This window comes from Miniopterus schreibersii (assembly GCF_964146895.1).
Source record: "Miniopterus schreibersii genome assembly, chromosome: X".
In the NCBI taxonomy this organism is placed as follows: Eukaryota; Metazoa; Chordata; class Mammalia; order Chiroptera; family Miniopteridae; genus Miniopterus; species Miniopterus schreibersii.
The window spans coordinates 51,684,978-51,829,156 of record NC_138104.1 but is presented as its reverse complement, the minus strand read 5'-3'; positions in this window follow the sequence as shown (position 1 = coordinate 51,829,156).

Below are 144,179 nucleotides of genomic sequence, written 5' to 3'. Positions count from 1 at the left end.
TTGGAATTAACTACCATGTTAGAAACACAATAACTATATCACTTGTCTCATCTACCTATCTCATAAAAGTGTTGTAAAAATTAAATTGTAATCACACAAAGGGTCATACATGCAATAAAGTCACAATAAATATTAGAGCTCATTTTTATCACTATTTTAGCAATAAGGAAATAAAAGCCAAAAGAGTTAATTAAGCATGTCTAGATCAAACAGCATTCATGATGTAGAGATTGTGCTAAAATGGAAATCTTTTAGGATTCAGTGCCTGCACCACTCTGTGATATATTTTCTTAACCATTCTGTGATATTGTTTTCCTTGACACCGAATTTCAGCTATGTACTCACCTTCCCATTTTCTTCAGGTCAGACAAGTGTTCTGTTATCCATTCAATCACCCACAAAAGAATATTTAGCAAACAGAGAAAGAAATAAAAGAAAGAAAGGAGAATGTCAGTGCTTGTTTAGTGTAGAAAAAAAAAAAAAAAGTGTTACCTACAATTGCTCTCAAGAATAATACAATTTGTGAACAGGAAGAAAAAGGCACATAAGTGAAAAGCCCCAGGTACTGCAGTTGTTCATGAAAGTGTATTTTCTTGGAAGTCTTCTGACTTAATTCAGTAAATATTGTTCTTTCTGTAACTCCTTATGTACATTCATGCTACCACTGGCCTAGTGAAAGGTCTTTTGTTTATTGCCTGAATGAAGGCAGAAGTATCAAAACTGATTCAATTGTAATTTCTCTTGTATTTCTACAATCCACACACAGGTGAAAGGAGAAATAGAAATGCATTTTTAACCATGAGATGATTGCTCCAAGCATGACTATTCACAATGTTAAGTCTACATACAAACATGGCATAAACTGAAATCCGTACTGTTACCTAGCCCCTACTTTTCACCCTGCCTTTCACTTCATTACTTGATTTGGATTTTGTTAACACTTTTCCCTCCGGATTCTGGAAATGTTTATACCCCATGGGTAAAAAAAAATGGTTTTTTTCATGATTATATGCCATTAGATTCATTGTCAAAGTGTGTCTAAGTGGCTTATGTGATATGCTCTTGTATGTGGCATATGTGTAGTATCTGGATGCGCATGTCTAAGTATGTCTGCTTATGTTGATAAGTCAGGTCTCCAACAGAAAAGAGAGAATGGGATAAAAGTTAGTAAAATAGTTATTTACACAGGTGTGGCCAGGGTCAGGAAATTTGGTGGAAGATAAAGACAGTACTCAGAGCTAATAATAGCAGAGGATCTATTACCACTTCTGGGCCTAAAAAGGCAATTGGAAGGAGCTTATAATCTGTCATTTCTATGGACAACACATTCATCAATTGTTTCTACACTAAGAAATTAGTGCTTATTCATTAAAAGAAAAGCAATGTGGAGGCTTAGAGACTTAAGGAAAATATCATTGTTGAAGTATGGATCTTACATTCTCAAAAGTCAATGATTAACTAATGTCTGAGATGGATATATTTTTCTAAGGAAAAACTAATATGTGAATAAAAGTTTGGAGAATAATTTTCTTTAAAAACTACAGCACTGAAAAAAGTTCTGTTACACACCTTGTCATAATAGCCTCAACTATGATTAGGAGATTAGGCTTTTTCTGGAAGTGAGAGGTAGGAGCAAATCTTTATCCATCTACTCACTGGTTAGGTGAACATTTTGTTTTAGAGTTCCAGACCCCATTTCAAAATTTATAAACCTACGAAATCTACCTGAGAAAATAAGTGGCAAAATTTAACTATATATAAAAAAAGGCTAATTTTTGGCTCCGAATAAAAGAGAAATAATACAATATGCTAATTGTTAAGAACCACGTGTTTAGTCCTCCAAGTATAGGTTTATTTACATTTTTGGTTAAATTTACTCCTAGGTATTTTATTATTTTTAAAGCAATTATAAACTGGATTGGTCTCTTAGTTTCACTTTCTGATAGTTCATTATAGGTGTATAAAAATACAATTGATTTCTGACTATTTATTTATTTATCATTATTATTATTTTTTAAATATATCTTTATTGATTTCAGAGAGAGGAAAGGAGAGGGAGAGAGAGAGACAGAAACATCAATGATGAGAGAGTCACTGATCGGCCTCCTAGCCTTCAACCCAGGCATGTGCCTTGTCCGAGAATCGAACCCTGATCGCCTGGATCCTAGGTCGACGCTCAACCGCTGAGCCACACCTGGCCGGGCTGACTATTTATTTTGTATCCTGCTATTTTACTGAATTCATTTATCAGTTCTACCAGTGTTTTGGTAAAATCTTTAGGGTTTTTTATATACAATATCATGTCAGTTGCAAATAATGATAGTTTTAATTCCATCTTTAAAATTTAAATGCTTTTTTATTTTTTCTTCTTTTCTGATTGCTTTTGCTAGGACTTCCAGTACTATGGTTAATAAAAGTGATGAAAGTAGACATCCCTGATTTGTTCCTGATCTTAAAGGAAAGACTTGTAGTTTTTGCCCATGGAGTATGATGTTAGCTGTGGGTTTTTCATACATGGTGTTTATTATCTTGAAATATGTTCCCTCTATTCTCCCTTTGCTGGGAGTTTTTATCAGAAATAGGTGCTGGATTTTATTAAATGATTTTTATGCATCTACTGATTTGAACATATGATTTTTATCCTTCATTTTGTTTATGTGTTGTATCATATTTATTGATTTGCAGATGTTGAACCAACCTTGCATCCCTGGAATAAATCCTGTTTAATCATGGTGTATGACTTTTTAATGTATTGATGGATCTGATATTAAAAATTGCTCAATGTGAATAATCAGAGAAATGCAAATTAAAACCACAATGAAGCCCAGCCAGCATGGCTCAGCTGTTGAACTTTGACCTATGATCTAGGAGATAGTGGTTCGAGTCCCAGTCAGGGAACATGCCCCGATTGTGGGCTTGATCCCCAGTGGGGAGCACATAGGAGGCGGCCAACCAATGGCTCTCTCATCATTGATGTTTCTATGTATCTCTCTCCCTCCCCCTTCTTCTCTGAAATATATATATATATATATATATATATATATATATATATATATATATATATATATATATATAAAATTTTAAAACCACAATGAAGTATCCTCACACCTGCCAGATTAGCTACCATCAATAAATCAACAAAAAACAAGTGTTGGTGAGGCTGTGGAGAAAAGGGAACACTCATGCACTATTGCTGGGAATACAAATTGGTGCAGCCACTGTGGAAAACAGTGGGGTTACTACAAAAAATTAAAAATGGAACTTCCTTATGACCCAGTGATTCCACTTCTGAGAATGTATCCAAAGAAACCCAGAACACTAATTTGAAAAGATATATACACTCCCTATGTTCATTGTAGCATTATTTACATTAGCGAAGATTTGGAAGCAGCCCAAGTGCCAATCAGTAGATGAGTTTAAAAAAAGTTGTTGTACATTTACACAATGGAATGTTACTTGACCTTAAAAAAAAGAATTTTACCTTTTTTGACAGCATGGATGGACCAGGAGAATATTATGCTAAGTAAAATAAGCCAGTCACATAAAGACAAGTACCATATGATTTCACTTATATGTGGAATCTAATGAACAAAATAAACAAATAAAATAGAAAGACATTCATAGATACAGAGGAAAGATTCACAGCTGTTGGAGGACAGGAGCACTGGGGGCTGAGTGGAAAATGTGAAGGGATTAAGCAAAGAAAAATGAACTCATAGACACAGACAGCAATATGGTGATTACTAGAGGGAAGGGGTGGGTGGAGTGGTAAAAGAGGAAAAAGGGGGCATAAAACAAGATGGAAGAAGACTTGGCTTACATGTTGAACACACAACACAACATACAGATGATTTATTATATAATTGTATACCTGAAAACTCACCCAATAAATTCAATAAAATAAAATTTTTAAAAAAAGAACCACCACATTCCCTACTGACAGCAGTTGGTCTTAGGATGGGCATGTGAGCCATCTCTACACAATAAGACTTACGGGAAAAATATACTGGGGGGAGAGTCCCCACCCCCAGTCAAGGACTCGATTTACTCCTAAAATCCTACGTAGCCAGCTTGGAAAAACCAGAGAAACCTACTTGAGTGGACCTAGTGTGAGTGAGGAGCACTGAAGAAACATCACGGAGTCCGGTAAGAGTGGAGGGCCTCAGAAGGGGGAGTCGCCCCTGAAGCTTGTGCTGGGCTCCATGACCAGAGTCTTGGAGGCTGCAAAGCTCCCTCCCCTGGGGAGTACAGACCGGCATCCAATAGCAGGGATCTCACATCCGGAGATACCAGAGGGGAAGGAGCTCCCCACTCACAGGACAGAGGGACCCAGGAAAGCAGTGAGTCCGAGAGGAGGGGACAGCGCCTTCCTAGGAAACAAAGCCTCTAATGGCAGACAGCTTCTTCCTAGCAAAAGAAAGCTTCTAGTGGCTGCCACGACCAGCGTCAAGTGCTCAGGGTGCTAACCATAAGGAAGGCTGTCCCAAAGTGTGTGACACCCGAATGGTAAGGGACCAGAGGACTGCGCTGAGCAGCTGCACATGGGGACTCTCTGCCTCCCTGTAAGGCACTGTGTTGAGCCCCAGAAAGCACTGAATCTGCGTGGTGTGGGGGAGGGGAAGAGCCCTCCCCACCCTGAGCTGCCAAGGCAGAGAGGCTGGGATCTGTGACCAGCCCTGAGTGGTGCCGTGGTGGCATGTGAAGCCGCCCCAGTTTTGCTCAGACCAGTGGTGCAGGGAGCTATGTGGAGCTGACTTTGGGTCCCCTCCCACTGGGTGCCTTGGCGTGCAGGTGGCAGGACCCTGCAGGGTGGACTTTTTGCCTGTGTGTTGCTTTGTGTATTTGTGAGTCTAATCACAGAGCTGGCTCCCACCTTTCTGGCATGCTCTGCACAGACAGACCAGTGGAGGCTGGGATTGGGGTCTGCACAGTAGACTGTCTGAGGGGGTGGGCCTGGTGCGACCAGCCAACCAGAGCTGAGCAGGGAAGGGAGGAGCAAGTCTGCCTCTCCTGCAGCTAGGAGCACAGCCTCCAACAGGAAAAGGGTGGGTCCAGCTCACTGAAGTCCCAGACACACCAGCAAGGCACAGTCTTGAGAGGGAAGGGAGAGAAGCTCACAGGAAGACATTACAAGTATCTGTTATTTGGGAACTGGAGGAAAAGCTGAAAACCCTGCTGGGAGATGGGCAGGCAAAGGGTTCACCGGAATGCTTTTATAATTGAATCCACTGAGACAAGGCTGCTGAAATGGCCCATACAAAAAAGGCAACAGGCTGAAATCAATCCGAAGCTGCAGCAGGACCGAGCATGGGGAACCAGAATCAGAGGACAAGGTAGGGACTGAGGAGCTGGCTGTGGAGCAGAGACTAACTCCCGCAGAGTGAGTGCCTGACAGGGACACCTCTAAGGGAAGTGATACCTTGAGCTACACTTGCCATCCTGAGCCTTAAAGACTCTACAGAAGATGAGTAATACCAGGCAGCTACACTATTGCAAAATAGTTGACAAGAGGAGGTGATCCACAGAGAGCCTCAGATCAACAATGTACCTAAGTACACCAGAGCCAAACCTAGACTGCTCCTCACATTGGCTGATACACAAGCACCTCACAGGAGAATTGAAATCAGCATACAAAACAGTGACCCTCGGACAACATAAGTTGACCAGAAGAAACTCACCTGATTGACTGTCTTTTTTTCTTCTGTTTTGTTTTGTTTTGTTTTTGTTTGGTTTGGTTTGGTTTGGTTGTGGTTTTGTTTTCCCTCTCTTTATTTTTTTGGTTTTTTTTTTTGTGTGTGTTTGTTTGTTTTTTCTCTTTTTTCCTTAGGAAGAAGAGAAAGGGGAGAAAATTTGTTGTTTCTTCTTTTATAAATTTTATATTAATTGTTTTTTAATTTTTTAAAAAAACATTTTTTAACTAAATATTTTTTTTTTTTATAAAAGAATTTTGTCTTGCTTAGCTTGTTTTTAGTTTTGTTTTGTTTATTTGCTTTGTTTTGTTTTATCATTGCTTCTACTATCAAGACTTTCTTGATATTCCCTACTGAACGGCTGGGACTCTATCATTATAACCAAGTTCACAGCTTTCCTCTATGTTTTCCACCAAATCTCTTACCAGACTCCCACCTTGCCTGGGCTATATATCTCTCTCTCCTATCGAACCATTGGCATAACTTTTTTCTTTTCCTTTTTTCTTTTTCTACTTTTCTTTCATTCTTTTGTTATCCTCCCTTCTGTCTTCATGTCTTTTTGTTTGATTGCTAGTTTCTCTTATTCTCTTTATTGTATTTTTATTTTCTCATTTTCAACTATTATCCTATTCCTATTCTCTCCCTTAATTTTTTGCTGGCCCTTCTTTCAGAATCTTTTCTCTGCTTCTGTTATCTCCCAGTAGCTTCTCTATTTTTTACATTTTAGTTTATTATTGTTTTCTAAATTTTCACCACTATTAACAACAATATACATCTCTCTCTCTAAACGCTACTTTTCTTTCTCTCTTTCTTTTTTTTAAGCATTTTTTTTTGGTGGGTGTGTACTCACTTCACTCTCCCAGTTCTATTTTAACTTTGGTGGTTTTCACTGTGACTGTCATGGTATTTAGTAAGATGCCTCTTGTTGCCTGGAAGTTTATTTGTGCATTGTCCTGCTTTGCTAGCACCTGTACAACAGCTTACATGAAGATGTTGGGGCTGAGACACAGTTAGCTAACCTGAGAGGAGGGTCCTCCCAAGGACTGATCAATGACAATCTAGCCCCAACCACAACAGGAAAACATACGAAACCACAAAAGGGACACCCACAAGAGTGACACACCCCTAGAGCAAAGAGCTCAGAAGTATAAGGAAAACACCTCTGGGCTCCACTGGACTCACAACACAAAATCCCATCCCACAAGACTAGGATACAGCAAATATATCTAATATATAGATACAAACACTAATAAGACCTACCAAAATAGGGAGACAAAGAAACAATCCCAAAATTAAACAAAAGGAAAAATCACCAGAAAAGGACTTTGATGAGATGGAGTTGAGCAAGTTATCAGAAACAGAGTTCAGACTATTGATTATGAAGATGTTCAAGGAACTTAAGAAGACACTAGATGATAAGATTGAGGACCTTAGTGAAAACATGAAAAAAGAGATACATAAACAAAACTCACACAGACATAATGATTGCTGTATCTGATATCAAGAATGCACTGGAAGAAATTAAAAGCAGGCTCAATGAAGCAGAGGATAGAATAAGTGACTTAGAAGACAAGGTAGAAAAAGAATCACTCAATCAGAACAGCAAAAAGAAAAAACACTTAAAAAGCATGAGGACAATTTAAGGCAGCTTTGGAACAACATGAAGTAAAACAACATTCGCATTATAGGAGTGCCAGACGGGGAGGAAAGTGAGCAAGGGATAAAGAACTTGGTGGAGAAAATAATGATAGAAAACCTCCCTAGGTTGGTGAAGGAGAAAGCCACATAAGTTCAGGAAGCACACAGGGTTCCAAAAAAGAGGAACCCAAAGAGACCCACTCCAAGACACATCATAATTAAAATGGAAAATGTCAAGGAAAAAGAGAAAATATTAAGGGCTGCAAGAGAGAGACAAGCAGTGACCTACAAGGGAACCCGATAAGGCTGACAGCTGATTTCTCAATAGAAACTCTGCAGGCCAGAAGGGAATGGCATGAAGTTGTACAGGTAATGAAAAGAAAGAACATGCAACCAAGGTTGCTTTATCCAGTAAGGCTGTCATTTAAAATTGAAGGTGAAATAAAGAGCAATGTTTTAAGAAAAATAAGGAATAGTGACAGAAAGGTACATCAGCATAAAGGGGGAAAATGACATTAAATAAGTTTATATCAATACCAACCTTAAATGTAAACGGAATAAATGGTCCAATCAAAAGACATAGAGTAGCTGAATGGATAAGAAAACAAGACCCAAATATATGCTGTCTACAAGAGACCCACCTGAGAGCAAAAGACTTACACAGGCTAAAAGTGAAGGGATGGAGAAAAATATTCCAAGCAAATGGAAAGGTAAAGAAAGCTCGAGTACCACTCCTTATTTCGGACAAAACAGACTTCAAAATAAAGACCACAATAAGAGACAAAGATGGTCACTATATAATACTAAAGAGATCAATCCAACAGGAGGAAGTAACCCTTACAAATTTTTATGCACCCTATAGAGGAGCAACTAAATATATAAAAAATTTCTTGGAGAACTTTAAGGGGGAGATTGACAGCAACACAATCATAGTGGAGGACTTTAACACACCACTGTCATCTTTGGACAGATCATCAAGACAAAAAATCAACAGGGAAACACAAACCTTAAATGAATCACCAAACCTAATGGATATAATTGACACTTACAGAACATTTCACCCCAAAACAACAGAATACACATTCTTCTCAAGTGCACATGGAACATTCTCAGAAATATACCACATGTTAGGACACAAGGCAAGTCTCTACAAATATAAGAAGATTGAAATCATATCAAGCATCTTCTCGGATCACAATGCCATGAAACTAGAAATCAACCACTACAAAAAACCTCAAAAATATTCAAACACATGGAGGATAAATAGCATGTTATTAAAGAATGAATGGGTTACCAATGAGATCAAGGAAGAAATCAAACGCTTTATGGAAAGTAACAAAACTGAACAGACAACAACCCAAAATCTATGGGACATGGCGAAAGCAGTCCTAAGAGGAAAATTCATAGCATTACAGGCCTATTTCAAGAAACAAGAAAAAGGTTAAATGAACTATCTAACACAACAACTAAAAGAACTAGAACGAGAACAGCAAGAAAAGCCCCAATGAAACAGAAGGAAGGAAATAATAAAAATCAGAGCAGAAATGACATAGTGATTAAAGAAACAATACAAAAAAATTAATGAAACCAAGAGCCGGTTCTTTGAAAAGGTAAATAAGATTAATGCACCTTTAGCCAGATTAACTAAGAGACAAAGAGAGAGGACCCAAATAAAATCAGAAATGAAAGAGGTGATATAACAACTGACCCAACAGAAATACAAAGGATTGTAAGAAAATATGAGCAATTATATGACAACAAATTGGGCAACAAGGGGGAAATGGACTAATTCTTAGAAGCATATAACCTTTCAGAGCTGAATCAAGAAGAGGCAGAAAACCTGAATAGGCCGATAACAACTAATGAAATTCAAGCAGAAATCAAAAAACTCCCAGCAAACAAAATTCGTGGACCAGATGGATTTACAGGCGAGTTTTACCAAACATTCAAAGAAGAATTAACACCTATTCTATTCAAACTATTTCATAAAATTCAAGAGGAAGGAAAACTCCCAAACACCTTTTATGAGGCCAGCATCATCCCAATCCCAAAAGCAAATAAAGATACTACAAAGAAAGAAAATTAAAAACCAATATCCCTGATGAACATAGATACTAAAATCCTCACTAAAATACTAGCAAACCGGAACCAGCAATACATTAAAAAGATCATGCATCATGACCAAGTTGGATATATTCCGGGGATGCAAGGCTGGTACAATATCCACAAATCAATAAATGTGATAGATCACATAAACAAAATGAAGGACAAAAATCATATGGTCATATCAATAGACAAAGAAAAAGCATTCAACAAAATCCAGCACCCATTTCTGATAAAAACTCTCAGCAAAGTGGGAATAGTGGGATCATATCTCAACATAATAAAGGCCATATATGACAGGCCTACAGCCAACATCATACTCAATGGGCAAAAACTAAAACCATTTCCATTAAAAACCGGAACAAGACAGGGATGTCCACTTTCACCACTCTTATTCAACATAGTACTGGAAGTCCTCCTATAGCCATGAGACAGGAAGAAAACATAAAAGGTATCCAAATTGGAAAGGAGGAAGTAAAACTGTCATTATTTGCTGATGACATGATATTGTACATAGAATACCCTAAAAACTACATCAAAGTACTACTAGGTTTGATAAACAAATTTGGCAAGGTAGCTGGATACAAAAATCAACATCCGGAAATCAATGGCATTCTTATACACCAAAAATGAACTTTCAGAGAGAGAAACTGAAAAACAATATCATTTACCATTGCAACTAAAAAAATAAGATACCTAGGAATAAACTTAACCAAGGGTGTAAAAGACCTGTACTCGGAAAACTACGTGACACTGAAAAAAAAAATAGAGGAAGATTTAAACAAGTGGAAGAATATATCATGGTCATGGATTGGAAGAATTAATATCATTTAAATGTCCATACTACCCAAAGCAATTTATAAATTCAATGCAATTCCTATTAAAATACCAACAGCATATTTCACACACCTAGAACAAACATTTCGAAAATTTATATGGAACCAAAAAAGACCCCGAATAGCTGCAGCCATCTTGAGAAAAAAGAACAGAGTGGGAGGGATTACAGTACCAGATTTCAAACTGTATTACAAAGCCATTGTAATTAAAACGGCCTGGTATTGGTACAACAACAGGCATATAGATCAATGGAACAGAACAGAGACCCCAGAAATAGACCCACACCATTATGGTCAGTTAATATTTGACAAAGGAGGCAAGAGTATCCAATGGAGTAAAGACAGTCTCTTCAATAACTGGTGCTGGGAAAATTGCACAGATACATGCAAAAAAAAGAAACTAGGCCACCAACTTTCACCATACACAAAAATAAACTCAAAATGGATAAAAGACTTAAATATAAGTCACAAAACTAGAAAAATCCTGGAAGAAATCATAGGCATTAAAGTCAAAGACATTCCACATAGTGGACTTTTCACTGATACATCTCCTAAGGCAAGAGAAACAAAAGAAAAAATAAACATATGGGGTTACATCAAACTAAAAAGCTTCTGTACAGCAAAAGAGACTAGCCTGAAAATACAAAGGAACCCCACCATCTGGGAAAACATATTTGCCAAGGCTATATCTGATAAGGGGCTAATTTCCAAAGTATACAAAGAACTCATAGTACTCAGCTAGAGGAAGACAAACAACCCAATTAAGAAATGGGCAAAGGACTTAAATAGACAGTTCTCCAAAAAGGACATACGGATGGCCAAGAGACACATGAGAAAATTCTCAACATCCCTAATCATCAGAGAGGTGCAAATTAAAACCACAATGAGGTATCACTTCACACCTGTCAGAATGGCTGCCATCAACAAATCAACAAATGACATGTGCTGGTGAAGGTGTGTAGAAAGGGAAACCCTGGTACACTGCTGGTGGAAATGCAGACTGGTGAAATCACTATGGAAAACAGTATGGAGGTTCCTCAAAAAATTAAAAATGGAGCTGCCTTTTCACCCAGTGATTCCACTTCTAGGGATATATCCTACAAATCCTGAAACATTAATCAGAAAGAATATATGCACCCCGATATTTATAGCAGCACAGTTTACAATAGCTAAGAACTGGAAACAGCCCAATGCACATCAGTAGATGAGTGGATAAAAAAGCTGTGGGACATATACACTATGGAATACTACGCAGCTCTAATGAAGAAGAATCTAGTACCCTTTGGGACAGTATGGATGGTCATGGAGAAAATTATGCTAAGTGAAATAATGCAGGCAGAGAAAGAGAAACATCATATGATCTTGCTTATATGTGGAATCTAAAGAACTTAATAAACTGTTGAACAGAATAGATTCAATGACATGGAGGCATAGATGAGACTGACAAATGTCAGAGTGATGGAGGAGGGCGGATTGGTGGAGGGGCAGAGAGTAACCAAAGAATTTATATCCATATATGCACAACCCAAGGACATGGACAATGGTGGGGAGAAGGACTGGGGAGGGGGATGAGACGGGTCATTGGGTAGAAAAAGGGACATCTGTAATATTTTAAACAAAAATAAAATTTTAAAAATAAAGTTAAAAAATATGTATTCACATATATATACTGGGAAGTTTCCCTCTCTAGAGAGAGAGAACAATAACAACAAAAAGAGAGAAACAAGCTTAGCTAGGAAAAGGTCTTTGCCCCTGTTCCTTTGTTTTTATTTGGACAGAATAAAGGTAAGATGCAAATGGATTTGGATCAGCCATCCTGCAACCATAAGGTGACAAGCAAGAGAATGAAAAGCCAACATTTCTAAGAATGGGAAAAGAAAGGATGCAAAAAGTCTGTTTCCTGAATAATAGTTTCAAATGACTGAATGAATTAACTCTGGAACCTCCTATTAATGTCTTTTTGCTTTAAGCCACAGTAGGCCATTAAAAGCAAATTAAATTATTTCACATTAAAAAAAATAAAACCACCACTGTAATACAAGTGGTATTTGCAAGTGTCCCTGCAAGAATAAGAGCTGATTAAAATAAACCACCTCCACAGTTCATAGACCTTTACCAAGATAAATTGAAAAGAGCCAGTTCAGAATGTTGCATAAATGCTATGCTACAGACCCAATAATTTAGAATCTTATTAGAAAAAATATGTATTTTCCAACTAGCAAATATCAACAAGTTTAAACAATAAGGACCATCCTGAATTATATTATGGACTGTCATTGATAGTTTTCTGTTGACTGAATAGAAGAGAGGAAAAAAATAAAACTGGGTAAATTGAAATTTTACCAAATAAACCATAACAATTATTTTAATTAAATTATCAATGTACTTCTAAGATATTATATTCTCTTAATACCATATTTCCTGAAACAGCAACTGTCAAATGCTGTTATGGATTTCTGGAAAACAGGTATATTCATTTTAAAATGGTGGCTTCATTCTTAAAAAAAAAAAAGAGTCCAATGACCACTTGTAATAACCTCAATAAAGTCATTAATGTAAGAAATATACAAGTATAGAATTAAAAAGTAACACAAATAAAATGAAAATCAATAGATTGTTGTTTTTGAAATTAATAAGTGTTTAATTCTCAAAGGCAAGTAAATGAAAATAATCTGCCTGTATATTTGCTGTTAGTTTAGAATGTTGTTACTGGCAAAAGTATGAATAGCTTTTCTGTAAAACTCCCTGGAAAGCACAACACTGGAATTTTTCTTCATCTTTTCATTTTAAGAATGGAAGGCATTACACAGACTTTTGCAATATCATTACAGATATATGTTTTCTTTAATAATTTGTCTGTTATTTTTAATCTAGAGATACTTTGTAGGCCCATTTTTAAAGTCAGTAGTGTCAGGGTTAAGCAGAGAGATGAACTTGGAGGCAGCTCTCCAAGATACCTTCTTGAACTTCCACACCAACGAATGGAATCTGTATCACACATCTTCAAAACCAATATCATTTTCTTATCACTGTGGTTTGTTATCTTACAAGTAATATGAAAAGGTTCTTCTAGAATTACAGTATCTGGAATTGCTTCCAAAGACATGCTCATGTTTTCATAACCTGGAGCCTCTCTTTCAAGTTGGATTGTCTGTAGCATTGCCATTTCACCGAGATTTCTTTTCCATATTATATCCAATTTTCCCATTTCTGTTAGTCCATTTATGGCACCAGACTCCTCTGAAAATTCCTGTTTGATCTGGAAGTGATACAGATACTGGCGTTGTTCCATTGACTGCAAAAACGTTCTTGTTCCAAAGGTACACTCATCTTCTCCAGCCCAGCTGACCTTATTTAATTCTGCTGCAGTGTACATTTCAGGTGGCTCTAAGGAAACTTTTTGTATAAAAACATCTGAAGATGAAATATTCCTAACTTGGACTTCAAGAAATAAATCACTCATCTCTGAATTATAAAACTTGGTTTTAACTTCTAATGGTGGAAACAAAGAAAATAAGCACAGTTTCTTTAAAAACATCTTTCCTGTACACTGTGTTGAGTAGATACTGAACTCACAGGGACATCTCTTCCAATGTTAATTAGTTTGTCATGGATGACATCATCAATACAACAATTGGATGCAAGTTCTACCACAATTACTATGGAGACTGAAATATGTAAAGGCTGAGTACTCATCTGAAGACAGTGTTTTCAGTATTATTTTGACAACTTAATTACTATCATTGGGAATTTTCATATAAATAAAATATTTGTGTTAAAAATGTATTTCTAAGAATTTTTGATGAAATCAACCTTTCCCCAAAACACTGACATTTCTGATGGAGAGGCACTTGTCATAAGCTGGTTAGGGAAATTACCAGGTATATCACTATCTTCACATGTGACCACAAAGTTGGTGAATAAGTTATAAGTTATGCTTAGTAGACAGTATTACTTGTAGTGATATGAAGATCTCCTGTTTGGGGAGACTCCCATTTTAACCACAATTTTGTCCCACTCTTTTATTTTATTTTTTATTTTTTTTAAAATATATCTTTATTGATTTCAGAGAGAGGAAAAGAGAGGGAGAGAGAGAAAGATAGAAACATCAATGATGAGAGAGTCATTGATCGAGCCCGCAACCTGGGCATGTGCCCTGACTGGGAATCCAACCCCGATCGCCTGGATCTTAGGTCGACTCTCAACCGCTGAGCCACGCCCAGCCGGGCTGTCCCACTCTTTTAAAAAACACCTGGTATGGTAAGTTGACAGACACAAACACAACTTCTTTTGATGAAAAAGTTTGTTACTTATAGTTCCCAAAAGGGCCACATGGGGATACACAGGAGTTGGTCCAGAAGCAGAAGGCGTAAGGGGAATGCATTGGTGCAAGTTTTTATTGAGACTTCTGTGGGAAAGTCAAAAAGGTAAGCAGAAGGGTAAACAGATTAGAATTGGCTAGTCTGAATAAGGTCAAGGTGCTCCTGGTTGCAGGGCCTTTCGCTAGTTGCCTTGTACCTGTTCCTGAGGTGCTTTTGGGACAAAGGGATAGTGGCTTAACCTGTGAGAGTTCCATAAAGGAGATAGTTTACTGGTATAGGCTCTGGACCGGTTGGTGTGCATTTGAATGAAATTCTTACGAGGGAATCATATGCTGTTTAGAGGAATTACTTTGCTTTGGGAGGAGAAGTCTCCCCCTAGCTAGCAAGACCACAAGATGTTAAAGCATCATAAAATACAGAATTTTAAAAAGCATGAATAATATACCTACTGAATGTGGTCACTGGGAATAAGAGGAATAGGCAAACCCAGAAACAGTCAAGAAGGACACTGCAGGGCAGCAGTTGAGATCTTGATTCCTGGCAACTATTGTCAGTTTGGCTCAAATAAAATCGTGTAAAAGTTTTTTTTAAAAAGGCACCTATGGGGAAAGTGAAAACACTTAGGCTCTCTCCCCACCTGCCAGCGGAAAGCCTGTTATATAAACATGATACACCATAGTTGTAGCAGTAGTGATAGCAGATGTCATGTTAGCTGACAAATGTCTGATCCATCCTTGGCTGAAAATCACTTTTGTTCTCGTTCCTATAAAACCAGCCCAGGATCTTCTAGAGTGCGGTTTGTCCCTTGTGTATGCCCAGCTGGCTTCCGCTGGGAAAAGGCAGTTTTGTCTCTCATATATGTTCAGTCCTGCTGCTGTCTGAGTAAAGATATGTCTCATCTTCCTTTGGCTCAACAGTTTTCCTTCAGTCTGTCTGGATCCAGTGCAAATCTCCCTGTCCTTGATTGTTTGCATTACAACACTGCACAGAGGAAAGGACCTGGCCTCCAAACAACTCCTATATCAGTCTGGCTTCAAAATGGGAAGTAAAACTAGAGGAAATATAGATGATTAATAGACACACAATAGATAGATGAATATATATTTGTTATAGGGATTTGAATTACACAATTACTGGAGATAGCAGTCCCTATAAGGCTATCTCTGATTGTGATGCAAGTGGTTGATGCTCACAGAGCAGGAAGGAAGGGAATATCATGAGAACACTGGAATTCCGTATACACAGTATGGAAGCCAAAAAGGTGGACTGATGCCCACGTCCATTCTCAATGCCTCTGAGTTTGGTGGTGATAGTATCTTGCCAAAGCCAGGGCCCTTTGTCCGGAGCTATAACACGCATAGCAGTCTCAGCTGTTGCTTCATCCTGAGTTGAGTCAAGAGATAAGCAATAATGTGTTTATGTTACAATATGCTTGCTGCCTTCCTTCCACATTCTAAAATCTTGAGAGAATCTCTCTTGGTACCCACCCTAACTATAAACATACAACATGTGGAATTTTGGGAAATGTAGTTCAGCCTAGAAAAATTGACACATTGTAAAATCCATCAATAACCTCCATCCTTGCCATCATAGCCACTTTATTCATAAACCCATTGGGAAATGAGAAGCGTGGCTGGTGATGGAGTCTGACTGATAGCCACTGGATAGGTCATCCTATCCACCCGAGTAATGAAATCTCCCTCAGCTAAAGTCACCCTTCGCTGAATATTCACTCAGGACACTAATACCTTTACATTATATGCTGATTTGGAGAATACTACCCACACATCTCTTCCCCAGGCTTCATCTCTGATTTTCCAATGTGTCTTTTCCAAGTTCTGGACCACCAAATCACACCATTGGTCACAGCTCACAAACTGATGTAGACTTCGACCTGTAGCCATCCCTCCTTCTAGGTAAAGTGAAGAAGCAAGTGCACTGCAGAAAGTTCTGTGCATTGGGAGGATTTCCTCTCATTGTATTCCTCCTTTAGAGCTGCCCCAAAATAAGCAGGTAGTGCTACAGTTGACCACTTTTGGTACATGCATGCCTAACAGGAATAATTATACATAAAACAGAAGACAATTTTTGCATCTTCAGTCAGCTTGTCACATGGGACACCCCATGGGATAACAGGTGCAAATTGAGAGAGTGAAAGTAAAGTAGCAGCAATACAAGTTATGGGCATTTGGAACCACTTCTTCATGCAATTTACTTGAGCCTTAAGAACCTGCTTGAGCTTTATCTCACATATACCACTTCCAATTAATAATGAAGTGTTGTTGTACACAACCAACCTTATGTACTTATGACTTGAGTTACATAACACTCAGTTCATGATGAGCAACTTATGCTGTGTGGTAAATTTTATCTCATGGTTCAGTGTTTAGTGTCTAAGGCCCAGGAGCAAACCGAAATTTGTTTCTTAAAAAAAGTAATTCTCCACAGATGGCATGATTTTGCCCACAAATCCTAGGAGTCTGAGAATCACTTGTAGGGCTCTCCAAATCTCCAAACAGCATCTCTATGTGCCACTGACTATTTAAACACTATCATATCTGTTGGATAAAATAACACAAGTGGCAGAGCAGGGCCTCTGGGAGAATTGGGAGGGTGTGGCTATTGAATCTCCTGTGATGGGTAGGTGCCACTCAGATTTCAGGGAATATGGCATGTAATGTCCCAGAGCTGAGATCAGGGAAAAATCTGGAACAGACTCAGACTAAACCCTTTCAGTGACTAAGCCTAACGATCAGCCAGCAAGCAGAGGCAGGATCTCAGGGTGCCTTAAGATGTTTGCTGACCCACCCCTAGGCCCAGTGGAGGTAAAAGCCAGCCTTGAGGCACAGCCTGGACCTTCCCATGTGAAGCCAAGCCTAGTAGAGGCAGACACAAGCTGTAGATTGTTTGTAACATCAAACAGGTTGCCAAAGGTCAGATGTAGACAGTGTCTGACATTGGAGTACACCAGGGTTTCTCCAGAGAGGCCAAGAACCAACAAACCAAGTGACCAGCTTCAGACAACATTGGAGTAGAATCCAAAAAGCATCACAAACAGCAAATCCAAATTGAGACCACAGAAGGCACTAAGCCCTGCTGAGGTGAACTCCACATTCTTATTCTTTATTCTTTTCTCTTTTATACATATTTGTTTTTTAGTTTTCTTTTATTCTTTAAAAATATGTTTTTATTGATTTTTAAAGAGAGAGAGGAAGAAAGAGGGATAGAGAGATAGAAACATCGATGAAAAAGAAACATCATGGATCAGCTACCACTTGGACGCTCACTACTAGAGATCAAGCCCACAACCTGGGCATGTCCCTTGACTGGGAATCAATCCAGTGACAGCTTGGTGCTCAAACCCTGAGCCACACCAACTGGGCTGCTTTGATTTTTTTTTCTCAAGTAATAAATATTTGTTTATTCACAAAGTAAGAATAGATGAATTCAAGTAAAGTTTGTGGTTTACATTTTCTTCTCTTGTGTATTTCTTCCTCGCCCCCTCATTATATTGGTAATTTTTTATTGTTCAAAATATTACAGATGTCCCCTTTTTACACCATTGACCCCTTCTACCCCACACCCACAACCCTCCCCAGGCCTTAACCACACTATTATCTGGGTCCATGGGTTATGCATATATGCATACAGATTCTTTAGTTAATCTCTCCCCACCCACCCACCCACTCCCACCTTCCCTCTGAGATTCATCAGTATGATCCATTCTTCCATGTCACTGAATCTGTTCTGTTCATCAGTTTATTATGTTCTTTAGATTCCACATATAAGTGAGATTATGCAATATTTTTCTTTCTCTGACTGGTTTATTTTGTTTAGCATAATATCCTCCAAGTCCATCCATACTGTCCCAAAGGGTGCAAGATCCTTCTTCTTTACAGCTGCATAGTATTCCATGCTGTATATGTCCCACAGCTTTTTTATCCACTCATCTACTGATGGGCAGTTGGGATGTTTCCAGGTATTAGCTCTTGTAAATTGTGCTGCTATGAACATAGGGGTGCATATATTCTTTCTGATTAGTGTTTCAGGATTCTTAGGATATATTCCTAGAAATGGGATCACTGGGTCAAAAGGCAGTTCCATTTTAATTTTTTGAGGAACCTCCATACTGTTTTCCATAGTGGCTGCACCAGTCTGATATTTGTTTTCTCTTTTTCTTTTTCCCTTTCCTTACTCTATTTTTTTTGTTTACTTTTCATATATGTTTCTTTCTGTTTCCCATCTCTTATTATTTATTATTTTTCCTTTTTTTAATATTCTATTTTTAATTTTTCCTGATCCTTTTTCTCATTATTCTTATTGTTTTTTTTACCTTTTTCTTTTATTACTTTTCATTTTTATTCTTATTCCTTGTTTGTTGCTATTTTTATGTTTTGTTTTTTATTTTTTGTTTTGTGAGCACGAGTACAGTAGGTTCTGCTTGAACCTCACAGTTAGCCAGCCTGAGATGGATCCCTCCCAAGAATGTACCAACAGTAACCAAGACCCAATTACAACAAGAGAGCCCATAAAATGCACACAAAAGACATTCCTAGAGCACCCAGCTCAAGAGATCTAGGAAACTCCACGACTGAGTCACAGGTCACATACAGGTCACATACTACATAAGGCCACACCACCAAAGCTGAGACTCACAGCATTTCCATATAATACACAGAAATAATCATAAAAAGACATACAAATGGGAAGACAAAGAGACGTAGGGGGAAAAAACAAAAAAAAGAGAAAGAAACTCAATAAAAGAGCTAAAGAAAAGAGAAGAAAGCAATTTATCCCCCACAGCATTAAAAAATGGTTTAAAGGTTGCTCAACAGCATGAAATATGACATAGAGAACATAAAACTAACCCATGAGAAGGGAAGAATATCATACCTGAAAGAATACATTGGGTGGGATAAACAGTAGACTAGATGAAGCAAAGGATCAAATCAGTGATTTGGGAAAAAAAGTAGAGAAAAACATCAATCAGTGCAGCAAAAAAGAATGAAAAAGAATGAGAGCAGTTTAAAAGATCTTTAGCACAACATGAAACATAACAACATCCACATCATAGGTGTAACAGAAGGAAAATAAAGCAAGCAAGGGATAGAGAAGCTATTTGAAGAATTAATGGTTGAAAACTTCTCAGCCCTAGTGAAGGAAAAAGTGACATAAGTACAGAAAGCACAGAAAGTCCCAATCAAGGTGAACCCAAAGATATCCACACCAAGACACACGATAAAGTGGCAAAAGTTAGAGACAAACAGAATCTAAAAGGCAGCAAGAGATGTACATTTAGTTACCTTTAAGGGAGTTCCCATAAGGTAGTCAGCTGATTTCTCAACAGAAATGCTTCAGGCCAGAAGGAATTGGCATGAAGTTTTCAATGTAATGGAAAGCAAGAACCTGAAACTAAGACTACTCTATTCAACAAGGTTATCATTCAAAATTGAAGGTGAAATAAAATGCTTCCCAGAGAGTACAATGGCTAAAGGAGTACATTACCACCAAACCAGGATTGCAAGAAATGTTCAATAAACTGCTTTAAGAAGGAGAAAAAATATATAAAGTGAGGTACATAGGTATAAAAAAGGACAATACATTACTACCTATAGATAATAACCTTAAATGTAAGTAGAGAAAATGCTCCAATCAAAAAACATAGGGTAGCAAATGGATAAGAAAATATGATCCATATATATGCTGTCTACAAGAGCCCCACCTCGGATCAAAAGATTCACACAAACTGATGGTGAATGGATGGAAAAAAATATGTCATGCAAATGGAAATGAAAAAAAGGTGGAGTAGCAGTACTTATATTAAACAAAATAATCATCAAAACAAAAGCCATAATAAGAGAAAAAGAAAGTCACTACATAATACTAAAGGGATCGATTCAACAAGAGCATGTAACCATGGTAAACATATATACATCCAATAAAGGAGCATCTACATATATTTGAAAAAACAAAAAAAAAAACCTCTTGGTGGATTTTAAGGGAGAGATCAAGAGCAATACACTTATTGTAGGGGACTTTAACACCCACTGTCATCATTGGATAGATCTCCTGAACAAAAAAAACAACAATGATACAGAGACCTTTAATGAAATACTAGACCAGAAAGATTTAATTGATATTTACAGAAAATTTCATTTGAAAGCAGTAGAATATACACTCTTCTCAAGTGCACAGTGAACATTCTCAAAGACAGACCACATATTAGTACCCAAAATAAGTCTTAACAAATTCAGGAAATAATATCAAGCATTTTCTTGGATCGCAATGGCATGAAACTAGAAGACAACAACAATAAAAAATTTTAAAAAAACTCAAAAACATTCCAGCACATGGAGGCTAAATAGCATGTTATTAAACAATGACTGGGTTACCAATGAGATCAAGGATGAAATAAAAAATTATATGGAAACAGAGTAGGGGGCTTGCAGGGGTCAGCTAATCAATCTCTCATTGATGTTTCTATCTATCCCTCTCCCTTCCTCTCTCTCTAAAAAGCAATAAAAAACATAAAAATTACTTGGACACAAATAAAAACGAACACACAAGAAACCAAAATCTATGCAACACAGCAGAAACAGTCCTGAAAAAGGAAGTTTATAGCATTACAGTCCTACCTCAGGGAGCAAGAAAAATGTCAAATAAGCAATCTAACACTATACCTAAAAGAACTAAAAAAAAGCCCATAGTAAGTAGAATAAAGGCAATAATAAGATCAGAGCAGAAATAAATTACAGAGAAACAAAAAAAAACAACACAAAAGTTCAATGAAACAAAGAGCTGGTTCTTTGAAAAGATAAAATAATTTGAAGAACCGATAGCTAGACTTATCAAGAAACAGAGAGAAGACCAAAATCAATAAAATCAGAAATGAAAGAGGCAAAGAACCAAATGACACCACAGAAATACAAAGGATTGTAAGAAAATATTACAAACAATTATATGGGAACAAATAGGACAACCTGGGTGAAATGAACAAATTCCTAGAAACATTCAATTGTCCAAAAGTCAATTAGGAAGAACCAGAAAACCTGAGTAAACCAATAAAACTAATGAAATTGAAGCAGTAATAAAAAACACTCCCAGCAAACAAAAGTCCTGAACCAGATGGCTTCAGTCACGTTTTACCAAACATTCAAAAAAGAGCTAACACCTCTTCACTTTGGACAATATTCACAAATAAATAAAGGTAATGCATCACATAAACAAACTGAAAGATAAAAATCACATGATCATATCAATAGATGGAGAAAACACATTTGATAAAATCCAGCACCCATTTATAATAAAAACTCTCAACAAAGTGAGAATAGATCAATCAGACCTCAACGTAATAAAGGCCATATATGACAAACTTACAGCCAACCTCACATTCAGTGTGCAAAAACTAACACCACTTCCCTTAAAAACAGTAACAAGAAAGGAATGTCCACTTTCACCATTCTTATTCAACATAGTACTGGAAGTCCTAGCCACAGCAATTAGACAAGCAGAAAAAATAAAAGGCATCCAAATTGGAAAGGATGAAGTAAAACTATCATTATTTGCAGATGACATGATATTGTACATAGAAAACCCTAAAGACTCCACCAAAAACTAGTAGATTTAATAAATTAATTCTTCAAGGTAGCAGAATACAAAATTAACATCATAAAATCAATGGCATTTTTATACACCAATAATGAACTCTCAGAAAGGGAAACAAAAAACAATCTCATTTACCACTGCAACAACAAAAAAAATAAGATACCTAGGAATAAAATTAACCAAAGATGTACAAGACCTGCACTCAAAAAACTATAGGACATTGAAAAAAATAGAGGAAGATACATATAAATAGATGCATATACCATGTTCATGGTTTGTAATAATTAACACCATTAAAATGTTGATACTACTCAAATTAATCTATGGATTCGACTCAATTCTTATCAAGTTACCAATTCTGTGTTTCACAGAACTAGAACAGATACTCAAAAAATCTATATGGAACAAAAAAAGACCCTGAATACCACAGAAATCTTGAGGAAGAAGAACGAAGTAGGAAGGATCACAATATCGGATACACTACAAAGCCACTGTAATCAAAACAGCCTGGTACTGGTAGAAGAATAAGCATACAAATCAGTGGAACAGAACAAAATATCCAGAAACCAACCCACACCTTTATGTCAATTAATATTTGACAAAGGAGGCACAACTTACAATGGAGTAAAGACAGTCTCTTCAAAAAATGGTGTTGGGAAAGCTGGAGAGGCACATGCAAAAAGATGAAACTAGACAAACAACTTACACTATACATTCAAAATGAATAAAAGACTAAAATGAATAAACTAAAAATAGATAAAAGACTTAAATGTAAGTTGTGAAACCATAAAAATCCTAGAAGAAAACATAGGCAGTAAAATCTCAGACAGTTCATGTAGCAGAATTTTTGCCAATGATTGTCCCAGGGCAAGAGAAACAAAGGAAAAAATAAACAAATGCAATTACATCAAACTAAAAGCTTCTGCACAGCAAAAGAAACCACCATCAAAATTTAAAGGTAACCCACTGTATGGAAGAATATATTTGCCAATGATACAACTGATAAGGGGTTAATTTCCAAAGTATGTAAAGAACTCATACAGCTCAATAAAGGTTGATAAACAATCCAATTAAAAAATAAGCAAAGGACCTGAATAGACATTTCTCCAAAGAGAAAATACAGATGGCCAATAGACATATGAAAAAATGCTCAACATCACTAATCATCACAGAAATGCAAATTAAAACCACAATGACAAATCACCTCACACCTGCCAGAATGACTACCATCAATAAATCAACAAAAAGCAAGGGCTGGCAATGATATGGAGAAAAAGGAACACTAATACACTGCTGGTGAGAATGCAGAGTGGTGGAGCCACTATGGAAAACAGTGTGGAGTTGTCTCAAAAAATTAAAAATGGAACTACCTTTTGACACAGTGATTCAGCTTCTAGGTATAAACCTTAAGAATCCCAAAACACCAATATGAAAGTATATATGGATCCCTATGTTTATAGCAGCTCTATTTACAGTAGCTAAGATATGCAAACAGCTTAAGAGTCCATCAGTAGATGAGTGGATAAACAAAGCTGTGATACATTTACACAATAGAATATTATACAGCCGTATAAAAGAGGGAGCTCTTACCCTTTGAGGCAACATGGAGGGACCTGGAGATTATTATGCTAAATAAAATAAGCCAGTCAGAGAAAGACAAATATCACATGATCTCACTTATATGTGAAAACTAATGAACAAAATATATGGACCAACAAAATTAGTCCCAAGGCATAGAGTCATGGAACAGGTTGACATATCTCAGGGGTGCAGGGGGAAGGATAAGTGAAAAACCAAAGAACTTATATACTTAAATGCATAGCCCATGGACACAGACAATAGTGTGATGAAGGCATGGGGTGGGGGAGGGGTGGGGTGGAGGGGTGCAACATAGGTGGGAAAGGGGGACATATGTAATACTTTCACCAATAAAGATAATTTTTTTAAAGAAGAAAAAAACTTTAAAAAAAGAACTTATGCAACTTAAAACACACCAAAAAGCAAATAATCTAATTGAAACATGGGCAAGGGACCTGAAGAGACAGTTCTCCAAAGAGGAGATACAGATGGCCAACAGACATATGAAGATATGGGCAATGTCACTAATCATCAGAGATATGCAAAATAAAACATATTGAGATGTCTCCTCACGACTGTCAGAATGGATATCATCAATAAGTCAAACAACAAGCCCTGGAAAAGAGATGGAGAAAAAGGAATATTTGCACACTATTTTTGAGAATTCAGATTGGTGCACCCACAGTGGAAGACAGTATGGAGTTTCCTCAAAAATAAAAAATGGAACTGCCTTATGACCCAGCAGTTCCACCTCTGGGAATACACTGAAAGAATCCCAAAACACTAATTTAAAAGAAAATATGCACCCCCATGTTCATTGCAGTGTTATTTACTTACAAAGGCCAAGATTTGGAACTGCCCAAGTGCTCATCAGTAGATTATTGTATAAAATTACAGTAGTATATTTACACATGGCCATTAAAAAGAAGGAAATCGTATCCTTTGTGACAGCATGGATGAACATGGAGAATATTATGCTAAGTGAAGTTAGCCAGTCAAAGACATACGCCATATGATTTCAGTATATGTGAAATCTAATGAATTAAATAAACTAACAAAAGAAATAGAGACAAAGTCATAGATTCAGAGAACAGACTGACAGCTATCAGTGGAGAGGGGTTTGGGGGATTGGATGAAAAAGGTGAAGAAATTAGGCACACAAAAAACAAACAAAAAAAACCAAACACAGACAACAATATGGGAAAGCAGGAGTCTGCAGAGGTTGAAGTATGTAAACTGGAGGTAAACGGTGATGGAAGGTGACTTGACTTTGTGTAGTGAATGAAGAATGCAATATACAGATAATGTATTATAGAGTTATCCACTTGAAACTTGTATAATTTTATTAACCAGCATCATCCTAATAAATTGAATTAAAAGAACTATTATTTTAAAAATCAGATTAAAATAACTATTTTTCACATTTGTCACATATCGAGATTTTTCCTATATGTTATTCTAGGAGTTTCGTTATTTTAGGTATTACATTTAAATATTTTATTAAAAAATTTTGGTGACATTATTTAATAATATCATATAGGTTTCAAGTGTACATTTCCATGATACACGATCTGTATATTGTATTGTGTGCTTACTACCCAAAGTAAAACCATTTTCCATCACCAAATATTTGGCATCTTTTACTCTTTACTACTCCTCAAACCCTCTATCTTCTGGTAACCACCATACTGTTGTTTGTGTTCATGAGTTTCAGTTTTATATTCCACATACAAATAAAATCATATGGTTCTTGTTTTTCTGACTGATTTATTTCACTTAGCAAATATTCTCAAGGTCCATCCATGTTGTGGCAAATAGCAGTATTTATTCCTTTCTTATGAATGAGTAGTACTCCATAGTATATATGTACCACAACTTCTTTATTTAGTCCTCTATCAAAGGACTCTTTGTTTGTCTCCATGTCTTGGCCACAGTGAATAATGCTACAATGAACATAGTGGTGCATATATTTCTGCAAATAAATGTTTTTGTGTTTTTTCAGTAGATACCCAGAAGAGGGATTGCGGAGTCATATAGTAAATCTAGTCTTAGTATTTTAAGGAGCCATCATACTGTTTTCCAGTCTGTAGCAGTTTACATTCCCATCAGCAGTGAATGAGGGTTCACTTTTCTCCACCTCTCCAACACTTGCTATTATTTGTCTTGTTGACAATAGCCATTCAAACTGATGTGAGTTGGCATCTCATTGTAGTTTTGATTTGCATTTCTCTAATAGCTAGTGAAGTTGAGCTTTTCAGATATCTGTTGGCCATTTGCTTTATTTTATTTGTTCAATATATCTTTATTGATTTCAGAGAGAGGAAGGGACAGGGAGAGAGAGAGAGAGAAACATCAAAGATGAGAGAGTAGTAATTGATTGGCTGCCTCCTGCACACCCCTGATTGGGGATGAAGCCCACAACCCAGGCATGTGCCCTAACCAGAAATCAAACCTTGATCTCCTGGATCCTAGGTTGATGCTCAACCACTGAGCCATGCCCGGCCAGGCCTGTTGGCCATTTATATGTTTTCTTGAGAGAAGTGTTTCTTCAGCTCTTCTGCCCATTTTTTTCTAGGTTCATTACTCTTACAGCTGGAAACTAAGATGTCCAGCTTACCTTTATTTCCCTATTTTTGTTTAAAATATTACAGACTTTCCCTTTTCTCCCCAATGACCCATTCCACCCCATCCCACCCCCCTCCCCAATTCCTCTCCACACCATTGTCCATGTCCTTGGATTGTGAATATATGCATATAAATTCTTTTGATTATGCATAAATCAATAAGTGGAGAAAGGGGAACCCTGGTACACTGCTGTTGGGAAAACAGACTGGTACAGTCACTATGGAAAACAGTATGGAGGTTCCTCAAAAAATTAAAAATGGAGCTGCCCACCCACCCACCCACCCTCCTCCATCCCTCTGAGATTTGTCAGTCTGATCCATGCTTTTATGTCATTGAATCTATTCTGTTAATCAGTTTATTAAGTTCTTTAAATTCCACATATAAATGAGATCATATGCTGTTTGTCTTTCACTGCCTGGCTTATTTTGCTTAGGATAATACTCTCCAGGTCTTTCCATACTGTCCCAAAGGGTATGAGATCTTTCTTCTTTACAGCTGCAAAGTATTCCACAGTTTTTTGATCCACTCATCTACTGATGTAAACTTGTACTGTTTTCAGATCTTAGCTATTGTAAATTGTGCTGCTATGAACATAGGGGTGCATATATTCTTTCTGATTGGTGTTTCAGGATTCTTAGAATATATTCTTAGAAGTGGGATCACTGGGTCAAACGGCAGCTCCATTTTTAATTTTTTGAGGAACCTCCATACTGTTTTCCATAGTGGCTGCACCAGTCTGCATTCCCACCAGCAGTGTACTAGGGTTCCCCTTTCTCCACATCCTCACCAGCACATGTCATTTGTTGATTTTTTGATGGCAGCCATTCTGACAGGTGTGAAGTGATACCTCATTGTGGTTTTAATTTGCATCTCTCATGATTAGCGAAGTTGAGTATTTTCTCATATGTCTCTTGGTCATCTGTATGTCCTCTTTGGAGAAGTGTCTATTCAGGTCCTTTGCCCGCTCTTTAATTGGGTTGTTTTTCTTCCTCTTGCTGAATAGTATTAGTTCTTTGTGCACTTTGGAAATTAGCCCCTTATCAGATACATCCTTGGCAAATATGTTTTCCCAAACTGTGGGGTTCCTTTGTATTTTGAGGCTGTTTTCTTTTGCTGTGCAGAAGCTTTTTAGTTTGATGTAGTCCCATATGTTTATTTTTCTTTTCTTTCTCTTGCCCTAGGAAATGTATCAGTGAAAATTCTACTAAGTGAGATGTCTGTGGCTTTACTCCGTATGTTTTCTCCCAAGATTTTTATAGTTTCACAACTTACATTTAAGTCCTTTATCCATTTTGAGTTTATTTTTGTGTATGGTGAAAGTTGGTGGTCTAGTTTAATTTTTTTCCATGTACCGGTCCAATTTTCCCTGCACCATTTATTGAAGAGGCTGTCTTTTATCCATTGTATACTCTTGCCTCCTTTGTCAAATATTAACTGACCATAGCCTGGCAGGGCGTGGCTCAGCAGTTGAGCATCGACCTAGAATCCAGGCGATAGGGTTCAATTCCAGGGCAGGGCACATGCTCAGGTTGAGGGCTCAGTCCCCAGTCGGGGGCATGCAGGAGGCAGCCGATCAATGACTCTCTCATCATTAATGTTTCTATCTTTCTCTCCCTCTTCTTTCCTCTCTCTGAAATCAATAAAGATATATAAAAAAATAATAATAACTGAACATAATGGCTTAGATCTATTTCTGGAGTCTCCATTCTGTCCCACTGGTCTACATGACTGTTGTACCAATACCAGGCTGTTTTGATTACAATGGCTTTGTAGTACAGTTTGTTATACGGTAAAGTGATCTCTCCCACTCTGTTCACCTTTCTCAAGGTGGCTACAGTTATGCTATGCAGGGTCTTTTTTGGTTCCATATTAATTTTTGAAATGTTTGTTGTAGATCTGTGGCATATGCTGTTGGTATTTTAATAGGAATTCCATTGAATCTATTAATTGCTTTGGGTAGTATGGACATTTTAAGGATATTAATTCTTTCAATCCATGAGCATGATATATTCTTCCACTTGTTTATATCTTCCTCTATTTCTTTTTTCAGTGTCCTGTAGTTTTCTGAGTACAGGTCTTTTACATCATTGGTTAAGTTTTTTCCTAGGTAACTTATTTTTTTTAGTTGCAATGGTAAGTGGCAGCTGGGTCTCACCATTGGAGCATGGTAGTGGAAGCCATTGACAGGGGTTGAACAAGGCAGTTACACAGCTAGATGGACTAGATGCAGGAGAGTGCAGACTTTAGAAAAGTGACAGAAGACAAGGCCTGATCTGGGCCCACAGCAGCTGCAGGGGCCCAGGATGTCAACATCCTCTTCTATGGCTTCACAGTCTCCCCCTGGTCATGTGCATGGCAATGGAGGTTGGTGATGGGTGTCAGGCGGGCAACATGCAACTGTTACTAGGGGGCCTAACCCCCAGCACATGCATGGTGATGGGAATCATTTGTGCAATTCTAAACTGGCATCTAGAACTCCTGTAGCCACAGAGGCCTGGGCTGGCTACAGATGTGGTTCCTGGGCTCTGGCAATGGCAGAAAAGGGGGAAGCTATAGTAGTCATGGACTCAAGTGGCTGGTGACAGCAAACACAAATATCTGTGGAGTAAAAGCTAGTAAAAGTTTAGGGGATCCATTGTGGCTGTGCTGGTCATTTGTGATTTTTTTAGTATCATAGCTTCCAGGTTTGTCTATATAGAAGATCACTGGGACTGGCAATCATTCCCACTGCTTTTCTGCTATTGTTAGCCCCTTATTTTCTTCCCTGTTCCTAGCAGTCTTTATACATCTCTCCTTTGCTGGCCTTTGGGTAGGGTGAAAACAAAATGGGACTTTTATGCAGTACTCCAAAAGGCTGGGGAAACGTCATGCATTTCCCTCTTCCTGTCCCTGTGAGGGTAAATCTTTCTAGCTGGGGAGCTCCCTTTGGGTGCTGAGAAATAGCAGCTTGAAGAATGAGATGATACAGATAAAATGAAGCTTTCTTTGATTTTTACACCATTCTTACATTTTTTTGTTCCACTTTGTTACTGAAGTTTCTTAAGCAGACTCCAGAACTCTCTCAGAGCTGTTTTATTAATGGATATCTGTCTAACCTTTGAACTTTGTCAGTGGATGGAAGCTGGGGATCTCCTACTCTGCATCTTAGTGATATCATTCCTGTCTTTGACTTTTTACAATTTAATTAGAATGTGTCTTAGTATTATATTTTTTTTATTTCAATCTATTTAGTGTCTTTTCGACTTCATAAATCTGCATGTCCATCTCTCCCCACTTTTGGAAGTTTTCAGCCATCTTTTCTTTATATATACTTTCTATGTGTGTTTTTGTCCCCCTGGGATTTCCATAATGCATATACAGTTATGTACCACATAACATTTTGGTCAGTGATGGACCGCATATATGGTGATGATCCCATAAGATTATAATGGAGCTGGAAAAAAAAATTCCTGTCACCTAGTGATGTCATAGCTATCATAACATTGTAGTATAATGTATTCCTCATATGTAATACATTATTAGCTGTTGTAAACAAACCTACTGCTTTGCCAGGCATATAAAATATAGCAGGGGATGGGTGGAGGTGGAAGAGGGCATAGAGGGAATAAATGATGATAGAAACAATAAAATAAGTATATGAAAAAAACAAATAAATGTATAGCACATATAATTACATAATAACCAATAATGACAGTAAACAACTATGTTACTGGTTTATGTATTTACTATACTTTACTTTTATTGTTATTTTAGAGTGTACTCTTTCTACCTATAAAAAATGTTTGATGTAAAAATAGTACGCAGTGTCACACTGGCAATAGCCTTATACATTGCATGTTTATCTTTTTTATTGATTGCATCATTTTCTCTTTGCTTGATTTAATCTTGTGTTGTTTTGTACAGTAACATGCTGTACAGTTTTATAGCCTTGGAGCAATGCATTATATCATGTAGCCTAGGTGTACGGTAGGTTATACCATCTAAGTTTGTGTAAGTGCACTTTATGTTTGCACAACCATGAAATTACGTAGCAACACACTTCTTAGACATATCCCTATGGTTAAGTGGCACATGACCGTATTTTTATCTTGGGGGTATTCCATAATTCTCATATACTTTCTTCTCTCACTTTCTCTTTTTTTTTCTTTTTGCTCTTCTGACTGGATAATTTCAAATTACCTATTTTCAAGTTCTTGGAGTTTTTTCTTCTGCTTGATCAACTCTTCTCTTGAAGATCTCTTTTTAATTCTTCAGTTCAGTCATTGTAGTTTTCAGCTTTAGGATTATCTGGAGTTTATTATGTTTCCTAGGTCTTTGTTGAACTTATTTTGTTCATTCATTGTTTTTCTAATTTTGTTTAGTTGTCTGTGTGCTTTTATATTTCACTGAACTACTTTAAGAGCATTATTCTGAATTCTTTGTCAAACAATTCATAGATCTTCATTTCTTTAAAGTTAGTTATTGAAACTTTAATTAGATTCCTCTAAGTGGTGTCATAATTCCAAAATTTTTCATGACCCTTGATTCCTTACATTGGTATTTGTTCATTTTATAAAGTAGTCTCCTTTTACAGACTTAATGGGTTTGCTTCAGCAGGAAAATATTTTACCACTCAATACAGCTTGGGGTACTGGACAGGATATCTGGTAGCATCCATTGCAGGCAAAAGTTTCTACCAGGGTCTCTAGTTGAACAAAGCCATTGCCCGTGCTGAGATCCTGGGTGTGGAAGTGCCACCTGCTGGGCTCCACAGTTGGGTGGACCTGCTTGCTGGGCTCTATTCAAGTGAAACTGCTGGTTTGGTTGGGCCCTCTGGTTAAGCAGAACTGCTCACTGTGCTACACGTTCTGGTGGAACCACTAGTTGGGCTCTGCAGTTTCTTCTGGCCAGGCGAGGTTATAGGCTGTGTCCTTTGGCAGGACAGTGCCACTGGTTTTACTCTTCAAATGAACAGAGCTTCATACTGGGCTTAGCATTTGCTTCTGTTCTGGTTGGGTCTCAGGCTGTGTTCTCCAACTGGATGTGCTTCTGGCTGGACTCAGTGTTCAGACAGGGCAGGAGGCAGGGCTTCACAGTCAGAAGAGGATTAAGGCTGTGCTCTGTGATCAGGCAGGGCCACATTCTGTGCCCTGGAAGAGCTGTAAGCTGGGCTTCATGATCAGGTAGGTAACTGGCTATGCTCTGTTTTTGGGTTAGGTCACTGGCTAGACCTTCTGGTTTTGGTGGGGGGGGGGTGGCTAGCTGTATCCCATAGTTAGGTGGTACTCTTCAGTCAGATGGTGCCACTGTCACGTCTTCCTGATGAGGTTTCAGGCTTCACAACTGGACAGAGTTACTGGCTAGGCTTCCTGATGGTGTGTTCACAAGCTGTTTAACAATTGGGCAAAGCTGGACTCCAAGTCTTTCCAGTGTCATTGTTAAGGTTCTTTGATTATTTGGAGCCAGAGACTATGCTCACCGTTTGTGCATGGCTGCTGGTTTGGCTCCCTGCCTGAGGGGGGATGTAAGACAAGCTCTGCAGCTGCCAATGTTCTATGGCCAATCTTTTTTTTGGTCAGGAAGGACTGGCATTTATGCTCACCAGTTGTGTAGGGCTGTGAATTGGTTTTCCTTCCCAGGTGGATCTGTAGAATATGCTCCACAGCTAGTAGAGCCCATTGAATATTCACCCAAATCAGATAGAACTGCCAACTGAGCTACCTGGCCAGGCAGCACCACCAGTTCATCTCTGCAGATGGACAGAACCATTCGCTGGGATCTCTATTTGAGTGCCTCTACAAAGCAGGAATGCAATCTGCCAAGATCTGAGTGATGGTTACTCTAAGTTCTATAACCTTTCTCCATCTCTATCTGATCCTTATTGGTTGAGAACCACAATTCCCCCAGTGATCCCTGTTAAGCAGACCTGAAAGTGGGTCTCCTAGGAAGCATTTCACAATAATTGGGGTAGCTGCATGTCTACCTTGGGGTTTTTTCCTACTGAATAAACTATAGGCCTGGGAAGGTGGGTGCCCTAATTATGGTGTTTTTCTTTTCTGGGGTAAAGGTGAAGAGGTCAAAGTAAAATCACTCTTCTTATACTTCTAGTATGGTCCATATGGGTCTATCTGGTACAAGGTAGTGCTTCAGCCTCCTCCCTGATTCTGAAATTTTCACAATGTCCTTTCTATGGACAGTTGTTAGTTGGTCTTGTGAAAAGAACTAAAATCAGGAACAACTTATGTCACCATCTTGATATTGTCATTAAATACAAGTGGGTTTTAAAAACAATGATGAGCACAACTGGGTGTGGCTCAGTGGTTGAGCATCGACCTAGGATCCAGGTGATCGAGGTTCGATTCCCGGTCAGGGCACATGCCCTGGTTGTGGGATCGATCCCCAGTTGGGGTGTGCAGGAGGCAGGTGATCAATGACTCTCTCATCATTAATGTTTCTTTCTCTCTCTCCCTCTCCTTTCCTCTCTCTGAGATCAATGAAGATATATTTAAAAAAATAAAACAATGATGAAGCTCTGATTTGCAAAACCTGCCTTCACTGGTAGCCCATTTAAACTTCAAAAAAGAGGACATTTTTATAAATAAATAAAAATTCAGATTTGGATTTGAGGTAGCTTCCTAGAACTGAGCTAGACAGTTCCTGCCCACCTCTTCTTGTGTTGCTTTGCTCTGTACACCAAGATGGACTTCTTTTCTTCAATTTATTTTCAAATTACAATTTACATTCAATATTATTCTGTATTAGTTTTAGATATACTGAAAAGGGGTTAGAAAATTATGTACTTTACAGAGTGGTCCCTCACTGATTCAGGTACCCATCTGCCCCATACTTATTTATCTAAGTATTATAGAGTGTATTTTCTATGCTGTAATCTATACCTCTGTGGCTATTCTGCAACTACCAATTTGTACTGCTTAATTTCCTTTTTCACCCACCCCCCAAACTACCTTCCTTATTACAGCTATCAGTCTGTTCTCTGTATCTATGTGTGTTTCTATTTTGTTTGCTTGTTTTTTAATTAGTTTCCACATATAAGTGAAGTCATATGGTATTTGTCTTTCTCTGACTAGCTTACATTACTCCTATCCTCACCCATATTAAACTAGAGATATCGGCAGCCTCTAATTCTTGACAATTATGAGAATGTGACCTGGGAAATGAGAGATGGTGACAGCAAATATTATTTATTAAATTTTACTGATATTGTTATTATCAGTGGTACCTATAAAAATTTATTCTTTTTCTTAAGCCACAAAACTTTTGATTGGGAACCATAAGTACTCTTTTGACTCATGTGCCCATTTTTGTTTTACCATTCCCAATTCACACTTAATCACACATAACAATCCTCAACTAAAGTAGAAAAAGGGAGCAGAGAGCATGGTATAATAGCTCTTACCTACCCTTTTTCTCACTTTTCCCTCAGCCTCAAGTACTACAGGAAGATCCTTCTATAGGTAGGAGCAGAAGTGGAAATGTGAAGCCAACTAGAGCAGAAATACAGGCTTTCACATATACCTGGTATATATTTTACATCCTAATTTTCCCCAGTCTACATCATTTTGTTTTAGATACATCTTTTATGAAGCCCATTGTGCTAGGTTTAATGTTTTATTTTATTTCTTTACTCAAACTGACAGCCTCCAGCTTCCAGTAGATACATTTATTTTATTTTATTTCATCTTTATTAAAGCAATATATACATACATTAAAATTAAATTGTTCATCAGAATAGAAAACCCAGAAATAGACCTCCATTATATAGTCTACTGATCTTTGACAATGGAGCAAAAGCAATTCAAAGGAAAAATATCTTTTCTTCAACAAATGGTGTTAGAATAATTAAAGGCCCACATGCAAAAAAAATTAACCTAGACAGAGACCATCCACCCTTCAAAAAAATTAACTCAAAATGTATCACAGATCTAATGGTAAAATGCAAAACTATAAATCTTCTAAAATATTACGTAAAAGAAAACCTAGATTACTTTGGGTATAGTGGTGACTCAGATACAACACCAAAGGCATAACCCATGAAAGAAATAATTGATGAGCTGGATTTTATTAAAATTAAAAACTTCTGCTTTACAAAAGACAGTGTCAAGAGAATGAGAAGAAAAACCACAGACTGGGAGAAAATATTTACAAAAGACACATCTGGTAAAGGGCTGTTCTCCAAAATACACAAAAAACTCTTAAAACTTCAGAATAAGAAAACAAGTAACCTTTTTAAAAATTGGCCAGAGACCTTAACATACACCTTACCAAAGTAGATATATAGCTCTCAAATAAACATATGAAAAGATGCTCTATATCATATGTCATCAGGGAAATACAAATTAAAACAACAATGAGACATCGCTACACCCCTATTAAAATGTCCAAAATCTGGAATACTATAAACACCAAATGCTGATGGGGATTAGGAACAACAGAAAATCTTACTGCTGATGGGAATGCAAATGGTACCTACCACTTTGAAAGACAGTTTAGCAGTTTCTTACAAAAATAAGCATACTCTTACGACATGATCCAGCAATTTTACTCCTTGGTATTTACACAAAGGAGTTGAAGACCCAAATCCATACAAAACCTTGCAAAAAATGTTTATAGCAGTTTTATAAATATTTGCCCAAACTTGGAAGCAAACGAGATGTCCTTCGGCAGGAGAATGAATAAAAATCCAGACAACGAAATATTATTTGGTGCTAAAAATAAATGAGATTTTTAACCATGAAAAGACATGGCATAATCTTAAAAGCATATTACTAAGTGAAAAAAGCCAATCTTAAATATTGTGTAATCTCAACTATAAGACATTCTGAAAAAGACAAAACTATGGAGACAGTAAAAAGGTCAAGAGTTGTCAGGAGTTGTGGTGTGGAGGGATAAACAGGCAGACCACAGAAAAATTTTAGGCCAAGGAAATACTTTGTATGATATTATAGACACATGTTATTATATATTTGTCCAAACTGATATAATGTACAACACCAAGAGTTAACCATAAGGTGAACTATGGACTTTGGGTTATTATGATGTGTCATTTTAAGTTTATCAGTTGTAATCAATGTACTATTCTGATGAAGGATGTTGATAATGGGGAAGGCTATGCACGAGTGGGGACAGAGGGTATGTGGGAAATCTTGGTACCTTGCCTTCAATTTTGCTGTGAAACTTAAAAAATAAAGAAATCAAGTATAAAGAGAAAATGAAATTTTCATAAGGGCTTATTTATAATAAACTGTCTTATGTAGTGATTTTCATTGTTCTGGCCTTAATTTTGAAGTCTATTTTGTCGGATATATGTATCACTACCCTTTTTTTTTTTTCATTTCCATTTGCATGGAAAATTATTTTCTATACCTTCACGTTCAGTCTGTGTGAATCTTTTGTTCTGAGGTGGAAAGCATATATGTGGATCATGTTTTCTTATCCATTCAGCTACCCTATGTCTTTTGATTGGCACATTTAACCCATTTACATTTAAGGTTATTATTGATAGGTTCTTATTTGTTGCCATTTTTATTCTTTATGCCTGTATTCTTCTCTCTTTTCCTCTGTTTCTTCTTTTCCTTACAACAGTCCCTTTAGCATTTTTTTCCACTGCTGATTTGGTGGTAGTAAACTCTTTTAGCTTTTTTTTTTTTTTTGTCTGAGAAGCTCTTTATTTCACCTTTAATTTTGAATGATAGCCTTGCTGGATAAAGTAGTATTTGATTCTGAGCCTTACTTTTCATTACTTTGTATACTTCATGCCACTCCCTTCTGCTCCCTTCTAGCCTGAACTGTTTCTATTGAGAAATCAGCTGACAGTTTAATGGGAGCTCCCTTGTAGGTAACTTTCTGTCTCTCTCTGGCACTCTTTAAGATTCTTTCTTTGTCTTTAACATCTGCCATTTTAATTATGTGTCTAGATGTGGGTGTTTTTGAATTCATCTTAATTAGGACTCTGTGTTTCCTGAACTTGAGTGGAATCTAATGTACAAAATAAACTGACAAACAAAATAGACCCAGAGACATTGAAGCATGCAACAGACAGGTATAGCAGAGGGAAAGGGGGAAGGGTGCGGAGAGATTACCAAAGGACACATATGCATATATGCATAACCCATGGACACAGATAATAGTATGGTGAAAGCCTGGGGAAGGTGTGGGAGGAGAGAGAAGAGTGGACGGGGACAGTGGGGGGGGGGGGGAAGGGAACATCTGTAAAACTTTCAACAATAAAGATAAAATAAATAAATACATAACAAATAAACTCTCCTTACCTACTGTTAACCATTATTTTTCTACTTTTAAATATTTCTTTTTTTATACTCAGAATGATAACATCCTTAACTCTAAATAATATGCTTATATTGCAACTTTCTGAATTATAACCTAAAGAAATTACCTAATTTATGACAACAATGAAAATTTAAGTCACACCCTCAAAGTTTAAGTTATTATACTATGATTTACTTTGGTTCTTATATATTGTTCAATATATATTTGATAGTATCTCTCATATGTCCATTATGTATTATGTTGAACAATGTAAAATTGACATTTTTGTAGCTCAAAAGTGGTTGACTATCAGCAAATTCATATGGTTTACCTGGAATGTTGGTACAATATCTGCAAATCAATTAATGTGATGTGTCACATAAAAATTAAATATGAAAATCATATAATTATATAATCATATAATTATATCAATAGATGTAGAAAAAGCATTTGACAAAATCCAGCACTCATTTATAGTAAAATTCTCAGCAAAGTGGAAATACAGGGAAATACCTCAGCAAAACAAAGGCCACATATGACAAACCCACAGCTAACGTTATTGTCAATAAGGAAAACTAAAAACATTTCCCCTAAGATAAGGAACAAAACAGATGTCCACTTTCACCACTCTTATTCAATATAGTACTGGACATCCTAGCCACAGCAATACCAAAAGAAGACATAAAACACATCCAAATTAGAAAATAACTAAAATTGTTGTTGTTTGCAGATGACATAATATTATATGTAGAGAACCCAAAAGATTACACACACACACACACACACACACACACACACACACACACAATCTACTATAAGTGATCAATGAATTCAGTAAAGTAGCAGGATACAAAATAAATATCCAGAAACTGTTACATTTTATTGCACCAATAATGAACTATCAGAAAGAGAAACTAAGAAAACAATCTTATTTACAATTGCTCACCTAAAATAAAGTACGTAGGAATAAACTTAACCAAGGAGGTTAAGTTTTTCTGTACTCAGAAAATTATAAGACACTGAAAAAAGAAATAGAAGAAAGTACAAACAAATGGAAGAATATACCATGTTCATGGATTGAAATATTTAATATCATTAAAATGTCCATAATACCCAAAGCAATCTATATATTTAATGCAATTCCTATAAAAATACCAATGGTATATTTCACAGAACTAGAACAAATAATACAAAAATTTATATGTAACCATAAAAGACCCCAAATAGCCACAGCAGTCTTGAGTAAGAAAACAAAAGTTAGGGGTATCATTCTAATTGATATTAAACTATACCACAAGGCTATATTAACCAAAACAGCATGGTACTGGCATAAAAAACAGATATATAGATGAATGGAACAGAATAGAGGGCCCAGGAATAAACCCACACCTTTATGGCCAAATTAATATTTGATAAAACAGGCAAGAAAATATAATGGGGTAAAGACAGTCTACAGAAAATAACATTGGACAAAATGGGCAGAAAATGCAAAAAATGACAGACTACACTCCTACAGCATATACAAGAATAAATTCAAAATGAATTAAAGACTAAAAAGTAAGACTCAAAACCACAAAAATCCTAGAAGAAAAAATAAGAAGTAAAATCATGGACATTTCTCGTAGTAATATTTTTTCTGTTATATCTCTTCTGGCAAGGGAAACAAAAGAAAAAATAAACAAATGGGACTACATCAAATAAAAAGGACATGCACAACAAATGAAACTATCAACAAAATAAAAAACAAGCTACTGAAAAGAAGATATTCGTCAATGATAGATCCAATAAAGGGTTAATATCCAAATTTAAAGAACTCATACAACTCAACACCAAAAAACAATCTAATTAAAAATTGGGCAGAAGACGTGAATATACATTTTTCCAAAGAAGACATACAGATGGCCAGTAGACATATGAAAAGATGTTCAACATCACCTATCATTAGAAAGGTACAAATTAAAACCACAGAAATATATCACCTTGCAACTATCAGAATGTCTATCATCAATAAGTCAACAAGTAACAAACGTTGATGAGGATGTGGAAAGAAGGGAACCTTCATGCACATTGGTGCAACAACTATGAATAACAGTATGGCAGTTCCTCAAAAAATTACAAATGTACCTACCTTATAACTTATCAGTTTCACTTCTGGGTATATACTCAAAGGAACCCAAAACATTAATTCAAAAGAATATATGCATCCCTCTGTAACGAATGCAACATTATTTATAATAGATAAGATATGGGTGCAACCCAGCTGTCCATCAATAGGTGCGTGGATACAAAATTGTGGTACATATATACAATGGAATATTATTCAGCCATAGAAAGGTATGAAATTTTTCCATTTGCTAGGACATTGATGGACCTAGAGATTATTATGCTAAGTGAAATAAGTGATTCAGACAAAGACAAAAACATGATTTCACTTATATGTGGAACATAAAGAACAGAATAAACTAACAAACAAAATAGTTCCAAGACATGGAAGCATGCAACAGACTGATGATTCTCAGAGGAAGGTGGGGGGGGGGGCAGAAAATGATAAATCAAAGAACTTATCTGCATATATCAAAACTCATGGACAGACAACAGTGCAGTGCAGTTAAAGCCCGAGAAGGGAGAGGGAGTGGGGAGAAGGGGATCAACTGGGAAAAAAGGAAACATCTGTAATACTTTCAACAATAAAGATAAATTTTAAAAAGAACAGGATAAACAAACAAAACTAAAACTGACCCACAAACACAGAGAACAGAATGATGGTAGCCAGAGGGGAGTTGGGGGACAGAGTGAATAATAAGAATAAATTAAGAAGTACAAATGGGGAGTATATAATAGACATGGGAAATTGAAGTACAGCATGGGAATATAGTCAGTTATTGTGGTGACTATTTACGGTGCCAGTTAGGCTCTTGGGATAACACCAGGAACACTTTGTAGCATGCATGATTGTGTGACAAGCTGTATACCTGAAATTGGTACAAAAAAATATTGAATGTAAATTGTAATTTAAAAATAAATAAATAACAGCCCAGCCGTGCGTGGCTCAGCGGTTGAGCATCGACCTAGGATCCAGGCGATCGGGGTTTGATTCCCAGTCAGGGCACATGCCCAGGTTGTGGGATCGATAAATGACTCTCTCATCATTGATGTCTCTATCTCTCTCTCTCTCCCTCTCCTTTCCTCTCTCTGAAATCGATAAAGATATATTTAAAAATAAATAAATAAATAAATAAATACATAAATAAATACATAAATAAATAAAAACAAAGAAAAAGAACACCACAATCAAAATTAGGAAAAAATATGGGATGGAATGTTTTCAACAAAATTTCTCTAATCATAACACTTCTAACAAAATAATACTGCAATCCTAACCAGTGAAGTTAAGGCAAGTAAAAACAGACATCAATATTGGAAAAGAAAAAGTGCTGTATTCATATGCAAACAAAAAAATAATGAAAGTCATAAATCATAAGAAATCTTTAAAGGAGCAATCAGAATTACAGGTAAATTTAGCAAGTTTATAGTGTACAAAGTCTATATAAAAATTGGAATTCTGCAAAATAGTGAATGATTGCAAAAATATTAAATGCACTTATATCATAATTAAATTACATTATTAGTGATACATTTAATGAAAGGTATACAAAACTTGCACACTGATATCTATAAAATATTGCAAGGGTTAAAAAAAGAAGACCTAAAAAGATATATCATGTTCATAAGTTGGAAAATACAATTTTCTTAAGGTGTCAATTTTTCTAAAAATGATCAGCGCAGTTTGTTTATTTATTTATTTTTTGATTCTATATCGAGAACTTTATTTTTTTAATTTTATTATTGTTTAAAATATTACAGATGTCCCTTGTTCTCCCCAATGACCCGTTCCACCCCGATCATTCCCCCTCCCCAGTCCCTCTCCCCACAATTGTCCATTTCCTTGGGTTGTGTATATATGCACATAAATTCGTTGGTTACTCTCTCCCCCTCCACCCACCCGCCCTCCTCCATCCCTCTGACATTCATCAGTCTCATCTATGCTTCCATGTCATTGAATCTATTCTGTTCATCAGTTTATGAAGTTCTTTAGATTCCACGTATTAGCGAGATCATGTGATGTTTGTCTTTCTCTGCCTGGCTTATATCACTTAGCATAATTTTCTCCAGGTCCATCCATACTGTCCCAAAGGGAACGAGACTCTTCTTCTTTACAACTGCATAGTATTCCATGCTGTAAATGTCCCACAGCTGTTTTATCCACTCATCTACTGATGGGCACTTGGGCTGTTTCCAGATCTTAGCTATTGTAGACTGTGCTGCTATGAACATTAGGGGGCATATATTCTTTCTGATTAGTGTCTCAGGATTCTTAGGATACATTCCTAGGAGTGGAATCACTGGGTCAAACGGCAGCTCCATTTTTAATTTTTTGAGGAACCTCCATACTGTTTTCCATAGTGGCTGCACCAGTCTGCATTCCCACCAGCAGTGTACTAGGGTTCCCCTTTCTCCACACCCTGGCCAGCACATGTCCTTTGTTAATTTGTTGATGGCAGCCATTCTGGCAGGTGTGAAGGGTTACCTCATTGTGGTTTTAATTTGCATCTCTCTTATGATTAGCGACCTCGAGCATTTTCTCATGTGTCTCTTGGCCATCCGTATGTCCTCTTTGGAGAAGTGTCTATTTAAATCCTTTGCCCATTTCTTAATTGGGTTGTTTGTCTTTCTCTTGCTGAGTGCTATGAGTTTTTTGTACACTTTGGAAATTAGCCCGTTATCAGATTCATCCTTGGCAAATATGTTTTCCCAGACCGTGGGGTTCCTTTGTATTTTGAGGCTGTTTTCTTTTGCTGTGCAGAAGCTTTTTAGTTTGATATAGTCCCATATGTTTATTTTTTCCTTTGTTTCTCTTGCCCTAGGAGATGTATCAGTGAAAAGTCCACTACGTGCGATGTCTGTGACTTTACAGCCTATGTTTTCTTCCGTGATTTTTATGGTTTCGTGACTTACATTTAAGTCTTTTATCCATTTTGAGTTTATTTTTGTGTATGGTGAAAGTTGGTGGTCTAGTTTCATTCTTTTGCATGTATCTGTGCAATTTTCCCAGCACCAGTTATTGAAGAGACTGTCTTTACTCCATTGGATACTCTTGCCTCCTTTGTCAAATATGAACTGACCATAACGGCGTGGGTCTATTTCTGGGGTCTCTGTTCTGTTCCATTGATCTATATACCTGTTGTTGTACCAATACCAGGCTGTTTTGATAAGAGTGGCTTTGTAATACAGTTTGAAGTCTGGTAATGTGATCCCTCCCACTGTTCTTTTTTCTCAAGATGGCTGCAGCTATTCGGGGTCTTTTTTGGTTCCATATAAATTTTCAAAATGTTTTTCTAGGTCTGTGAAATATGCTGTTGGTATTTTAACAAGAATTGCATTGAATTTATAAATTGCTTTGGTTAGTATGGACATTTAAATGATATTAGTTCTTCCAATCCATGAGCATGGTATCTTCTTCCACTTGTTTAAATCTTCCTCTATTTCTTTTTTCAGTGTCACGTAGTTTTCTGACTACAGGTCTTTTACATCCTTGGTAAAGTTTATTCCTAGGTATCTCATTTTTTTTTTTTAGTTTCAATGGTAAATGGTATTGCTTTCTTAGTTTCTCTCTCTGAAAGTTCATTGTTGGTGTTTAAGAATGCCATTGATTTCAGGATGTTGATTTTGTATCCAGCTACCTTGCCAAATTCATTTATCAAATCTAGTAGTACTTTGATGGAGTCTTTAAGGTTTTCTATGTACAGTATCATGTCATCTGCAAATAACGACAGTTTTACTTCCTCCTTTCCAGTTTGGATACCTTTTATGTTTTCTACCTGTCTGATGGCTATGGCGAGGACTTCCAGTACTATGTTGAATAAGAGTGGTGAAAGTGGACATCCCTGTCTTGTTCCGGTTTTTAATGGAAATGGTTTTAGTTTTTGCCCATTGAGTATGATGTTGGCTGTAGGTCTGTCATATATGGCCCTTACTATGTTGACTTATGATCCCTCTATTACCACTTTGCTAAGAGTTTTCATCAGAAATGGGTGCTGGATTATGTCGAATGCTTTTCTGTGTCTATTGATATGATCATATAATTTTTGTCCTTCATTTTGTTTATGTGATGTATCACATTTATTGATTTGCGGATGTTGTACCAGCCTTGCATCCCCAGAATAAATCCCACTTGGCCATGATGTATGATCTTTTTTTAATGTATTGCTGGTTCTGGTTTGCTAGTATTATAGTGATGATTTTAGTATCTATGTTCATCAGGGATAATGGCCTGTAATTTTCTTTCTTCGTAGTATATTTATCTGGTTTTGGGATTAGGTTGATGCTGGCCTCATAAAAAGAATTTGGGAGTTTTCCCTCCTCTTGAATTTTCTGGAATAGTTTGAGCAGAATAGGTGTTCATTCTTCTTTGAATGTTTGGTAAAACTCGCCTGTAAATCCATCTGGTGCAGGACTTTTGTTTGCTGGGAGTTTTTTGATCACTGCTTCAATTTCATTACTTGTTATCGGCCTATTCAGGTTTTCTGCCTCTTCTTGATTCAGCTTTGGAAGGTTGTATGCTTCTAGGAATTTGTCCATTTCCCCTATGTTGTCCAATTTGTTGGCATATAGTTGCTCATAATATTTTCTTACAACCCTTTGTATTTCTGTTCAATCAGTTGTCATATCGCCTCTTTCATTTCTGATTTTATTTATTTGGGTCCTCTCTCTTTGTTTCTTAGTGAGTTTGCCTAAAGGTGCATCAATCTTATTTACCTTTTCAAAGAACCAGCACATGGTTTCATTGATTTTTTGTATTGTTTTTTTCGTCTCTGTCATTAATCTCTGCTCTGATTTTTATTATTTCCTTCCTTCTACTTCCTTGGGGCTTTTCTTGCTGTTCTCTTTCTAGTTCTTTTAGTTGTTGTTCTAGATGGTTCATTAGACCTTTTTGTTGTTTCTTGAGATAGGCCTGTAATGCTATGAATTTTTCTCTCAGGACTGCTCTTGCCGTGTCCCATAGGTTTTGGGTTGTTGTCTGTTCATTTTCGTTACTTTCCATGAAGTGTTTGATTTCTTCCTTGATCTCCTTGGTAACCCATTCATTGTTTAATAACATGCTATTTAGCCTCCATGTGTTTAAATATTTTTGAGTCTTTTTATAGTGGTTGATTTCTATTTTTATGGCATTGTGATCCAAGAAGATGCTTGATATGATTTCAATCTTCTTATATTTGTAGAGACTTGCCTTGTGTCCTAACATGTGGTCTATTTTTGAGAATGTTCTATGTGCACTTGAAAAGAATGTGTATTCTGCTGCTTTGGGGTGAAATGTTCTATAAATGTCAATTATATCCATTAGGTCTAGTGATTCATTTAAGGTCTGCGTTTCCCTATTGATTTTTTGTCTTGATGACCTGTCCAATGCTGACAGTGGGGTGTTAAAGTCCCCCACTATGATTGTGTTCCTGTCAATCTCCCCTTTGAAGTCCCCAAAGAATTTTTTTATATATTTAGGTGTTCCTGTATTGGGTGCATAAATGTTCATAAGGGTTATTTCCTCTTGTTGGATTGATCCCTTTAATAATATGTAGTGACCATCTTTGTCTCTCGTTATGTTCTTTATTTTGATGTCTGTTTTGTCAGAAATAGGAATTGCTACTCCAGCTTTCTTTTCCTTTCCATTTGCATGGAATATTTTACTCCATCCCTTCACTTTTAGCCTATGTGAGTCTTTTGCTCTCAGGCGTGTCTCTTGTAGACAGCATATATTTGGGTCCTATTTTCTTATCCATTCAGCTACCTTTTGTCTTTTGATTGGCCCATTTATTCCATTTACATTTAAGGTTACTATTAATATAAACTTATTTAATGCCATTTTCCCCCTTTAGGCTGATGTACCTTTCTCTCACTATTCTTTCTTTTTCTTAAAGCAGTCCTTTTAGCATTTCTTGCAATGCTGGTTTGGTGGCACTGAACTCCTTTAGCCTTTTTTTGTCTGGGAAGCTTTTTATTTCATCTTCAAATTTCAATGATAGCCTTGGTGGATAAAGCAATCTTGGCTGCATTTTCTTGCTTTTCATTACTTGCAGAACTTCATGCCACTGCCTTCTGGCCTGAAGAGTCTCTGTTGAGAAATCAGCTGTTAGCCTTATGGGGGTTCCCTTGTAGGTCACTGCTTGTCTCTCTCTTGCAGCCCTTAATATTTTCTCTTTGTCCTTGACAATTGCCATTTTAATTATGATGTGTCTTGGAGTGGGTCTTTTTGGGTCCCTCTTGTTTGGAACCCTCTGTGCTTCCTGAACTTGTGTGGTTTTCTCCTTCGCCAGCCTAGGGAAGTTTTCTATAATTATTTCTTCCACCAAGTTCTCTATCCCTTGCTCTCTTTCCTCCCCCTCTGGCACTCCTATAATGCGAATTTTGTTTTGCTTCATGTTGTCCCAAAGTTCCCTTTTAAGTGTTTTTTTCTTTTTGCTGCTCTGATTGTGTGATTTTCTGTGCTTTGTCTTCTAAGTCACTTATTCTATCCTGTGCTTCATTGAGTCTGCTTTTAATTCCTTCCAGTGCATTCTTGATATCAGATACAGCATTCTTTACCTCTGTCTGAGTTGTATTTATGGTATGTATCTCTTTTTTCATGTTTTCACTAAGGTTTTTGATCTTATCATCTATAGTCCTCGTAAGTTCCTTGAACATCTTCATCATCCATACTCTAAATTCCATTTCTGATAACTTGCTTAACTCCATCTCATCAACGTCTTTTTCTGGTAATGTTTCCATTTCTTTAATTTGGGGGTTGTTTCTTTGTCTCCCCATTTTGGTAGGTCTTACTGTTTGTATCTATATATTAGATATATTTGCTGTGTCCCAGTCTTGTGGGATGGGATTTTGTCTTGTGGGTCCAGTGAAGCTGTGAGGTGTATATTGTTTTTAATACTGGTGAAAATTTAGAAAATAATAATAAACTAAAATGTAAAAATTAGAGAAGCTACTAAGAGATAACAGAAGCAGAGAAAAAATTCTGAAAAAGGGCAGCACAAAAATTAAGGGAGAGAATAGGAATAGGATAATAGTTGAAAATGAGAATACAAAAATACAATAAGTAGAATAAGAGAAACTAACAATCGGACAGGAAGACAGAAGGGAGCATAATGAAAGAATGAAAGAAATGTAGAAAAAGAAAGAAGAAAAGAAAAACCTTATGTCAATGGATTGAGAGGAGAGAGAGAGATAAAGCCCAGGCAGGCAGGAAGTCTGGTAAGAGATTTGTGGGAAACTATAGAGGAAAGCAGTAAACTTGGTTATAATGGTAAAGTCCCAGTCATTAAGTAGGGATATCAAGAATGTCTTGATAGTAGAAGCAAGGATAAAACAAAACAAAGCAAATAACGAAAAAAAAAACCAAAAACAAGCTAAGCAAGACAAAATTCTTTTATAAAAAAGAGAAAAAAAAATTAGTTAAAAAAATGTTTAAAAAAAATTTAAAAAGAAAAAAAAAAGATTATTATAAAATTTAAAAAGGAAGAAAAAACAAATTTTCTCCCCTTTCCACTCTTCCTAAGGAAACAAGAGAAAAAATAAACAAACCCACAAACAAAAAACAAAAAAAACTCCAAAAACCAAAAATACCAAAACCAAACAAAACAAAAAACAGCAGAAAAAAAGGTTGTCAATCAGGTGAGTTTCTGCTGGGCAACTTATGTTGTCTGAGGGTCACTGTTTTTTGTGATTTCAGTTCTCCTGGGAGGTACTTGTGTATCACCCCAATGTGAGGAGCCTACTAGGTTTGGCTCTGGTGTCCTTAGGTAGATGGTTGATCTGAGGCTCTCCTTGGGCCACCTCCTCTTGTCAGCTATTTTGCAACCTTGCAGTTGCCTGGTCTTGCTCCAGAGTCTTCTGTAGAGTCTTTAGGGTGCAGGGTGGCTAGTGTAGCCCAGGGTATCACTCCCCTTAGAGGTGTTGCTGTCAGGCGCTCACTCTGCAGGAGTTAGTCTCTGCTCCCCCGCCAGCTCCTCATTCCCTACCCTGTCCACTGATTCAAGTTCCTCAGGCTCTGGCCTGCTGAAGCTTCAGATTGATTTCAGACTGTTGCCTTTTCTGTACGGGCCGTTTCAGCAGCCTGGGCCCAGTGGGTTGGATTAAGAACACATTGCCTGCCCAGCCCCCAGCAGGGGTTTTCAGCATTTCCTCCAGTTCCCAAACAACATTCCCTGAGAGTCTTATTCTTGCAGAGTCCTCCTGTGAGCTGCTCTCCCTTCCCCCTCAGGACTGTTCCCGGCCAGTATGTCTGGGGCTTCACTGAGCAGGATCCAACCCTTTCCTGTTGGAGGTGGTGCTCCCGGCTGCAGGAGAGGCTGAAGGGCTCCACCCCTCCCTGTTCAGCTCTGGTTGGCTGGTCGCACCAGGCCTGCCCCTCAGACCGTCTACTGTGAAGACCCCAATGTCAGCCTCCTCAGGTATCTCCGTGCAGTGCACACCGGGAAGGTGGGAACCAGTTCCGAAATCAAACTCGCAAAAGCACAAAGCAACACACAGGCAGAGAGTCCGCGCTGCAAGGTCCCGCTGCCCTTCCTCCAAGGCACCCAGCAGGAGGGGACCCAAAGTCAGCTCCATGCAGCGCTCCACACCGCTGGTCTCAGCAAAGTTGGGGCAGCTTCACTCGCCACCACGGGGCCCCTCAGGGCCAGTCACAGAGCCCAGTCTCTGGGCACTGAGAGCTCAGGGTGGGAGGACACCCTCAGGGCTGGTCGCAGAACCCAGCCTCCCGGCACCAGGAGCTCAGGGCTGGAGGACTCCTCCCCTCCCCCATGCCACACAGATTCAGTGCTTTTTGGGGCTCAACACAATGCCCCACAGGGAGGCCGAGGGTCCCTGTGTGCGGGTACTCAGCGCAGTCCTCTGGTCCCTCACGGCTTGGGTGTCACAGCCCTTGGGACAGCCTTCCCTATGGTCGGCACCCCGATCACCAGACGCTGGTTGCAGCCGCCCCTAGAGGATTTATTTCCTAGGAAGGCACCGTCCACCTTTAGATGCTTTGTTTCCTAGGAAGGCAGCTTTCCCTCTGGGACTCACTGCTTCCCTGGGTCCCTCTGCCCTGTGCGCGGGGCACTCCTTCCTCTCTCTGCTCCGGGTGTGGGATCCCCGCTTTTGGATGCCGTCTGCAGAGCTTTGCAGCCTCCATGCCTTCAGGGTCAGAGCCCAGCACAGGCTTCAGTGGGACTCCCCGTTCTTATGGCCCCCTTCTCTTACCAGACTCCATGATGTTTCTTCAGTGCTCCCCACTCACACTTCGTCCACTCAGGTATGTTTCTATGTTTTTTTCAAGCTGGTTATGTAGGATTTTAGGAGGAAATCAAGTCTGTGGCTGGAGCGGGGACACTGCTGCTTCTCACAGGGCCACCATCTTCCCTCTTCTATTTTTTTTTTTTTTAATAAATTGAAATAGGTTTTAAAATCTCTGTGGAAATACAAAATACCTAGATCAACCAAACTCTTTTGAAAAGAAGAACAAAGTGGAATGACTAATACTACATAATTTCAAGAATGTATAATTGCTGCAGTAATCAATACTGTGTGGTATTTGTATGAGGATAGTCAATACAGATGAAGAGAAGAATATAGGTAAACTACACAAACATATGAGTTATTAGCTGTACTTTTTATTGTAAATATACTTTTTCAGATTAAGGAAATTCTCTTCAGTTGCTATTTGTTGAAAGATTTTATCATGAAAGGATGGTAAATTTTATGAAATTAATCTGTTGTGATGATCCTAGGGTTTCTCTCCTGTATTTAAATAAAGTGGTAAACTACTTTAAAAAATGTTGAAGTATTAATCCAACTTTACATCCCCAGAATGAATTCCAGAATCATGATGTATTTTATTTTGTGTATACTTTGTTTTGATTTGCTAATGTTTATCATAAATGTTTATTTGTATCTATGTTGATGAAAAGTAATGACTTGTGCCTGGCTGGGCATGGCTCAGCAGTTGATCATCGACCTATGATCCAGGAGATTGCAGTTCGATTCCCGGTCCGGACACATGCTCTAGTTGCAGGCTCTATCCCCAGTTGGGGGTGTGCAGGAGGCAGCTGATCAATGACTCTCATCATTGATGTTTCTATCCCTCCTTCTCCTTTCTTCTCTCTGAAATTAATAAAGATATACTTTAAAAAAAAAAAAAAAAAAAAGAAAGGTAATGACTTGTGATTTTACTTTTTTGTAATGTCTATTTCAGATTTAGTACCAAGGCAATATAAGTCTTATTAAATGAGTTGAGATGTGAAAGAAAAGATGTTTACAGTGTTCCTATTCTTTCTTTCACTTCTCTTCCACATTTTCTACCTATCACCTTCTGTCAGTTGTATCATTATCTTTATTTTAAATATACCTGTTCTTGAATGTCACAGAAACTGCAAACAAAACAAAAAGGTGATCAATAAAATGGGAGAAGATATTTGCAAACAATAGCTTTGACATGGGTTTAATATCCAAAATATATAAAGAACTCATACAACTCAACACCAAACAAACAATCCAATTTAAGCAATGGGCAGAGGATCTGAACAAACAGTTCTCCCAAGAAGACATGCAAATGGCCAACAGATATATGGAAAGATATTCAACTTCACTAGCTATTAGGGAAATGTCCATCAAAACTACAATGAGATACCAACTCACACCAGTTAGAATGGCTATTATCAACAAGACTGGTAATAACAAGTGTTGGAGAGGTTGTGGAGAAAAGGGAACCCTCATTCACTGCTGGTGGGAATGTAGACTGATACAGCCACTATGGAAAACAGTATGGAGGTTCCTCAAAAAATGATAATAGATTTATCCAATGACTCGGCAATCCCTCTTGGAGTTATCTACACAAATATTTGAAAATATTTATTTGCAAAGATATTACAGATGTCCCTTTTTCTCCTCATTGAACTCTTCCACCCTTTACTCAACCCCCTTCCTGAGTCCTTCACCACACTATTGTCCGTGTCCTTGGGTTATGCATATATGTATATAAATTCTTTTGTTAATCTCTCGCCACCCACCCACCCATCCACACCTGCTTCCATGTCACTGAACCTATTTTCTTCATCAGTTTATTATGTTCTTTAGATTCCACATATAAGTGAGATAATGTGAGGTTTGTCTTTCTCTGCCTGGCTTATTTTGCTTAGCATAATATTCTCCGAGTCCATACATACTGTCCCAAAGGGTACAAGATCTTCTTTGCAGCTTTTTTTTTTTCCCCCACAGCTTTTTGATCCATTCATCTACTGATGGGCACTTGGGCTACTTTGATATCTTAGCTATCGTAAATTGTGCTGTTATGAACATAGGGATGCATATATTCTTTCTGATTAGTGTTTCAGGATTCTTAGGATATGTTCCAGGAAGTGGAACAACTGGGTCAAAAATCAGTTTCATTTTTAATTTTTTGAGGAACCACCATACTGCTTTCCATAGTGGCTGCACCAGTCTGCATTCCCACCTGCAGCGTGCCAGGCTTCCCTATTCTCCACATCCTCGCCAGCACATGTCATTTGATAATTTGCTGATGGTAGCCATTCTGACAGGTGTGAAGTGATACCTCATTGTGGTTCTAATATGCATCTCTCTGATGATTAATGACGCTGAGCATTTTTTCATATGTCTCTTGACCATCTGTATGTACTCTTTGGAGAACTGTCTATTCAAGTCCTTTCCCCATTTTTTAATTGGATTTTTATCTTCCTCATGTTGACTTGTAGGAGTTCTTTGTACACTTTGGAAATTAGACACATCTTTGGCAAATATGTTCTCCCATACTGTGGGGTTCCCTTGTACTTTCAGGCTGATTTATTTTGCTTGTAGAAGCTTTTTAGTTTGATGTAGTCCTTTTGTTTACTTTTTCTTTAGTGTCTCTTGCCCTAGATGTATCAGTGAAAATTACACTGAGATGTCTATATCTTTACTGCCTATATTTTATTCCAAAATTTTTATGGTTTCACAGCTTACATTTAATCTTTTGTCCATTTTGTATTAATTGTTGTGTGTGGAGTAAGTTGGTGACCTAGTTTCATTTTTTTTGCCTATACCTGTCCAATTTTCCCAATGCCATTTATTGAAGAAACTGTCATTACTCCATTGTATGCTCTTGCTTCCTTTAACAAATATTGGGTCTGGTTGGCTAGTATTTTCTTGAGGTTTTTAGCATCTAAATTCAACAGGCATATTGGCTTGTAATTTTCTGTCTTTGTAGAGTCTGGTTTTGGGATTAAGATAATCCTGGGCTCATAAAAAGAGCTTAAGAGTTTTTCCTCCTGAATTTTCTGGAATATTTTGAGGAGGATACATATTAATTCTCCTTTGATATTTGGTAAATCTCGCCTCTAAATTCATCTGGTCCCCAACTTTTGTTTCCTGAAAGATTTTTGATTACTGCTTCAATTTCATTTGTTGTTATGAGCCTATACAGGTGTTCTGATTCTTCATGATTCATCTTTGGAAGATTTTATGTTTCTAGGAATTTGTCCATTTCACCAAGAATGTCCAGTTTGTTGGAAAATCATGGCTCATGGTATTTTTTTACAATCCTTTGTATTTTTGTTAGGTCAGTTGTGATATAGCCTCTTTCATTTCTGATTTTATTTATTAGAGTCCTCTCTCTTTGTTTCTTGGTGAGTCTGGTTAAGGGTGAATGAATCTTACTTATCTTTTCAAAGAACCACCTCTTGGTTTCATTGATCCTTTATATTTTTTTCAGACTCTATGTCGTTAATTTCTGCCCTGATCTTTATTATTTCGTTCCTTCTAATTCCACAAGGCTTTTCTTGATGTTCTCTTTCTATTTTTGTTCAAAATATTACAGATGTTCTTTTTAATCCCCAATGAGTCATTCCTTCTGGCTCCACCAGTTTCCCCAGTCTCTCTCCACACCATTGTCCATGTCCTTAGGTTGTGCATATATACATATAAGTTATTTTTTTAATCTCTCGCCCTCCATTCACCTGCCCCCTTCCATCACACTGAGACTTGTCAATCTGATCTATGCTTCCATGTCATTTAATGATTTCTGTTCATCGGTTTATTAAGGTCTTTAGATTCCACTTATGACTGAGATCATCTGATGTTTCTCTTTCTCTGCCTGGCTTATTTCGCTTAGCATAATATTCTCCAGATCATTCCATACTATCTCAGATGGTACGAGATCATTCTTCTTTGCAGCTGAATAGTATTCCATGGTGTAAATGTGCCCCAGCTTTTTAATCCATTCATCTACTGATGGGAACTTGGGCTGTTTCCATATCTTCGCTATTGTAAATTGGACTGTTATGAACATAGAGGTGCATATATTCTTTCTGATTAGTGTTTCAAGATTTTTAAGATATATTCCCAGAAGTGAGATCACTGGGTCAAAAGGCAACTCCATTTTTAATTTTTTGAGGAACCTCCATACTGTTTTCCATAGTGGCTGCACCAGTTTGCATTCCCACCAGCAGTGTACCAGGTTTTCTCTTTTTCCACATCCTCTCCAGCAAATGTCCTTTGTTGATCTGTTGATGGTAGCCATTCTTACAGATGTAAAGTGATACCTCATTGTGGTTTTAATTTGCACCCCTAATTGAGCATTTTCTCATATGTCTCTTGGCCATCTGTATGTCCTCTTTGGGGAAGTGTCTATTAAGGTCCTTTGCCAATTTTTTAATTTGATTATATATCTTCCTCTTGTTGAGTTGTATGAGTTCTTAGTACACTTTGGAAATCAGCCCGTATCAGATATACCCATGGAACTAAAGTTTTCCCAGGCTGTGGGGTTTCTTTGCATTTTGAGGTTGATTTCTTTTGTTGTTCAGAAGCTTTTTAGTTTGATGTAGTCCCGTATGTTTATATTTTCTTTTGTTTCTCTGACCCTAGGAGATGTATCATTGAAAATTCTACTACGTGAGATGTCTGTGACTTTACTGCCTGTTTTCTTCCAGGATTTTTATAGTTTCACCACTTACATTTAGTTTTTTGTCCATTTTGAGTTTATTTTTGTGTATGGTGAAAGTTGGTGGTCTAATATAATTTCTTTGCATGTAGCTGTCCATTTTTCCCAGCATCATTTATGGAAAAAACATTCTTTTCTCCATTGTATGCTCTTGCCTCCTTTGTCAAATATTAACTGACCATAATGCCATGGGCCTATTTCTGGGGTCTCTGTTCTGTTGCATTGATCTATATGCCTGTTGTTGTACCAATACCAGGCTGTATTGATTACAATGGCTTTGTAGTATAGTTTGATATCTGGTAAAGTGATCCTTCCCACTGTGTTCTCCTTTCTCAAGGTGGTTGCAGCTATGCAGGGTCTTTTTTCGTTCCATATAAATTTTTGAAATGTTTGTTCTAGTTCTGTGAGATATATTGTTGGTATTTTAATAGGAATTGCATTGAATTTATAAATTGCTTTGGGTAGTATGGACATTTTAATGATATTAATTCTTCCAATCCATGAGCACGGAATATTTTTCCACTTGTTTATACCTTCCTCTATTATTTTTTTTTCAGTGACCTGTAGTTTCCCGAGTATAGGTCTTTTACATCCTTGGTTAAGTTTATTTCTAGGTATCTTATTTTTTTTAGATGTGATGGTAAATGGTATTTTTTATTTTTTTTTTAGTTTCTCTTTCTGAGAGTTCATTCTTGGTGTATAAGAATGCCATCATTTTCTGGATGTTAATTTTGTACCCAGCTACCATGCCAAATTTATTCATCAAATTTAGTAGTACTTTGATGGAGTCTTTGGGTTTTCTATGTACAATATTATATTATCTGCAAATAATGACAGTTTTACTTCCTCCTTTCTAGTTTAGATTCCTTTTATATTTTCTTTCTGATGATGATGGTAGTACTGCCAATACTATGTTGAATAATAATTGTGAAAGTGGAACTTGGATGTCTTCTCCCTCTTTTTAAGGGAAATGATTTTAGTTTTTGCCCATTGAGTATGATGTTGGTTGTAGGCTTGTCATTTATAACCTTTATTATGTTGAAGTATGATCCCTTTATTCTCACTTTACTGAGTGTTTTTATCAGAAATGAGTGCTGGATTTTGTCAAATGCTTTTTCTGCATCTATTGATATGATCATATGATTTTTGTCCTTCAGTTGATTTATGTGATGTATCATATTTATTGATTTGCGGATGTTATATCAACCTTGTGTCCAGAGAATAAATTTCACTTGGTCATGGTTTATGCTCTTTTTAATGTATTCCTGGATCCGGTTTTCTTGTATTTTGTTGAGTATTTTAGCATCTGTGTTCATCAAGGATATTGGCCTGTAATTTTCTTTCCTTGCAGTGTCTTTATCTGGTTTTGGGATTAGGATGATGCTGGCTTCATAAAGAGTTTGGGAGTTTTCCCACCTCTTGAATTTTATGGAATAGTTTGAGTAGAATAGGTGTTAATTCTTCTTTGAATGTTAGGTAAGACTCACCTGTAAATCCATCTGGCCCAGGACTTTTGTTTGCTGGGAGTTTTTTTTATTACTGTTTCAATTGCATTTGCTATCAGCCTACTCAGGTTATCTGCCTTCTCCTAATTCAGCTTTGGAAGATTGCGTGCTTCTAGGAATTTGTCCATTTCACCCATGGTGTCCAGTTTGTTGGCATATAGTTGCTCACAGTGTTTTCTTAAGATCCCTTGTATTTCTGTTGTGTAGGTTGTTATATCACTTCTTTCATTTCTGATTTTATTTATTTGAGTTTTCTCTTTGTTTCTTGTTGAGTCTGACTAAAGGTGCATCAATCTTATTTATCTTTTCAAAGAACCAACTCTTGTTTTCATTGATTTTTTGCTCTATTTTCTTAGTGTCTTTGTCATTATTTTCTACTCCGATATTTATTATTTCCTTCCTTGTACTTCCTTGGGGCTTTTTTTGCTGCTCTCATTCTAGTTCTTTTAGTTGTTGTGTTAGATGGTTTAGTAGAGCTTTTTCTTGTTTCTTAAGGTAGGCCTCTAATACCATGAACTTTCCTGTCAGAACTGCTTTTGTTGTGTCCCATAGATTTTAGGTTGTGGTCTACTCATTTTCATTTTTTCCATGAAGTGTTTGATTTCTTCCTTGATTTCATTGGTAACCCGTTCATTTTTCAGTAACATGCTATTTAGCCTCCATGTGTTTGAATATTTTTGAGGTTTTTCTTTAAAGTGGTTGATTTCTAGTTTCATGGCATTGTGATCTGAGAAGATGCTTGATACGATTTCAATCTTGAATTTGTAGAGACTTGCTTTGTGCCCTAACATGTGGTCTATTTTTGAAAATATTCCATGTGCACTTGTGAAAAATGTGTATTCTGCTGCTTTGGGATGAAATGTCCTGTAAATGTCAATGAAATCCATTAAATCTAGTGTGTCATTTAAGGTCTGTGTTTCCCTGTTGAATTTTTGTCTTGATGATCTCTCCGATGCTGACTCCGATGCTAACCCACACTATGATTGTGTTGCTGTTAATCTCCCCCTTAAAGCCCCCTAAGAAATGTTTTATATATTTAGGCTCTCTTTTATTGGGTACATATATATATTTGTGAGGATTATGTCCTCCTGTTGGATTGATTGCTTTAATATTATGTAGTGACCATCTTTGTCTCTTGTTATGATTTTTATTTTGAAGTTTATTTTGTCAGAAATAAGTATTGCTACTCCAGCTTTTTTTTTTTTTTTTCCATTTGCACGGAATATTTTATTCCATCCCTTTACTTGTAGCCTGTGTGAATATTTTGCTCTCAGGTGGATCTATTATAGACAGCATATATTTAGGTCCTGTTTTCTTATCCATTCAGCTACCTTATTTCTTTTGATTAGAGCATTTATTTTGTTTATATTTAAGGTTATTATTGATATATACTTATGTAATGCCATTTTTTTCCTTTATGCTGTGTACTTTTCTCTCCATATTTCTTCATCTTAGAGCAGTCCCTTTAGCATTTCTCACCTTGCTTTTTGGTGGTACTGAACTTCTTTAGCCTTCTTTTGTCTGGGAAGATCTTTATTTCAAGTCCAATTTTAAATGATAGCCTTGGTGGATAGAATAGTCTTGGTTGCATTTTCTTTCTTTTCATTACTTTGTCAACTTCCTTCCAATCCTTCTCACCTGAAATATTTCTGTTGAAAAATCTGCCGTCAGTTTTATGGGTGCTCCCTTGTAAGTCACTGCCTGTCTCTCTCTTGCAACCTTTAACTTTTGCTATTTTAATTATGATGTGTCTAGGAGTGGTCCCCTTAAGGTTCCTCTTGTTTGGATCTCTCTGCTATCCCTGAACTTGTGTAGCTTTCTTCTTCACCATCCTAGGGCAGTTTTCTGTCATTATTCCCTCCACCAGGTTCTCTATCCTTTGCTCACTTTCCTCTCCCTCTGTAAGCCCTATGATGAGAATGTTTTTTCTCTTCATGTTGTCCCAAAGTTCCCTTAAACTTTTTAAGTTTTTTTTTGATGCTCTGTTTGAGTAGGGTTTTTTCTACCTTATCTTCTAATTCATTTATTCTATCTGCTTCATTGAGCTTGCTTTATTTCCTTCCAGCATGTTCTTGATATCTGATATAGTATTTTTCATTTTTGCCTGCTTCTTATTTATGACATCATTTTTTTTTTTCATGTTTTCATTATATTCCTGGACCTTCCCATTAAGTGTCTTGTGGTTCTCATTAACTTCCTGGAGCATTTTTATAACTATTGCTCTGAACTCTACTACTGATAACTTGCTTACTCCATCTCTTCAAGTTATTTTTCTGGCAATTTTTCCTTTTCTTTTATTTGGGGGTTGTTTCTTTGTCTCATTTTCATGTCTCTTTCCTTTTTCTCTTATGTGTAAGATAAAACTACTATGATACCAAGTCTTTATGGGGTGGCCTTATGTAGTAAGTGTCCTGTGGGACATGGTGCTAAAGTCTTCTTGAACTCCTGAACTGAATGCTCTAGTAATGTCCCTTGTGTGGATTATGGGGACCCTCCTGTTGTGATTGGGAGCCTATTGTCTTTGGCCTGTTCATGGATGTGATCAGCTTTCATCCCATAGAATTGAGCTTAGCAAGATGGAGCCAGGTGCAGATGGGAGTGCAAATCTAACCTCCATTTAAATGGGATGACACAGGATCTCACACCTTGATAGGGGAACTAGCTCTTTGCTTTCTAGCTCAGCAGTGTCCTGTCAGGAACCATGAGAGGAGGCTCTGATGGAGTCATACCAGATGCCCCAGTTCTTCGATATGTCCTTTCCCCTCTGTGTGTCTTTTCCAGCAGGAATGTGCTGGCACAGCTTGGAGGAAGAGAACAAGGCTGCCTCCTTCCACTTGAGATGTCAACTTCACTTGGAAGGAGAGAGAGCGAGCTGCTCACTTTGCTCTGGCTCTGCAGTTCTCTGCCAGAGGCCCTGTTGGAGAGCTCTGAGTGAGTCAGGTCCAGTGTCCAAGTTCTGCTTTGCATACCCTTCCCCTTGTGGACATGAGATTAACAGGGCCTTGCCAGCAGAATCTGGGGATGCTAGTCTAATCCACCCTTTGATGCAGGTGGTGAGAGTCATTAGCCCTCAATTGAAGAGGTAGGTATTCTCCTTTAAGCTTCACAAGAGCCTTCTGGAAAGGAAACTCCTAAAAGGATGCATTAGATTTCATGGTTCTGATTTGTGATTTCTTTACCCTATGAAGCTGCATCTGCCGGACAGTGTAGATGAGGCTTAGACTAATAGATCAAGGCTGCCCCCTTTGCTTGTGGTAGCACTGGCTCTTGTGGGGGGTGAAAGAGAGCTTGTCACCCCCCTTTCTCCTTGTAGCTCACTGCCAGAGGTTCTGATGTCGACCTCCAAGAGAGTGGCTCCAGATGCCCCAGTTCTGACCTGCAATTCCTCCCTCTTTTAGTCTGTCTTTGGTTTGTGGTGCAGACTGGTTTGGGGAATGTAAATCCAGTTGGCTTCTTGTTGGAATGGTGCAGGCTCTCAGCCTTCAAGAAGAGAGTTAGTCATTTGCCCTACAGCTCATCACCACCCCACCAGAATTCTTGAAGGGGTCTCCTAGTGGGTAACACCAGATTCACAGTTCTGATTTGTGATTTTTTTTTTTTTCCCAGCTAGCCTTCCTCTGCAGGATGGTGCAGGTAGGGTTTGGAGTGATTGCACAAGGCTGTCCCCTGCACTTGTGGTTGCTCTGGCTCTTGTGGGGGGATACCTTAGTGAAGGCCTCTGAGTGTGGGGTTATACAGATCCAGTTCTGGTTTGCATAAGGGGTGTGGATCTGCCCTTGGTATGTGGTGCAGGCAGGTTTGGGAATGCAAATCCAGGCTTTGGGAATGCAAATTCATCTGACACCTTGCTGAGGGTGGTGCAGGTGCTTGGCCCTCTAGAAGGGAGCTAGGCACTTGCCTTACAGCTCAAGAGCACCCATCTAGAACTCTTGAAGTGAGGTTGCTAGGGGACGCACACTGTTTCCCAGTTCTGATTTGTGACCCTTTTTCCCAGTGATTCTGCTCCTGCAGAAAGGTGCAGGTGTGGTTCAGAGTGATAGTACAAGGTTGCCCTCTCCACTTGGGGTTGCAAGAGCTCTGGTGGGTGGAGTAGAGAGCTTGTCACCCCCTCTATCCCTGCAGCTTACTGCCAGAAGTCCTGGTGTAGGCCTCTGAGGATAGGGGTTCCAATGGACTATTGTTTGTAAATGTTTCCTTTTTCAGTATGAGATTTAGGCTTTAATATAATAATATATAATTTTTACCATATCGTTTCATTGCTAAAACAGTCAGAGCTTTCCTCTCCCTGAGGTATCCTGTGCCTTGTTTCAGCAACCCCACATGATACACTGGATTACATTGGGAAGTGGGTTTTGAATTCCCAGTATTACTTTGATTAGCTCTAATATCATAATGGGAACCCAACTCCCACTTCCAGAACATCCCACAATATATAGTGCCTTCAAAACATGAACAAATCTAGGGCTATCCAGATTTCATATAATTTTGTGGAAAGTACCAAATGAGAGAGATAAGTCCTTCAGTTCTATTCCACAAACCTGATCAAACCTTCCATACTTCATAACCCTATAAACATATAAAAACCAGCATCAAAAAACGGTGATGCTCTAGGTTAGTGATTTTGATATTGTTATTCTTCAAACAAAATTACATGTGGAAATTCAATACATAAAAAATGTAAACTGGGGCACTTTGTTTAAAATGAGAAGTTTTCTCAACCACTGAACCCCTAGCATGCCATGAAGCACAATTTAGTAACTATTATTTAGCAATCCATCCATAGATCTTGATTCTGACTTGTTTGCTTAGCACATTCCATTATCCCCTTCTCTTTCCATAATCTCTTACTTTTCTGGTGAAGACTCTCAGCCTCTCAGATATCTACCCCCACTCCAGCTACTTAAATGGCTCAAGAAAAGGGAAGCCATACTAGTTTATTAATGACTACTGAGTGGGGTAAGACTGGTTCCTTTATGTTCCCTTGTGAGCCTTTGGCAGAGATTAGAGATCAGTTAGTCTACTTAGAAAGTTTCCATCTCTTTCTCCTTCTCCTTCTTCTCTTTATTTTCTCCTCTCCTCCTTTTATCTCTTTTCTCTCTTGAGAGGTTTTCCTTAATGTTTTTCTTTTGGTGGCAGTATTGCTCCACTGAAATAAAATATTTTCTTCCTCCCACCCTTTGCTTTTGAAAAACACCTGAAACAAATGTATTTTACTTGCAAAACTGACTTGTATTATGGTCTGGGATTTGTACCTAAGGGAGATTCCCTAGAAATCATTCTTAATAAGTCTCTGCTCAGGTTTTCTTGATTATATAGGAAAAGGTCAATTAGATCCCATAATTTCCTCTGGGTTTCTTTTTTCTTTTTATTTTCTTTTCAGTAATAACATATATACCTGCTCATTATAGAAAATTTGGAAAATAAAGTTTAATGAAAAAATAAATATGCATAGTCCCATAAACATGAAAGAGAACTACTGTTAATCATTTGAAGCAAGTCTCTCCAGTGTATTTTCTGTGTACACATTTCAACATAATTATAATCATATGGTATATTTAATTTAGTATTCTAGTTTTGTGTTTTTTTAAAATATATCTTTATTGATTTCAGAGAGAGGAAAGGAGAGGGAGAGAGGGAGATAGAAACATCAGTGATGAGAGAGTCATTGATTGGCTGCAGCCCACAACACGAGCATGTGCCCTGACCGGGAATTGAACCCTGATCACCTGGATCCTAGGTCGGTGCTCAACCGCTGAGCCACATCCGGCAAGGCAGTATTCTAGTTCTTATCATTTATAAATCTTAATCATGATTACTGTTCTTTAATTTATTTTTATATTTTTATTGGTCTTTAATTTAAAACATTTTTAGATATTAATCTTAATCATTGGCATATTGCCTTTTAAATGAGACATTTGTTTTGTTTCTAAAATACAATAATTATAAATAGTATTTTTATCAAATGAATAAACTAGGGGCTTTCTTTTTCAAATTGGCAAAATGCATCTTTGCAGAGGTAGAACAAATGACAACAAGCTTCTACATTATATCAAAAGATGCAAATATTTGTGGTTATTTTCTAATACTGCCCCCAAAAGTCGCCTATTCAAGGAAGAGAAAAAATTCTTCTAAAAATTTTCAGAAACTGAAAAATACTTTTAAAATATCTTTAAATATGGTATATTCTGAAACAAACTAGCTGTAAATTATTGAATCTGATGTTCTCAATTCTATGATAGAATCATGCCTTCCCAAGGGTGCTCAAATCCATGAAAGTGGCACATTTGCACATGTTTTTAAAGGAAGCTGCTTCTCTCTTAGCCAAGAAAACTATCTTCCTTTACCCAGGAATTTTTGGAGATGTGGGCCATCTTTAAGGGATAAGATATTAACTGTCAGGTGTCTGGCACCTGGAGCTGGCACAGCTAATAAGAAAGTTTAATTCACTAGATATGATCTGGGTTTTTGTGGGGGAGGGGTTTTAGCTGCATTTTATCCTAATTTAATACAAAAACTGTTGAAATTATCAAGCACCATGACTACATCTTTGCTATTTTAAAGACCCATTTAGCCTTCTATCATTCTTCTATATCTAGTTCACAAATTTCCATTTACTACGCCATACTCAGATGTTTATCCCAGACAGATAAGGAAAAGGAATAGGCAGTAAAGAAAGTACAATAAGCCCACTATTGCCACAGCAACCAATTGTAATACCTGGTTTTTCATCCACCAATTTCCACTTCAATCCAGGTATTTACTTTCTCTAGGCTATGTAGACTCTTTTTATGAAGTTCCACTTTGTTAGACTTTTGGTCTGAAAAGACAGTAGAGGATAAATTTTTAAAGGGCATGTTTGCAGAGTGATCTCAGTTTAAACTCCAGCTCAGCCATTTAATATCCATGTGTCATTGTGCAAGACACATCTCACTTTTTTGCACCTTAAAACATAGAGCTTAGACTTTATTACTTTTACATTTCCTTGGGCATTAAATTCAGCACTCAGCGTGTACTAGGATAATCTAGAAAGTCTGAAATGTCAGAAGGGAAGGTAATGCGAAGTATTCTATTAAACCATGGAAAAGTTTTGTAGAGAATACAAAAAGTGTTACTTACATTAGCCATTCCATTTGACCTCAGACTTCTTAGTTTGTTTTTCCATTCATCATTAGTCTATGGTTTTATCAAATATTATGTTATTTTTGAACAAATATTTAAATATAAATGAATGTGAAAGGTTATCAGTATAAAAACTGAGAGCAATCATAGGTCAGGTTGTGTAAAGACAAGACAATATTGCTACATATAAAAGCTGAAAAGAGTCTGAGTTTCATAGTCTGGCTTCAGTTTTTCTGAATGTTTATAAACTCATTCTTGGAAAACCCTTGAGTGAGCCCCAGAAAACTTAGCTTCACCAACATAGAGATATATTGCAAAGCAGTAGTGTGGTTCAGATACTGGACATCTGACAAGGAGTGAGCTCATCTATGTATTGTTTTCTTTCTAAACACACCATGGCCAATCTCCTCTCAGTGGCTGTTGGAAGGAAAACATTTTACCTGGAGTTTTATTAATCAGGGTAGGATAGTAACTATAACAAAATTTCAAAAGATTAACACAATAAAATTTTATTTTAAACACATATAACAGTCTAATGTAGACAGGCAGGGTGAGAATTCTATGTCATCATTCTCAATTGATCCAGACAGTATGAAGGGGAAAATAGGAACTTCAAGAGCACTTGATCTAAGGAAGCCTAATACTCAGAAGAACCTGGGCTAAACCCACCTAGGCATTCTGCCCTCAGGCTACAAAACTAAATGGTCTCATAGCAGCAGGAATCTTGACATGTCTGTCCTGCCTTCAATACACGGTGCAAAGCTGCAATCTTCCTTTGCCATTATCCTAAGGATTACCTTTGGCCCTTCCATGAATTGGATTTCCAATTTCCTGTATTGTATGTCTTTATTTTTTCATCATGTATTACTTAGTTTTGGTGGGGTACATATTCCAGTTGCTACATGAGAAATGGTACATGGTAGGTACATTTTTTTCCCCCAAACTTCAATATTAGTTTCCTTGGGCTGCCACAACAAAGTACTACAAACTGAGTGAATTAACCAACAGAAATGTTTTGTCTCACAGTTATGGAGACTAGAATTTCAAAATTAAGGTGTCGGCAATTTTTATGCCTTTTAAGGATTGTTAGGAAAAAACTGTTCCAAAGAATTTTCTTCTCTTCTGGTGAATTGCTGACAACTTTCAGCATTCTTTGGTTGTAGGTGCATCACCCCAATTTCTGTCTTTGTGTTCATATGGCATTTTCATTGTGTGTGTATCTGTGTCAAAATTTTCCCTTTTATAAAGACTTTAGTTATATTGGATTAAGGGTGCACCCTACACCCGTGTGATATCATATTAACTAAAATTATATCTTTAGCAACCTTATTTCCAAATAAGGCCTTATTCTGATGTACTGCAGGTTAAGACTTCAACATATGAATTTCAGGGGGGAAACAATTGAACCCATAAAACTTCACAAAACCAAAAATAGTTTTCATGCTACCATAAATGTGACTGCTCATAAATTCAAGGTTGGTAATATTTTTCCATCAAAATTTTGAAAGTATTGCTTCTTTATTGTCTAACTTCTAGTGTTGCCTATTGAGAAATATAAAAGCATTCTATTTCTTGTACTTTTAATATTTGTCCTCTTTATATCACTCTGGAAGCTTTAACATCTTTTCTTCAACCACTCTGAAATTTTATAATGGTCTCACTTGGTGTTGATCTCTTTTCATCCATTGTTATAGACATTTTGTGGGCCTTTTCTAGAAATCTGTGGCCTTAAATCCTGAAATATTTTCTTGCAATTTTTTAAAATGATTTGATGATTTCTCTCTTTCTATTTTCATTGTTTTCTCTCTGTGGGACTCCTGTTATATGGATGTTAAATCTTCTGAATTGGTCTTCTAATTTTCTTATCTTTTTCTTCTATATCTTATTTCTCTGTTGATTTGTTCTATTTTCTGGGAGATTCCCTATTTTAAAATTTTTCTATCAAGATTATTTTTAATTATTTGCTACTATGTTTTTAAGTTCCATGAGTCATTTTGTTCTTTGAATGCTCCATTTGTATAACATACTATTCTTATTTGTTTGTATCTCTTCATGCATAACCTCCATTTACTCTAAATTTCCTTTTCTGTTTGTGAGAACCTTCTCAGCGTCCTTATAAATATTATTAATTATTTTTTCTGATTGAATTCTCTGAGTTCAAATGTATGACTTGTTGACCATGAACTTTATTTTAAAGTTTATCACTTCACTGCCAGTATAATTATATCCTTTCATTTAAATATGGTCATATTTCCCCCAAAATGTTTTCCAGTTCTCTGCTGAAAAGGCAAAGGCTTATCTTCTACCTTTCTGGGAGAACAGTGAGTAAAAAGGCTTGTGGAAGGTAGTCTCAGTAGAGTACAATATCCCTATCATCAACTATACCTGGTGCCATTCGGACTAGATACCTTTTGTTTTACCTTTCCCCAAAAAATAAATGCCCAGGTTTCTGAAAGGTTAGAAGAGTAGAATTGTCCAGCACCATGTCAGTATAGAGTGGGGAGAAAAATTAGGCCTCAAAAGTGCTTGTTAAACAGTTTTCAAGTAATACAACTTATTTTTGCCTCCTTTATTGTAGACATTGGGGAAATATAAACAATAATTCAGCCTCATTTCATTTCCTCATCCCCTGTGAGGATTAAACACAGCCATGTGAGTTGTTTTATCCTTGAAATGTGAGCAGATGAAATATGTCATTTCCAGACAGAATGTTTAAGTGTAAATGTATGATTTCTCATGTTATTTTCTTCCTGTTGTGGCAATTAATGGAAGTACAGAGGTGGACAAAAATAGGTTAATAATAATAAATAATACAATAATAGATAAATAAATAATAATACAAGAATAAAGTCTGTGTTTTGCATAATCACAACTCTTGATCTACTTGTGCCCTCTCCTGTATGTTTTAAGACAGAGCCCCCATAAGCATTATTCTTTTAGTGATTATGTTTGACATGTAGTGTGAGCAATAAATTTTTTTTTTTATGTTTTTAAATCTATGAAATTCTGATTACCATAGTATAAACTACCCTATTACTTACAGGCTGTCCTTCATTCTTATTTCCACATTCATTGTTGCCAATATTCTTGAGCATTTTGAGGGTTATTCAGCATAAAACTTGTTTGTTCTTAACTTTCCCCAATTGCCAACATAGAATTATGTTTTCTTGAGCATGCTAAGTTGGTTGCTACTTTTACATCTTCATTATGGCTACTGATACTGAACTGCTTGTATCTCCTCTCCTATTTCCCACTTCCTTGTGGATTTATACATTTAAAAATAATCCCTTTGCTCTATATTTAGTGCAGCATCAGGAGGTAATAAAATCAGATGTATGTGTTCAATTTGTCATTTTTACTTAGAAGTTTCACCCATGCCTGAAGGCAAGATTAAAATGACAGCGTAGGAAAATCCTGGGCTCACCTGTCTCATGAACACACCAAAACCTCAGCAACACATAAAGCAACTATCTCTAAGAATGACCTGAAGACTATAGAACAGATTCTCTACAAATGAGGATATTAAAAAAGCCACATTAAGATAGGTAACAGAAGCAGAGAAATGGTATAATCAGGAACCACAGTCTTGGTAAAGTGTCCCACAAGATAAAGGTATATCATAACCATAGAGGCCCCCTTGAAGAGCAAAGGGTCTGAGATACACATTGGGTTACACAGCTTGGGGGACCTGGACCAGGAAGAAGAGCATACATATCATCTTGTTTAAAAAAACCAGTGAAGAAGTCCAACATGGCAGCAGGTTGGGTGGAAGCTACACTGATCTTTTCCAAGAATTACAACTAAAATATAGAAAAATCATCCTGAATAACGTACTGAAGACTAGCTGGAGAGAAGTCTTATAACCAAGGACATAAATAGGGTATTGCCTAGAGACTGGTAGGAAGTGCAGAGGCTCTAGAGGGTTGGCCAAACTCCCACAGGTAGCAACTGAAATTCTGGAGTGATATCTCAGCTGTGAGGGGTTCTCCTTGAGAAGGCTGGCTTCTAAACCCCAAAAAGGGCTTCTGAGCCCAGAGCACCAGACTTGGGAAAGGAACCCACATAACATCTGGCTGTAAAATACAACAGGGTTTCTGTCTGCTAGGGAGAGATGGCTAGGAATGCTGGCACACTCTTAAAGGGTCAATGCACAAAATTTTGTTTGCAACACTCACCTTGAGATCCAGCAGAAGGAGTGCAAAGTGGACTAAAGCTGTATGAAGAGATCCAGGATTGGTGGCTCTGAGGAGAGAGCTGAGAGGACAGCTGCCTGGATCCTTGTGCTGAGTTATTTTCTCATACTGCAGAAGCCATTTTTCTCTGGCAGACCTTTACTAACTAGAAAGCATTAGCTTGGGGAGGGGGGAGAGCAATATCCACACCCTTTGGAATTCCTCTCACTACACTTTATGGAGATTAAGCCTTGACTACAGCCAAATACTCATAAAGTAACTGAGACTAACAGATAGCCTTTAGGTAGAGGCAGATCCCTGGGTGCTCTGAGTCCTTGCCTGACCTGCTTCTGGGTAGGGGACTATTGAAAGCACACTATAATTCATGGCTTGGTCCTTTTCACATGTACCCAGGCTCAGCAGAAGGAGTCACAAACCTGTGGATCAGTGATAGTTCTAAACAGGTTACTCAGGGCCAAACACAGACAGTGTCAGACATTGACCTGCACCAGAGTCCCTCCTAAGAGGCCCAGACCAATCCACCCAGTGGCCAACTTCAGACAATAGAGCAAGCTCCAATAAGCTTCTCAAACATCAAATCCACAGGCAGATATTTGCAGGTACCAAACCCTGCTGAGGTGAATAGTGTTTTGTGTGATCAACACCTGCACAGCAACCTGCATGCTGTGTTGGGGGTTGAGTGTCACTGTCAGACAGCCTGAGGGTAAAGCCCATGCACAAATGGGCCAATAGCACTCAAGACCCAATTACAACAGGAGGGCCCACACAACATGCACAAAGGACATTCTTAGAACACACAGTTTTGATAATCATGGATACTGTGCCACTGGGTCCCACAGGTCACCTACTACATAAAGCCACCCTGCCAAGACTGAGAATCATAGAAGATCTAACTAATATGCAGAAACAAACTCAAACAGGCAGCCAAAGTAGGGAAACAAAGAAACAGGCCACAAACAACGGAACAAGAGAATCTGCCAGAAGAATAACTGAATGAAGTGGAGGTATGCAATTTTTCAGTCATAGAGTTCAGGTTAATGATTATAAGGGTGCTCAACAGCATGAAAAAGATATAGCATCCATAAAAAAGGACGAGTCAAAAATGAAAGATGCCATATCTGAAACAAATAATACAACAGAAAGACTAAACAGCAGTCTCAATAAAGCAGATGATTGAATCAGTGATTTGGAAGACAAGGAAGAGAAAAACACCTAATCAGTGCAGTAAAAAGAAAAAAAGACTTTTAAAAGTGAGTATAGTTTGAGACCCTTTGGAAAAACATGAAGTATAACAAAATCTCTGTGATAGTGGTACCAGAAGGAGAAGAGAGAGGGTAAGTGATTGAGAAACTATTTGAAGAAATAATGTCTGAAAACTTCCCTAACCTAGTGAATGAAAAAATCATACAAGTCCAGGAACTGCAGAGAGTCCCAAACAGGCCCAGACCAAGATACATATTTTGTTATAAAAAGAAAAAAAAAAAAAAGAGAGAGAGAATCTTAAAGCCACAAGAGAAAGGCAGTCAGTTACTTGCAAGGGAGCTCCCATAAGACTTCAGCTTATTTCTCAACAGAAACATTTCAGGCCGGAAGTGATTGGCATGAAATATTGAAAGTGATGAAATACAAGGACCTATAACCAATGTTACTTTACTCAGCAAAGCTTTCACTTAAAATTGAAGGACAAATGAAGACTTTCTCAGACAAGAAAAGGCAAAATGAGTTTGTTACCACCAAACCAGCATTACAAGAAATGTTAAAGGGCTTGCTTTTAAAAACAGCAGAAGAAAAGGAATAAAAAACCAGAGGAACATAGTTAAAATATATAAAATTGAAATAAATATGTACCTATTAATAATCACTTTAAATACAAATGGCTTAAATGCTCCAATCAAAGGACATAAGGTAACTGAATGGATAAGAAAACAAGACCCATGTATATGCTCTTTAAGAGACCCACGTCAGAATGAAAGATACACACAGACTAAAAAAACTAAAAAGAGGAAGAAATATATTTCATGGAACTGGAAAGGGAAAAAAAAGCTAGGGTAGCAATACTTATATCTGATGAAATAGACTTTAAAACCAAAGATATAGTAAGAGACAAAGAAGGACATTACATAATAATAAAGGGATCAATTCAACAAGAATATATAACCCTTGCAAACATTTATGCACCCAACATAGGAGCACTTAAATATGTAAAGCAAATCTTGGTGAACATAAAGGGAGAGATTGACAGTAGTACAGTTATAGTATGGGATTTTAACACCCTATTAACACCAATGGGTAGATCTTCCAGACAGAAAATCAATAAGGCCTTACATGACACACTAGATCAAATGGATTTAACTGATATCTTTAGAACATTCAACCTCAAGGCAGTAGAATATACATTCTTTTCAAGTGAACTTGAAACATTTTCTAGGATAGACCACATATTAGGACACAAAACAAGTCTCAATAAATTTAAGAAGATTGAAATCATATCAAGCATCTTCTCAGACCATAATGCTATGAAACTTGAAATCGACCATAAGAAGAACACTGGAAAACACACACAGACATGTATGGTAAATAACATGTTAGTAAACAGTGAATGAGTTAACAATGAGATCAAAGAAGGAATCAAAAGATACCTTGAAGCAAAAGAAAATGAGAACATAACAACCCAAAATCTGTGGTTCACAAGGAAAGTAGTAATAAGAGGGAAATTCATGCATTACAGGCCTATCTCAAGAAACAAGAAAAAGCTCATATAAACAATGTAACTTTATACTTAAAAGAACTGAAAAGAGAACAACAAACAAAACCCAGAGTGAGTAGAGGGGAGGAAGTAATAAAAATCAAAGGAGAAATTAATAAAATACAGTCTAAAAGCAATAAAAATGATCAATGAAACCAAGAGCTGGTTCTTTGAAAAGATAAACAAAATTAACACACCTTTAACCAGACTCGTTAAGAAAAGAGAGGACCTAATTGAATAAAATCAGAAATGAAAGAGACGATATAACAGCTGACACCAAAGAAATGCAAAAGATAGTAAAAAAATATTACAAACAAGCATATGCCAACAAATTTGACAATCTAGATGAAGTGGATAAATTTCTAGAAACATAAAACATTTAAAAACTAAATCAAAAAGAATCAGAGACTCAGAATGAAAAAATTATAACTAGTGAAACTGAAGCAGAAATAAAAAAAATTTTAAAAACTCCCAACAAACAAAAGTCCTGGATCTGATGACTTTACAGGTGAATTTTACCAAACATTCAAACAATAACTAACATCCATCTTTCTCAAACTATTCCAAAAAATTCAAGAGGAGGGAAGATTCTCAAGCTCAGTTTTCGGGGCCAGCATTATCCTAATTCCTAAACCAAATAAAGACACGACAAAGAAAAATAATATAGGCCAATATCTCTGATGAACATAGATGTTAAAATCCTCAACAAAATATTAGCAAACTGAATCCAGCAATACATTAAAAAGATCATACACTATGATCAAGTGGGATTTATTCCAGGGATTCAATGTTGGTACACCTACAAAACAATAAATGTGATACACTACATAAAAAATTAAAGGACAAAAATCACATGTTCATATCAATAGATGCAGAAAAAGCATGTGATGAAATCCAGCACCCATTTGTAATAAAAACTTACAGCAAAGTGGGAATAGAGGAAACACACTTCAGCATAATAAATGCCATATATGACAAACCCACAGCTAACATCCTACTCAATGGGCAAAAACTACAAGTGTTCCCCTTAATATTGGGAAGAAGACTAGGATGTCCACATTCACCACTCTTATTTAATATAGTAATGGAAGTCCTAGCCCCAGCAAACAGACAAGAAAAAGAAATAAAGGGCATCCGAATTGGAAAGTATGAAGTGACACTGTCACTATTTGCAGATGACAAGATACTGTATATAAAAAACCCTAAAGAAACCACCAAAGAAGTACTAGAACTGATCAATGAATTCAGTAAAGTAACAGGATACAAAATAAATATCCATAAATCTCTTTCATTTTATACACTAATAATGAACTCTCAAAAAGGGAAACTAAAAAACCAAAACAATTCCATTCACAATTACTTCAAAAATAATAAAATATCTAGTCCAAACTTTTAATACTGATGACCTCTAGAGAGGGGATTATACTAAGTAATTAACAATAAACATTTTTATTATAAAAAACAAAAAAAATACCTAGGAATATATTTAACCAAGGATGTAAAATACCTCTACTTGGAAAATTATAAGACAGTGAAGAAATAAATTGAGGAAGATACAAATAAGTGGAAGCATATATCATGTTTGTGGGTAGGAAGAATTAATATCATTAAAATGTCCATACTACCCCAAGTAATCTACAAATTAAACATAATTCCTATCAAGTTACCAATGGAGTATTTTCACAGAAATAGAACAAGTGTTTCAAAAATTTGTATGGAATCAAAAAAGACCCAGAATAACAACAGCAATCTTGAGAAAGAAGAACAAAGTTGGAGGAATCGCCCTACTTGATATCAAACTGAACTGCAAGGCCATAGTAATCAAAACAGCATGGTAATAGCATAAAAACAGACATAGATCAATGGAACAGAATAGAAAACCAAGAAATAAATCCACAATTTTATAGTCAATTAATATTTCACGAAGGAGGTAAAAACATGCAAAGGACTAAAGGTAGTCTATTCAATAAATGGTGTCAGAGGAATTGGACAGATACATGCAAAAATAATGAAATTAGATCACCTTCTTACACAAAGCACAAGAATAAACTAAAAATGGATTAAAGACTTAAATGTTGTATGTGAAACCATAAAAATCCTAGAATAAAACTTCGGCAGTAAAATCTCAGACATTTCTAGTAGCGATATTTTTTCTGATATCTCTCCTGAAGCAAAGGAAACAAAATAAAAAATTAAAAAATGGGACTTCATAAAACTTAAGAACAAAGGAAACCATCAACAAAATGAAAAGACAAACCACTGAATAAGATAATAGATTTGCCAATGATATATCTGTTAAGGGGTTAATATCCAAAATGTATAAAGAACTTATAGAACTCAACACCCCTCCAAAAAAATCCAATTAAATAATGGGAAAAACATCTGAATAGACATTTCCTTCAAAAGAATACATACGGATAGCCAATAGACATTAAAGAATGCTCAACATCACTAATCATCAGAGAATGCAAATTAAAATCACAATGAGCCTGGCCGGGCGTGGCTCAGTGGTTAAGCATCTACCTAGGATCCAGGCGATCAGAGTTTGATTCCCGGTGGGGCACATGCCTGGGTTGCTGGCTGCAGCCGATCAATGACTCTCTCATCATTGATGTTTCTGTCTCTCTCTCCCTCTCCTTTCCTCTCTCTGAAATCAATAAAGATATATTTTAAAAAATAAATAAAAATAAAATAAAATCACAATGAGATATCACCTCATATTTGTCAGAATAGCTATCATCAATAAATCACAGAACAACAAGTGTTGGCCAGGAGGTGGAGAAAAGGGAGTCCAACATGCACTGTTTGTGGGAATGTAGATTGGTGCAGCCACTGTGGAAAGCAGTATGTAGTTACCTTACAAAACTAAAAATAGAACTGCCTTATGACCCACTGTTTCCTCTTCTGGAAATTTATCTGAAGAAACCAGAAACAATAATTTAAAAGAATATATGTACACTTATGTTCATTGATGTGTTATTTACAATAGCCAAGATCTGGAAACAGCCAAAGTGTCCATCAGTAGATGAATGGATAAAAAAGCTGTGGTACATTTACACAATGGAACACTATTCTGCTGTATAGGGGAAGAAAATTTCACCCTTTGTGGCAGCATGTTTGTACCTGGAGAACATTATGCTAAGTGAAATAAGCCAGTCAGAGAAAAAAAGTAACATATGATTTCACTCATATGTGGAATTTAATGAATAAACTGAACTACCAAGCAAAAGAGAGACAGACTCATAGAGAGGGAGCAAGCAGACAGCTTGGGAGGGGGAGAGATTTGAGTAAAAAGAGAGAGAGAAGTCATGGACATGGAAACAGGGTGGTAACTGAGGTGGTGGAGGGGGATGGGTGAAATGGTAGAGAGCAGAGAGGGGAGAAAATGTGATGGAAATAATAAAATAAAATTTTTTTTAACAAATTAAAAAACAAGTGAAGCTTACATCTGGGAAAGCCAAATGACTATTTAAAATGAAGACCTTTCCACCTGGCTGGGTGTGGCTCAGCAGTTGAGCATCAACCTAGGATCCAGGCGATCGGGGTTCGATTCCCCGTCAGGGCACATGCCCGGGTTGTGGGCTAGGCAGCCGATCAATGACTCTCTCATCATTGATGTTTCTATCTCTCTCTCCCCCTCCTTCCCTCTCTCTGAAATCAATAAAGATATTTAAAATAATAATAAAGTGAAGATCTTTCCTTAAAGTGCCAATGCACAAACTCATTCACTGTGAGTCCCAGTGCAGAGGCAGCAGTTTGAAAATTGCCTTGGTAATATATGAAGTAGATGCATTGAGTAATTTTAGGGCATGTGCTAGAGGGTCAGAGATATGTTAGAACTTTCTCTGGGGCTGAAAGTGCTGGGAAGTGTCATATTTCATTTCTTTTCTTTTTTACTCTACCTTCACACAATTGACCTGATGCTGGTGCCAATTCTGACACCCTCCATCTTGGGTTTGTTTGGATATATACACAGTAGTGGAATCACTGAGTCATAAGGCAGTTACATTTTTAAGTTTTTCAGAAAACTTCAGAGTTTTTCCTAGTGGCTGCTCTAATCTGCATACACAGCAACAGTGCACAAAGGTAACTTTTACTTTACATCCTCACCGACACTTGTTGTTTGTTGATTTATTAATGATACTATTCTGACAGGTGTAAGGTAATATCTCATTGAGGTTTTAATTTGCATTTCTCTAATGATTAATGACAGTGTGGATCTTTTCATATGTCTTTGAGGATCTGTATGTCTTCTATTGAAGAGTGTCTCTTCAGGTTTTATGCCAACTTTTTCACTGGATTGTTTGGGGGGTTTTTTGGTGTTGAGTTGTACATGTTCCTTTCAAATTTTGGACATTAAGCCTTTATCAGATGTATCACTGGTCATTATCTTCTTCCATTCAGTATGTTGTCATTTCATGGTTTCCCTTGCTGCACAAGAACTCTTTAGTTTGATAGAGTCCTATATGTTATTTTTTCTTTCATTTCCCTTGTGCAAGGACATATGTCAAAAAATATTACTAAGAGAAATATCCGAGATTTTACTGCCTACATTTTCTTTTAGGAATTTTATGGTCTCAGGTCTTACATTTAAGTTTTCAGTCCATTTTGAGCTCATTCTTGTATATTGTGTAAAAAAAGTTGCCTAGATTCATTTTTGCATGTATCTGTCCAATTTTCACAACATTTAGTGAATAAACTGACTTTACCCTATTGTATGTTCCTGCATACTTTATCATGCATTAATTGACCATATAAGATTGGGTTAATTTCTGGGTTCACTGTTTGGTTCCATTGACCTATGTGTCTCTTTTTATGCCAGTACCATGCTGTTTTGATTACTATAGCCTTGTAGAATAGTTTGATATCAGATACTGTGATACCTCTCACTTTGTTCTTTCTCAAGATTGCTGTCACTATCTGGGGTCTTTTGTGTTTCCATACAAATATTTGAAATATTTACTCCAGTACTGTAGAAAACACCATTAGTATTTTGATAAGAATGTGGTCAATCTATACATTGCTTTGCTAGTATGGACATTTTAATGATGTTAATTCTTCCTGTCCATGAGAACAATATAGGCTTTCATTTATTCACATATTTTTATATTTCTTTCTTAATTGTGTTATAATTTCTGAGTACAATTTTTTTTACCACATTGATCACATTTATTCTTAGTTTTTAAATATGATTCCTGAGAAACAGTGACTCTAAATAGCACACTAGATCTAATGGATTTAATTGACATTTATAGAATATTTCACCCCAAAGCTGCAGAATATACATTCCTCTAAAATTCACATGGGTCATTCTCAAAGATAGACCACATGTTAGAACACAAAATAAGTCTTTGAAAGCTCAAGAAGATTAAAATCATATCAAGCATCTCAGATCACAATGGCATGAAATTAGAAATGAACTACAGTAAAAACAATCAAAAACATTCAAACACATGGAGGCTAAGTAGCACGTAAATAAACAATGAGTGGGTTATGAAAAAGATAAAGAAAGAAATCAAAAACTTCCTGGAAACAAAAGAAAATGAACACAAAACAACCCAAAATCTATAGGACACAACGAAAGCAGTCCTGAGAGGGAAGTTTATAATACTACAGCCTGCTTCAAAAAAAGAAAAAAAAATTAATAAACTATCTAACCTTAAAACTTAAAGAATTAGAAAGCTCCCCTGTGAAGCAGTATGAACCAGGACTTTTGCTGGGGATAATGCTGGCCTTCCAAATAGGCTTGGTAGTCTTGAAATTTTTGGAATAGTAAGAATAGTATAGTTGTTATTTCTTCTCTGAATGTTTGGTAAAATATACCTGTGAGGCCAGATTTGTTTGTTTAGAATTTTTTGATTACCAAATCAATATCATTGGTTGTAATTGCTCTTTTTAGATTTTCTGTTTTCTCTTTATTCAATTTGGAGCTTATATGTCCTTAGGAATTTATCCATTTCTTCCAGATTGTCCAATTTGTTGGCATATAGTTGTTTGAAATATTTCCTGATAAACCTCTGTATTTCTGTAGTGTCACTTGTTACTTCTCTTCTTTCCTTTCTGATTTTATTTATTTGAGTTCTCTCTATCTTTTCCTTGATGAATGTGCTTAAATGTTTATGAATCTTTAAACTTTCAGAGAACCAGGCTTGGTTTCACTGATCATTTTTTAACTTTAATTTATCTTTATTTTTGAAAATATTAGAGATGTCTCTTTTTTTCCCCATTGACCCCTCCCACACTGCACCCAATCACTGAACCAGGCCTTCATGACACCATTGCCTATGTCCCTGGATTATGCATATATGCATGTAAATTCTTTGGTAAATCTCTTCCAACCTGCCTTCCCACCCCCCACCTTTCCTCTGAGGTTCATCACTCTGCTCCATGCTTCTATATCACTGAATCTGTTTTGTTCATCACTACGTTATGTTCTTTAGATTCCACATATAAGTGAGATCATGTGATATGTGTCTTTCTCTGCCTGGTTAACTTCACCTAGCATAATATTCTCCAGGTACATTCATACTGTCCCAAACAATACAAGATGCTTTTTCGCCTGTTGCATAGTATTCCACGCTGTAAATGTCCCACAGCTTTCTTATCCACTCATCTACTGATGGGCACCTGGGCTGTTTTCCAGATCTTAGCTATTGTAAATTGTGCTGCTATGAACATAGGAGTGCATATATTCTTTCTTACTAGTGATTCAGGATTCCTAGAATATATTCCTAAAAGCGAGATCACTGGGTTACAAGGCAGTTTCATTGTTAATTTTTGAGGAACCTCCATACTGTTTTTTATAGTGTCTGCATCAGTCTGCATTTCCACAAGCAGTGTACCAGGGTTCCCCTTTCTCAACATCTTCATCCGCATTTGTCATTCATTGATTAGATCTGTACAGGGTCACTTATTATATCGCCTCTTTTATTTCTGATTTTATTTATTTGGGTAGTCTCTCTATGTTTTTTGGTGAACCTGGCTAAAGTTAAATCAATCTCATTTATCTTTTCAAAAAACTACCTTTTGGTTTCATTTATAGTTTGTACTGTGTGTTTTGGGGTTTTTTTAGACTACATCATTTATTTATACTCTGATATTTATTATTTCCTTCCTTCTGTTTCCTCAGAGCTTTTCTTGCTGTTACCTTTCTAATTCTTTTAGTTGTGTCAGATGGTATATTAGAGCTTTTTCTTGTTTCTTGAAGTAGGCCTCTAATGCTATGAACTTTATTTTTAGGATTCCTTTCACTGTGTCCCATAGATTTGGGATTGCTGTCTGTTCATTTGCATTTTTTCCAGGAAGTTTTTGATTTCTTCCTTGATCTCATTGGTAACGATTCATTGTTTAATATCTTACTATTTAGCCTCAATGTGTTTAAATATTTCTGAGTTTTTTTGTAGTGGTTGATTTCTAGTTTCATGGCATTGTGATCCAAGAAGATGCTTGATATAATTTCAATCTTCTTGAATTTGTAGAGACTTGCCTTGTGTCCTAACATGTGGTCTATTTTTGAAAATGTTCCATGTGCACTTGAGAAGAATGTGCATTCTGCTGCTTTGGGATGAAATGTTCTGTAAATGTCAATGAAATCCATTATATCTAGTGTGTCATTTAAGGTCTGTGTTTCCCTGTTGATTTTTTTTGGCTTGATGATCTATGATTTATCCAGTGCTGACACTCCGGTGTTAAAGTTCCCCACTATGATTGTGTTGCTGTCAATCTCCCCCTTAAAGTCCCCCAAGAATTTTTTTATATATTTAGCTTCTCCTACATTGGGTGCATATATATTTATAAGGAGTATTTCCTCCTGTTGGACTGATCCCTTTAATATTATGTAGTGACCATCTTTGTCTCTCGTTATGTTCTTTATTTTGAAGTCTGTTTTGTCAGAAATAAGTATTGCTACTCCAGCTTTCTTTTCCTTTCCATTTGCATGGAATATTTTACACCATCCCTTCACTTTTAGCCCATGTGAGTCTTTTGCTTTCAGATGGGTCTCTTGTAGACAGCATATATTTGGGTCCTGTTTTCTTATCCATTCAGCTACTCTATGTCTTTGATTGGAATATTTATTTGATTTACATTTAAGGTTATTATTAATATATACTTATTTAATGGCACTTTCTCCCTTTATGTTGATGTAACTTTCTCTCAATATTTCTTCATTTTTTTTATCTTCATTGTTGAAAGTGTTACAGGTGTCCCATTTTTTCGCCCAACTGACCCCCTCTAACTTGCTCCCACACCCTCCTCAGGCCTTCACCCTGTTATTGACTGTGTCCATGGGTTATGCATATATGCATATAACTTCTTTGGTTAATCTCTTCCCACCCTCCACCCCCCTTCCCCTTTTTCTCTGAAATTTGATCATCTGGGACATGTGTCAATGTCTCTGGATCTATTTAGTTTGTCAAATTCTTTTGTTCATTAGCTTCTTCTTAAAGAAGACCCTTCAACATTTCCTGCACTGCTGGTCTGGTGGTGATAAACTTCTTTAGCTTTTACTTATCTGTGAAGTTCTTTATCTGACCTTCAATTCTAAATGATAGCTTTGCTGGGTACAGCAATCTTGGTTGTAGTTCCATGTTTTTCATCACTTTGAATATTTCTTGCCACTCCCTTCTGGCCTGCAAGGTTTCTGTTGAGAAATCAGCTGACAGGCTTATGGGTGCTCCCTTGTAGGTAAGTAACTGCTTTTCTCTTGCTGCTTTTAAGATTCTCTCTTTATCTTTAACCTTCAGCATTTTAATTATGATGTGTCTTGCTGTGAGCCTCTTTGGGTTCCTCTTGTTTGGGACCCTCTGTGCTTCCTGGACTTGTAAGTCTATTTCTTTCCCCAGGTAGGGGAAGTTTTCTGTAATTATTTTTCAAATAGGTTTTCAATTTCTTGGTCTCTTTCTTCCCCTTCTGTCACCCCAATAATACTAATGTTGGGCCTCTTGAAGCTGTCCCAGAGGCTCCTTATCCTATCTTCATATTTCTAGATTCTTTTTTCTTTTTCCTCTTCTGGTTGGGTGTTTTTTGTTTCCTCGTGTTCCAAATTGCTTATTTGATTCTCAGCGTCCACAACTCTACTGTTGATTCCCTGTAAATTATTCTTCATTTCAGTTGGTGTAGCTTTCATTTCAAATTGGTACTTTATTATGTCATTGAATTTCTGTTGTTTTCATAATACTCTTACTAATATGCTTGAGTATACTTATAAACAAAATTTTGAACTCTATATCTGTTAGCCTGCTTGATTTTATTTCATTTAGTACTTTTTCTAGAGATTTCATCTGTTCTTTCCTTTGTGACATGTTTTTTTGCCTCCACATTTTGCCTCCACAAATACCTCCAGGTATTTGTTTCTATGTGTTAGGTAGAGCTGCTATGTCTCCTAGAATTTGTAGAGTGATTTTGTGTAGTAGGTGTCCTGTAAGATTCAGTGGCTCAGCCTCCCCTGCCCTGACCTGGGCCTTCTAGGTGCTCCCTTTTGTGGGCTGTGTGCTCTGACTTGTTGTAGTTGTGCCTTGGTTGCTGTTGGCATCACTGGGAGGAATTGACCCCACACCAATCGGCTGTGAGTACCAGCTGCAACTACAGCCAAAGAGTTGCTGTGCTAGAGACACTCCTATGAAGCAGGATTTATGTCAGTGGAGCTTTCATGTTCACCATGTGTGCCCCTTGATTATGTCACTCGTGGATGTGGTAGGGTTGTAATCCAGCATGGTTGAGTCTGACCACCAGGTGCACTGTCTCTGGGGTCTCCGGGGAGGTGTAAAATCAGCTCCTGCCAGTGCCTTGTCCAGGGACTCCCAGCATGAGCTACACAGCAAACCATAGTTGGCTGCTACTTGTGCTGGGCTGGGAGGTGTCCAGGAGAGGCCAAGCTATGAACCACTGCAGGCTGCCACTAGTGCCAGGCCTGGGGCCACTTATCAAGCCATATGGGGCATACTGCTACTTGTTTGAGAGATTTTAGGAAAGTCTTAAGCATAAGGCTCAAGAGGCCACTTCCATAGAAAAGCCACTGAAAATGGCTTAGATGATCTTGCAGGTAGGGAGGGGTGGGGCCTCTGGGAATCACTAGGGTGGAGCCAAAGGTGTGAGTCAGGTGCTGGGGATTCAAATATGGTGCCTGCCTGTGAGCTTTTGGGGGCAGGACTTGCCAAAGGAGCAACGGCCTCTGCCAGCTCTTCTGCCTGGGAGAAAGCTTCCCCTCCACCTCTCGCCCCAATTTCAGACAGGTTAGTTCTTCCCCAAGTGTCTCAGGTTCTTTTCAAGCTGCTGCCTGGCACTGGAGCTTAGAGGATGCCCATCTGAGTGAGCCCATGGGTGGGCCCTTTTAGAGGAAAGTCTGGGACTCCCTCACCCTCTGGGACCCTCAGAGACAGTTCCCCCTGGTTTTCACAGCCCGAAGTTGTGGGTAGTTCTCTTCCTGGCCCTGGAGCCTTGGGCCAGAGGGCCTCATGTGAGGCTGGGACCCCTCACTCCTCCAGAAAACCTCCAAAGCCAAGATATCCCTCCTGGGTTTAAACTGTGGTACCGGGTGTGGTCCTGTGGCTGCATCTCTGGGTCCAGCCCCAATCCTCCCACATCTCTGCCTCTCCTACTGGTCTAGATGCTTTTTTAGTTCCCTGGCTATTGGGCTTCTTTTCAGCTAGATTTCAGGAGGTTCTGAGTGATGGATGTTCTGTATTTAAGTTGTAATTTTGATGTGGTTGTAGGAAGCAGTGGGTACAGCTATTACCTACACCACCATCTTGTTTCCTCTTCTCTTCTCCTTCTTAAAGCAGTTCCTTCAGCATTTTTTGCATTGCTGGTTTGGTGGTACTGAACCCCTTTAGCCTTTTTTTGTCTGGGAAGATCTTTACTTCACCTTTAATTTTTAAATGTTAGCCTTGTTGGGTAGAGCAGTCTTGGTTGCAGGTTATTGCTTTGCATTACCCTGAGAACATCATGCCAATCCCTTGTGGCCTGAAGTGTTTCTGTTGAGAAATCAGCTGTCAGGCTTATGGGGGTTCCCTTGTAGGTCACTGCTTGTCTCTCTCTTGGAGCCTTTAATATTCTCTTTGTTCTTAACATTTGCCATTTTAGTTATGATGTGTCTTGGAGGGGGTCTCTTTGGGTTCCTCTTGTTTGGAACCCTCTGTGCTTCCTGAACTAGTGTGGCTTTCTCCCTCACCAGAATAGAGAAGTTTTTTGTCATTACTCCCTCCACTAAGTTCTCTGTCCTTTGCTGTCTTTCCTCCCCCCTCTGGCACTCCTATAGTGTGAATGTTGTTTCACTTCATGTTGTCCCAAAGCTCCTTTAGACTGACCTCATGCTTTTTAAGTGTTTTTTTCTTTTTGCTGCTTTGATTGTTTTTTTTCTACCTTATCTTCTAAGTCACTTATTCTATCCTCTGCTTCACTGGGCCTGCTTTCAATTCCTTCCAGCATATTCTCAATATCAGAAATGGTATTCTTCATTTCTGCCTGGTTCTTATTTATCATATATAGATATATAGCTATATAGAGATATAGATAGATATAGAAAGATGATATAGATGTAGATATATAGATGATATAGATAGATATAGATATAGATATAGATGATATAGATATAGATATAGATAGATAATATAGATGATATAGTTATAGAGATATAGATATAGGTAAAGATGATATAGATATAGATTAAATATAGATATATAGATATAGATATATAGATATGTTTTTTCATGCTTTTACTAAGTTCTGAGACCTTCCCATTAAGTGTCTTATGGTTCTTATTAATTTCATTGAGCATCTTTATAACCATTACTCTGAACTCTATTTCTGATAACTTACTTTCCTCCATCTCATCAAGGTTTTTTCTGGCAACTTTTCCTTTTCTTTCATTTGGGGGTTGTTTCATTGTCTCCTTATTTTAGTGACTCTTAGTGTTTGTATCTGTATATTAGATATATTTGCTGTCTTCTAGTCTTGTAGGAATGGATTTTGTAGTGTATGTCCTGTTGGATCCAAAGATGTGTTTTACTTATATGTCCCTTTTGTGTGTGTCCCTTTTGTGAGTTCTTTAGGATCTCTGGTTGTGATTGTTGACCCATTCATGGGAGGAACCTCCTCTCAGGTTGGCTAAGTGTGAGGCTCAGTCATAATCACATCATATAAGCTGTTGTACAGGTGCTGGCAGGGTAAAACAAAGCACAACCAAACTGTCAGGAAACAAACAGGAATTTACAAATTATCCTGAAAATTACAATGTAAACAACCCAAGAGAAAATAGAATTTTGACAGTGAAGAGAGAACACAGACACTAAAACAAAGAGAAAGAGAGAAAAGGATATTATTGCTAATAGTAAATAATAATAATAATAAAATAAAATAAAAAGTAAAAACTAGAGAAGCCACTTGGTAAGTAAAGGGGCAGAGAAAAGATTCTGAAAGGAAAGAAGTATAAGCAAAAAAATAAGAGTATAGAGTAGAAATTGGAATATTGTTGAAAAAGAAAAAAAAGACAAACACAAACAAAGAAACAAACAAGTAAAAAGACAGGAATACATAGAATAAAAGGGGAGAAAATGAGAGAAATAAAAGAAAGTTTTGCCAGTGGAACAAGAAGAGAGAAAGAGGTAAAGCAACGAAAGGGACGAAGGCCAATAAGAGATATGCAGGAGCCTGACCAGAGTGGCACAGAGGTTGAGCATCAACCTATGATCTAGGAGATCGTGGTTCAAATCCCAGTCAGGACAAATGCCTGGGTTGCCCGCTTGAGCCCAGTGGGTTGCGTGCAGGAGGCAGCCAATCAATGACTCTCTCATCATTGATGTTTCTCTCTCTCTCTCCCTCTCCCTTCCTCTCTCTGAAATCAATAAAGACATATTTTTTAAAAGACTTACCAAAGAAACAATAGAGAAAAGCAGTAAACTTATTGATGATTTTGATATTGTCCCAGCAATAAAGCAGACAATATAAAGAAAATCTTGAAAATACAGCAAAAATAAATAAATAAATCAAAACAAAAAACAAGCAAAGTAAGACAAAACAAATCCTTTAAAAAGTAATTAAAATAATAAAAACAATTTAAAAACTTTTTTTAAAAATGTTACTTTTTTCTAAAAAAAAAAAAAAAAATGTCAACCAGGTGAGTTTCATCTGGGCAGTTTATGTTGGCTGAGACTCAGTTTTGTGTGCTAATTTTGAGTCTCCTGGGAGGTACTTGTGTGTCAGCCAATGTAAGGAGCTGCCTACATTTCGCTCTGGTGTCCTTATGTAGCTAGCTGCTCTGAGGCTCTTTGTGGACCACCTCCTCCTGTCAGCTATTTTGCCTCCTTGTGGTTGCCTGGTCTTACTCCAGAGTCTTCTGAAGAGAGTATTTAGGGTGCAGGCTGGCTCCTGTAGCTCGGGCAATTGTTTATCTTACTTAAAGATTTTGCTGTCAAGTACTTATTGTGAGGTAGTTAGTCTCTGCCTCAAAGCCAACTCCTCAGTTTCTACCATATCCCCCAATTCCAGTTCCGCATACACTGGCCTGCTGTGGGTTCTGATTGAATTCAGTCTGCTGCCTTTTCTGTATGGGCAGATTCAGCTCCCTGGGTTCAGTTGGTTTAATCAAAAGAGACTCAGATGAACACATTGCCTGCCTAGCCCCCAGAAGGGGTTTTAAGATTTTCTTCAGGTTTCCAAACAATAGTACCTAAGAGTCTTATTCTTGTATTGTCCTCCTTGGAGACATTCTCCCTTCCCTGTCAAAACTATGCCCAGTGGGAGATACCTGGGCCTTCACTGAGCTGAACCAGACCCTTTACTGTTGGGGGTGGTGCTCTTTGCCTGTGAGAGAGGTAAGCATGCTCTGACCCTCCTTTCCCAGATATGGTTGGCTGATATCACAGGGCACTCAGTTCAAACTCTCCACAGTGCTGATACAAATCCCAGATTTTGCTGGTCTGTCTCCCTAGTGTAATCCAGGAAGGTGGATGCCCATTCAGTAATAAAAAAATGCCCAAAATAACAAACAGGCAGAGAACCTGTCTTGCAAGGTTCTGGTGCCCTTTCACCTTGGATCCAAGCAAGAGGGGTTACAAAGTCAGCCCCATGCAGGTCTCCTGCACAGCTGATCTCAGTAAAGCTGGGGCAGCTCCTTGAGTGCTATCCAGGCTCTCTTCAGAGCAGGTCAAAAATCTCCACTGCACCTCGCTGGCAGCTTGGGTCCCTCTCTGGTAGCAGGATGGTTCTCTTACCCTTCTGCATGCCACACAGTTCAAATTATTACTGGTGATCTACTCAATGCCTTTTAGGAAAGCAGAGGCACCCTTTAGGTCATTGCTGAGAGCAGCCTTCTGGTCCCTTTCTATTCTGAAGCCACACACTGCAGGACAGCCTTTCCTGTGGTCAACACCCAGAGAAAATCTCTCTTGCCTGCACTGCCACTATTAGGTGCATTGTTTCACTAGGATTGTGCGGCCCCCTCCTCTGATGCAAACTGTTTCCCTGCTTTGCATGGTCTCTCCTTCCTTTTTCCTCCTCTCTTTCTCTGAGATCCCTGGTTTTGGATGCCAGTCCACAATCCCAAGGGGCAGACACTTTGCACCCTCTAACCCTTGGGCCTCACAACTAAGCACTGGCTTCAAGGGTGACTCCCCCTTTCTACACGACCCCTCTGTTACCAGATTCTACAATGCTTCTTCAGTGCTCCTTAAAATATGTTCAATCAGTATATTTCTCTTGTTTTTACAAGCTGGCTACCCTGTATTTTAGCTGTAAATCCAGTCATGGCTGGAAGCAAGGGCATACCGCTCCTTTTCAGAGTGCTGCCATCTCCCACTACGCCCTACTTCACTGATGTTCTGTGTTGTTTCTTTTATATTCTCTTATATTTATTTCTTCTCTGACCTTAATTATTTATTTTCTGATACTCACTTTGGCTTTATTTCCCATTCTTTTTCTGTTCCTTTAGGTGTAAGGTTATATACATAGTCTAATATTCTATATCTGTTGTTGAAAATATTACAAATGTCCCCCTTTTTCTCACACTGACCCCTTCCTCCCAGGCCTTCACCACACTATTTTCTGTGTCCCTGTGTTATGCATATAAGTTCTTAGGTTAATCTCTTTCCTCCCACCCACCCACCCACCCCTGCCTTCCCTCTGAGTTCATCAGTCTGTTCCATGCTTCTATGTCTCTGGATCTATTTTGTTCATCGGTTTATTTTTTCATTAGATTCCACATATAAGTGAGATCATGTGATACTTGTCTTTCTCTGATAGGCTTTTTTCACGTAGCATAATGCTCTCCAGGTCCCACCGTGCTGTCTCAATGGTTAAGAAATCCCTCATTTTTACTGCTGCATAGCATTCCATGGTGTAAATTTATGAGAAGATTCTTGATATGGTTTGAATCTCATTGAACTTGTAGAAACTTGTTTTGTGTCCTAACATGTTATATTTTTAATTGATATTTTGCTTATTTCTAAAGGTAGTCCTGTATTGCTGTGAATATTCCTCTTTAAAACTGCTTTCCCTGTGCCCATAGATTTTGGGTTGTTTTATTCTTTATTTTCAAGGTATCTTCTGATTCCTCCTTGACCACTTTCTTAACACATTCGTTGTTTAGTAACATGTTATTTAGCCTTCAATGTGTTTCTCAGTTTTTATGTTTTTTTCTTATAATTAATTTCTAGTTTTATACCATTGTGGTCAGAGAAGATGCTTGAAATACTTTAATCCTCTTAAATTTATTGAGGCTTGTTTTATGACAATATGTGGTCTATTCTGCAAAAATGTTCCATGTGCACCTGAAAAAATGTGTATCTTCTAGTTTTGGTGTGTAATGCTTTGAAAGTATCAATTAACTCTATTTGATCTAATGCAACATTTAAGGCTATTGTTTCCTCATTGATTTTTTTGTTTTGTTTGGAAGATCTATCCATTGATGGAAATGGGGTCTTAAAATCCCTTACTTTTAATGTATTACTATTGATTTTTCCTTGTATGTCCATCAGTATTTGCTTTATATATTCAAGTGCTCCTATGTTGAATACATAAATGTTACAAGAGTTATCTTCTTTGGTTTTATTGATTCCTTTATTATTATGTAACGACCTTCTTAATCTCTTGTTTCTGCATTTGTTTTAAAATCTGTTTTGTCAGACTTAGTATTTTTACCCCAGTATTTTTTTTTTTCATTTCCATTTGCATGAAATCCCCTTTTTCATCTCTTTGCTTTCCGTATGTATTTCTTTTGTTTTCAGTTGGGTCTCTTGTAAACAGTATATGTATGTGTCTTCTTTTTTATTCATTCAGCTACCCTATGTCTTTTTATTAGAGCATTTAATCCATTTACATTTAATTTGATTATTGACAAGTAAGCATGAACTGTGATTTTATACTTTATAATTATGTTTCCAATTTTTCTTTTTCTTATAGAAGTCCCTTTAACATTTCTTATAATACTGGTTTGTTGGTAATTAACTCCTTTAGCTTTTTCTGGTCTTGGAAGCTCTTTTTTTTTTTTTTTACTTCAATTTAAATTATAGTCTTTTTGGCTAGAGTAGTCTTGGTTTAGGTCCTTGCTTTTTATCACTTTGAATAATTTATACCAATCAACTCTGGCCTGAAATGTTTCTGTTAAGAAATGAGCTGACAGTGTAATGGGAGCTCCCTTGTAGGTAACTAATTCTCTTTCTCTTGCTGCTTTTAGTATCCTCTCAGTGTCTTTAACCTTTGGAAATTTAATTATGCTGTGTCTTGGTGTGGGCTTCTTTGGGTTTATATTGTGTGCCACTCTCTGCACTTTTTGGATTTGTGTGTCTTTCCTTTATCAGAATAAGAAAGTTTTCAGTCATTAGTTCTTCAAATAGGTTCCCAATCTCTTGCTCTCTCTCTTCTACTTCTGGTACCCCTATGATGCAGATATTATTTTGCTTCATGTTGTCCCTGGGGACCCTTGGACTGTTCTCATTTTTAAAATTATTTTTATCTTTTTGTCATTCTGCTTGAATGTTTTATGCTATTTTGTAATAACCAAATAACTTATATGCATATATGTATTGCCCATAGACACAAGCAAAAGGGTGGTGAAGGACTGGAGCAAGGTGGGAACTGGGTGGCGGCATAATGGGGTAAAAACGGGAACATTTGTAATAATCTCAACAATAAATATTTAAAAATTTTATTAAATTGATGATTGGATCCTCTGCTTTATCTAACCAACTGTTGATTTCTTTTAGAGTATAATTCATTTCAGATATTGTATTGTTTATTTATGACTCGTTCTTTCTTATGGTTTCTATGCCCTTTTTTTCAGTGTGGGAAAGTCTTTTTTCAATTATCCATTTTCAATAATCATAAAAAAATCCATACTGCAGGCAAACCTTACAAATGTAACAAATGTGGCAAAGCCTTTAATTGGAGTGCACATTTAACTGACCCTGAGAGAATTCATACTAGCAAGAAACCTTAAATGTGAGGAATATTACAAAGCCTATATTTGGCACTCAAACTTTACTGTACGTGAGAAAACTCATACTGGCAAGAAGACTCACAAATGTGTAGAATGTGACAAAGTTTTTAATCAGTGTTCACAGCTTATGATACATAAGACAAGTCATACTGGCAAGAACCTATATAAATGTGAAGAATGTGACAAAGCCTTTAATCTGCATTCACAACCTACTCAACATTAAAAAATTTGTACCAGAGAGAAGAATTACAAGTGTGAAGTACATGGCAAAGCCTTTAATCAGAAGTCACATGTTACTAAATATGTGATCATTTATAATGGAAAGAACCCTTACAAATGTAAACAATGTGGCAAAGCTTTTATTTAGCATTAAAAACTTAACACATGAGAATTTAAGGTAGAGAAAATCCTTAAAAATGAAGAATGTAGGAAATTATGTAACTGGACCTATGGCCTTACTCAATATCAGAGAATGCATACTGGAGAGAAATTCTGCATCCATGCTACATGATGAAAAACTTTAGTCCAAAATAAACACTTTAGAAAGCCACAGAAAATTCATATTGCCAAGTGACCTTAAAGATGTTAAAAAAAAAAAACACAAAAAAAAAACACACACAAAAACAAACAAAAAGACATTGGAAAGTACTGAATGGAAATAAAATCTGAGCTATCAGTGAACATCAGTCAATAACAGTTTTAATATATTACTCTAAATCAGAATATTTATTACAGAGAATAATCCCAAGTTTAAAAACATAGATAACTTACTTTTTAGTAAGCTTCAAAACATTGAGATGGATGTTTGCATTTGTATAATTATTTACAAGTTATCCTTTTTCTTTAATTTTTTTCTTTTTTTATTGTTCAAAATATTACAGATGTCCCCTTTTTTCCCCAGTGACTCCTTCCACCTTGCACTCACTCCACACTCCAGGCCTTCACCACACTGTTGTCTGTGGCCACAGATTATGCATATATGTATATACATTTTTTTGTTAATCTCTCCCTACTCACCCACCCCCGCCTTTTCTCTGAGATTTTTCGGTTTGTTCCATGCTTCTACTTCACTGCATCTATTTTTTATGCTTACAATCTCTTTGTTGAAGTTCTCACTGAGCTCATTTATCCATCCCCTAAATTCCTTGAGCATTTTTATAACTATTGTGTTGAACTCTGTACCTGGTAACTTGCTTGCTTACATTTCATTTAATTCTTTTTCTGGAGATTTCTTCTGTTCTTTAATTTGGGGCATGTTTCTTCGTCTTTTATTTTACTTCTTTTCTGTATTTTTTGTGTATTAGGTTAATATAATATGTCTTTCAGTCTTATGTTGGCCTTATGTAGTTGATGTCTTGTGGGCTCAGTGTTACAGTGTCCCTGGTCACCTGAGCTAGGTGCTCCAGAAATGGCCTTTACGTGGGAATTGTTAGCTTTCCTGTTGTAGTTGAGTCTTGGCTGCTGTTGGCCTGTCCATGGCTGATGTTGTCCCTCAGGCTGGCTAACTATGAGGATTGGCCCCAACTACAGAGTGCAAGATGTTGTGTGGGGGCTGACTTCCAGAAGAAAAATTTGTTCTAACAGGATCTGGTGCTTGCCAGATTCTCCCTGTGTTTCTCCCAGTTGTGGAGCTAATTGCATCATGCACTGGTGTGGTATGAAGCTGACCATCAGATTTGTTGGTTCTAGGAAATTTTAGGGAGGGACTCTGGTTCAGGTCAATATCAGATGCTCACTGTAAACAGCCTTTGGCTATCTGTCTGCTGATACCAAGTGATCTTCAGTTTGTTGTTGCCTCTGCTAGGCCTGCATGCATACAGGATGGAAAAAACTGTGATTCAAGGCTGACTTCCACTAGTTCTGAGCATTTTAGCAGGTCAGCAGAAGGTCCAAGTTACTCCAAGATTTGCTTCCGCCTGCCAGCTCCCTATTAGGCTCAGTCACTGCAAAAACCTCTGGTGGTGAGTGAGTTGCATGCAATAGCTTCTCAGTGAGTCACCAAGTTGAAACATATTCAAATCAATGTCTGAGTTGGGTATGAGGACACTAAGCAAAAGTCTCGGAGTACACCAAGGCCAGCCAACAACTTTCTAGGATCTGTGTACTTTTTTGGTGGGGTATGGGTCTCAGGGAGTAATTAAGTTGAGGCCAGCAGCGTTTACTAGGCTAAAACAGATCAAGATTTGTCCTTATGAAGAGAGGGCTCGGTACAGGAATGTAGACACCACTCAAGTGCATTAGAAAAAATGGCTCTACCGTTTAGCTTCACAACTCATTGTGTTCCCATGTGATTCTGGCACTGTCCAAACCTTCTGAAATATCCTTGAGAGCTCCTCAATAAGGTCTGCACCTCAGACCTAGGCAGATGTCCTCCCAAGATCTCTCCACCAGGAACAATCCCTGACAAGCAGGGCTTCCAGAAGTCAGTAGGGAGGGGTCAGTGTATCTCACCAGGGTGATTCGACAGAGAGATGGATATGGGTCTAATCCCAGAGTGGCAGTGCTGCTCTAGCACAAAGGAAAAAATTACTCTCCACTCCTGCCCCACAACTCCGTCTCTTCCTCTATGGTTTTGTCTCTGTTCAAGCCTGCCTGAACCTCCTCAAGAGCTTAAGGTCTGCACTGTGGGTCCAGGCTTGAGTCTACCACAACCAGGAGCAATCCCAGCAGGTCAAGAACTCTAGGAGTTAACAGGGAAGGGCTATTGTCACTCCTTAGGCTGAAGTTTTGTGAAGGGTTATGTTTGATCCAGGAAAGGAAGCATCCATGTATGGCATAGGAGAAGAATTCAGCACTGGTATCCTTGCTGCTGTTAATATAACCCTCTCCCCACAGCAACACTACTCAATTTCTCCCTTTATGACTCTGGTGTACTTTGAGCAGCTCTCCCTCTGCTAGAGCCCAAGGTGAGTTCCTATGAACAAAATTCTGTGCACTGGCCTTTAAAGAAAGCTGTTCCTTTTCTCACCGAGGCAGGCAGAATTTCTGCTAATTTTCATAGTCAGATATTGTGTGAGCTCCTCTTCCCAAATCTAGTGCTTTGGGCTATGGAGTCTGGCACAGGCTGAGACCTCTCACTTCTTTCAGGAGAACCTCCTCAGCCATGATCTCCATTTGGGTTTTCACACACCACATGTGGGTGCTGGCCAAACTTTCACATCTCTGCCCTTCCTACTGCTCTCCATGCAGGTTCTTCTGAAAATCATTAGTTATATAACTTGTGTTCAGCTACTCTTCAGATGATGGTCATTCAGGTTGATTGTTTCGCACTTTAGCGGCTACTTGGATATGATCCAGGGAGAAAGTGTAACTTCCACCGACTCTGCTGCCATCTTTCTGATATTTTTCCTTATCAATGATTATTTTAAATGTAAATGGATTAAATGCTCCAATTCAAAGATATAAGGTTGTCTGTGTCTATGAGGGGTTTTTTTTAACCCCTTCACCTTTTTCACCCAGACTGACAACTTGACTCCCCTCTGACAGCTGTCAGTTTGTTCCCTATGTATGAGTCTGTTTCTATTTTGTTTGTTAGTTTATTTTGTTCATTATATTTCACATATGGCAATTACCAAAGGGAAGGTGGTTGAGGAAGGTAGAAGAGAGTATATGAGGGAAATATAGTGATGGAAGGAGACTTGACTTAGAGTGGTGATCACATAACACAATAAACAAATGAAGTCTTATAGAATCCTGAAATCTATATAATTTTAGTAACCAGTATTACCCTAATAAATTCAATAAAAAAGACATAAGGTACCTGAATGGATTAAAAGAAGACCCATACTTATGCTCCTTACAAGAGACTTACTTCACATCTAAAGATACATACAGATTGAAAGTGAAAGGATGGAAAAAGATATTCCATGCAAATAGAAAAAGTAATATCTGGGGTAACATTACTTTTGCCATAAATAAACTTTAAAACAAGACTGTGACAAGAGAGCATGACTATGCAATAGAAAAAAAGTATCTTCATTAATTGGCACTGGGAAAACTGAACAGGTCCATTCAAAAAATAAGTAAAACTGGACTACTTCCTTACACTGCAAACAAAAATGAACTCAAAATAGATTAAAAACTTAAATGTAAAACCAGAAATCATAAAACTCCTAAAAGAAAGCAAAGGAAGTCAACTCTTTTATATTGGTCTTAGAATTTTTGTATATGTCTTCACAGGCAAAAAACAAAAAAAGCAAAAATAAATAAGATTATATCAAATTAAATCTTTTGCACAGTGAAGGAACTCATTAACAAAGTGAAAAAACAACTCACTGAACATAAGATATTTGTAAATAATATATCACATGAGGAGTGAATATTCAAAATATATAAAGAACTTATAGCTAAAATAGCTAAGATCTGGAAACAGCCCAAGTGCCCATCAGTAGATGAGTGGAACAAAAAGCTGTGGGACATTTACACCATGAAATACTATGCAGCTGTAAAGAAGAAGGATCTTATACCCTTTGAGACAGTATGGATGGACGTGGAGAAAGTTATGCTAAGCAAAATAAGCCAGGCAGAGAAAGACAAACATCACATGATCTCACTTATATGTGGAATCTAAAGAACCTAATAAACTGATGAATAGAAATGATTCAATGACATGGAAGCATGGATCAAACTGACAAATCTCAGAGGGATAGAGGAGGGGGTGGGAGTGTGGAGGGGGAGAGATTAACCAAAGAAATTATATGCATATATGCATAACCCAAGGACACAGACAGTGGTGTGGTAAGGAAATGGGGGGGCACTGGGGCGGAGTGGAATGGGTCAATGCGTAGTAAAAGGGACATCTGTAATATTTTGAAGAAAACTTTTTAAAAAAGAAGATGCTATACATCTCAACTTCCAAAACAAAACCAGTCCAATTAAAAAAATGGGCAGAGAACCTAAATAGATATTCTTCAAAGTAAACAGATGGCCAACAGACACATGAAAAGATGCTCGACATCATGAATCATCAGGAAAATATAAATCAAAACTACAAGGAGATTTTATGTCACCCACATCTATAATTATGCCTATTCAAAAGACAATTACAAGTTTCAGGGAAGAAATGGAGAAAAAGGAAAACTGGCACACTGTTGGTGGGATTTCAAATTGATATATACACTATGGCAGACATTATGGAGGTTTCTCAAAAATTAAAAATAGTACAGCATATCACCTAGCAATTCCACTTCTGAGTATCTATCCAAAAAAGAAAAACACTAATTTAGAAAAAAAGATATTCAAGTCTATATTTATTGCAGCATTATTTACAACAGCCAATATATGGAACAAACCTAAGTGTCCATCCATCCATTAATAAAATGTGATTAGGAGGGATCCAAGGTGGCAGCAGAGGAGGTGGAAGTTACACTTGTAACCCACTCTACTATTCTTTTAGCATTGTTTCTGTAAAAGCTGATTCTTACTAATATTTAGCTTGTAGATAAACAGCATGTTTGTATTAGAATCTTAGGGACTAACTTAAGAAGATACTCTGACATTAGTCATCCCAGTTCCAGGAGATTTGCTGACCTTTAACCATAAACCAGGATGACATAGAACGAAGAATACAAAGACCAAGATGACACACGACAGACTATCACCTGACCAGTTTCTAGATCCTTATTGGAATGGATTGTTCTTACCTGCATGTAGAGAACTTTTCAACTCCCTTCCCTTGATTCCTTTGTTTTACTTTCCCTCTTCCTCCTTATAAAAGCCTCTGACTGCATTGAGAAGTGGACATGGGCTTTGGACAGGAGTCCCCCATCTTCTTGAGCTGCTGGGACTTAAATAAACCTCTTTGTGTTTTTCAGCAGCACTGTCACATGAGTTTGGCTTTTGTGACGGCAGGCAGTCAAACTTTGGTTTTGGTCACACACACACTTCCTCCCAGGACCAAACTCGAATTACAACTAAAATATAAAACAATCAACCTGAATGACCAACTCAAGACCAGCTGAGCAGAAGTCTTATAACCAAGTATTTACAGAAACCACATTGAAACTGGTAGAAAAAGCAGAGATGAAAAATGGGCAGGTCCCAGACGAACACATGAAACATCTGAAAATCTGTAGTGATATTTCAGCTGCAAAGTTCCTCATTGAGGAATGTGGAGTCTCAACTGCACACCCAGCTCTCCATCCCAGAGTACCAGACCTAGGAAAAGGAACCCACATAACATCTGGCTGTGAAAATCAGCAGAGATTCTGTCATTTGAGAACAGATGGGATTCTGCTAGAAAACCACGTGCCAACTTGAAGGGCCAGTACACAAAGTCTTGTTCACAGCCACCCACTCTGGGCTTTGGCAGAGAGAAAGAGTTTGGAGCAAACTATAGTTGTGCAAGGAGAGACTGGGTTATGTAGCTCTGGGGAGAAAGCTGAAAAGAGCCACAAGGGTCCCTGTGTTGAGTCTCTTTCCCTCATCACTCACAGAGGCCATTTTTTGGGGTTAAGTGTTCCCTTCCATACCACATTAACTTAGGGCAATGAAATAGCCCTATCTTTCTATCTGTCACCCACCTCATCCAAGCTCATGACATATGAAAGAGTCAGATGCCTGGGAGAATCAGAGACAAAATTGTGTGGCCCTAAGATGAGGGCCTTTCCCCCTTTTCCCATGAGCCCAACTGGCCTTGCCTCAATGGGAGATCCATTAACCCAGCTGAACCATGCCAAATCACAGTGGCCTTGCCTTGACTAATTTGAGTTCTCAAGGGGGTCCTAGCAGAATCCAGGACAGACAGAGTTGTGTGGCTCTAGAGCAGGTCAATTTTTCCATGGCATACCAAATTGGTTCAGAGCCCTCACTTCACACAGCTAAATCTTGGTCTGTTTCAGCCTGATAAACTCTGTTGGCCTCATCCTGATGACTTCCTAAGATCTCACTTCACCACAAAGGTGTGTGAGCACCCAGCAGGTAGCAGCTAGAGTTGGTATACCTTGGGACATTTGTTGGGTGGCCTCAGGAACAAAAATGGCACCAAGTTTTAACCTGTATCAATTAGATAAACACCACTCGCCCTTAACTGATTACACACTGAGAATCTATCTCATACACTTAAATTACTGCCAGAGGCTTTTTCAGTGACTGAGCTTAAGAGGAAGTTGACAGGCAGAAGCAGGTGAAGGCAGATCTTGGGACACCTTGGTGTTATTATTAACCTACCCCTGGGCATGGTGCTGGTAAAAGCTGGAGTTGGTGCACGGCACGCACCTATGTCCAGCAAAGTCAGCCACAAATTGTGGGTTGCTTTATAGGTCCAAACAGGTTGCCTAGGGCCAGTCACAGGCAGTGTCTGATATTGGCCTGCACCAGAGTGCCTTCCAAGAGTCCCCAGAAACAACATGCCCAGTGGCCAGCTTCAGACAACATCAGAGCAGGATCCAATTGGTTCCACCAGTGATAAATCCAAAGGGAGATCTAGGCAGGCACCAGAACCTGCTAAAGCAAATTCTGCTTCATGTGGTCACCACAGGAGACTGTACAATGTGATCAAGGTAGATTCTCACAGTCAGCCAACCTGAGGGTCAACCCCACACACAGATAGGCCAACAGCATACAAGACTCAACTACAACAACAGGGATGAAACAACCCACACAAGGGACATTATTAGAGGATCCAGCTCAGTAGATCAGGAAGACTGTGCCACTGGGTCCCATGGCCTGGTACAAAAAGCCACCCTACCAAGACTAGAAGTCATACAGGTCTACCTAATATACAAACACAACACAGAGATGCAGCCTAAATGGGGAAACAAAGAAGCATGTCCCAAATGAAAGAACAGAAGAAATCCCTTAAAAAATAACTAAATGAAATGTAAGCAAACAATCTACCAGACATAGAGTTCAAAACAATGTTTATGAGGATGCTCAAGGGACTTAGCAAGAGATTCAACAGAATAAAAAAGGAAATATAAACCATAAAAAAGAATCAGTCAGAAATGAAGAATACACTAGAAGAAATCAATAGTAGGTTAGATGAAGCAGAGGATCGAGTCAGCAGTTTGGAAGACAAGGTAGCAGAAAACACCAATCAGAACAGCAAAAAGAAAAAGAAAAAAAAAAGAATTTTAGAAAATGAGAATTTTTTAATGGACTTTTGGTACAACATTCAGCATAACAACAGCTGCATCATAGGGATAATAGGAGAAGAGTAAGAGAGCAAGAGTTTGAAAAGCTATTTTGCAAAACAATGACTGAAAATCTTAAAAATACCAAGAAAAAGAGAGTTAGTTACCTGAAAGGGAGCTCTCATAAGACTGTCAGCTCATTTCTTAATGGAAATATTTCAGGCCAGAAGGGATTGTCACAAAATATTCAATGTTATTAAAAACAAGGTCCTACAACCAAGACTCCTCTACCCAGCAAGGCTATATTTTAAAATTGAAGGAAAAATAAAGAGCTTCCCAGAGGAAAAACATGTTAAAGGAGTTCATTATCAACCAAACAAGTATTATAATAAAATTTAAAAGGACTTCTGTCAGAAGAAGATAAAAAAGAGAGAAAAATAGTCATAAAAATAAAATGCCAATAAATATGTACTTATCAATAATCACTTTAAATGTAAATGGTTTAAATGCTCCAATCAAAAGCCATAAGGTGCCTGAATGGAAAAGAAAACATGACCCATATATAAGCTGTCTACAAGAGAGCCACCTCAGAATGAAAGTGAAATACAAACTGAAAGTAAAGAGAATGAAAAAGAGATTTCATGCAAATGGAAATGAAAAAAAAGCTGGGGTAGCAATACTTACATCAGACAAAATAGACTTTCAAACAAAGTTTATAATGAAACATAATGATAAATGGATCAATTCAAGAAGAGTATACAAGCATTATCAACATTTATGCACCCAAAATAGGAGCACCTAAATATATAAAGCAAATATTGATGGACATAAAAGGAGAGATCAACGGTAATATAGATATCATAGGGGATTTTAACAGCCCACTAAGATCTTCCAAATAGAAAAACAATAAGAAAAAGTGGCCTTACATGAACCTCTAGACCTGATTAATTTAATTATCATTTTCAGAGCATTCCATTCAAAAGCAGCAGAATATACATTTATTTCAAGTGCAAGTGAAACATTTTATTAACCACATGTTAGAACACAAATAAGTCTCAATAAATTTTAAAAGATTGAAATCATATCAAGCATCTTCTTTGACCTCAATGATATAAACTTAAGAAATCAATTACAAGAAATAAACAAAAAAACACCAAAGCACACAGAGGCTGAATAACATGTTACTAAACAATGAATGTGTTAACAATGAGATCAAAGAATAAATATTTTTTAAAGCCTTGAGACAGCCTGGCCGGGCGTGGCTCAGTGGTTGAGCATCGACCTGGGACCCAGGAGATCGGAGCTCAATTCCCGGTCAGGGCACATGCCCGGGTTGCGGGCTAGGCAGCCGATCAATGACTCTCTCAACATTGATGTTTCTGTCTCTCTCTCTTCTCCTCCTTTCCTCTCTCTGAAATCAATAAAGATATGTTTTTTAAAAATAAATAAATAAAAATAAAACCCTTGAGACAAATAAAAGTGAAAACTCAACAAAATCTATGTGACATAGCAAAAGCAGTCCTATGAAGGAAATTCATAACATTACAGGCTTACCTTAAGAAACAACAGAAATCTCAAATAAGCAATCTGACATTATACTTATGGCAACTAAAAAAGAACAGCAAAGTCCAAACTAATGAGGAGAAAGGAAATAATAAAGTTTTGAGCAGAAATAAATAACGTAGAGACTTAAAAAAATATGAAAGACCAATGAAGCCAAAAGCTGGTTCTTTGAAAAGATAAACAAGATAACCTATAACCATCCTCATAAAAAATGGTGAGGGAATTCAAATATATAAAATCAGAAATGACAGAGGAGGTGTAACAACTGACATGACAGAAATAAAAGAATTATATGAAAACATTATGAATAAATATATCCCAACAAATTGGACAATCTGAAAGAAATTGATAAATTTTTAGAAGCATACAATCTTCCAAAATAAAATCAAGAAGCAGCAGAAAATCTCAATAAACAGATTACAACTAGTGAAACTGAAGCAGTAATCAATAAAATCCCAACAAACAAAAGTCCTGGACCAGATGGTTTCTTAGGTGAATTTTATCAAACAATCAAAGAAGAACTAAAACCTATCTTTCCCAAATAATTCCAAAAAATTCGAGAGGAAGGAAGATGATCAAGGTCATTTTACAAGGCCAGCATTATTCTAATTTGAAAACCAGATAAAGACACTACAAAGAAAGAAAATTATAGGCCAATATCTCTGATGAACATGAATGCAAAAATCCTCAACAAAAATATTAGCAAACCAGGTTTAGCAATACATTTATAAGCCTCATACCCCATGATCAAACAGGATTTATTCTGGGGATGCATGGTTGGTACAATATCCACAAATCAATAAATGTGATACATCACATAAACAAAATCAAGTATAAAAACCACGTGATCATACCAATAGGTGCAGGAAAAGTATTTGATAAAATCTGGAGCCATTTATGATTAAGAAAACTCTCAGAAAAATGGGAATATAGGGAACATATCTCAAAGTAATAAAGGCCATATATGAGAAATCCACAGCCAACAGCATACTAATGGGCAAAAACTATAAGGGTTTCCTTTAAGATCAGGAATGAGACAGGAATGTCCATTTTCACCACTCTTATTCAACACAGTAATGGAAGTCCTACCCACAGCAATCAAACAAGAAGAAGGAATAAAAGACATCTAAATTTGAAAGGAAGGAATAAAGTTGTTGTTATTTTCAGATGAAATGATACTGTATATAAAGAACCCTAAAGATTCCACAAAAAACTACTAGAACTGGTCATTAAATTCATTAAAGTGGCGGGATACAAAGTCAGTATTTCAAAATCAGTTGTATTTTTATACACAATTAATTAACTACTGGAAAGAGACTCTTAAAAACCATCCCTATTACAATTGAACCAGAGAAATAAAATAAGTAGTAATAAATTTAACCAAAGCAGTAAAAGACCTATACTTAGAAAATTATCAGACACTTAAGAAAGAAATTGAAGTAGACATACATTAATTGAATAATATATTGTGCTCATGGATAGGAAGTATTAAAATCCATTCTACCCAAAGCAATCTCCATGTCCAGTGCATTTCTTTATTTTTTAATTGAATTTATTGGGGTGACATTGGTTCACAAAACCATACAGGTTTCAAGTGTACAACTAAATAAAACATCATGTGCACTATGCATTGTGCACCCATCACCCCAAGCAAAGTCTATTTCTGTTACCATCCTCCCCCCTTTGCAAACCTCCATCTATTCCCACACCCCTTCTCTCTGGCGATCACCACACTGTTGTCTGTGTCTATGTGTTATGTGTATATGTTTTTTTGGTTAATCCCTTCACCTTCTTTTATCCAGTTCCCCAAGACCCCTCCCATCTAACAGCTGTCAGTCTGATCCATTCATCCATGCCTCTATTTATCAATTTATTGTGTTCATTAGATTCCACATATCAATGAAATCATATGGTATTTGTCTTTCTCTAACTGGCTTATTTCACTTAGCATAATAATCTCCAGGTCCATCAATGCTGTCACAAAAAGGAAGATTTCCTTATATTTTATGGCTGGGTAGTATTCCATTGTGTAAATGTACCACAGGTTTTGTATACACTCATCTACGGATGGGCACTTGGGCTGTTTCCAGATCTTTGCTATTGTAAATAATGTTGCTATCAATATATGAATGCATATATTCCTTCTGATTGGCTTCAAGATTCTTAAGATATATTCCCAGAAGTGGAATTGCTGGGTCAAATGGAAGTTTCTTTTTTAATATTTTGGGAAAACTCTGTACTGTTTTCCACAGTGATGGCATCAGTCTGCATTCCCACCAACAGTGCACAAGGGTTCTCAAAGCAATTCTTATCAAAACACCAGTGACATATTTTACAGAACTAGAACAAATAATTATTATATGGGACTACAAAAGAACCTGAATAGCCACAATAATCTTGAGAAATAAGAACAAAGTTGGAGGAATCATGCTACCTGATACTAAATTATACTACAAGGCCATAGTAGTCAAAACAGCATGGTACTGGCATAAAAACAGACATATAGATCAATGGAACAGAACTGGGAGCCCAGAAGTAAACTCATGCCTATAAGCCTATATGATCAATTAATATTTGACAAAAAAGGCAAGAATGTACAATGGGGTAAAAAAGATCTATTCATTAAATGGTACTGGGAATATTGGACAGATACATGCAAAAATGAAACTGGACTACCTTCTTACGCCATATAAAAGAATAAACTCAAAATGGATTAAAGACTTAAATGTAAGATTCCAAATCTAGATAAAACTCCTAGAAGAAAGCATAGGCAGTAAAATCTTGGACATTTCTCTTCGTAATATGTTTTCTGATATACCTCCTCAAGCAAGAGAATCAACAGAAAAAATAAACAAATGGAACTACATTAAGCTAAAAAGGTTTTGCACAACAAAGAAGCCATAAAAAAAAACTAAAAAACAATCCACTGAACGGAAGAACATATTCACTAATGTTACATCTAATAAGGAGTTTATACCTAAAATTTATGAAGAACTCATACAACTCAACATGAAAAAAAAACCACACAAAAAAACAATTAAAATATGGGCAAAGGACCTAAATAAACATTTCTCCAAAGAGGATATACAGACAGCCATTGGAGAGATGAAAAGATGTTCAATGTCTTTAATCATACATAGGAGAAATGCAAGTTAAAACCTTAATGAGATATCACTTCACACCTGTCAGAATGGCTATCATCAATCAATCAACAAACAAGAATTATTGGTCAATACTTCTTGTGGATGTGGAGAAAAGGAAACCCTAGTGCACTGTTGGTGTGAATGCTGATTGGTGCAACAACTATGGAAAACTGTGGAGGTTCTCCCCAAAATAAAAAAAATATAGCTGCTTTATGACCCAGTGATTCCATGTCTTGGAATATATCCAAAGAAACCTAAAACACTAATTTTAAAGATTATATGCACCCCTATGTTTTTGCAACGTTGTTTACAATAGACAAGATATGGAAGCAACACAAGTGCCCAAAAATAAATGAGTGGATATATACTAAATGCTTTGGTACATAAGTACATAGGAATATTATTCATCCATAAATAAGAATAAAATATTTACTCTGGCTGTCAGAGGGACAGCGGTAATCACAGGTCAGATGCTAGAATTCTCATTTCAAGCCATCATTAGAAAAGCTCAGATTAACACTCTTTTTATCTTTTTCTTAGTTTTTTTCTTGTATAATTGGTGTTCTTTAAAATTGTTAATGTATAACAGGGCTTATGCTTGCATTTGTTTTAAACAAACAAACAAAAAAAAGGAGTGCAAGCTCCTTTTCTCATTTCAAAGTTGCTACCAGTGTATGCAGTAATGGGATAAAGAAAAAACATTCAGTAGAACATTTTCTTGCCTGCATGACAACATTGCTTGAATGCTGCTGGTTCTATCCATTTGGCACTACACAACTTTCTAATTGTGTGTTAATGCCACATGAAAAAATGCCTTGATTCTTAGTTCCAAAGGTTCAATTTAATGTACATACCTGAAAACCCATGCATTTGTGCTCTTTTTGTTAATGGTGCTTGAATTAAAACAGCCCATCTTCTGTAAGTCCATCTATGTTTTTTCTTAGGCATTGTAGCTTTGCTGAAATTGTTAAAGGATAGTGGTTTGTCTCATGGTTTTTGTATTTGAGTCTAACGCAGAGTCTAACATCATAGAGGTAGTGCATTATTGTGTAGCCATGGTTTTCTGGAGAAGTTGATATTTTAGGAATTGTATTTTAGATCTTAAATAAAATTTGTTTCTCAACTTCAAAGAAAAAATAAAAGAGAGAATGAAATCTTACCATTTGTGATAACATAAATGGACCTACAGGGTATTATGCTAAGTAAAATAAGTCAGTCAGAGAAAGACAAATACCATATGATTTTAAATATATGTGGAATCTAAAGAACAATACAAATGAACAACAAAACAGAAATGGGCTTATAAATACAGAGAAGAGAGTCATAGTTGCCAGAGGGGAGGGGAATTGAGGGGCTAGGTGAAAAAAGTGAAGCGATTAAGAATTACAATTACAAAATAGTCAGGGAGATGTAAAGTACAGCATAAGAAATATAGTCAATAATATTGTAAAAATTATGTATGGAGCCAGGTGTGTACTGGAAATATCAGGGGGAATATTTTGTAAAGCATATGCTTCTCTAATCACTGTGCTGTATACGTGAAACTAATACAAAATAATATTGAATATAAACTATAATTGAAAAAATAAATTAAAAATATAATTATAGCCCAGCTAGTGTGGCTCAGAGGTTGAGTATGAACCTGTGATCCAGGAGATAAAGGTTCGATTCTCAGTCAGGGCACATGCCCTGGTTGTGGGCTTGATCCCCAGTAGGGGGCGTGCATGAGTCAGCTGGTCAATGACTCTCACCATTGATATTTCTATCTCTCCCTTCCTCTCGCTGAAATCAATAAAAATAAATTTTTTAAAATATGATTATAATTATATTTAATGGGATATTCCTTAGTCATAAAAATGAATGAATTCTAGTCTTTTGCAACAACATGGATGAATCTAGATGGTATTAGGCTAAGTGATATAAGTCAAACAGAGAAGCATCAATACCGTATGCTTTCACTTATATGTGGAATCTAAAAAATAAAACAAATGAACAAAAATTCAGAAACAGAGTCATAGACATTGAAAACAATCTGATGGTTTACAGACGGAAGGGAGTGAGAGATGGGCAAAAAAGATGAAGGGTAATAAAGGTACAAACTTTCAGTTATAAAATACATAGTTCATGGGATGTAATGCACAGCATAGAGAGTATAGTCAGTAAGTTAATAATTTTATGTGGGGTGAGATGACTTAAAATGGTGATCACTTTATAAGGTATATAAATGTTGAATACCTCATTGTATACCTGAAACTAATATAACATTGTATGTTACCTATACTTGAACTTAAGAAAGGAAGTTTTACCTCTCCATAGGAACTTAAAACACTCAGAAGATGAAGGAAAGTTGAAAAACACATTGCCTTTTGAACCCACTATCTGAGCTCATTTGGACTCCTTCCACCTACTACATTTGAGATTTGGGGAGAGCCACCTATGACTGCCAAAGGCTGGGTAAAAGAAGCAATATTTTGGTAATTCTTTGTGTTTGCTATAAGGGCTTTAGGGCTTGAATGTACATATCATACTCTGATGTCTAGTTGAAGTTCTAGAAGAAATAGTTACCTTAGATCTTAGGCTGGCATGAGCCTACAGAGCATGCAACCAATCAAGTACCATGTGTCCTGCAGAGTTTTACTTTTCTGGTGGCCATATTTCTGGCACATGATTATGTTTATTGGGATTCCTTAGGGCTTTTATTCATGAACCTTGAGTTTCTCCCATGTTTTGTTTCCTGGGGAAGCCAAGCAGTAGTGTGCAAGGTATGGAAAAGGTATGGGGTCAGGAGATAAATACAAGGTGTCCCCAAAAATGTATACACAATTTAACAGCTGATAGTTCAACTTTGAAACGAAATATATTTTTAAAAACACTGCTTTTATAATTATTCAAAGTGTGTGTATACATTTTTGGGACCACCCTATATTGGCAACTTTGGGGATATGTGTTTCCACTGGCAAGGTATGCTTTAAAAGACAACAGCTCTAGAAGAGTCACCTGAGGCTGACTTTTCATGCGGTACTAAGGAGCTCTGTCCTTGACTTCAAAAATGTTGAATTCTACACTATACTCAATTACTAACTCCCTGTGTGATGTTTGGCAGACAATGTTACTTCCCTGGGCCTCTCAGTTTCCTGAAACTTCTTCCAGCTCAAACATGTAATTCATGGAAGCTTAATAGTAGTGGGAATTGTCTTGCTCATGGTAATAACGGTTTTAAAGAGAGAAATGAATAGGCTGGGCATAGCTTGGCCTCCCCAGGGAATATAAAATATTTTCCCAATTAAATGTACATCTCCTAAAACAGTTTGCAGTTAACAGGGCTTGTGTGAGTCAGCCTAATGATGAGTCTGCATGGACAGGAATTTAGAATACAGGAAGTAGATGGTAATAAGCATGCAATGCTTCTTACCTGTCACAGCAAAACAAGAGTGTGGTGCTAAGAGCTGGGTGTCACATTTTAAGGGAGAAAAAGAGGCTAGAGAGGTTTCTATGCTGTGACCAGGATGATGAGGGTACTCTGAACTATGACATAAAGAAGAACAAAAGGGAATGAGTAGTTGGGATAAGACCCCTAAGGAGGTTTGGGCCCCTGCTTTTAGCTGTCTGAAGGGCTCTTGCCAGGAAGAGGAGTGACTTCAAACTTAACTCAACAGATATAGTAGGGTTTTGTAGGTAGGTTTAACAGAGGGAGAAATTGCACGTTAATAGAATGATCCTGCTAAGTTTTGGAGGCATAGGATGCCTCAAGAAGTATGTTTCTATTTCTAGTTTTTGAGGAGAGACCAAATTACCATTTGACAGGAATAATGTAGAGAAGGTAAGATATCAGGTGAAGAATTGGATCAAATTGTCAAAGTATCTTTTAAATCCTGAGAGTCAATCATTCATATTAGTGGTCAAGTTAGTAGAAAGGAAATTTTATTCATAAGATTTGAAATTCCAAGTAAGAAAATGCATATATATATAAAACCATATGTAAGGCTGGTACAGTCCACTGGTCACTTGACAAATATCTGATTGCGTTCTTGAAAATTCCAGCACTTTCGTTATTGTTTTCAAAAATTTTAATATTATATCTCTTTTAGTCTGCACACTCTTTGGTTTCTTAAAGTGTAAATTGAATATTTGAATAACAATATCACAAGGTTGTTGAGATTCAAATGTAATGATTAATATAAAACAATAATTTAAGTTGTAAAGTGCTAAAGAATTATTAAGAATTATTGTTGTTAGTGTTATTATGTTCACTGGCCTGAATACAATTTGATCTCTGATAGAGTTTAGAGAAAGACAGCTTCCCTAAGACAGGAAATGGTAGATGATTCGCTGAGTGATTCCCTCCAGGGCCTCTATTATGATTGCTAACTTTACAATTACCTCTAGAATCATCTACTTTTCCCATGAAAGCCATGTGAAGAAAAATGGCGAGTAGTAGTTGAAGGTAGAAGAGTGTAGCATAAAACAGCAGGAGCTATATAAGAGCCTGGGAGAGGGGCTGGGTATAGCAGAATAGAACATATAAAAGCCAAGGTGCATCAAATAGTCAGTCTTATGCAGATGCTCCAGTATTTCCTAAATGAAATTTTTTAGAAATATGTTCTTTTGTACAGGAGTGGTTAGGTGGTGCCTCCTCAGGATAGAGGTCATTGTCCGAAGACTGAGGGCTCTGAAAAAGTACAAAAATCTCTACTTTCTTTGGCACAGGTACGATGGGTGGGGATCTTCATCACTGCAAATGGGTTGGCTAAATAACCAGTATAATGGGAAAGGGAATTGGGTCTCTGGAATGAACTCTGGGGTTGGCAAGAACAGCTGATTTTCTTTCCTATACTCCCATCTGTTTCTAGGAAACAAGCATTGTTTACCTTTTGAAGAGGAGAAGAAAAGAAAAAGACATTTCTTTCACTGGGGAGGAAAAAAGATGTCTGTCTCTGGGCTTGGGCTTGTTTATCAGCTGCTAGGAATAAATTGTTTTCTAAAGCCGAGTTCCAGGTCACAGCACCCATGTAATGAGAGGATGCATTGTTAAAAAAGAGTGGATATCACCATCACTGTGCCTAGAAGCATTTCAGTACTCTTGATTAAAAGCCTTCTTAGTTGTCCCTCTCTCTTTTTTCTCCCTGCCTTCTGTCTGCTTCCTTTTATTCTCTTTTCATCCTCCCCTTTATTTTCTTTGTCTTTTATTTCTTAATCTTTCTTTCTTAGTATCCTCATTATCCCTGTTCTACATTCCTCCTATCTTCTCCTCCCTATGTATGAGTTTCCTTTGTTTCTTATCATCCCCAGCTGGATTAGACTCTATACAGATGTGCATCAGGAGACTTTTCCATTCCCCAGCTCAGAAAAAACAACAACAACGTATTCAAAGACGTTATTAGCTCATTTCCTTGGTCTCCCAGCCAGGGACAGATTTCTCAAAAAAATAGACTACTTTACCTTACTTCAGATCAATGTGAAATGACTCAAACCAAGGGTCTTTAATACTTTCCCTTAGTAATTATCATCCCATGGTTTAAAACTACATGATCTAATTTCCTTTGCTTCACTTTACCCCTTATTCCTGGTTACATTATCTGGTCCCACATTAGAACTTTCTTCTCCTTTTTCGGTGTTTATTGCTTTTTAGGACTTAAATGCACTTATCACACTTCCACAGGGTAATGCTTTTAAACCCTAGAAATTTCTGTTCCATGATCTATACTCCATAAGGAAGCTATGATTACCATTTTTAAAATATGTAAATCGTGGGATTTCAAGATGGCAGTGGATTGAGTGAAAGCTACACTGACATCCTCCCAGTACTAAATTGGAACTACATTAAAATATAGAAAAACCATCCTGAATAATCAACAAGGCTAGCTGAAGAGAAACATCATAACCAAGGAACTAAAATGGAGGCCACATGGAGACTGATAGGAAGGGAGGAGGCTCTAGAAGGCTAGCTTGGCTTTTACCAGTAGGCGATGAAGGTCCAGAGGGATATCTCAGCTGTGTAGGGTTCCCACTGAGAACTCTGGGGTCTAAATCCCAAGTTGGGCTCCCCAACCCAGAGCTGCAGGACTGGGAAAAGTGCCACATAACATCTGGTTGTGAAAAGCAGCAGGATTTCTCTGTGAGGGAGAGACTGCTGGAAATGTAAGCACCCTCTTAAAGGGCCAACACATGACGTTTCATATGCAGCAACCCACTTTAGGCTCTGGCAAAGGGAGGGAAAAGTGGACTAGAGCAGGGTGAAGATAGTCTAAGGTTGTAGGCTCAGGAAATAAAGCTCAGAGAGCAGCCATCTAGATTCCTGTGCAAAGTCATTGCCCCATACACCAGAGGACATCTTTTTCAGTCAGAACTTTGCCAGCCAGGCAGCTTTGGCATGTGGGTGGGTATAAATTTTCTCACTCATTAAAAAAACTCTTGCTCCATCCTGTGGAGTTTATGCCTTGCTGTGGTCCACAGCCCAAGGCTCATTAACAGAATCAGATTAATCAGCTTGCAGGCAGAGGCAGACCTCAGAGTTCTTTGAGTCTTTGCTTAATCTGCTTCTAAACTCGGGCCTTGGAAAAACATACTTTGGTGTGGTGTGAATCTTGGTCCTGTCCTAATGCACTCATCCTCAGCAGAGTGGGCCACAAGTCATGGGTTGTTGAAGTCTCCAAAGAGTGTACTCAAGACCAGTTACAAACAGCATCTGACATTGGCCTGCACAAGACATCCTCCAAAAAGACTGAGAGTCCTAGCAGATCTACCTAATGCATAGAAACAAACCTGAATAGGCATCTAAAAAGGGGAGAGAGAAAAATATGCCCCAAATGAAAGAATTAGAGAATTCTCAAGAAGAGCTATGTGAAATGGAGATAAGTAATCAATCAGATACAGAGTTCAGAATACTGATTGGAAGGATCATGAGAAAAGATGGAAAGACTATGAAGGAAATTAAGAAGTACTTAGCAGCATAAAGAATACATTGGAAAGAATAAAGAGCAGAATAGAGGAAGCTGAGGACTGGATAGGTGAATTAGAAGACAGAGTAGAAAAAAATCATTCAATCAGAGATCCAAAAGAAAAAAAAAGAAGAAAAAGAAACAGGCAAAAAGGAAGAAAGTCTAAGGGAGTTGTGGGACAATATTAAATGTAATAATATTCACATCATAAGAGTCTCAGAAAGGAAAGAGAATAAGCAAGGCATAGAGAATTTGTTTGCAGAAAACTTTCCCAATCTGGTAAAGGAAAAAGTCACACAAGCTCAGGAGGCACAGAGAGTCCCAAAGAAGAAAAACCCAAAGAGGCCCAGGCCCAGACACATCATAATTAAAATGTCAAAAATTCAAGACAAAGAGAAAATCATAACGGTAACAAGAAAAAAGCAATCTGTTACCTACAAAGGAGCTCCCATAAAGCTATGAGCTGATTTCTCATCAGAAACTCTACAGGCCAGAAGGGAATGGCATGAAGTATTCAAGGTAATACAAAACAAGGGTCTGAAACCAAGACTACTCTATCCAGCAAGGCTATCATTCAAAATAGATGGTGAAATAAAGAGCTTTCCAGACAAAAAGAGGCTAAAGAAGTTTATCACAATCAAACCTGCACTGCAGGAAATGTTAAAGGGACTGTTGTAATTAGAAGTAGAAATAAAGAGAGAAATATAGGCATAAAGAAATAAAGTGGTAATAGATAAGTACGTATCAATAATAACCTTAAATGAAAATGGAATAAATGCTCCAATCAAAAGACATAGGGTAGCTGATTGGATCTGAAAATATGATCTAAATATGTGCCATCTACAATAGACCCACCTCAGAACAAAAGTCTCACACAGGCTGAGAGTGAATGGATGGAAAAAATTTTTCCATGCAAACAGAAATGAAAAACTAGCTGGGGTAGCAATACTGATATCTGAGAAAATAGACTTCAAAATGAAGACCATAACAGGAGACACAAGAGGTCACTACACACAACTAAAAGGGTGATTCCAACAAGAGAATAAAACCCTGATTAACATATATCCATCCAATATAGGAGCACCTAAATTTATAAAACACTTATAGAGGACTTTAAGGGAGAGATCCACAGCAATACAATCATAGTAGGGAACTTTAACACTCCACTGACTTCACTAGATAGGTCTTCCAGACAAAGAATCAACAAGGTAACAGTTACCCAAAATGACACACTAGATCAGATTGATTTAATTGACACAGAATATTCCACTGCAAAGCTGCAGAATATACATTCTTCTCAAGTGCACACAGGACATTCTCAAAGATAGACCACATGTTAGGACACAAAACAAGTATTGACAAGCTCAAGAGGATTGAAATCATATCAAGTATCTTCTCAGATAACAATGGCATGAAATTAGAAATAAACTACAATAAAAAGAGTCAAAAACATTCAGACACATGGAGGCTAAATAGCATGTTATTAAACAATGAATGGGTTACCAAAGAGGTCAAGGAAGAAATAAAAAACTTCCTGGAAACAAATGAAAATGAACACACAACAACCCCAAATATATGGGACAAAGTGAAAGCAGTCCTGAAAGGAAAGTTCATAGCACCACAGGATTATCTCAAAAAACAAGAAAAACTTCTAATTAACTATTTAACCATATAACATAAAGACTTAGAAAGAGAAAAACAAGAAATGCTGAAAGTAAGTAGGAGGAAGGAAATAATAAAGATCAGCACAGAAATAAGTGACATAAAGACTAAAAAAAAATACAAAAGGTGGATGAATTCAAGAGTTGATTCTTTGAAAAGATAAACAAGATTGTTGAACCTTTAGCCAGACTCACCAAGAAACAGAGAGGACCCCAAAAAACAAAATCAGAAATGAAAGCAGTGAAGTAACAACTGACCCAACAGAAATACAAAGGATTTTAAGAAAATACTATGAACAACTATATGCCACCACACTGTACAACCTTCCAAAACTCAATTGGGAAGAGTCAGAAAACCTAATAGGCCATTAACTGCTGTTGAAATTGAAGCATAATCAAAAAGCTCCCAGCACACAAAAACCCTGGTCCGGATGGCTTCACAGGGGAGTTTCACCAAACATTCAAAGAATAACCAACATATATCTTCCTCAAACTATTCCAAAATATCCAAAAGGAAGGAACACGTCCAAGCTCTTTTAAAGAGGCCTTCATTAGCCTAATCCCAAAACCAGATAAAGGCACTACAAAGAAAGAATATTACAGAATAATATCCCTCAAAAAATATTAGCAAATCAGATCCAGTAATATATTAAAAAAATCATAAACCATGAACAAGTGGGACTTATTCCAGGGATGGAAGGCTGGTACATTTTCTAAAATGAATAAATGTGATACACACATAAACAAATTGAAATACAAAATCACATGTTAATATCAATAGATGCAGAAAAAGCATTTGACAAAATCCAGCACTGATATTTGGTAAAAACTCTCACCAAAGTGGGAGTAGAGGCATCATACCTCAACATAATAAAGGCCATATGACAAACCTACAGACAACATTATACTCAATGGGCAAAAACTGAAAGAATAAGAACAAAAAAGAGGTGTCCACTTTCATCACTCTTAACACAGTACTGGAAGTCCTAGTCACAGCAATCAGACATGAAGAAAATATAAAAGACATCCAAATTGGAAAGGAGGAAGTAAAACTGTCATTATTTGCAGATGACATGATAATGTACATAGAAAATGCTAGACTCCACCAAAAAAGTACTAGATTTAATAAAATAATTTGGAAAGGTAGGAGGATTCAAAATTATCACCCAGAAATTGATGACATTTTGATACACCAATAATGTACTCTCAGAAAGAGAAACTAAAAAAAGCAATCCCATTTACCACTGCAACAAAAAAATAAGATACTTGGGGATAATCTTAACCAAGGAGGTACAAGATCTGTACTTGAAAAACTACAGGACCCTGCAAAAAAAGGTAGTGGAAGAATATACCTTTTTCAGGGATTGGAAGAATTAACATCATTAAAAAGTCCATACAAACAGTCCAAAACAAGCTATAAATTCATTGTAATTCCTATTAAAATACCAATGGCATATTTCACAGGTCTAGAACAAACATTTCAAAACATTATATGGAAGCAAAAAAGAACCTGAATAGCCACTGGAATCTTGAGAAAGCAGAACAAAGTTTGAGGGATCACAATACTAGATATCAAATTATGCTATAAAGCCACTGTAATCAAAACAACCTGGTACTGGCACAAGTAGAGACATATAGATCAGTGGAAGAGAACAGAGAACCCAGATATTGACCCAAGCCATTATGCTCAATTAATATTTGACAAAAGGAAACTCTAGTACACTGCTGGTGGGAATGTAGACTACTGTAGCTACTATGGAAAACAGTATGGAGTTTCCTTAAAAAATTAAATATGGAATTGCCATTTGACCCAGTGATCCCATTTCTAGGAATATATACTAAGAAACCACAAACACTTATCAGAAAGAACTTATGCACCCCTATGTTCATAGCAGTGCAATTTACAATACCTATGATCAACAGCCCAAGTGCCTATCGGTAGATGAGTGGATAAAAAAGCTGTGGTACATTTACTCCATGGAATTCTATGCAGCTATAAAAAAGAAGGGTCTCTTACCCCTTGGGACAGCTTGGATGGAACTGTGTATTATGCTAAGCAAAATAAACCAGTCAGAGAAAGACAAGTACCACATGATCTCACTCATATGTGGAATATAATGAACAAAATAAACTGATGAAGAAAATAGATCCAGAGACATAGAAGCATAGAACAGCCTGAGGGATATCACAGGGAAGGCGGGGGTGAGGGAGAGATTAGTCAAAGAACTTATATGCATATATGCCTAACCTGTGGACACAGACAATGTTATGGGGAAGGCCTGGGAGTGGGGCAGATGCCAGGTGGAGGGGATCAATGGGAGAAAAATGAGGACATCTGTAATACTTTCAACAATAAAAATAAATTTTTTAAAATATGTAAATTGTGACTTGAACAGATTAACACAATTACATGAGAATAGAGTTATAAAGTAGTAGGCCTGGAATTTAAAACTATATCTCTTTGATTCTAAAGCCCATCATGGTCTTTTCAGAACACTAAAACAAGGTCCAGCATAGCTTATAAAAAAAAAAAAAAAAATCTCTCAAAATACTTCTAGTCACTTGATCAACCCTCAGATCTAGCCCAAAATTCACCTGAAAATTTAATTTTGGAATACATGAAAGGCAGCATGGTATATTAATAAATCTTTTGGGCTTTAGTTCTACACACACACACACACACACACACACACACACACACACACACATGCACGCACAGTAAACACATATACAGTGTGTGTTCCAGGTATTAATCTAAGTACTTTTTGTATAATAACTCATATTTGTTATCTGCATTTCACAGATTGAGAAACTGAAACAAGTGAAGTTAAGTAATACTCAAGGTAGCAGAATTAAGCCCAAGCTCCAGTAGTCTGACTCTAGAGGCTATGGTGTCTATCACAACATTATCTCTTGCCAAACACTTTAGGTAACCTTAATCCCATTGGTCCTATTTCTTCTTAGGTGTTTACTTTCCCCATATTCAAAATATATAGATTAGGCTGATGCAAAGACCTACAAACTGTATTTTGCAGAATCATGGGGTTCCACAGAGATATCTGAGGGCCAGAGAAAATAAAGAAAGTAGAAAAGGAGAGACTAAACAACAGTGCTTTAGGCTGACCAGCTTGCATTAAAAACTGACCAGATCTGCTTTCATCTATTTTAGGTATTGGAGTTCCTCCACCATAAAAATGTTTGAAAATACATTTAAGTAATAAAGCAACTGGGTAGCAGAATGTTTTAGAGAATGGTAATCCCCTTTCCTTTTATTTTAGTGTTTGCCTATATTTAGCCCTTGTATTTAGTCTCTTATTAAAGGCCATTTATTTTTATGAACTTCATGTTTGATCCAAGACACTGCAAGCTGCATCTAGGTTCCTACATGATTTCCTTTGTGTCCTTTTCACCACCATTATCTCTCTCTTATCAAGAAATCAGCTCTATCTGTCTAAATTATTTTGAGCCCCAGCACTTTTCACACACACCCATATCAATTATCACCCAAAGATCATGAAATGTTTTGAACTCCTACGGACATAACATAATCATTTTTAGTGAGATGAGCTAAAATTTTTATTGGACAAGAACTCGAAAGATTTTGATACTCTGCTATGTTAAAGCCTGGACTTAAATTCACATTTTTATTACACACAGATGATTCTTAGCACCAAGGATATGTTAAGTATAGTCTTAACATGAGGCTAAACAAGAACACAGGGTACTAATTAAAATAATGTGGGGTAAGAGGAAGAGGTAAAAGTGCTATATGAGCTTTTTTGTCTTGAATTATATCTAAAGTCCAATATTTTATCTATCCTTCTCTCTGGCTGATAAGATTACAAGATCAAAAAAAAAAAAAAAAAAAGATTACAAGATTCTCATGTTGAAAGACTGAACTCAGTTCTATGTGTGACATTCCTGTGACATTGAGGGCAGAGATCTTATAAGCATTTGCATGAATTATAGACCTTTCTTGGAATAATTTCCATTAGATCCAGTTACATTCCAATTCTCATGGAAACTTTGGAGGAAAAAGGATAAATCAATTTTGAAAACTGGTGGCCATAATTTAATCTCAACAACAAAGTAAATTCACACAGGAAATTTATGGCCTATTTGTATTTCACTTAATAGCATAATAATATGTTCCATATCAGATGACTCCTTTGAAAGTTATAAAAAAATCGATTAATTTCTCTGAATTACTAAAGTATGACTTATGTGTGTGTTTTATTTTTTCTCTTTTTGTTGAATTTATTGGGATGACACTGGTTAACAAACTTATACAGGTTTCAGGTGCACAATTCTACAACACATCATCTGTACACTGTATTATGTGCTCCCCACCCCAAGTCAAGTCTCCAACCATTACCATTTATGCCCCCTATATTTTCTTCTATCTCCCCTCACCCATTTATAAATATTATTATCAGCACCTGATCTTATCCTTATATAAAATTAGGATTTTAGCACAATGTCTTAGTGGCTTTGCCTTGCAACACCACCAAGCATGCCAAGTTAGTAAATAGTGACAAAAATGGATTTCTGTTAACTAATTTTATGTATTTATTTTTAAGCCAATAATGATGCTTAAAAAGATTTTTTGGTGCATATAATTTCCATTTTTAATTCCAAATACACATTGACTTGCTATTTTTATTGTTGACACTAGTACAGATGTCCCCCGGTTCCCCCCCTTTACCCTCTTTCACTCAGATCCCCAAAAGCCTTCATCATATTGTTGTCCATGTCCATGAGCTATGCATATAGGCATATATATTCTTTAGTTAATCTCTCCTGACCCCCACACCCCACCCCTCTGTGATCTGTCAGTGTGTTGCATGTATCCATGCTTCTGGTACTATTTAGTTCATCAATTTATTTTGTACATTAGGTTCTACATACAACTGAGATCATATGGTATTTGACTTTCTCTGACTGGCTTATTTCACTTAGCAAAATAATCTCAGGTACATCAATGCTGTCGCAAATGGTAATAGATCCTTCTTTTTAAAAACACATATATCCCACAGCTTTTTTATCCATTCATCTACTGATGGGCACCTTGGCTGTTTCCAGATCTTAGCTATCGTAAATAACACTGCTATCAACATAGTACATGTACTTTCTGATTGGTGTTTCGAGATTCTTAGGATATATTTGCAGAAGTGGGAACACTGAGTCAAAGAGCAGTTCCATTTTTAATTTTTTGAGGAAACTCCATACTATTTTCCACAGTGGCTGCACCAGTCTGCATTCCCACCAACAGTGCACAAGTGTTCCCTTTTATACACATCCTCACCAGCAGTTGTTGTTTATTGATTTATTAATGGTAGCCATTCACCCAGGTGGGAGGTGAAACCTCATTGTAGTTTTAATTTGCATCTCTATAATGATTAGTGATGATGAACATTTGTTCATATATCTATTAGCCACCTGTATGTCCTCTTTGGAGAAATGTCTATTCAGGTCCTTTGCCTATTTTTTAATAGGTTTATTTGTTTTCCTGGTGTTGAATTTTATAAGTTCTTTATATATTTTGGAAATTAACCCCTTATCAGATGTATAACTGGCAAATATATTCTCCCATACAGTGGATTTCCTTTTCATTTTCTAAGTGGTTTCTTTTGTGGGAAGGATTTTAGTTTGAAGTATTCCCACTTGTTTATTTTTCCCCTTTGTTTTTCTTGCACTAAGAGATGTATTGTCAAAACTATTGCTATGTGACATGCCTGAGACTTTCAACCTGTATTCTCTGCTAGGCTTTTTATGATTTTGCAACTTATATTTGTTTTCTCCATTTTGAGTTTATTCTTGTGTATGGTATAAGTTAGTGGTCTAATTTTATTTTTTGTATGTACTTGTCCACTTTTCCCAACACCATTTATTGAAGATATTGTTTTTACTCCATTGTATGTTCTTGCCTGCTTTGTCAACTTTTAATTGACCATAATGGAGCGGGTTGATTTCTGGGGTATCTATTCTGTTACATTGGTCTATATGCCAGTTCTAGTGCCAGTACCGAGCTGTTTTGAATACAATGACTCTACAGTGTAGTTTTGATATCTGGCATTGCCATCTCTCCAACATTGTCGTCCTTTCTCAAGATTGCTAAAGTTACTTGGTATCTTTTTTTGATTCCATATAAATTTTTGGAATACTTATTCTGGATATGTGAAATATGCCATTTGTATTTTAATAGAGATTGTTTTAAATATATTGATTGCTTTGGGAAGTGTGAAAATTTCAATTATTTAATTTTTCTATCAATTGACAGGGCATATGCTTCCACTTGTTTGTATGTTTCTTTATTTCTTTTTTCAATGTCTTATAGTTTTTTGAGTGCAGGTCTTGTACCTCTTTGGTTAAATGTATTCCTAGCTATCTTATATTTTGTTATTCTTGCAGCGTTAAATCGGATTGTTTTTGTTTCTCTTTCTGAGACTTCATTACTGATGTATAAAAATCCTATCTATTTCATGATGTTCATTTTGTATTCTGCTACATTGTTGAATCAATTTATTAAATCTAGTCTTTTTCTGGGGGAGTCTTTGGGGTATTCCATGTACAATATTATGTCATCTGCAACTAATGACAGTTTTACTTCCTCCTTTCCATTTGGATGCCTTCTATTATTTCTTCTTGTCTAGTTGCTGTGGCTAGTAATTCCAGTACTACGTAGAATAAGAATGGTGAAAGCAGACATTCTGGTTTTATTCATGATGTTAAAGGAAAAAGTTTTACTTTTGCCCATAGGGTATGATGTTGACTGTAGATTTGTCATATATGGTCTTTATTATGTTGAGGACCACCCCTCTATTCCAACTTTGCTGAGATTTTTCTTCATCACAAATGGATGCAGGATTTTGACAAATGCTTTTTCTGCATCTATTTATATAATCATGAGATTCTGATATTTTGTTTTGTTTGGGGAGAGTATCGTGTTTATTGATTTGTAGATATTGCACCAATCTTGCAAATTTGGAATAAATCCGACTTGATCATTGTGTATGATCATTTTCATATATTGCTGGATCAGGTTTGTTAATGTTTTCTTGACAATTTTAGCATCTATGTTCATCAGGAATATTGGCCTGTAATTTTATTTCTTTATAGTGTCTTTATCTGGTTTTGGAATTAGAATAATGCTGGCCTTGTAAAAAAAGCTTGGGAGTCTTCACGCCTCTTGAATTTTCTGGAATAACTTGAAGAGAATAGGTGTTAATTCTTCTTTGAATATTTGGTAAAATTTTCCTGTAAATCCATCTGCTCCTGGTCTTTTGTTTGCTGAGAATTTTTGGATTAGTGCTTCAATTTCAATAGTTGTTATTAGCCTATTCAGGTTTTCTGAGCCTTCCTGATTGAGTTTTCGGAGATTGTATGTTTCTAAGAATTTGTCCATTTTGCCAAGGTTGTCCAACTTGTTGGCAAATATTTGCTCATAGTAGTTTCTTAAAATTCTTTGATTATCTGTTGGGTCAGTTGTTATCTCTCTTTCATTTTGAATTTTATTTATTTGGTTTTCTCTCTATTTTTATTAATGAGTCTGATTAAAAGTTCATCAATCTTTATCTTTTCAAAGAGCTAGCTCTTGGTTTTATTGATATATTGCATTGTTTTTTAGTCTCTATGTCACTTATTTCTTCTCTGATCTTTACTATTTTCTTTATTATACTTACTCTGGGCTTTTGTTATTGTTCATTTCCTTGTTCTATTAGATGTAGTGTTAGATTCTTTATTTGAGATTTTTCTCCCTTCTTTAGTTAGGCTTATAATGCAATTAACATTTCTCTCAGGCCTGCACTCACTGGGTCCCATAGATTTTTTTTTTATTTAAAATTTTTATTTTTGTTTAAAATATTACAGATGTCCCTTTTTCTCCCCAATGACCCATTCCAACCCGTCCCACCCCCCACCCCAGTACCTCTGCCCCCAGTGGTCCATGTCCTTGGGTTGTGCATATATGCATATAAATTCTTTGGTTAATCTCTCCCACTCCACCCACCTGCCCTCCTCCATCCCTCTGACATTCGTCAGTCTCATCTAGACTTCAATGTCATTGAATCTATTCTGTTCATCAGTTTATTAAGTTCTTCAGATTCCACCTATAAGTGAGATCATGTGATGTTTGTTTTTCTCTGCCTGGCTTATTTCACGTAGCATAATTTTCTCCAGGTCCATCCATAGTGTCCCAAAGGGTATGAGATTCTTCTTCTTTACAGCTGCATAGTATTCCACAATGTATATATACCCCACAGCTTTTTTATCCACTCATCTACTGATGGGCACTTGGGCTGTTTCCAGATCTTAGCTATTGTAAACTGTGCTGCTATGAACATCGGGGTACATATATTCTTTCTAGTTAGTGTTCCAGGATTCTTAGCATACATTCCTAGGAGTAGAATCACTGGCTCTAATGGCAGCTCCATTTTTAATTTTTTGAAGAACCTCCATACTGTTTTCCATAGCTGTTGCACCAGTCTGCATTCCCACCAGCAGTGTACCAGGGTTCCCCTTTCTCCACACCCTCACCAGCACATGTCAGTTGTTGATTTGTTTATGGTAGCCATTCTGACAGGTGTGAAGTGATACCTCATTGTGGTTTTAATTTGCATTTCTCTGATGATTATCTATGTTGAACATTTTCTCCTGTGTCTCTTGGCCATCTGTATGTCCTCTTTGGAGAAGTGTCTATTCAAGTCCTTTACCCATTTCTTAATTGGGTTCTTTGTCTTCCTCTTGCTAAGTAATGTGAGTTCTTTGTACACTTCAGAAATTATCCCCTTATCAGATACATCCTTGGAAAATATGTTTTCCCAGACCGTGGGGTTCCTTTGTATTTTGAGGCAATTTTCTTTTGCTGTGCAGAAGCTTTTTAGTTTGATGTAGTCCCACATGTTTATTGTTTCTTTTGTTTCTCTTGCCCTAGGAGATGTATCAGTGAAAAGTCCACTACGTGAGATGTCTGTGACTTTACTGCCTATGTTTTCTTCCAGGATTTTTATGGTTTCGTGACTTACATTTAAGTCTTTTATCCATTTTGAGTTTATTTTTGTGTATGGAGAAAGTTGGTGGTCTAGTTTCATTCTTTTGCATGTATCTGTCCAGTTTTCCCAGCACCACCTACTGAAGAGACTGTCTTTACTCTAATGTATTCTCTTGCCTCCTTTGTCAAATATTAATTGACTATAATGACATGGGTCTATTTCTGGGGTCTCTGTTCTGTTACATTGATCTATATGCCTGTTGTACCAGTACTAGGCCGTTTTGATTACAGTGGCTTTGCAATACAGTTTGAAGTCTGGTAATGTGATCCCTCCCACTCTGTTCTTTTATTTCAAATTGGCTGCAGCTATTTGGGGTCTTTCTAGGTTACAAATAAATTTTTGTAAGGTTTGTTCTAGGTCTGTGAATTTTGCTGTTGGTATTTTAATAGGAATTGCATTGAATTTATAAATTGCTTTGGGTAGTATGGACATTTTAATGATATTAATTCTTCCAATGCATGAGCATGGTATCTTCTTCCACTTGTTTAAATCTTCCTCTATTTCTTTTTTCAGTGTCCCCTAGTTTTCTGAGTACAGGTCTTTTACATCCTTGGTTAAGTTTTTTTCTAGGTATCTTATTTTCTTAGTTGCAATGGTAAATGGTATTGCTTTTCTAGTTTCTCTCTCTGAAGAGTCACTGTTGGTGTATAAGAATGCTATTGATTTCCTGATGTTGACTTTGAGTCCAGCTAACTTTCCAAATTCTTTTATCAAATCTAGTAGCAATTTAATGGAGTTTTTAGGTTTTTCTATGTACAATATCATGTCATCTGCAAATAATGACAATTTTACTTCCTCCTATCCAATTTGGATACCTTTTGTGTTTTCTTCCTGTCTGATGGCTATGGCGAGGACTTGCAAAACTATGTTGAATAAGAGTGGTGAAAGTGGACATCCCTGTCTTGTTCCTGTTTTTAATGGAAATGGTTTTAGTTTTTGCCCATTGAGTATGATGTTGGCTGTAAGTCTGTCATATATGGCCTTTATTAGGTTGAGGTATGGTCCCTCTATTCCCACTTTGCTGAGAGTTTTTATCAGAAATGGGTGCTGGGTGTTGTCGAATGGTTTTTCTGTGTCTATTAATATGATCATATGATTTTTGTCCTTCATTTTCTTTATGTGATGTATCACATTTATTGATTTGCAGATGTTCTACAAGCCTTGCATCCCCAGAATAAATCCCACTTGGTCATGATGTATGATCTTTTTAATGTATTGCTGGATCCAATTTGCTAGTATTTCGGCGAGGATGTTAGCATCTATGTTCATCAAGGATATTGTCCTGTAATTTTCTTTCTTCGTGGTATCATTATCTGGTTTTAGGATTAGGATGATGCTGGCCTCATAAAAAGAGTTTGGGAGTTTTCCCTTCTCTTGAATTTTCTGGAATAGTTTGAATAGAATAGGTGTTAATTCTTCTTTGAATGTTTGGTAAAACTCTCCTGTAAATCCATCTGGTCCAGGACTTTTGTTTGATGGGAGTTTTTTGATTACTGGTTCAATTTCATTAGTTGTTATGGGCCTATTTAGGCTTTCTGTTTCTTCTTGATTCAGCTTTGGAATGTTGTATGCTTCTAGGAATTTGTTCATTTCATCCAGGTTGTCCAGTTTGTTGGCATGTAGTTGCTCATAGTATTTTTTTTACAATCGTTGGTATTTTTGTTGGGTCAGTTGTTATATTGCCTCTTTCATTTCTGATTTTATTTATTTGGGTCCTCTCTCTTTGTTTCTTAATGAGTCTGGCTAAAGATGCATCAATCTTTTTTACCTTTTCAAAGAACCAGCTCTTGGTTTCATTGATTTTTTTGTATTTTTTTTTAGTCTCTATGTCATTAATTTCTGCTTTGATTTTTATTATCTCCTTCCTTCTACTTCTTTGGGGCTTTTCATGCTGTTCTAGTTCTAGTTCTTTAGTTGTTGTGTTAGATGGTTCATTAGATCTTTTTCTTGGTTCTTGAGATAGGCCTGTAATGCTATGAATATTCCTCTCAGGACTGCTTTTGCCGTGTCCCATATATTTTGGGTTGTTTTCTGTTCATTTTGGTTACTTGCCATGAAGTGTTTAACTTCTTCCTTGATCTCATTAGTAAACCGTTCATTGTTTAATAACATGCTATTTAGCCTCCATGTGTTTGAATATTTTTGAGTTTATTTATAGTGGTTGATTTCTAGTTTCATGGCATTGTGATCCAAGAAGATGCTTGATAAGATTTCAGTCTTCTTATACTTGTAGAGGCTCGCCTTGTGCCCTAACTTGTGGTATATTTTTGAGAATGTTCCTTGTGCACTGGAGAAGAATGCGTATTCTGCTGCTTTGGGGTGAAATGTTCTGTAAATGTAAATTAAATCCATTAAGGCTAGTGAGTCATTTAAGCTCTGTGTTTCCCTGTTGATTTATTGTCTTGATGATCTGTCCAATGCTGAGAGTGGGATGTTAAAGTCCCCCACTATGATTTTGTCGCTTTCAATCTTCCTCTTAAAGCCCCCCAAGAAATTTTTTATATATTTAGGTGCTCCTATATTGGGTGCATATATGTTTATAAGGGTTATTTCCTCCTGTTGGATTGAACACTTTAGTATTATGTAGTGACCATCTTCGTCTCTTGTTATGGTCTTTATTTTGTAGTCTGTTTTGTAAGAAATGAGAATTGCTACTCCAGCTTTTTTTTCCCTTTCCATTTGCATGGAGTATTTTACTCCATGCCCTCACTTTTAGCCTGTGTGAGTCTTTTGCTTTCAATTGGGTCTCTTGTAGAAAGCATATATTTGGGTCCTGTTTTCTTAATTATTCAGCTACTCTATGTCTTTTGATTGGACCATTTATTCCATTTGCATTTAAGGTTACTACTGATATAATTTTTTTTTAATGCCATTTTTTCCCCTTTATGCTGATCTACCTTTCTCTCACTATTTCTTCTTTTTTTAAGAGCAGTCCTTTTAGCATTTCTTGCAATGCTGATTTGGTAGTAGTGAACTCCTTTAGTCTTTCTTTTTTTGTCTGGGAAGCTCTTTATTTCACCTTCAATTTTAAATGATAACCTTGCTGAATAAACCAATCTTGGTTGCCTATACTTGCTTTTCATTACTTGGAGAATTTCATGCCACTCCCTTCTGGCCTAAAGTGTTTCTGCTGAGAAATCAGCTGTCAGCCTTATGGGGGTTCTCTTGTAGGTCACTGTTTATCTCTATCTTGCAGCCCTTAATATTTTCTCTTTGTCCTTGACATTTTTCATTTTAATTTGCCATTTTGATGTGTCTTGGAGTGGTTCTCTTTGGGTCCTTCTAATTTGGAACCCTCTGTACTTCCTGAACTTGTGTGGCTTTCTCCTTTGCTGGCCTAGGGAAGTTTTCTATCATTATTTCCTCCGCCACGTTCTCTATCCTTTGCTCTCTTTCCTCCCCCTCTGTTACTCCTATAATGCGAATGTTGTTTTGCCTCATGTTGTCCCAAAGCTCCCTTAGACTGTCCTCGTGCTTTTTAAGTCTTCTTTCTTTTTGCTGCTATGATTGATTTTTTTCTACCTTGTCTTCTCAGTCACTTATTCTATCCCCTGCTTCATTGAGTCTGGATTTAATTCCTTCCTGTGCATTCTTGATATCAGATACAGCTTTCTTTATTTCTGTCTGAGTTTTGTTTATGGTATGTATTTCTTTTTTCATGTCTTCACTAATGTCCTCAATTTTATCATCTAGTGTCTTTGTAAGTTCCTTGAACATCTTCATAATCAATACTCTGATCTCCGTTTCTGATAACTTGCTTAACTCCGTCTCATCAAAGTCTTTTTCTGGTGATTTTTCTTTTTCTTTAATTTGTGGGTTGTTTCTTTGTTTCCCCACTTTGGTAGATCTTAATGTTTGTACCTATATATTAGATATATTTGCTATCTCTCAGTCTTGTGGGATGGGATATTGTCTTGTGGGTCCAGTGGAATGCAGAGGTGTTCTTATATGTCTGAGCTCTTTGCTCTTGGTGTGTCCTTCTTGTGGGTGTCCCTTTTAGTTAGCTAACTGTGCCTCAGCCCCAACCTCATTGTGTAAGCTATTGTACAGGTGCTGGCAAGGCAGGATAATACACAACTTCCAGGAAATAAGAGGTGTCTAACAAAATATCTTGACAGTCACAGTGAAAACAACCCACATGAAAATAGAACTGGGAGAGTGAAGGGACAACACACACACACACACAAAAGCTTAAATAAAGAGAGAAAGAAAAGTAACACTTAGGGAGAGAGATGCATATTGTTATTAATAGTGGTGAAAATTTAGAAAATAATAATAAACTAAAATGTGAAAAATAGAGAAGCTACTGGGAGATAACAGAGCAGAGATTAGATTCTGAAAGAAGGGCCAGCAAAAAATAAGGGGGAGAATAGGAATAGGATACTAGTTGAAAATGAGAAAACAAAAATACAATAAAGAGAATAAGAGAAACTAACAATCGAACAAATAGACAGGGAGACAGAAGGGAGGATAACAAAAGAACAAATGAAAAGTATAAAAAGAAAAAAGAGAAAGAAAAAAAAAGTTATGCTAATGGATCGAGAGGAGAGAGAGAAATATAGCCCAGGCAGGGAGGGAGTCCGGTAAGAGATTTGGTGGAAACTATAGAGGAAAGCAGTAAACTTGGTTATAATGATGAATTCCCAGTCATTAAGTAGAGAATATCAAAAAAGTTTTGATAGTAGAAGCAAGGATAAAACAAAACAAAGCAAATAAACAAAACAAAACTAAAAATAAGCTAAGCAAGACAAAATTATTTTATAAATAGAGAAAATAATAGTTAAATGTTTTTTTAAAAAAACTTTTTAATTACTATAAAATTTTAAAAAGAAGAAAAAACAAATTTCCCCCCCTTTCTCTCTTTCCTAAGGAAAAAAGAGAAAAAACAAGCAAAAGCGCACACAAAAAACAAACAAAAAAATGAAAAACAACCCCCCCCACACACACAAAAACCAAAACAAAACAAATTAAAAAATTTAAAAAAAGAAGAAAAAAAGGCAGTCAATCAAGTGGGTTTCTTCTGGGCAGCTTATGTTGTCTGAGGCTCACTGTTTTGTGTGCTGGTTTCAGTTCTCCTGGGAGGTACTTGTGTATCACCCAAGGTGAGGAGCTGTCTAGGTTTGGCTCTGGTCTCCTTAGGCAGATGGTTGATCTGAGGCTGTCTGTGGACCACCTCCTCTTGTCAGCTATTTTGCAACCATGTAGTTGCCTGGTCTTACTCCAGAGTCTTCTGTAGAGTCTTTAGGGTACAGGGTGGCTAGTGTAGCCCAAGGTATCACTCCCCTAGATGTTTCAGTGTCAAGCACTCACTCTGTGGGAGTTAGTCTTTGCTCTACTGCCAGCTCCTCAGTCCTTACCTTGTCCTCTGATTCTAGTTCCCTATGCTCTGGCCTGCTGCAGCTTCAAATTGATTTCTGCCTGTTGTCTTTTCTGTATGGGCCATTTCAGCAACCTGGGCTCAGTGGGTTTAATTAAAAAAATATTCTGGTGAGTCCTTTGCCTGCAAGCCCCCATCAGGGGTTTTCAGTGTTTCGCCCAGTTCCCAAACAATAGTCCCTAAGAGTCTTATTCTTATAATGTACTCCTATGAGCTGCTCTCCTTTCCCCCTCAGGACTGTGCCCTGTGGGTGTGTCTGGGTCCTCAGTGAGCTGGACCTGCCCCTTTCCCATTGGGGGCAGTGCTCCTGGCTGCAGGTGAGGCAGGCGGGCTCCGTCCCTCCCTGCTCAGCTCTAGTTGGCTGGTCACGCCAGGCCCGCCCCTCAGACAATCTACTGTGCAGATCCCAATCCCAGCCTCCGCTGGTCTGTCAGTGCAGTGAAGGCCGGGAAAGTGGGAGCCAGCTCTGGGATCAAATTTGCAAATGCACAAAACAACACACTGGTAGAAAGTCTGCCCTGCAAGGTCCTGCTGCCCACACACCAAGGCATCCAGCGGGAGGGGACCCAAAGCCAGCTCCATGCAGCTCCACACACCGCTGGTCTCAGCAAAGCTGGGGCGACTTCACGGGGCCACCACAGCGCCCCTCAGATCACAGATCCCAGCCTCTTAACACTGGGAGCTCAGGGCTGGGAGGGCTCCTCCTCTCCCCCACACCACACAGATTCAGTGCTTTCTGGGGCTCAACATAGTGCCCCACAAGGAAGCAGAGGGTCCCCATGTGCGGGTGTTCAGCGCAGTCCTCTGGTCCCTCACCACTTGGGTGCCACACACTTTGGGACAGCCTTCCCTATGCTCAGCACCCTGAGCATTAGATGCTGGTTGCAGCTGCCACTAGAAGCTATGTTTCACTAGGAAGGCTCTGACCCCTCCTCAGGAACTCACCTCTTCCCTGGGTCCCTCTGCCTTCTGTGAGGGGCCATCCTTCCCCTCTTTTCACTCCAGGTGTGGGATTCCCTCTTTTGGATGCCAGTCTGCACTCCCGAGAGGAGGGATCTTTGCAGCCTCCAATCCTCCGGGCTTGGAGCCCAGCACAGGCTTTAGGGGGGACTCCCCCTTCTTACAACCCCCTCTCTTACCGGACTTCGTGATGTTTCTTCAGTGCTTCCCACTCGCACGCCGTCCACGCAGGTATGTTTCTCTGGTTTTTCCAAGCTGGCTATGTAGGATTTTAGGAGTAAATTGAGTCCTTGGCTGGGAGTGGGGGCGCTCTGCTGCTTCTCATAGTGCCGCCATCTTTCCAGCCTTGTCCCATAGATTTGGGATTCTTGTGTTTTTCTCTTCCTTTGTTTTCACGTAATTATTTATTCCTTGAGCTCACTGGAAACCCTTTCATTGTTTAATAGCATGCTATTTAGCCTCCATGTGTTTGAATGGGTTTTTTAAATTCTTTTATTAGGGTTGCTTTCAAGTTCCATGCCACAGTGACCTCAGAAGATGCTTGATATGATTTCAATCTTCTGTATTTTTTTAAGTCTTATTTTGTGTCCTATCATGTAGTTTATCTTTAAGAATGTTCCATGTGCTCTTGAGAAGAATGTATATTTTGCTGCTTTAGGATGAAATATTCTGTAAATATCTATTAAAATCATCTGATTTTGTATGTCACTTAAGCTTTCTGTTTCCTTATTAATTTTTTGCATGGAAGATCTATCAAGTGATGTCAGTAGGATGTTAAAGGCCCCTACTATGACTCTATTGTTGTAAATGTGTTTTTAAAAGTCCATCAAGAGTATTATTTTGTTCATTTTTATTTTTTTAATTTATCTTTATTGTTGAAAATGTAGCAGAGGTCCCCTTTGTTCCCCATTAACCCTTCTACCCCATACCCAACCCCTGCCCCAGGCCTTGAAGACACTTTTCTCTGTGTCCATGAGTTATGCATATATGCATATAAACTTTATGGTTAATCTCTCCCAACCCACCCACTCATCCCACCTTCCCTCTGAGATTTGTCAGAGTATTACATGCTTCATTGTCACTGAATCTATTTTTTTCAATAGTTTATAATGTTCTTTAGATTCCATATATAAGTCAGATTATGTGATAGTTGTCTTTCTCTGCTTGGCTTATTTCCCTTAGCTTAATATTCTGTATGTCCAACCATGCTGTCCCAAATGGTAAGAGATCCTTATTCTTTATGCCTGCATAGTATTCCATGGTATAAATGACTCACATCTTTTTTATCCATTCATCTAAAAAAAACCAAAAGTATCATTTTATATATTTAGGTGCTCCTATATTGCTTACCAGGGTTGTATACCCTGGTTGGATTGACCTTTTGAGTATTATATAATTTCCTTTTTTATCTCTTCCTATGGCCTTAGTTTTGATGTCTATTTCATCTGATATATGTATTGCAAGCCCAGCTTTTTTATTATTTCCATTTGCATGGAACATTGTTTTTTATTCCTTCACTTTCAGTCTGTGTGAATATTTTGTTTTGAGGTGGGTCTCTTGTAGACAGCATATATGTGGATCATGTTGTCTTATCCATTCAGCCCCTTATCAGATGCATCATTGGCAAATACGTTGTTTCACACAATGGGGTTCATTTGTATTTTGAGGCTGATTTTTTTTTTTTTTTGCTGTGCAGAAGCTTTTTAGTTTGATGTAGTATCATTTGTTTATTTTTTTCTTTCATTTCTCTTGCCTTGGAGATGTACCAGAAAAATTTCCACTGTATGAGATGGTGGTGACTTTACTGTCTGTTTTCTTCAAGGATTTTTTTTGGTTTTGCGGCTTACATTTAAATCTTTTATCCATTTTGAATTTATTCTTGTGTAAGGAGTAAGTTGGTGATTTAGTTTTATTTTTTACATGTACCTGTCCAATTTTCCCAACATCATTTATTGAAAAGACTGCCTTTACTCCATTGTATGCTCTTGCCTGCTTTGTCAAATATTAACTGACCATAATGGCCTGCATTGATTTATGGGGTCTCTTCTCTGTTCCATTGATTTATATATCTGTTGTTTTACCAATACCAGGCTGTTTGATTACAATGGCTTTGTAGTATAGTTTGATATCTGGTAAAGTGAACCCTCCAACTCTGTTTTTCTTTCTCAAGATGGCTGCAGCTATTTGAGCCCTCTTTGGTTCCATAGAAAATCAACAGCAGTTTTATACACCCACAGTGAACTCTCAGAAAGAGAGAGTAAAAAAATATGTAGTTTATTTTTGAGAATGTTCCATGTGCACTTGAGAAAAATCTGTATTCCGCTGCTTTGGGGTAAAATGTTCTGTAAATGTCAATTAAAAACATTAGAGCTAAGTTGGTCATTTAAGGTTTCTGTTTCCCTGTTGCTTTTTTGTCTTGATGATCTATCCAATGATGAAAGTGGGGTGTAAAAGTCCTCCACTATGAATGTGTTGCTGTAGATCTCCCACTTAAAGTCCACCAAGAAATTATTTATACATTTAGGTGCTCCTATATTGGGTGTGTGTATATTTATAAGGATTCTTTCCTCCTCTCGGATCAATCTCTTTAGTATTATGCAGTGACATTCTTTCTCTTGTTATGGTCTTTATTTTGAAGTCTATTTTTCACAGATAAGTATTCATTTCCATTTACATGGCATATTTTTTTCCATCCCTTCACTTTTAGCCTGTGTGAATCTTTTGTTCTCATGTGGGTCTCTTGTAGACAGCATATATATGGGTCATGTTTTCTTATCCATTCAGCTGCCCTATGTCTTTTGATTGGAACATTTAATCCATTTACATTTAAGGTTATTATTGATATATACTTATTTAATGGCACATTTTCCCTTTCTGCTGATAAACTTTTTTCTCAATATTAATTCTTCTTCTTAAAACAGTACTTTTAGCATTTTTGCAATGCTGTTTTTGAGATACTGAACTCTTTTAGTCTTTTTGTTGTCTGGGAAGATCTTTATTTCACCTTCAATTTTAAGTGATAGCTTTACTGGATAAAGCAGTTTTGGTTACAGGTTCTTGCTTTTCATTACTTTAAGAACTTCATGCCAATACCCTCTGGCCTAAAGAGTTTCTACTGAGAAATCTGCTGTCACCGTATGGGGGCTCCCTTGTAGGTCACTGCTGGTCTCTCTTGTGCAACCCTTAATATTCTCTCTTTGTCCTTAACATTTGCCATCTTAATTATGTGTTTTGGAGTGGGTCTCTTAAGACTCCTCTAGTTTGGAACTCTTGGTGCTTCCTGAACTTGTGTGGATTTTTCCTCCACCAGTTTAGGAAAGTTATTTGTCATTATTTCCTCCACCAGGTTCTCTACCCCTCCCTGACTTTTCTCCTCCTCTGCTACCCCTATGATGTGAATATTGTTTGCTTCATGAAGTCCCAAAACTCCCTTAAACTGTCCTTATGTTTTTAAAGTGTATTTTTCTTTTTGCTGCTCTGATTGAGTGGGGTTTTTTCTATCTTATCTTCTAATCCACTTACTGTATTCTACCCTCTGCTTCAGTGAGCCTGCTTTTAATTACTTACAGCATATTCTTGATATTAGTTATAGTAGTCTTCATTCCTTCCTGGTTCTTATTTATCATATCTTTCTTTTCTTTTTTCATGTTTTCACTAAGTTCTTTTACCTTCCCATTAAGTGTTTTGTGGTACTCATTAATTTTCTTGAACATCTTTATAACCATTACTCTGAACTCTATTTCTGATAACTTGCTTAACTGCATCTCGTTAAGGTCTTTTTCTGGTGATTTTTTCTTTTCTTCATTTTAAAAGTTTTTTCTTTGTCTCCCTATTTTAGTGACTCTTAGTGTTTGTATCTATATATTAGATATATTTGCTGTCTTCCAGTCTTATGAGGTGGGATTTTGTAGTGTATGTCCAGTGGGACCCAGAGGTGTGTTTTCCTTATTCTTCTGGGCTATTTGCTTTAGGCATGTCCCCTTTGTGGGTTCTTTAGGCTCTCCTGTTTTGATTAGGTCTAGATTGTGGTTGACTCATTGATGGGAGGTCCCTTCTCTCAGACTGGCTAACTGTGAGGCTCAGCAACAACCATGTCATGTGAACTGTGGTGCAGGTGCTGAGAGAGCAAAACAAAACACAACCAAACTGCCAGGAAACAAACAGGAACTTCCAAAGTATCCTGACAATCACAATAAAACCTCTCAAGAGAAAGTTAAATTGGGAGAATGAAGCAAGAACACAAATGCTAAAGGAAAAAAGAGAGAGAGAGAGAAAGGGAGAGAGGATATTATTGAGAATCATAAAAAAATAAAAATAATAATAAACTAAAAGAAAAAGTAAAAAATTGAGAAGATACTGGGAGATAAATGGTGCAGAGAAAAGATTCTGAAAGGAAATAAGGGGGAACAAAAAATTAAGGGTAGAGAGTATGAATAGAAAAATGGTTGAATAAGAAAAATTAATAATAAAATAGAGACTGTTACAAAAACAAACAAAAGGACAAGAAGACAGAGAATAAAAAGGAGAGAGAAGAAAAAAAAGTTTTGCCAATAAAACAAGAAAAGAGGAAGAGGTTAAGCAAGGGCAGGGAAGGATTCCAGTAATAGATATGGAGGAAACAATAGAGAAAAGTAGTAAATTTATTGGTTATAATGATAATATCGCAGCAATAAAACAGGGAATTACAAGAAAATCTTGATAATAGAACAAAAAAACAGAAACAATGATAAGCAAAAAAAAGCAAAGCAAGACAAAACTAATTTTTAAAAAATTAATAAAAAAGTTAAAATTAAAAACAATTAAAAAATTTTTGAAAGAATTTTTTTTCTTTTCTCTCTTATTTCCAAAATAAAAAAGTCAATCAGGTGAGTTTCTTCTGGGCCCTTTATGTTTTCTGAGGCTTACACTTTTGTATGCTGATTTCACATCACCTGGGAGGTACTTGTATATCAGTCAATGTCAGGAGCTGACTAAGTTTGCTCTTGTGTCCTTAGTTGGCTGGTCTGAGGTTCTATATAGACCACATCCCCTTGTCAACTATTTTGCTTCGCCCCCCCCCCCCCCCGGTCTTACTACAGAGTCTTCTGAAGAGAGTCTTTAAGGTGCAGGCTAGCTAACGTAACTCAGGATATTGCTCCCTTAGTTAAATGTTTTGCTGTCAGGCACTCACTGTGGGAAAGTTAGTCTCTGCTTCAAAGCCAACTCCTCAGTCTCTACTACATCCTCTAATTCTAGTTTTCCATACAGTGTTGCACTGCAGGTTCAGATTGAATTCAGTCTGTTGGCTTTTCTGCATGGGCAGTTTCAGTGGCCTGAGCTTAGTGGGTTTGATCAAAAAATACTCAGGTGAACATTTTGCCTGCCCAGGCCCCAAAGGGGTTTTAAGCTTTTCTTCCAGTTCCCAAATAATAGTCCCTGAGAGTGTTACTCTTGTCCTGTGAGCTGTTCTTTCTTCACCCTCAGGACTTGTCCTGCACAGGAATCTGGGGTTTCAGTGAGCTGAAACAGCCCCTTTTTTGTTGGTGGTGGTGCTCCTAGCCTGTGGGAGAAGTAGGTGTGATCTACCCCTCCTTTCCCACTTCTGGTTGGCTGATCTCACAGGGCACTCAATAGAAACTCTCCACAGTGCAGGCACAAATCCCAGCTATTGCAGGCCTGTCTTCCGAATGCAAACCAGGAAGATGGATGCCCATTCAGCATTCAAAAATACACAAAGCAACAAACAGGCAGAGAACCCGCCCTGCAAGGTACTGGTACCCCCATGCCTCAGAACCAAGCAGGAAGGGTCACAAAGTGAGCCCCACACAGGTTCCCTGCACAGCTGATCTTAGTAAAACTGGGGCAGCTCCTGTGAGCTATCCTGGCATCCCTCAGAGCAGGTTAAAAATCTCCAATTCACACCACCAGCAGCTCTGGTGGCTGGAGACCTGATCCACCTGGCTGGCTACTGTAGTCCCTCTCTCTGGTGGCGGGAGAGCTCTCTTCCCCTTCCCCACAACCACACAGTTCAAATGTTTTCTGGGATTCTATATGAAGTCTCATAGCAAATCAGAGGGTCCCTTTAGGTTGCTGGGGTTTTTTGTTTGTTTTTTTTAATTTTTATTTTTGTTTAAAATATTACAGATGACCCTTTTTCTCCCCAGTGACCCGTTCCACCCCGTCCCTTCCCCTTCCCCAGTCCCTCTCCCCACCATTGTCCGTGTCCTTGGGTTGTGCATATATGCATATAAATTCTTTGGTTACTCTCTCCCCCTCCACCCACCCACCCTCCTCCATCCCTCTGACATTCATCAGTCTCATCTATGCTTCCATGTCATTAAATCTATTCTGTTCATCAGTTTATTAAGTTCTTTAGATTCCACGTATAACTGAGATCATGTGATATTTGTCTTTCTCTGCCTGGCTTATTTCACTTAGCATAATATTCTTCAGGTCCATCCATACTGTCCCAAAGGGTACGAGATTCTTCTTTACAGCTGCATAGTATTCCATGGTGTATATATCCCACAGCTTTTTTTATCCACTCATCCACTGATGGGCACTTGGGCTGTTTCCAGATCTTAGCTATTGTAAACTGTGCTGCTATGAACATCGGGGTACATATATTCTTTTTGATAAATGTTTCAGGATTCCTAGGGTACATTCCTAGGAGTGGAATCACTGGGTCAAACAGCAGCTCCACGGTCTGGGAAAACATATTTGCCAAGGATGTATCTAATAAGGGGTTAATTTCCAAAGTGTACAAAGAACTCATAGTACTCAGCAAGAGGAAGACAAACAACCCAATTAAGAAATGGGCAAAGGACTTAAATAGAGACTTCTCCAAAGGGGACATACGGATGGCCAAGGGACACATGAGAAAATGCTCAACGTCGCTAATCATCAGAGAGTTGCAAATTAAAACCCCAATGAGGTATCACTTCACACCTGTCAGAATGGCTGCCATCAACAAATCAACAAACAACATGTGCTGGTGAAGGTGTGGAGAAAGGGGAACCCTAGTATACTGCTGGTGGGAATGCAGACTGGTGAAACCACTAAGGAAAACAGTATGGAGGTTCCTCAAAAAATTAGAAATGGACCTTTAGGTTGCTGTTGCATGCAGTCCTCTGGCCCCTTTCTATTGGGAAGCCACACTCTGCAGGACAGCCTTTCCTGTGGTCAGCATCTGGGGTGAAAGTCTCCTGCCCCGGTTGCCTCCATTATGTGCATTGTTTCACTTGGAAGGTGTGGTTCCCTCCTTACAGGGACACTGTTCCCCTGGCTCTCTCTGCCTGCCCTGCACTTGCCCTCCTTCCCTTCTCCTCCCCTCCAGGTTTGAGATCCCAGCTTTTGGATGCCAGTTCATACTCCCAAGGGGAGGGAGCTTTGCAGCCTCTAACCCTTGGGCCTCACAGCCCAGCACTGCCTTCAGTACAGACTCCCCCTTTTAACACCCCCTTCTTTAGCCAGACTCTATGATGTTTCTTCAGTGCTCCTTACTCAAAATATTTACTCTCAGGTATATTTCCTTTGTTTTCCCAAGCTGGTCACGTAGTATTTTAGCTGTAAATACAGTCTGTGTCTGGGAGAAAGGGTGTTCTGCTTCTTGTCAGAGTGCCCCCATCTTCCCTCCTCATTTTTATTAAATTATGTTTTTACTCATTTATTTTAGACATAGAGGAAAGGAGATAAAGAGAGATAGAAACATCAGTGATGAGAGAGATTGATCAACTGCCTCCCGCATGCCCTCTACTGGGGATCAAGCCAGCGGGCAACCAGAGCATGTACCTTGACCAGGAATCAAACCAAGATCTCTGGGATCATAGGTAGATCATCAACCGCTGAGCCACCCTGGCTGAGCTTTCCTCATGCTTTTTAAGTCTTTATTTCAATTTGCAACTCTTATTGATTTTTCCTACCTTGTTTTCTACTTTGCTGATTCAATTCTCTGCTTCATGTAGCTACTGTTTATTTCTTCCAATTTATTCTTTATATCCAATATGTTATTCTTCATTGCTGACTGGTTATTTGTAATGGTTTCAACTTCCTGTTTCATGCTGTTTGGTATCCTTATAACTATTACTTTGAACTCTCTGATAAATTGATTGCCTCCATTTAATTTAGCTATTTTTCTGGAGATTCTTCCTATAGTTTCATTGGGGTCCTATTTCCTTTTCTCTCCATTTGGGCTGTCTTTGTTTTGTTTCTATGTATTAATTAGAACTTCTATGGGCCTTACTGAGTGTCTCAGTTGATTGGAGCATCATCTCATACACAAATGGTTGTGGGTTCAATTCCTGGTCAGGGCAGATGCCTAGTTTGTGGGCTCAATCCCTGGTCAGGTTGTGTGCAAGTGAAAACCAATCTATATTTCTCTCTGACATTAAATTTTCTCTCTTTTTCTCTCTCTCACCCTTCCTCTTGCTCTAAAATCAATAAAAGTATCCTAGGGTATGATAAAAAAGTTATAATAATAAATAGATCTCCTATGACTCCTAGTATTTGTGGGGTGGTCTTCTGTAGTAGGTTTCCTGTAAGACCCAGTGGTGCAGTCTCATTGATTTCCTAAGCTGGGTGCTTTGGGAATGTCCCTTGTGTGGGTTATGTGGGTCTTCCTGTTGTATTTGGGTCTTGATTGCTGTTGTCCCATGTTTGGGTGTGCTCAACCCTCAAGCTGGCTGCTGACTGTAGGTTCAATGTTAACCACAACATACAAACTGTAATACAGGTGCTGACAGGACAAAACAATACAAAAGTAAACTAAACTTAAAACAACACAAAAAACAAACCCACAACAACAAAAACAACAGAAAAAAAGAATAAGAAAAAAGAGACAAAACAAACAAAAAATAATAAAAAACAAGAGACAAAAAGAATTAGAGAAGAAAAAGGAACAAAAAAGAGAATATGAAAGGAAAGAAGGAAGAGAAAATAAAAAAGAAAAATATGAAAAAATATATAAATACAAATAAAATACAAAATAGAGAATAGGAAACAAAAATGGAAAAAATAAAATAAAAAAGAAGAAAAATAGAATAAGAAAAGAAAAGATAGAAATAAGACATATCACAGAGAAAAGAACCCAAAAAAATGAAATAGAAAAGAAAATATTCAAAAAAGATTTAAAAAGATAAGAGTGGGGTTTGCCTCAGCTAATTCTTGTGCCTTTGCATATGCTATTTGTGAAGCTTCTTGGATCCTGCTCTAATGTCTGAAGCTGGTCACTTGGTGTGCCAGTCTCTGGCCTCCTGGGAGGTTCCCTGGTGCAAGCTTTAGAAGTTGTTGCCCCCACCCATCCCTTGGTAACTTGTCCAGTGCTTTGCAGGGTGGAGCCCTTAGTAGTCCAGCTAGAGGGTCCTTCAGAGCTGGAGGTTGGGTCTCACACTAAGTATCTTTACTCTGAGCTGCTCTCCCTTTCCCCACAGAACTTCATTCAGCACAGTTATCTGGGACCTCTGCTAGGGGTAATTCAGACCATCTCCTGTTGTGTGTGATGACTCAACCTGTAGGAGGGTAGGGCAGGCACTTCCTGTTCTTCCCAGAGCTACACTTGCTGAATTCACTGGTGAGCACAGATGTGCTTATCCATGATGCAGGCACAGAGCCCAGCACATGCTTATCTGACTCCTAGACAGACAGCCGATCCAGAGACACGGTCACAAAAAACAGCTCTGTGTGGCTCCCTGGAAACCTGCTCCATCTGCCACCTATTCAAGCAGTAGTGGATCAAAAATCAGCCCTTCTTCACACCCCAATCTCTGGGCAGCTGGCCAATGCATTGCAGGGCCAAAAGTCCCAGCCCTTCAACTCCTTCATGCCTTCAAGCAGAACATGGTGAGCATAGTTTTACAGAAAAGTGCCACTCTCCCTTGCTTTGAAACATAGCAGGATGGGGTAGACCAAGCAACCCAGCAGGTGAGGAGAGGGTTGCAGCCCATGCACTCAAAGTTGGCAAGAGCGAATTTTCCCAAGCCACACAGTCTAGTCTCTGACCAGCTCTCTGCCCAATGTCCTCCTAGAGAATAGAGGGCCCCTCAAAGTCACTGATGGGTGCACCCAGCAGACCTGTCTGGTGACCCCAAGCACAGCTTCACTGTCCCTCCAGTAGTCACAAACTGGAGCAAACATTCCAGTCTGGTGTTGAAATAATAGAAACACTCTTTCCCTGTGATTGTGCAGTCTGAGTCTCTGAGGAGGACTTAATCGGTACTGATTCCCACCACCCCATGCTATGTGGACTCACCTCCCTGTCTCTTTTGCTCTGGTTTGGGGATCCCTGCATGTGGCTGAGACCCCATGCTCCCAGGGGGCGGGAGCTCTGCTGCTGCAATACCCCTAAGACTTCCCAGCTGCCACACCTGCCCAAGATGGCTCACCTTCTCTGTGTCTCCATCTGTTTTCCTCTGTGCTCCTGTCTATAACATTTCAGACCAGTTATACTTCATCTGGGTTATTTAGTCAGAACAAGACATTTAGGATCTTCAAAAGTTGAATGGTAGTTTTTCATGAGCCTTGGGCTTAAAGTGTTTGACAACCTCTTTGTTATACCTCTAATGCTCATTCTTGCACTATTTTTTCTTACACCAAAATATGTCCAAATACTTTGTTCATATAAACTGAAATATTAGAGCTTTATTATAAACATTCTAGGCCTACATTTTTTGGAGAGCCGATACCTGTTTCTTCCCAGCATCCTTTAGAAAAATCCACACATACATTCCCACTTCTCCCCCAAATTAAAACAAACATAATCAGTCATTAAGGAAGCATAAAATTGATTTGGCCAATGGATTAATTTTGGTTGCCTCCCCTATGGATATTTAGCAAGCTAACATGGCTGACACATAGTAGCCTAATGGAAATAACAAGGGATTTGGAGAAAACATATTGAAGTGCTCTGGATTACATTTGTTTGGATGAGTCTTGGGAAAGTCATGTAACTCATTTAAGCTTTATTTACCTTAACTGTAAAGTGGGGAATAAAACTGACTTTATAGGGATGCTGTGAGATCAAATATAACTTGTAAAATTTTCCTAGTGCAATATCAGTGCTGAAAAATTTGTGGTTGCTCTACAACATGGATAATTGAGGACATTACACTAAGTGAAATAAGCCACTCACACAAAGATAATAACTGTATGATTCCACTTGTATGAGGTATCTAAAATAGTAAAATTCATAGAAACAGAACATAACATTGTGGTTTCCAAGGACTAGGGAGGGAGCAATTGACAGTTGCTCTCAGTGGGTGTAGACTATCAGTTTTGCAAGATAAAAAGTTCTAGAATTCTGTTGCACAAGGTGTAAATATGTGTAAATATAGTTAACACAACTGAAATGCATATTTAAAAATGGTTAAGATGGTAAATTTTATGTTACATGTTTTTACCACAATTAAAAACAAATAACTTTAAAAATAATTAGTGGTTATTACTATTATATCATGATAATTATTTTTCACTAAAATTAATATATTTGTTCTGAGTCTGTTTGTCTACTCATAGACATGGCCTACATATACACCATGCGGAACATCCAGGCATTTGGTCAGAAGCCATTGTAGGAATAAAATGCAATTAGTATGCAAATTAAATGTTGAACCATTGATTAGTCACCTGCATTGGTTTCTGGGAGCCATGAGAAAAATAGGATGATTAGTACTGTACTGTACTGATAGCAAAGCTCGCTAAGTAAAGATAGGATCTAAAGAGTGTTGCCCAATAGAATATTCTATGATGATGAAAAATGTGATGATTAATTTTGTGTCCGTTTGACTAAGACATTATTTCTGTGTGTTACCTAAAGGTATTTTTGGACGAGATTAACATTTGAATCAGTAGATTGAGTAAAGAAGGTCTGCCCTCACAAATGTGAGCAAGTATGATCAGATTTGTTGAGGGTCTGAATAGAATAAAAAGTCAAAAGAAGGGTGAATTTTCTCTATATATTTTTAAATTGATAAATAATTGACATATAACATTTTATTAATTTCAAGTATACATCATAAAGACTTGATATATGAATATATGGCAAAATTATCACCACAATAATTTTAGTTAACACCCACCACCACACATAGTTACCATTATTTTTCTTGTAATGAGAATTTTTAAGATCTACTCTCTTAACAATTTACAAAAAATTACGATACATCATTATCAACTATAGCCACTATGCTGTACATTACAACCTCAAGACTTACTTTATGGAAGGTTTGTACTTTTCCAACAATTTCACCCATTTTTCCCCACCTCCCACCCATGACCTCTGAAAATCACCAATCTGTTCTTATATCTATGATTTTTTTGTTGATAATTTGAGATTACACATATGCGTAAGATTATAAAGTATTTGTCTTTCTCTGATTTATTTCACTTAGCATAATGCCCTCAAAGTCCATCCATGCTGTCAAAAATGACAAGAATTTTTTTCCTGTGGCTGAGTAATAGTCAGTGTGTGTGTGTGTATCACAATTTTAACAATCTATTAATCAATTTATGGACACAGATAGCTTCCATGTCTTGACTATTTTAAATAATGCTGCAATAACGATAGGGATGTGGATATCTTTTCGAGTTAGTGTTTTGATTTCTTTAAGATAAATAACCAGGAGTGGAATAGTTGGATATATGGTAGTTGTACTTTTAATTTTTTATGGGGGCCTTCATACTGTTTTCCATAGTGGCTAGACCGTTCTACATTCCTGTGAACAGTGTACAAGGGTACCCATTTCTCCATATTCTCAACACTTGCTATTTCTTCTTCTTTTGATAATACCCATTCTAACAGGTATGAGGTGATGTCATTGGGTTTTAATTTGTATTTCCCTGATGATAAGTGATGTTGAGCATAGTTCATTTGTCTGTTGGCCACATGGATGTAGTCCTCTTTGGAAAAATATCTATTCAAATCATAACCAGACTTTTTTTTTTTTTACTATTGAGATGTATGATTTCTTTATATATATAATTTTAAATTATGTTTATTGTTGAAAGTATTACAGATAACCTCTTTTTTTCACCCAATGGCTCCTTCTACCCCTCCCCAGCCCTGCCACTCCAAACCTTCACCACACAATTGTCTGTGTCCATGAGTCACACATACATGCATATCAGTTCTTCGGTTAATCTCTTCCCACCCACCTACCCACCCACCCCTGCCTTCCCTCTGCGAATAATCAGTCTGTTCCATGCTTTTATGTCTCTGGGTCTATGTTGTTCATCAGTTTATCTTGTTCTTTAGATTCCACATATGAGTGAGATCAAGTGATAGGTTTTTTTCTCTAACTGGCTTATTTCACTTACAATAATACTCTCAGGGTCCCTACATGCTGTCTCAAGGGGTAAAAGATCCTTCTTTTTACAGCTGCATAGTATTCCATGGTGTAAATGTACCACTGCTTTTTATCCACTCATCTACTGATGGGCACTTGAGCTGTTTCCAAATCTTAGCTATTTTAAATAGTGCTGTTATGAACATAGGGGTGCATAAGTTCTTTCTAATTGGTATTCCAGGGTTCTTAGGATATATTCCTAGAAGTGGGATCACTGGGTCAAATGGCAGTTCCATAAATCCATCTGATCTATTGTGTCATTTAGAGTCACTGATTCCTTGTTGATTTTTTGCCTGGAGATCTATCCAGTGAAGTCAATGGGGTATTAAAGTCACCTACTGTGACTGTATTGATGTTGATCTCTCCCTTAAAGTCCTCCACAAGTTGTTTTCTATATATTTAGGTGCTCCTGTATTGGGAGCATATATGTTTACCAGGCTTATATTTTCTTGTGGGATCAATCCCATTAGTAGTAAGTAGTGACCTTTCTTGTCTCTTGCTTTGGCCTTCATTCTGAAGTCTATTTTGTTAGATATGAGTATTGCACCCCAGCTTTTTTTCTTTTCCATTTGTATGAAAAATATTTTTCCATCTCTTAACTCTTATCCTCTGTGTCTTTTGTTCTAAGGTGGGTCTCCTGTAGACAGCATATATTTGGGTCATGTTTCTTAATCCATTGAGTTACCCTATGTTTTTTTATTGGAGCATTTAATCCATTTATATTTAAGGTTATTATTGATAGGAACTTATCTCTATTTTAATTCTTTATTCTTATGTTTCTCTCCGTCTCTATTTCTTCATATTATTACAACCACCCTTTTAACATTTTTTGCAATGCTGGTTTGGTGATGATACACTCTTTTAGCTGCTCTCCCCCCCTTTTTTTGGTCTGGAAAACTCTTCATTTCACCATCTATTTTGAATAATACCCTTGTTTGTAAGAGTAGTCTTGATTTCAGATCCTTGCTTTTCATTACCTAGAATGCTTTATTCCCTTCTTACCTGCAGAGTCTCTGATGAGATATCAGCTGACAACCTTATGGAAACCACTTTGTCAGTAACAAATTGCTTTTCTCTTGCTGCCTTTAAGACTCTGTCTTTAATTTTTGGCATTTTAATTACTATGTGTCTCGGTGTGGGCTTCTTTGAATTCTTCTTGCTTTGCACTCTCTGTGCCTCCTGAACTTGTGTGACTTTTTAAAACCAGGTTAAGGAACTTTTCTGCATTATTTCTTGAAACAGTTTCTCTAGCCCTTGCTCACTTTCCTCATGTTATGGTAATCCTATGATGTGAATATTATTACATTCATGTTGTCACACAGCCCCTTTAAACTGTCCTCCTGATTTTTAATTCCTTTTTTTCCTTTTGGTTCTCTGATTGAGTGATTTTTTTCAACCCTGTTTTATAAGTCACTGATCAGATCTTTGGCTTCCTGTAATCTTCTATTTATCCCTTCCAATCTCTTTATTTCTGCTATGTCATTCTTTATTTTCTTCATAGTTTACATATCTTTTTTCATGCTGTGGAGCATCCTTACAATCATTATTCTGAACTTTAAATCTGATAGATTGCTTATCTCCATTTTATTTAGCTCTTCTTCTGGAGAAATTTCTTTTTCTTTTCATTTCGGGTTTGTTTTTTATCTCCCCATTTTGTTTGCCTGTTTGGGTTTGTTTTTAAGTGTTAGGTAGATCTGCTAGGACTCTCAGTCTTTCTGAATGGTTTCTGGTGCAGGCCAGTGTCAGGTGCTGTTTGTGACTGGCCTTGAGTACCCTGTTTGGAGACTTCAATAGTCCACAGCTTATAGCTCCCTCTGTTGGGACTGGGTGCATTTTGCAAGCTCCAAGATGGGTGCCAAGGCCTGTTTTTCCAAGCCCTGGGTCCCAAAGCAGATCAGGCAAAGACTGAAAGTATCCCAAGTTTCACCTTTGCCTTCTAACTGATTGTTTTCTGTCTTTTAATTAGCCTCACGCTGTAGACCACAGCAAGGCTTAAACTCCACATGTGGGGCAAGACGTTTTCCAACAGGGTGGAGAAATTGCTTCCTTCCCCAAGGCAAAAACTGCCTGGATGATAAAGGTCTACCTGAGAAAGATGTCCCCTGTAGTCTGAGTCATGACTCAGCACAGGAATCTGACCTCTATCTCCAGAACCCCCCAACCTGAATTTTCCTCACACAGCTCTAGTCCATTCTGCCTTCCCTCTGCTGGAGCCCAAGTTGAGTGGTTGCACAAAAAATTTTGTGTGCTGGCCCTTTAAGAGGGTGTCTGTATTTCCAGCTGTCTCTTACTGGCAGACAGAAACCCCTGCTGTTTTTCACAACCAGATGTTATATGGGGACCTTTCTCAGTTCTGGAGCTCTGGGTTGGGGAGCCCAGCTTGTAGTTTATACTCCAGAGTTCTCAGTGGGAAATTCCCACAGCTGAGATATCCCTCCAGACCTTCAGCTGCTGCCTGTTGGAGCTCAGCCAGTACTCTCATGCCTCTTATTTCCTACCATTCCCTGTGCAGTCTCCATTTTTCATCCTTGGTTATGAGTGTGCCCTCCAGTTCATCTTCAGAAGATTATTCAGGATAATTTTTCTATATTTTAGTTGTAATTCCAGTTTGGTCCTGGGAGAGTATCAATGTAGCTTCCACTCAGTCCACCCCCATCTTGGAATCCCGCTAGTTCATTCTTTATATTGAGTTCCTCATCTCCATACTTTGTATTTGGAACTTTTTTAGTTTTAATCTCTTTGGTAAAGTACTTGTTTTGTTCATTGCTTTTATTTCTGAGTTCATTAAACTCCTTATCTGTGTTTTCTTAAATGTCATTGAGTATTTTTAGAAGTGCAATCTTGAAATCTCTGTCATTTCAAACACATATTTCCATGTCTTTAAGTTTATTTCTGGAGACTTTTTATTTTCTTTCTCAGCTGCCTTGTTGCTTTGGCTATTCATGTTTAGGCATTTATGTATGAGTGGCATTTTTCTAATAGATTGATAAGAAGTCTTTGTACTTTTTTAAGTTGGGGGCACTGTAGCTCAAGTTTTTTAAGTTCTCATGAACTGCTCTGGCTTTTCAGATCTCTGCAGGATGGTGAAAAATGTCCTGTGTTCACTGGGAAAGTGGGCATCTTCTCTGTGTTCAGGTTGCCTTGGTGTTTGGACCCTAACTGTGCCAGGGAATGTGAGGTGCAATAGGTTTCCAAATGTGTAAATTCCCAGTGCTGTCCCCTGCAGCCAGATACTGCCCCCAGTGCAGCAGTGATGGGTGGGGGTGAAGTCAGCTAGGAGAGTCTGGTTGCTGCCTTTGTTTTCCCAGTAATGGTGACTGGAAGATCTCAGCCACCACCATCCTGTATCTCTACTGAAACTGCAGATTAGTCACAGAGTGTACCTTCAGATGTTTCAATGCACAGATCTCAGATATGTTCATGCATTAAGCAGGGAATTCATTGTTTTATTATAGTTGTTCAATTTGATGAAACTTCAAGGAAAGAGACCAAGGAGACCTCCCACCAGACCATTCTTCTGACGTCACTGGGGAGTATTGTTTTCTTACCCATTTAGATAACCAATGTCTTTTAATTGCAGCATTCAATTAATTTACATTTAAAGTGATTATTGGTAAGTATGTATCTATGGCCATTTTATTTTTTACAATTTTTTTTCTTGAATTTTCTATAGAAGTCCTTTTAACATTTCTTGTAATATTGGCTTGGCTGTGATGAATACCCATAGCTTTTTCTTGTCTGAAAAGCTATTTTTCTTTCAATTATAAATAATAGACTTGCTCAGTCTTGGCTGTAGTTCCTTGCTTTTCATCACTTTTAATATTTTGTGACAATCCCTTTTGGCTAGAAATGTCTCTGTTGAAAAATCAGCTGATAGTCTTATGGGAGCTCTCTTGTAGGTAACTGTATTTCTTTTGCTGTTTTTAAGTTTCTCTCTTTGTCTTTAACATTTGCCTTTTGAATTATGATTTGTCTTGGTGTGAACCTCTTTGGGTTCATCTTTTTTGGGACTCTCCAGTACTTCCAGGGCTTGTGTCTTTTTCCTTCACCAGGTTAGGAAAGTTTTCAATAATTATTTATTCAAATAGGTTCTCAATCATTTGCACTTCTCTCTCCTTCTGGTACTCCTATAATGTGGATGTTGTTACACTTTGGGTTGTCCCAGAGGTTCCTTAAGATATCCTCATTTTTCAAAATTCTTTTTTTCTTTTTGCTGCTCTGACTGGGTGTCTTCTGCTAGCTTGTCCTTGAAATTATTGATTTAATTCTCTGCTTCATCTAACTTGCTTTTAATTACTTCTAGTGTATTACTTTTTAAATTTTATTTTATTGTTGACAGTATTACAGATGTCTCCCATTTACTTCTTTTTGCCCCCTTCACCCAACCCTTGACCCACCCCAAGCCTTCCCTATGCTATTGTCTGTATCAATTGGTTATAAGGATATGCATATATATTCTTGGGTTAATCTCTTCTTGTCTCCTCTCCACCCACTCACCACCACTGAGGTCTGTTATTCTGTTCCATACATCCATACCTCTGGAACTATTTTTTATCAGTGTATTTTATTCTTTTTATTCCACTTGTCAGTGAGATCATGTGATATTTGTCCCCTTTTAATTGACTTATTTCACTTACCATAATTGTCCCTAGGTCTATTGATGCTCTCTCAAAGGGTAAGAGATTCTTCTATTTTACAACTGCATAGCATTCCATTGTGTAAATGTACCACATGTTTTTTAGCCACTCATCTACTGATGGGCACTTGAATTGTTTCCAGATCTTAGCCATTGTAAATTGTGCTGTTATGAACATAGAGGTGCATATATTCTTTCTGATTGGTGTTTCAGGATTCTTAGGATATAGTCTTAGAAGTAGGATCACTGGGTCAAGCATCAAATCCACTTTTAATTTTTTGAGGAATCTCCATACAGTTTCCACAGTGGCTGTACCAGTCTGCATTCCCACCAGCAGTGTACTAGGGTTCTCTTTACTCCACATCTTTGCCAGCACTTGTTTGTTGATTTATTGATGGCAGCCTTTCTGGCAGGTGTGAGGTGGTACTTCATTGTGATTTTAATTTGCATCTCTGTGATGTCTAGTGGTGTTCAGCATTTTTTCATATGTCTCTTGGCCAGCTGTATGTCCTCTTTGGAGAAGTGTTTATTCAGGTCCTTCACCCATTATTATTATTTTTTAAAATATACCTTTATTGATTTCAGAGAAAGGAAAGGAGAAGGAGAGAGAAAAGTAGAAACATCAATGATGACACAGTCATTGATCGGCTGCCTCTTGCATGCCCCTGACTAGGGATCAAGGCCGCAACCCGGGCATGTGCCCTGATAGGGAATGGAACCCCGATCCCCTGGATCCTAGGTCGATGCTCAACCACTGAGCCACACCCAGCCAGGCCACCCATTATTTAATTTGATTATTTGTGTTCTTGGTGTTGAGTTGTATGAGTTCTTTGTATATTTTGGAAATTAAACCCTTATCAGATGTATCATTGGTAAATATCTTTTCCCATACAGTGGGTTTCATTTTCATATTGTTGATGGTTTTCTTTTCTTCACAGAAGGTTTTTTGTTTTATGTAGACCCATTTCTTAATTTTTCCATTGTTTCCCTTGCCCAAGGCAATGTATTGGTGAAAAAACTGCTACATGAGATGTCTGAGATTTTGCTGCATATGACTTCTTCTAGGATTTTTATGGTTTCACAACTTACATTTAAGTTTTTTAACCATTTTGAGTTTATTCCTTTGTATAGTGTAAGTTGGTGATCTAGTTTCTTTTTTTTTCTTTTCTTTTTTTTTTTTGGCACATACCTGCCCAATTTCCCCAGCACCATTTATTGAAGAGACTACCTTTACTCCATTATATGTTCTTGCCTCCCTTGTGAAATATTAATTGGTCATATTGGTGTAAATCAATTTCTGGGGTCTCTGTTCTGTACCATTGGTCTATTTGTCTTTTCTTGTGCCAATAACAGGCTGTTTTGACTACAATGTCTTTGTAGTATAGTTTGATATCTGTTGCTGTGATCCCTCCAACTTTCTTCTTCTTTCTCAAGATTGCTGTGGCTATCCAGGCTCTCTTTTGGTTCCATATAAATTTTTGGAATATTTGTTCTAGATCTGTGAAATATGCTGTTGGTATTTAAATAGGGATTGGGTTGAATATGTAGATTGCTCTGGATAGTGTGGACATTTTAATGATGTTAATACTTCCAATCCATGGACACAGTATATGCGTCCACATTTTTGTGTCTTCCTCTATTCCCTTTTTCAATGCCTTATATTTTTCTGACTACAGGTCTTTTACCGCCTTGGTTCAATTTATTGCAAGGTATCTTTTTTTTTCAATGTTAAATGAGATTGTTTATTTAATTTCTCTTTCTGAGGGTTCATTAGTGGTGTATAAAAATGTCATCGATTTCTGAGTGTTAATTTTGTATCCTGCTACTTTACTGAATTTATTTATTAAATCTAGCACTTTTGGGTGGAGTCTTTATGGTTTCTTATGTACAATATCATGTCACCTGCAAATAATGACAGTTTTACTTTCTCCTTTCCAATTTGGATGCCTTTTATTTCTTCTTCTGGTCTGATTGTTTTTTCCATCTCTAGTACTATGTTGAGTAAGAGTGGTAAAAGCAGACATCCTTATTTTGTTCTTGATCTTAAGGGAAATGCATTTACTTTTTGCCCATTGAGTATGATCTTGGCTGTAGTTTTGCCATACATGGCCTTTATTATGTTGAGGTATGATGTCTCTATTCCCACTTTGCTCAGAGTTTGTATCATGAATGGGTTCTGGATTTTTTGAAAGCTTTTTCTGTGTCTATTGATATGATATATTTTTTATCCTTCATTTTGTTTATGGGGTGTATCACATTTACTGATTGTGAATGTCACACCAGCCTGCACCCTTTTAATAAGTCCCTCTTGGTTGTGATGTATGATCTTTGTAATGTATTGCTGAATCTGATTTGCTAACATTTTGTTGAGGATTTTAGCATCTATGTTCAACAAAGATGTTGGCCTAAAATTTTCTTCCTTTTAAGTGTCTTTATTCAGTTTTGGGATTAGGATAATGCTGGCCTTGTAAAAAGAGCTTGGAAATCTTCCCTTCTCTTTACTTTTTTGGAATAGTTTGAGGAGTATTGGTGTTAATTCTTCTTTGAATGTTTTACTTTCTTTTGGTAGAATTCACCTGTGAGGGCATCTGCTCCCAAACTTTTGTTTGCTGGGAGGTTTTTATAAAAATTATTTTTACTACTTTAATTTTATATTGGCTTATTCAAGTTTTCTGCTTCTTCCTGATTGAGTTTTGGCAGATTGTATGTTTCTAGGAATTTGTCTATTTCACCCAGGTTGTCCATTTAGTTGGCATGTAGATGTTCAAAGTATTTTCTTACAATTCATTGTTTTTCTGTTATGTCAATTGTTATTTCACCTCTTTCATTTCTGATTTTATTTATTTGAATCTTCTCTCATTGTTTCTTAATAAATCTGGTTCATCAGTCTTGTTTATTTTTTTCAAAGAACCAGCTCTTGGTTTCATTGATCTTTTGTATTGTTTTTTCCATCTCTATGTCATGTATTTCAACTCTAATCTTTATTATTTCTTCCTTTTACTTATTCTGGGCTTTTCTTGTTGTTCTCTCCTTCTAGTGTATTATTTATTTCAGATATTCTGTTCTGTATTTCTGACTGACTCTTTTTTACCATTTCTACATCCTTTTTTATGATTTACTATCTCTTTAAGTTCTCACTGAGTTCATCTTTTCTTTCTCTAAGTTCTTGAGCATCCTTATAACCATTGTTTTCAACTCTGTATTGGGTAGATTGTTTGCCTCTATTTCTTTTCTTTTTTTTTCTGAGGATTTCTCCTGTTGTTTCTTTTGGGACATGTTCCTTTGTCTCCTCATTTTGGCTGCCTCTCTGTGTTTGTTTCTGTATATTAGGTAGATCTTCTATGCCTCCCAGTGTTGGTATGATGACCTTATGTAGTAGGTATCTTGTCAGGTTCAGTGACACAGTCCCCTTGATTACCTGAGCTAGGTTCTCTTTGAATGTCCCTAGTTTGGGTTATGTGAATCCTTTTCTTGAAATGGAATCTTGATTGCTATTGGTCCATTCATGGTTGAGGTTGATCCTCAGGATGGCTGGCTATGAGTATTCACCCTGACCACAGTGTACAAGTTGCTGTGCAAGGGCTGATCTTCTGATGCATAATTCCCCCAGTGGGGCCTGATGTGTGCTGAGATCACCCTTTTTGTGTGCTGATGGTGGAGAAAATGGGTCATGCTCTCATGTCGTCTGAAGCCTGACACCAGGTCATTTAGTTCTGGGGCCACTTGTGAGTTATTTCAGTGCAGGTCAATGTCAGACACTGCCTGTAACTGACTTTTGGCAACCTGTT